Raw genomic sequence first — 139,809 nt, forward strand, 5'->3', positions numbered from 1 at the left:
AGAAAAGACAGTAGTAACTTCCTCAACACCGCCGGAGCTTCTTTCTATCCGAGGAAAAGCCGACGTCGTCAGGAGGGCATCTCTCTAACAAAGTGAACGTTTTGTTTAAGGTAACTCCGCATCGCCGCAGTTGTTCGTACTCTTCGTTTTTGTTTCATGCTGGTTCGTCTCGACCGTGTTGTTTGCGGCGCCAAGTCCTCCCGAAAGTCTCCGTAAACGCGGTCGCGCTTCGCCCAAATCTGTTGTCTCCGTAAGTCCGCCGCATCTGCGTATCTGCTTTTTTCCCCCCAAATTGAAACTTGATGTACCGCACCGAGTGGCTTTTCCTTATGCAACCGCCAACACAATTGAAAGTGAACACAGTTGTTGTTTTTGTGTGGCTTATTTGCTCTGTCCTCGAGTAATTTCCAATTAATTAAAATTTCGGCCCGTTTCCGCTGTGTCTAGGAGGTTGCAATGTGTTTTTAAGGCCTACAGATGGCTAAACTTGCACTCCTCTAGCCCCCTTATCCTCAGCCACCCCCACCCCCATAGACAGCACTTCAAACACCGAAGGTGCTAACTGCTATTCAGAGTAGCCCACTTGCATGGGGGGGGAGGGGGGCTCACAATAGACCACCTGTAGTTTCCTCTGTTGACATTATTTACAGCTTTTCACATACAGGATGATTTTTTTTTGGGGGGGGGGTTCCTACTTTTATCTCGTTCACTGTGATCTGGAAAATATTGCGATGGTCATTTGGGATTATACACGATACTGATGCTGGGTAATGATTTTTTTTTTGATGTACTCTATTGATCCCCGAAGGGAAATTCTTCAACTTCAATAACTGCTTATAATGGGAAAATACTGTGTTTAAGAATCTAAGCGAGGTTCGTCACGTTGAACTGTTTGGTTAAAAAAAAAACAATGAGATGGTTCTTTATGATGTGTGTGTGTGTGTGTGGTGATTGCACTGCAATTACTCCGGTAAAAAACAAAACAGCTCATGCAGCACTATGCTCATTGCAGCAGCATGCTTACGTCGGCCTCAATAGTTATTCTCCCATGCATTGTCTCTGTCTCTGTAATTACATGACTCACCGTTGTGCCCACATCTTTTGAGGCTCAAATCTGTTACTCAGTCACCGTTTCAGTAGCCTTGTTATGAACTGAACCTTGACTTGTTTTCCCATCCTCAGATTCCAGTGGAAGAGTGAGCTAACGTGTAGTGAGGAATTTTAGGGATCATGAGTTTGGTGGAAGTGAGGCAGACAGCAGGGGCCATGACCCTGTCCCTGTCCAGCAATGACTCCAAGGAGAGGTACTTTGATCGTGTGGATGATACTGACCCGGAGTACATTCGCAATAGGAATATTTCCCCAGACCTGAGACAAGACTTCAACATGATGGAGCAGAAGAAGAGGGTAACCCAGATCCTCCAGAGTCCAGTATGTAGCCAACAGCTTTATATCTCTTCCTTTTTCCACATGATCATTTACTGTGTCACAGTAATGGACAGTGCTTTTACACCTTTGTTTCTGACCTAAGATGAGCAGAGCTACTTTTTTCCTCTGACATTTTTGCAAGGGTCATTTCATTAACTCTGCCAAATACAGGCCTAGATGTAGCTATCACGAACTACCACTTAGCTTTGTGGGATAGCCATCTTGCTTTTGTCCAAATATATTATCAGAATACCAGGTGTTGTGTATTAATCTGTTTGAATGCAGCTGGAGCCACAATGGAATGTGCTTCTGTTGAAAAAAAACCGCCAAAATCCCTTGGGTGTATGAATAAACATTAACACATCTTACTGGATGTCACATTCCCCTTTGGTGTCTTAATTTACCTGTAGCAATACTGTTGAAGTCCAGATTAAAATGAATAGTTTAGGAAACAAAACAGAATGCCACATTCTACTTTATTTTCATGCGTTCTTCAAATGTGCAACTGCATTTTGGCATAGTGCAGAGTTTATTCACTTCTGTTGTCACTGGCCATGGATAATAACTGACCATAGTGCTGGGTTATCTGGAAAATATTAGGGATGCAACAATAATGATACTGGTGTTGCATATCTGGCAGATACCAAGCTAAATTGGAGTATCAGTATAGAGATTTTGCCCAAGACTAAAATCCAATACCAAAGGCCATGAGTAACTTGTCGTAAGTAAAAGTAAAATGGCTTGATTTAATGCATTTTTTTTTTGCACTTGAAGCCTGTATTTCTATAATGGTGGGGGGAAAGCTGATTCTTTTTCAATTATTTTGCCCTTTGACCCCAAACTAATAGTTGAAGTCTGCACTGTTCAGCAAAAGCAGTACATGGTAAAATCCTCTGAGTACTTGGTATTAGCTGATTCTTAAAGATTCATACTTGAAAACAGTATCAGCAGTGAAAAAGTGATATCGGCACATGCCTACAAAATAATATTATCACGATAATCATGGGGTCTTTTACATAATATCAACACATGATATCTGCTTGCATATCCAAATTACCATGTTTAGGAAATCAACTATAGTTCATTCATTACATTGAACTGTTTAACATCAAACCAAAACCAGGAATACACTCTCAAATATGTCAATCCTTATTTTGTGGGAAATTGTAGGTAACCAATCCTTGTTATCATTACTTTAGATAATAAAATTGTGTATCATGATATGTCAAAATCCGAATGTCATCCCGCTACGATACCATCAAAATGCAATACAGGCAAAACTGAATTATTGCACAGACCTTAGTTGGCTGTGTAAATGCCGTGACAAAACACAGGAGAATGGAGATTGGAGAATCGGCACAGCTCACACAGTCCGGTTTTGTTAAATGTGGCACAAGGAGGTGCAATAAACACATACCAACGAAGTGCATTGAAATAAGAGGAGCCCACGCTCGTCTGTGATTGCATAACAGGCTACAAGTGGAACTTAGCTGATCACCATGGGAACGGTGCTGAGATGAAGGAGAATGCTGGAGCTGAGCAGAGGCAGACCGGAGAAAAGCATTCTTTCATTGGAATAGATTACCAAGATTCACAGGCCACTCTGCTGGCATAAATTGATCAACACGCTTAATAGGAACCCCCCCAGTCAACTCTTGTCACACATGCACAAAGGGGTTTTTAGTGATCTCTAGTGATTTGTGTAAACTTGTAATAAGGAGGGTCTGGGAGCACACTGTGCTCCCTGACAGCCCCTGAAAAGGTAAAAAGAAAGGAATTGGAACAGGGTCGAGGTTAGGTTGTGTACACATGAGCTTCCGTGATGATGTGCTCTCCTCCTCTTGTGGTCCTCCTGCCTCCCCTTCCCAAGTCATGTCATCCTAATGGAGAAAAGACTACACAGTATGGAGTAAAGCTGGGCAATCAATCCAGCTATGTCACTCTCCCAGCCATTGCGGAGGAAACACTTGGCAGATAAAGAGATGATTCCCACTGATGTTGATTATGGATCAAGCATGTGTTGTTCTGTTTTTGTTATTTAACCCATGTTTGTGTAAATTTGTCCAGTCTAATCTGTCTAACTCGTACTCTGCTCCTTTGCAGGTGTTTAAAGATGAGCTGGAAGGCTTGATTCATGATCAGATCACAAAGGGCAACAACCCCACAGGCCTGCTGGCTTTGAGGCAGATAGCCGACCTGATCATGGCGAGCACTGTTGGCAGCTCTGGTGCCTTGACTTCCCCCATCAGTGAGTGGCACTGTGTGTGTGTGTGTGTGTGTGTGTGTGTGTGCGTGTGCGTGTGCGCACGCGCGTGCTTGCTTGTGTATGTGTTTATGAATGTATTTGACTGTTTTTCTCTAATTGATTGTCATTCAGCATGTCCCATTTCTCTGTGCATTTTTCCATCTGAATATTTTCATTGTTTAAAGTGGAATTCTCAGACTCTTGTGACTCAAAAAAGCCTGAAGCAGCTGAAAAGGCAAAAACATGTTGACTGCAGTCTTTATCCTGAATGTTTCTCCTGAGTTCCCCACATGCCCAGCTCCAATAATGAATTACAGCTGCCTGTTGTGTTAATTGTTTCCCTGTGTGCTTCAACAGGGGTCACCGAGAGGCCTCAGGCAAAATTTTCTAAACGTTGGAGTGTCAAAATTGTTAATAAAGGAATGTTTTGAAAAAATAGGAAGATGGCACACTTGTCTCTAAATATAAGCTGTTTTATTAATCAATGACCTGCACCTTTTTAGGTGCGCATTCTTTAATTCATTTTTATTAATGAAACAATGTTAACATGGCCACTGTTGCATATAAATTTGAAGAAACTGAGGCAGACCTGTTCTTTTTTATATAGCTTACAGTCACTTTTAAAGTGGCCATAAAACAGAGTTCTGTTGTGTTCGGTGCCCTTATATAGTATTACAGTGAAAATATCCTGCAGCATTTTGTTAGTTCTGAGAAAAGCCACTTTTGGAGCTACTCAAGGTCTCTGGTCTCTGGGATGTCCTAATTGTAAATGCCCTCTTAAAGCAAGTGTTTAAGTTGCTTTAAAAAAGATAGTTTAATAGTTTTCGAAGTCAGCCATGTAAGGACAAGAGAAGATTTGAGTTATTTAGACTTTAGTTTACTTAATCAGACTTCATGAATACTGTTTTGATTGCTGACAATTTGTGAGGACAACATGATAACGCTTTTTGTGACTTGGCTCAGGCTTAGGGATGGTAACGCCAGTCAATGACCTGTACGGCATCGACTCTCCATCCTTTGCCAAAGGAGAGAAACAGATTCGCTGCAAGCTGGCTAGCCTCTACAGGCTTGTTGACCTCTTCAACTGGGCTCGTTTTTCAAGCTCATACATAACTGTGAGTGCACTCCTTGATCAAATTCCCATGCAAATCTGCCAATATGTTGTACAAGGTTTGTCTATTTATGGATATCGTGTGTACTCTGACTGTGGTAAGAATGTCTTCATGAGGGAGGCCTCTTAGATCAAGAATTCTTATGGTCTGCAACAGTCTGTTTTTACGGATATGAACAACTTTCTTCCACAGCCGGATATTGGAGTGTCAAAACATGTACGGGGGGGGGGGGGTAGGAAGTTAAACTATTGAACCCACAGTCTTTTTTTAAGGTTCAATGCTCAAGTGAACATAATATCATTGTTGCTCTATCATGGCTGAATTGAAAATATAGTTGTGTGCTCAGACAGTTTCACCTTAAGCTTTGGATTAACCTTCCCTCTTGGATACAGGGAGATATTTTTAATGTGGTTTTGCAGATCATGCATCATTGTTATAGCAAAACTTCAAGACTTAATTCTGTAAATTGTTGACTCCCACAAATATTGATTTGGTTGTTTTAAACCATAGTGATGGTATATATGAATTGTTCTGCATAGCATACCCTTATTGCCGTTTTAATTATTCAGATGATGTAAAATAAGTACTAGTTTTACGGGGAGAGAGTATTTACACGTTAACCAGAGTAATTATCGTCGCTAACTTTCAAAACCAATTTTACATTGCAACAATGTTCTGAATGATGACATTAATTAATGCTCTTTATGTCATTATGTTTTCTCTGAGTTCATACTTTTGATATATATCGTATGAAGTTTTAAACTTTCGGAAGCTTTTTCACAACTCAGTCTACATCCTTTCATCACAGGTGCGGGTCAGCAAAGAGCAGGACCATGTTCTTATTTGCCCACAAGGTCTGTCTTATGCTGAGGTTACTGCAGCAAATTTGGTAAGCAAAATTGGCTCTTAAAGTGCATTTGTAATTTATGCTTAAGCTAAGTATGCACTGTCATCAAGTCTCTGCAAAAAATGATCATTGTTTTCTGTGAAGCAAATTTGCATCAACATCATTGGCATCGTCTCTGTGGAAGGTGCTTAATAAATCCCTTAAGGCTTTAGTATCTGGTTAGTCATAGAAAAGAACAGTTAATATATTGCCTTAGTGCAATAAATGTAAAAGCCTTTTTGATGTGTTAACAAACAGGAGGTGTCATATGTTGTTCAGATTTTGATGTAGTTGTTCTTGGATACTCTAAATCACATAGTCAAGCTTTACGGCCCATTGTATATTAATCACGCCTTCATCCATTTACCCTTATGTGATTATATTTCTACCGTTGCAAGGTGAAAATAAACATGATTGGAGATGTGGTGGAGCAGGGTTCAACTGATCTGGGGATCGACCAGTTTGGCTTCCATCCTCATGCTGCCATTTATTCCATTCGACCTGATGTGAGGTGCATTATACATATACATACCCCCGCTACAGCTGCTGTAAGTATGCTCCAAACTGGAATTATAACCAGCTTCCTGCAGGTTTTATTCTAACCAGGGCACTATATGTTGCACCTAAACGCTATTTAAAAAAAAAAAGCTGAATTAAGAACATCCTGCTGTATGCCTAGTCATTTTGGATTCTGGTACTTTCTAATGTCTTCTTCAAATTCCTTTGAAATTGTGATGCAAAATGCACAACACATGATGCACACTGCAATGTTAAGTTTTATTTGTTGCCAGTGGCAAAAATGTGTGTTTAGTTAGTTGCTGAGGCATAATACAAAATTGCTTTCATCCTGCTTCAACAGGTGTCCTCCATGAAATGTGGAATCCTGCCCATTTCCCAGGAGGCTTTGCTTCTAGGCGACGTTAGTTACTTTGGTTACCATGGCTGTCTGGATGATAAAGAGGGGAAGGTGGAGCTCCAGAAAGCCCTAGGCCCCAACGCTAAGGTAAACTGCCAAACTAAGGGATTCAGTTCATCACAGCAGCCTTACTGTTACTTGCGCTCAAGACAGTTTCAGACAGCTTGTCAGGAAAATAATAAAATAAATTTATCAGATTAAATGGAGAAATGTTCATATATTTCTTTGGTTGAGAGCAGTTTCATGTTACTCTTGCAGGAATTCTGTTTGTGTAAAGCTTAATGCCAGGAAGTCAATGCGTGTGTTTTTTGGGTGTCTTGTCCTGTTACGCTAATACATAGTCACTAGAATCAAATATCTTTCATTTGTTAAACCTGCATCTTTTACATGCAATACTCTGATTATGTTGCAATCCCCAATTTATGGTTTTGTATAGGTGTTGGTCCTGAGGAACCATGGTCTGGTTGCTCTGGGGGAAACCATCGAAGAGGCTTTTCACTATGTTTACCACTCATTGCAGGCTTGTGAAATCCAGGTAAAAAGGGCTTGATGGTAACCTTGATGCTGTTTTCTGACTGTTCATGGAATGCATTTACAAGGTTCACCTTAACCTGTTTTCTAAATTTGACATAATATTTAGCTTTGGCATAGTTTTACTGGTAACATTGGAATTAACTACATGTGTACAACATAATAATGTTATGCATATCTTATTTAACATATTTTTTGCTGTTTGATACTTTGCATTTTTGGTCTAAAACTTGTTGAAAATCACTCATGTACTTTTGGTCCTTTACTAAGTCTTTTTCTTTTTTACCTGTTGAAACTGTAAAGCTGTTAAACAGCAGTTTCAGCAAAGTTAAATCAAATATTTGACGGAGACCGTTGTTCTTTTGCCACACAAAGTGGAACTCTTTAGTGTTTGCGAAGTGTCAGTGACACCTGTGTTTGCTTAGCTTTTTCTACTTTGGAGCAGGCAGATACAATGCTTTTCACTGTTATTACTACTGTTCTTTCTGCAGTTATCGTCACGCTATTTGGTTTCTCATCGTTTAAATGTGTGCTGAAAATGTTCTCATTGCAACGAAATGACAAATATTGGCAATTGTGTTGACTCACAGTTAGAATTCACTGGGTTAAAATAAAAGCCTTGACCTACAAAACGAGAAAACATTCATCATTCCAGATTGGGTAATTTTATTTGTTAAGAATCATGCTGATTCATTTACTGACGCTTGTTAATCTGATTTGTAACAACACAGATCATAGATTACTATATAATTACATTTAAGGATCAAATAGAATCTGAAATTGTCTTTATTTTTTTTTTCTATTTTAAAAACAAATCTGTTTATAAATGCTTTCCTGTAGGTGAATGCTCTGAGGTGTTCTGGTGGAGTGGACAACCTTGTTGTTCTGGACAGGGAGAAGTATAAGCCCCTGACCCAGGGAGTGGCCGCGGCTGGTGTGGTGATGGTCAATGATGTCAAATGGAAAATTGGTGAAGCAGAGTTTGAGTCCCTTATGAGGATGCTAGACAACCTGGTGAGTGAACCTTGACCTGTGCCCCTCACCCATGATGCTTTGAGTTTCCTCTCTCAGTGACTTCCTGGGGAAGTGTCTGATTACAGAGCTCTGACAGAAATGCAATGACAGTAGATGGGTTATTCAACCATGGAAGGATCGGAAGAACTGACTTGTGTTGTTTTATGACAGCCGTGTTTTTGCCAACTAATTGAGCCATTTTTTTGCCATTGTAGTAAGAAATTAACTGTAATAAACATTAGGCCTCATTAAAGACTAATTAGCCTTTCATCAAAGGTAATGATTTAATGCTAGCCTGTAGCATTTTTATCGCTAGAAGATTTCCCTGCTATGTTTGCAATTCCCTCCATTTTAACAGTGCTATTCTGACTACTGCAAACACCAGAGTCGACCAAACCCAAGGATACATAATATGTCAGACCATGCTTGGTCTTCTGATTCAGTGTGACACTACCAAACAACTGGAGCTGGAACAGGTTGCAGCTGTGTTAACTCGCACAGCTTTCTGTGATCATAGCACGCCCACCCGCTCTGTCATAGCTTCCAGATGGCAAGGCGGACTGTGAGGAAATTAAGAGCACACACGAAACAATCACTCAGTCCATGGACTGGACTCAAAATACACTTTGAGTTCTCCTCAGTAGGATTCTAGTTGTCTCAGTTTTTGAAGTGCTCTCAAAAATACACCCCCTTGATCCCCTACCAATTCTAATGTCAAGTCTTATCTTGTCTCTTTGTCAGTGAAATGTTTCCAAAAAGGCACTCATTCTGTGTACTCTCAAAAGTGTTTGCATTTTGTCAGAGCACACAGGGTTGCCTTGTGCCGCTTATAGATAGATATTTCAAACAAATGATATACTGTGTGGTTTCACTGTGTGTGCATTTTGTGATGGGATACTACATTACTGCAAAGGGAAAAAAACTGCAATCAGTCACCTAGTGAAAGGATCTTTATTTTTATGAGTACACTGGAACAATGTGTCCTCTCTCTGTGAACTGATAGGGGTACAGAACAGGCTACTCTCACAGGAACCCAATTGTAAGGGAGAAACCTCGGTCCAAGAATGACGTAGAGATCCCTGCCACAGTATCTGCTGTGCTATCGGAGGACAATGATTTGGATCTGCGAAGCCCTTTTAAGTTTATGGTGCAGAAACAACAGAGAGAAAGGACCCGCTGGCTCACCTCACCCAACAGCTACCTGAGGGTCAATGTTCCCGAATGCTCACCCAGCGGGGAGTGCAGCCCCAGGACAAAGACCATGGTGAGCTGATATTTTATAGGAAAAAAAAAGAACAGAGAGCAAGATATTTCTGCAAATAAAACTCTTATCCTCACTACCAAAGTGATATGGCCTTGAAAAGGTGCAAGTATTTGACTGTAGAGGAGATGAAACTGAAATCTTTCTATATTAGCCTGCCCTCTTGTGGAAATATCAGTGAATGCATGTTCCAGACAGTATCTTAGTCCCCTGTGTTCTTACAATTCACGTGTTTTTCTTGATGTATGTATATTTCTCTTTCAGTGGATGAAGTCCTCAGAGCCAGGCAACTCCAGCGGCATGCCAATCAGGATTGAAGATCCGAACCAGTTTGTTCCACTCAACACAGATCCAACAGAGGTTGTGGATAAGAGAAACCGGGTCAGTTGGAACATCCCTGTTTTCACACTGCAGTTAACATCGCCCACCACATGTTATGTATGACTGTACAAAAAAGGCCCAAAAGGACAATTCAGCTGTGGGAACTACTTCAGTGTAACATAGAATACTTTATTAAACTATGAGTCATCAGCATCAGCTGTGTGGAAATCTTAGAACCCAGCTTTTACCTTGCTTTCTGAGAACTAACATCTAATGCCCTATAGACAGAATTCTTCTCATGAACGTATAGAAGTTTCTTTTGAACTTTTCCCCCAAGCAAATTGATATAGATTAGAGTGACCGATGTGATCTAGCCAGCCTCCTTATGGCATGGCAGCGGGGCGTTACACAGGATCATTCAGTCGTTCGGCCACTGGCTTTATCTAATGTAAAATTCAACACTTACATCAGTTTATCACACTGTAGTAGTGCCTTTCTGTACGAGGACACTCGGTGCCATATAGACAGCCCTTATGTCATCCCAGTGAGGTACAGCAGGTGATACAGGAGATGAACTAATCTATTTTAAGAGATGCTTGTTTAATACATTTGTGTAGATCAGAGAACAGAACAGATGTGACCAGATGACTCCAGGACCAAAGTCTCAGTTATTGGCAGGCATTGTTGTGGACACTGTTCCAGGACCGGTGAGTATATTTCATATTGAAATATAAGAAAGAGGTTGCCCAATGGGGTTGTCCAACCTTGGGGTCATCCCAGGTCGTCCTCTGTATGGAGTTTGCATGTTCTTTCCTCCGAGTGCTCCGGTTTCCTCCCACAGTTCAAAGACATGTAGTAGGTCAGGTGAATCGGCCATACTAAATTGTCCCTAGGTGTGTGTGTGTGTGTGTGTGTGTGTGTGTGTGTGTGTGTGTGTGTGTGTGTGTGTGTGTGTGTGTGTGTGTTGGCCCTGTGATGGACTGGCGGCCTGTCCAGGGTATTTCCCCGCCTGCCACCCTATGACTGCTGGGATAGGCTCCAGCATCCCGCGACCTTGATTAGGATAAGCGGCTTGGATGGATGGATGGATGGATATATGAAAGAAGCATACCACTGAAGTCTCAATAATATCACATGGTAGATAATAGCCTGTGTCATTTATTTTTAATTCACAATCATTTATCCACACTGTCCCATGAAAGCACAATTCAGCTGACAGATGCATAAACAAAACCTCAGGATGTGTGTGTTTAAAAAAAAAAAATCACGTTTCAACACTTTAAGTTGATCATCCATAACAGAAATGTTTTAACACTTTTATTTCCATCTTCTAGCAGGTGCTAATATGGATACCTGTTATTTTAGTTGAGATGAATACTAAGTTGAGAACTTAATGCAAATGTTCCTTTGACTGGGAGATATTGGATATTGTTACACGCGCCTTGAAAGGCGAGGTTCACAAAGCATGAATATGTTGAATATGTATGCATTCATATTTCATTCATTTTGGCAGCTATACAAATTCAAGTTTGTTTTTTAACAAATAGTGTGTATTGATCGGTGAATGTGTTAAATAATTGGAGGAGATTGTGTGAAGAAGGATATGGCGGCTTAGAGGTTAGCAATATTGCCTCTAAGAAAGAGGAGAGGCCTGGGTTCTATCCCAGTTTGCATGTTCTCCTTATGTTGGCATGGGTTTTCCTCCCACAGTCCAAAAACATGTGTGTTAGGGGAATTGGAGACTGAATTACCCATAGATGTGTGTGTGTGTGTGTGTGTGTGTGTGTGTGCTTCCTTATAATAGATGAGTGCCATGGGTGTCTTCTTTTCTTCCACCCAATGCCCGCCAGGATAGGCTCACATTTGCATTTTGTTTTAGCGGGTTTACATCAAAATCAATGGGTTTGTAAATATATCACCTTGCATATCAAATGCAGTTTTATCCAGACTGAAGTAAAAATATGGAAAGAACATGTGTGAATTGATATGTATGAAAAGAAGACACCCATTCAGAGGTGATACTTTAATAGTGTATATATGATGGCAAGTTCCAACATTTGGCTGATATTTGGGGTCTTCTTTGTTCCTTTCCTTTGTTTTTGAGCCACCACCTATTCATTCACTCTGTTCTTGTTTGCTCCATGGACGTGACTTTCCTCACTAACCGTTTTCCAGGAAGCATTTATTTTGTGTTGTGAATATTTTGTTCAATTTCATTTTCAATCCTCTACAGTTGAAAGCACCCAAAACGTAGAAAACAGTCATCTTTTCTTTCTCAGCTGTTGTCATTCACAGTTACTCTTAGTTGATCACCCGTGATATATTTTTTTCCACTTGTTCAATCTGTTAAATTGGGAATACAAACTTTCACCTGATCTCTGCAATTGAAGTGAATGAGGGCATTACTAAGTAGAACTTAAGCTTACTATGATATATAAACTGATGAGCCGAAACATTATGACCACCTGCCTAATATGCATTTGGTCCTCTGTGTTCCACCAAAACAGCACTGACCTGCCTAGACATGGACTCTACAAGACCCCTAAAGGTGTCCTGTGGTGTCTAGTACCAAAACATTAGCAGCAGATCCTTCAAGTCCTGTAAGTTGCGAGGTGGAGTCACCGTGGATAGGACTCGTCAGTCCAGCACATCCCACAAATGCTCAATTGGATTTAGATCTGGAGAATTTGGAGGCCAGGGCAACACCTTGAACACTTCATCATGTTCCTCAAACCATTCCCCAACAATGTATGCAGTGTGGTAGGACACTTTATCCTGGTGAAAGAGGCCACTGCCATCAGGGAATACCATTGCCATGAAGGGGTGTACCTGGTCTGCAACAATGTTTAGTTAAGTGGTACGTGTCAAATTGACATCCACATGAATGGCCAGACCCAGGGTTTCCCAGCAGAACATTGCCCAGAGCATCACACTGCCTCCACCAGCTTGTCATCTTCCCACAGTGCATCCTGGTGCCATCACTTCCCCAGGTAAACAATGCTCACATTCACGACCAGCCACGTGATCTAAAAGAAATGGTGACAAGGCCACCTTCTTCCACTGCTCCAAGGTCCAGTTCTGATGCTCATGCGCCTCATATTTGGCACTTTTGACAGTGGACAGCGGTCATCATGGGCATTCTGAGTGGTCTATGGCTCCGCAGCCCCATACACAGCACTGTATGATGCACTGTGTTGTGACACATTCCTCCTGTAACCATCATTAAAATTTTCTGTGACTTGTGCCACAGTAGACCTTCTATCATTTTGAACCAGACAGGATAGCCTTCATTGACCTAGCACATTGATGAGCCTTGAGCACCCAACACTGTGTTGCTGGTTTGTCGTTTGTCCCTCCTCGGACCACTGTCAGTAGGTACTCACTACTGTTGACCGGGAGCACCCCACTAGCCTTGCCATTTCAGAGATGCTCTGACCCAGTCATCTGGCCGTAACAATTTGGGCCTTGTCAAAGTCGTTGGGTGTTAACTCCTGCCCATTTCTCCTGCATCCAACATGTTGACTACGAGAACTGATTGTTCGGTTACCATCTAATCTACCCAGACCTTGACATGTGCCCTTGTTTGGAGATGATAAACGTTATTCGGTTCACCTGTGAGTAGTCATAATGTTTCGGCTCATAGTTGTATTTTTATGTCCTCTTTTTTTCTATCAGGCTTTCATCATTGAGGATGAGGAGCTGACGCGCTCTCTTCCTCCCAACCCTTTCAGCAGACTGACAGAGGACGAGCTGGAGGAATATAAGAACACAGTTGAGCGAAAACAGCAAGGCCAAGAAGGTACTTATTACTGCATCTCATATTCTACCAATTAGAGCCATTTCTATATGATGGGAAGGCTGTTATTGCAAACTACACTTTGCATCATTTCTCTTCAAAGGCCTAAAAATCCTACTTACAATTTACCCACTTGGGTTTCCATAGGCTCAAATTTAGCACCAGATCATGTAGGTGTGTCAGATTTGGCAGGGGCTGATCCGAGAGATCACAGGGGTCAAAAAGAAATTGATGCGTGGGTGAAGTCATTTTCAAATGGTTAAAGGTATCTCTGACATCATCATACAGGACCATTAGAAGACTTAAGGAATGTTAAAGGGCTGCCTCAAGACAATTCCAGGCCCATTCAATTAAAATTTTTGAATTTGTTGAACACCTATTATAGGAATACCTGTTAGAACATTGCTCCTTGGGGCAACGGTAGCTTTGAATTACAGCTTTAGATGATATGATTCTGGGGTTTTAGCAAGGTATCTTTTGATATGCTTGTCTCAGCCCAAATCCTATACCTGGCTTTGTCCATGTAAACACACCATGATAGTTTTGCTAACTCACCATTTAACAAAGCTGAAAGTTGTTCATCTCAGTGCTTCTATCATTAAACTGTATTCTCAGAGGATGTTGACGCTATACCCCCGGTAAAGTAAAATCAGAACATTTTTAATTTAGTCGTAAGCAAGACTACAACTCATTGTTTCAAGGTTGTGTAGTCAAGGCAGTACTATGTAATCTCTGAAAGGTAATATTTGAATTACAGCATTAACTGAAATCTGCCATCCTGCTTTGATCCTCACATCCTCTCATAAAGGTCTGTTATAAATAAAGATGATGGTCTTGTCGTTCCATGCATGACCTATTTTTCATTGTTGTTTCGTTTTACAAAAAGCTTACAAATTTTCTTCCAAGCCAACTTTTACCTTGTTTTCTTGAACGCTGTAGTGTCAGTTTGTGCTCGACTTCAACTGCAATACAGTAAACAAAAATGGAGTTTCAAACTGCCAATTCAGAATATTAATACACTGTTTTCCACTGTTAGAATTTGGCTCCTGTTGCTATATTTTGACACATCTGAAATAAATATTGACCATTAGTAATTTTGGTTTCCACCGCTAATTTTTAGAGTGGAGGAGGTATTTGAGGAATGTAGCGCTGATGTGAAAGTAAAGTGGCTCTGAAACTCTGAATCAGTCTGTTTCCATATGCTCCTGGTTTCCCAGTCAGCAAAGTAATGTATCCAAACTCGAGTTAAGCAGCTCTCACTTCTGTTTTGTTGCTTTTTTGAACACTACATTAATCAGGGAAATTGTTTTTATCTGATAAATCTTGCATGACTACATGCACACATTAGTTGTGATAGATGGTCTCTAAATGTTGAATTTCATCCTTTTGCAGATACTGATGACATTACCGATGCTGAGGAGATGACCACATTTGATGGTTCCACCATCTCGCTCTCGCTTTCCCCTTTAATGACTCCAGCTAAGCAAGGTAATTAGCTATTCACTAAGTAATTCCAGTAGATATTTGAATTATTAGTTAGTAACAATTTTCACCGAACAGAAGAAGTTGTTTTTCATTTTAAACATTACACTTCCAGCCAATTTCATATGTGAAGTAGTATCATTGGGCAGCACGGTGGCACAGTGTTTAGAGCTATTGCCTCACAGCAAGAAGGTCCTGGGTTCGAACCCCAGGGTTGTCAAACCTTGGGGGTCATCCCTGGTTGTCCTCTGTGTGGAGTTTGCATGTTCTCCCCATGTCTGGTGGGTTTTCTCCGGTTGCTCCGGTTTCCCCCACCATCAAAAAGACATGCATGTTAGGGTTAATATCCTGTCTGTGCCCCTGACTGAGGCATGGCAAGACAAACTGGAGTTGGTCCCCAGGTGCTCTATGGCGGCTGCCCACTGCTCCTAGCTACACAGCTAGGATGGGTTAAATGCAGAGAGGAATTTCCCCACAGGGATTAATAAAGTATATCGAAATAAATCATACAGCCATATCTGAACTGCAGCGCCTATCTTTCTCCATCCCTCCCCTGCTGATTTGGTTTCTTCTGTTGACAGAGATAATACCCAATGGTAAAGACCATTTAGCGGAGATGGAAGAGGATCTAAGCATCAAGGTATCCAAGCTGAGTGTGAGCACTACAGATACGGTTGAAATCTCCATAACAACGACAGAGAAGACAGGGGACGCCCAGACCCCAGAGAGCCAAACCATGTCCCCCAAGAAGAAGAAAAAGAAGTTCCGCACACCTTCCTTCCTGAAAATGAACAAGAAGAAGGAGAAAGCCGAAGCCTGAAGAGAACTGACTGAAAAAGATGAGCCTTACAAGGAAACCTATGTGTCGCCAAACGAGAGGAGATGATTCTTCACAGATTCCCCAGTTTTTTGAAGAGGAGGGAAAATAGCTGAAGTGAATGAATTTCATTAAGTCAATAAGTCCTAGAACTTTTTTTGTTTCATTTTTGTTTTAATTCACTTGGACACATCCTTTTTTGGAGGGAAAATTCTTGTTTCAGAGGAAGTCATCCAAGGCCACACACTTTACTTCCTGTGTTATCCTCATTTTCCTTCCTCCACAGCTATTTGATACTAGAGGTTTTTTTTTCTATTTCTATTTTAATGTTCCAGCAGGTGGTAATATGGATACCTGCCATTAGAGGAAATTGAGTTGAGCACTTCCCGGGGCTCAGAAAATGAAATGAACGGTGAATATAAGATAAGCATGTAGGTTCTTCATGTGACCCATATTTTTAATGGGTTTAATACAGTGGGTACCACAAGAAACTAACAAGGTTTTGAACCTAATGAATATATCCAAATGTAGTAAGCCTGCTCAGAATGTGTGAATTCTAACATTTTTTTTTTTGTGTCTGATTTTTGAATGTATATTGAAAGGCAAGAAAACCTGCTATTATGAGAGGATCTATTAAACCAGTGGGGTCATGGTGGATGGATTTGTCGAAATTATCTAAAGCTGAGCCTTAATCAGTGTGATTTCTACTTGGACCTATTCATGGTAATACTTTCATGTTATACTGTATGTTACTTTATATGACTGGTAACTCAGTGTAGTTTGTGATAAATCATTATATCATTACAATTAGATGTTCACTACATGCTTATGACCGAACATTCTGCAGTTAATAATACAGAAAATTATTAATTATTCACATTAGAAATGTTTTGCAATAACGTTTTCGGTGATCCCCCCCCCTCCCCGTTGCTGCTTGTTTCTAGTTGTGACAAAGAATGGACTATGATTAACTGAGAAGGACTTAGGACAAGTAATGACCTTTGCCACATTTTCGCTTGATAATGGTTAGCAAGGAGAAAGTATCACAGAAAGATGAATCAGTTCATCTGGACATGTTAAGTGAGAGGAGCGTTTCCTCACTCGTCTAAGTGACCTCTTCAGTCTCGCCTCAGAGACTGAGGAAGTCACTTAGTCACTCTGTGAGTTCCTTACCTGGGTTATGGAGCATGCATAAAGACGAGGAGAAAGTAGCTTTTGCTGAAAAAGAGGGCAAAACAGCACATGTTGGGATGTGAAACGACAAGGAAAAGTGCCAGGCCTGCATCACGCAAGATGAGTGTTGGGAATTTTGGTTGACAATGTACAAACAGCAAGTTTTATGGCAATATGCTGTGAAAAGCTCTTTTATTTACATAAACTATTTGAAGTTCATTTTAAGTATTTAAGAGGACCATATATTAACATCCCAGTCAATAATGTGAATAACTTGCTTTGACCTGAAGGGAGACAGTTCTTTTCCTTGGTGAATGGTATGTTTTTGTGCAGTTTTTTTGTAACTTTAAACCAAAATAAAGGTCATCAAGTTGAAATTTGCAAGTGTGACCACACAATCTAATTTCAATAATTTACCATTATTTTTTTGTAATGCCTTACATTGTATGATCCCTATTTAGATTAATACCTTAATATACACAGTATGTGATGTTTACAGATTTATGTACTACTAATATAATTTTGAGTACTTAATTATTGTATTTTCTCTTTTACTTGCGCTGTTTTGTATACTGCCTGAGCTTTTGCATAGTTGCATTATTGCATTATTGCCAACTTGCCACAGTGTTATTATCTATGATATTACATTCCACCTGATGTAATAAAAACTGAGATGTGTTATGTAATTGTTTTGGTGCTTTCTTGCTTTTGGCTTCAAAGATATTGGTTGTTACAACACGTTTTTCTTGAATATATATAAAACATGAATATGTTGAATATATCTGCATATTTCCAAAATTGGATTTAATTCATGATGCAATCTCCTTGCCTGCAATGTTTCATTTTGGCAGCTGTACAAATCCAACTAACACTGCGCTGTTGTAGCTAGTGAGCTGGTCAGAGAGCCCGTCTGCTCCCTAAAGACAAAATAACACCCCATGAATTAAAGCTTTCTATACAACTGTTGTTAAACGGCTTTCGACAAAAAAGCCTCTGCCTAAAACAACAACGCGTCCTTTAGAGTGATAATTGTCTGCATGTAGCTGTATAATCAGTCTTCTGCTGCGGTGTGAATGGGGGTCGTCTTGGATATCTGCAGAGAGGGGCCGGGAGACAAAGGGGATTTGGTGTCTCCAACAGGTGTTCATGTGTGGGGAGTGACAGGACCCATACCTGCTTCAACCCCCCCCCCCCCCAAAGCACCATAAGGGAGGAAAGATGAGGTCAAAGATAACATTGCTTTCACAGGCAATATGCTCACACTTATAAAACAGTATTTATTTATTTTATTTTTTTGCGAGCGAATGATAATAACACAGAAAAAAAACATCCCAACTTGGCTAACACGGGCTATACAATCCAGATCAGGAGAATGAAAGTGTTCTGGTCAAGAAAACAGAAGGCAAGAATGTTAATTCTTAATTTTTTCAAAATAAATCTTTAAATTTTAATTTTTAATCAATTTAAAAAAAATTTAAGTTATTTTTTTTATTTCTTCAATAGATAAATACATAAAATACAAGCGTACCCTCATACAAATGCACATGCAATATATACATATAAACATACACTCTCGTTGTAGTCTAGTAATAAAGTAGACGAAAAGCAGTACAGGCAACTGGCTGAACAGTTGTTATCCCTCTCAGTGTGCAGATGACAAAGCTTAGCGCTGAGCTCTTCCATCTCCTGGCAGTGTTAACTAGAGGAGGGTTGCGGACGCCTGCTTGAGGAGCAGGTGACACACTTGGGCCTCCTCGGCATTGTAGTAAAACAATGATGCACATCTATTCAGTGCCTGCCCTCGGCCAAAAACTGTACAGACCGCAAACATGTTCAGAAATCCGCATCAGTCAGTTGAACGCTGACTGATGCAGTATCTATACATGTAGATAGACAGACAGAAATGCATACATACATACTGCTGCCATACATACATACAAAAGTGAGGCAGCAATTTACCTCACTTTTGAATGTACCTCAGAAATATATTTATCTGTGCACCTTGATTTTTGTTTTCCTGCAAAAATCCTGCTTATGGTACAACAACACTTTTCATGTTTAACACTCCCTGCAGAGAGAAACCAGTGCTAGGGCTATTTGGCTCATCTCTCTCTCTCTCTCTCTCTCTCTCTCTCTCTCTCTCTCTCTCTCTCACACACACACACACACACACACACACACACACACACACACCATACACTCACACACTGTGACTTTGCCTCCTCTGTGACAGCCTAGCCACTGTTGTAATCCTCAGGCTTTTCAGATTACTCCAGTTGGGGTCACATTCTACACCATCCTTGGGTGGGTCAGCTTTCTATGCTAGTACTGTCAGCATGCAGCATATACATAGTCTGCACGTATAGCCTTGCAGCAGGCAGGCCTTTTTTCCTGTTGAAATACAATCGATTACAATCCATAACTGATATCGGTGTCTATCTCTGTCTGCTTGTCTTTCTTTCTGGATGTTTCTGATGTGGTATGTCAAAGACATACCACATGTCTTTGACATACCACATGCGATTGCATGAGATCATAGAAGTTTACCTATTAACATAAACATGCAAAAAAAATTTCATTATTACTATTGTTTGCATATGTGTGTGTGTGTGTGTGCGTGCGTGTGTTTGTGTGTGTGTGTGTGTGTGTGTGTGTGTTGTGCGCGTGTCTTTGTCTAGGCGGGGTTCTGTGTGAATGTGTGTCCAGACCAGAACCGTCTCTGTGTGTGTGTCGGGCCTTGCCAGGCAGCTGAAATAGACTCCATGGGAGGGTGTTCTCTCTCACAGGCGTCCGTTACAGGCCGGGCCACATCTGCAGCGGGCCAGCCATCTGCACCCATTGTCTCAGAGGCACAACACAGCCTCACACGCATGGCTGCCCCCTTAAAGGCGGACTCTCTACCCTCTGTCCCTCTCCCCCTCTTTCTGTCAGGGGAAAAATGACTTCTTAATCAGTCAAAGGCACAATAGTAATGGACCGTCCAACAAAAAGTGAATTCAATTTCAAGGTTAGTTTTTCTGGCTCTGGAAAGCTAATCCATTAGATGGTGAAATAATTTATTGTCCTTTCGTGGTATTAAATACATGTTGTCCACTTTGTTGAAAGAAACCCTAAGGGATTTCACATGGCCCAAAAAAACAGACCTGTTGACCTGACGGTCACCGACTTTGGGGGTTTGTTTTTTTTGTTGCTATTTCAGTGTGGATTTAGATTGTTGTAGAACTCAGATGGCCTAGCTGGTGAAAGGCCTTCTTGCATGACATCCAAACTTTAAGAAAGACGACATCAGGGATAACAATATATTTAACCAAATTATCCCCCAGATGATCTGAATGTGTTCATGGATGGAAAAAATCTCTAGCAATCGTGCATTTGGTAGGAGTATTCAATCTGCTCATTCCCATGAGCCTTTTCGTTTAGGCACATGGCACATTACTCACACTCCTTTAGCACCAACTTCTTAGTGTAAATTCTGTTATTGAGCATGTTAGCAGTGGATGTGCAGAGGAGATCAGAAGGCGACTCGTGTGTTGTGTTTGTCTTATTGTAGGTTTATATATATATACAATATTCTAGCCCTTGTTAAGAGCTTTGAGTGGCTGTTGCAGCTAGAAAAGCGCTATATAAAATGCAATTTGACTTGCATTTTGTATATATAAAACAAAATAAGGGCCTCCGATAACTTATTAGCAGAGGCCAACTCTGATATACAGGTTGGAGTCATGGCCAGACTTACCAATACTGTCTAATGCCATACGGCTTTGTTATCGCTAAGCCCACACATTTATAGCCATATCTGTCTAAATGTGAAAAGACCTCACGGACCTGCTAATGAAGAACTGGAGAAAGAAATGTAAGTCACAAATCCTATTGTGAATAAGGAGAGAATCCAGATTAAGTTGAAGTTTATGTAAAAAAAAAAATTTTTTTTAACATGTCACTGCAGCAGCATCGTAGTCACATGTGCATGTTAGTGTTATTTGTTACAGTCTTGCAATATTTTTAATGAGAATTCATTATGGCATGGTTGACAACGAATGCAATGTGCATGCGTTAGTGGGAGGGATTATCCACCAAGTAGGGCAAGTGGCTGTAGCTAAGGACTGCAACACCATCCAGCCTAGTTCAGTTTAGTCATCCGCTCAGTGCACAGCCGGGACACGGAGAATAAATCCAGTGTTGTTGTTGTTGTTGTTGTTTTGTTTTTTGTTTTTATAATTTCGCTGATCTACAAGCTCGGAGGAGAGTGGGGGAAAAAATGGTAAAATACATGCGACAGCACAGTGATCTGAAATCCGGAGAGGTCCTTTCGGAGTCTGATGTGTCCGTGGACCAACATGATTTTAGAGCCATGTCTGAATTTGCTCTCAGCGACGTCCTGTACTCCAAATGTTCCGCAATGGACCAAATCAGCACTTTCATGAAAAACGTACAAGTGTTGCTCGATGCAGCAAATTACATTGAAAACATCGAAAAGACGAACGGAAGTAAGTAAACACACCGGCTATCCGGGATATGAACACGTAATGCGCCGGGCAGACAACAATAGGAGCGAAGGCGACAAAAGACGCGCAAACGATCCCCGGGGGAATAGTTCACCTGCTTTTTCTCTGCAACTGTTCTCGGTAGCGATGTCGGCTGCACGGGTCCCTCAGACATTACATATTTTGAGCAAAAAGCTGGGCCTATGCGCCTTTTGTGGCTGCACATTTCATTTTGATCGATTTGCACGTCGAACTGAAAACAGGGTTATATTTCACTAACAGCAGACTGCTATGACCTGCTTCCGTTTAATAAGCTCTTATATATCATGTGAGAGACTCTTCTTGCTAATCTGGATGTATGCTAGTCGGTGTGTGAATAGCTCGCATTTGTGCACGCTGCATAGATTTGATATATGTCTTAATTCGAGCCTATTTGAGGCTCAAACTTTTTTTCCCTTTATTTTTCCCAGTTTCTCTTTTCGTGGTCTATTGTTGCGCCGCTCAAGCCAGGGAAATGAATAGGCAATTTGCACGTGTGTGTGGTTTCATTTCACTCGCATTGTCCTTCTGAGCAAACAAATGTCTCCTTAGATCTTTTTTTTTTTCTTCTTCCCCCATACAATCAAAAATCTCCCACGTCCAAGCTCGGCTATCATTTTCAGAAGTATTCTGGGCTTCCCTGTATCTGTTGTTCACATGGTTTCCACATGGAACAAATTCAAAGGATTTGATTGGCTGGGATTCACGTTGGCAGACGCAGAGGCGCCGCAAGGATCCAATCACAATTGGCTTCAGGTCTCACTCGCATGTTACTGGGGCGGACTGCGAGAGGGATCATGGGAATTGTAGGTTTTCCGGGCAAAGCTTGCAGTAGGCTAGAATTGAATCGAATTTCCCAACTGAGGTGTGTGCAACTGTTCAGGTTGATGTTGTATTTACAGATTACGTGGTGTTGAGAAATTGTCTTTGCTGTTGACCTCGGTTCATCAGGCCTTATGCTTTTTATGTCATTTCTGAGATATGCATCCACTATGCGCAAACAAGTATGGGCTATTTTGGATCATTTGGTTAACAAATCTTCTATACAGCGTAGAAGTCATTCCAGAGGGGACTGTTGGAAGTTGTCAAGGATGTCTGTTGTATTTGCAATTCGTTTTTAAGATTTGTACGAGGAATACGTTCTCATTGGCCAGAAATTAAGATGTAACATAGAAAGAACTGCCAAGTTAAAGCTCAACTTTACCAATCGAAAACTTGCCTTTTTGAATCGAGGCCCTTTTTTGAACTTTAGCTTAATTTATTAAACTGCAATGCGTTGATGTGTGATGTCCTTAATCTCCAGAATGTGAACATGGGTATGCCTCCACATACCCTGCGAATGAGACTGCACATCATCAAAAACAACGTAAACACAAGAACAAGAAAATTGACAATATCCACAATAGGTAGGTTAAATTCTGATTTTTATTCTGAAATGCTGTGAGACAGGTTGTGTGAGGAAACACCATTGAATGTGATGATATTCCTTTTATTTTTGATTAACAACAATGGGATTCAAATCTCCCCCTTATTGTTTAAGTTTATTTGGTATTTCAAAGGATTAATAGCTCAACAATCACAAATATCTTAATATTATCAAGATTGAATGATGAGAGTGCATGGTGATAGAGCAAGGTATATCCAGAGGAATTTGGTTTTTAGTGTATTGATAAAAACTCAACATGGTGTTTTAATTTGTATTCTGAAACCTATGGGTAACAATACTTTATATTTTATTTCTATAAATTTTGCCAAACAGGTCAGCACACAACGAACTGGAAAAGAATAGGTGAGTAAAGGGAATTTCTTGAATAATTTCAGTTTTTTAGCTGGTTGGCTAAAACATATTGAAATTGACAGACACCGACAATACTGGAAGAGAGGATGAAAAAACAAGTGATAATATCAGGAGTGAGAGGAAAACGTATTCAGATGTTCTGCAGTCCAAACAATTTTAGATGCAGACATTATTCACAATGCAATCAACTGTTTCTTTTTTTTTCTGTAGAGGAGTTGAAGTTCAATGTATGAATAAGGAAAAGCCCTACAGGATGGGGAAAATATAGCTTTTCCACAGCCTTACAACGGGTGCAGCAAATGTGTGGTTTATACTTTATCTCAAGGGCCAGCTGTCTCAAAATGGAGCTTCAAGCTGATAATCCAAAAACACTCTGCAGGCTGCGTGCTTTTTGCATATCTACTGTACTATGCTAAATATGTTGACCATGTCAGTTTAGAACGGAGTTCGCCTTGTTAGTCAACAAATCATCAACATAGCATGCAAGGGAATTTTTAAATCAAGCCATTTTTTTTAAAATTTTTCATTAGAAATGGCACTTTTGTGTTGGACAGAGGTGTCCATTTTGCAACTTGAATGAGAGGGAGGTGTAATCTAGCCACTGTAGCAGCACTGGACCTAGAGGACGTTCACAGTTTTCCCTAGTCAGCAAATAGGAACTGTCTGCTTCCAGACAACATGACTCCTTCCTGAGGAATTCTCAGCTGCAAATCTAATATCAGCTTGCTTATACTGCTGTAATGCTAAGCTGGACCCTCGCTTTGAAGGCAAAGCAAATGTCAGGGTATGTTTCCTTTGAAAATAAATGTGCATTCATCTTAAGAGCAACCATTGTTTGTGAGAATCACATTATGGGAGATGTGAGTATTGGATTCTGAAAAATGTAAACCTATTTTGTGGTGGATTTTTTTCTGAATTGTATAATGGTGGCCAATGCAGAGAGAAGAGATGACATCACATTTTGACCTACATTTTACTCAGTCATATGAGAGGAAAGTGATTGTCCATTGCCACTACAATCATTCTTTCAGACCACAAACCCCAAGGCTCTAATGGATCAAAACAAGAATATCAGGCTGACCTCAGCATTTTTGAAAACTGGACCCAGACAGGTTCAGTTATGTAATTAGTATGTAATTGTAGGGAAGTCGCTGGTCAAGCATGCATTCTTAGCTAAAAAAAAGAAAAAATAGATAAACGAAGAATTATTAATCATTGACTATTGTATTGCTATTATCATATTGACAAAAGTGAATCAGGACCAAACCAGAAGGACATCAATCTGCGACCCTATCACTAAGGAGCTCAAGCACAATCAACTGAACCAATGAACTGGAAACATCTTGTGTAATCAGTTTCCCATGTGTGCTTTAAATAAAAAAAAGCCCAACAAAACACTTCCCTCTTTTGACTGTATCTCTCCTTCCATAGACGAGCACATCTCCGCCTGTGTTTGGAGAGATTGAAGTCCCTCATTCCTCTGGGACCAGACTGCAGCCGGCACACCACACTGGGACTGCTCAACAAGGCTAAAGTGCATATTAAGGTATGGCAGTCAAATGGGGCCATATCTGTCAATGGTGTGGGGGCATCATGAGATAAACGGTTAAATAGATCCTCTTCATGTTTTACGTTCATGGTTTATGTTTCTAACCGAGGACCATGACTTGTCCACAAGAAGACCCTGCTGCATATCACTTGCTCCTCCTTCCTCTTCCTGACTCTTTACTTGTCAATGAAATAATGTCGTTGCCAGTTCGAGTATAGTAAATGAGCTTTATGGTTGCATTCCTGTGACATTTAATACATTACCTTTGACACAATAACTTTATGATACGTTTTTTTATCAGAGCGTTTGCCAATGCTGCAGTTTTAACATGTCTGTGGAGAAGATCCTCTATATGTTAGTTAGTATTCTGACTGATGAGTTCATAAACTCTGAGTATCTTGTACATGTGTGAAATCCAAAATCTCAAAGCTAAAGGAAATCACTTGTATCAAGAGATGATTGGTGACTGCTGAGTAACAATATGCTCAATTTCACTCTGACAGCCAATGTATGACCTTAATAGGTGGCTCTTTTAAATGTGGACATCACATTACCAAATTAAAACGTGCCGTGATGATTTTTTTTCTAGGTAAAAACACTGAACTGAAACTAGGCTAGCCCGTTTTTTTCTCTTTAATTTAAATGTACATTTGTCAAATTCAGCATCACCTCACTACTTCACAGTGCAAATATATGCAATTGTGTGTCTGAAAAGTTCACGTCAATATGTCTTTATGCATGCTCAATAATCCAGGTAAGGAAATTACACAACGTTGAATCAGTTCATCTGGACACAACGTTATGTCCAGATGAACTGATTCAACTTTCTGTGACTCACATCAATAACTTGCTAACTCATCTAGTGCGGTCGCGGCTTCACAAGCAGTAAGTCCTTTGCTTTTATTGAGAGTGTTCTCTGTCTCCTCATTAAAATGAGATTTAAAAGAATCATTTTATTAGACTTGGAAGCAGGAAGAGCCATGGGCACAGAGATGGGAAACTGTGGTTTTGCCTGGTCAGTTTGGTTGAGACATAACTCTGATCTGAACCGCTCTGGCCGACTCGCACCGTGTAGCTTTGGAAACCTCTTATTTATTAGTGGGAGGAGGGAGGTTTCTCATTGGAGCTTGGATCTAAAATGGTGGCCTGCTTAGTAGCGCATTCAGGAAATTGATCATCGGCACCAGCTTCACAATGGGCAAAATCCTCTGGGTGTCTTGCAGAACAGTGGACACAGTAAGGTTCCACGTGAGTAGAGCTGCAAAGATGTTTTGATAGCTTCCCTTTATTGCTGTGCTGGACATCTTATTAGCAGCCATTGTGACTGAGCTATTGGTAAACTGAAGGCGCTCGGTCAAAAATCTTCTTTAGAAGTTGTGGAGTCTACCACTGCAAGTGTTAGATGTAGACATGAGATAACAAAGCCACCAAGATGAGCAAGAGAAGGGGATCTATAGATTATTCTCTGAGTATACTTTCCAAGCTGGCTAAGAACCAACTGAGCAACTCATTTGGGAATGTGGCACAATGTAACAAGGAGAATTTCAGTTTTTCAGTGGCAGTGGCATCCATTTTGTTTTGTTTTGTTTTGTTTTTGCAAATCTGTGCAAAAAGATGTTGGCTCCCTTAGTTGTGGCCATGGAAGACCGAGTGCAATCTCTAAGATCAGTCCTCTCCAAACAGTTTTGGAAACGGGAAATTCTTTTTAACATCCACAAGAGGTGGCAACAGGATAAATTGAGGAGTGTCTTTGTTCAGCCTTGGCAAACTATTTGAACATGGAGGCCAGCTCACTCAGAGCAGCTTTGACTGATGTCTTGAAACCTTCTCCACAACTGATGCAATGGCAGTGATGGAATAAAATATGGTTCCCTGCTTATTGGCACCTACTGAGGCCAATTTGCACAGTTCTACTGTGCTGAGAGATGCAATGGCAAGAGCATCAATAGTTGGAAGAGGCTGATCATGTTTTAAGCCTAACTGTAACCTCTTAGACCAACTTGCAGCATAGCTGTTGAAACCTTATTTAACTTTAGTTAATATGTATTAATGTACAACCAGGCTGTGCGTCTGCAGTGCTCATTTGCATTCGCACTTATGTAGAGCTCGTTTCCAGCCTTTAAAATGCTGTAAATTTAGCATTGCTTGTGAATCCTTGTTTAGTTTTGACATATTTCCATTTCAGGGAAGTATATCCAATATTTACACTATGGTGAAAGCGGTTGTGAGCTTGTACACTTACCAGGCGAGTACACCTACATTTTTTTTGACCCCCCCCCTTTTTTTTCTCCCCAATTGTATCCAGCCAATAACCCCACTCTTCCGAGCCATCCTGGTTGCTGCTCCACCCCCTCTGCCGATCCGGGGAGGGCTGCAGACTACCACATGCCTCCTCTGATACATGTGGAGTTGCCAGCCGCTTCTTTTCACCTGACAGTGAGGAGTTTCGCCAGGGGGACGTAGCGCGTGGGAGGATGACGCTATTCCCCTCAGTTCCCCCTCCCCTCCGATCAGGTGCCCCAACTGACCAGAGGAGGCACTAGTGCAGCGACCAGGACACATACCCACATCCGGCTTCCCACCCGCAGACACAGCCAATTGTGTCTGTAGGGATGCCCAACCAAGCTGGAGATAACACGGGGATCCGAACCGGCAATCCCCGTGTTGGTAGGCAACTGAATAGACCGCCACGCCACCCGGATGCCCCGAGTACACTTCTGTCAGCCATTCTAAAACGGGTCTCCCACACTCTCACAACCCCTTCCCTATTCCCAGTCATCCAAACACACACACAGGCAGGCATCAGACCAAAACAAAAAATGTAAGAGAAATACAATGAGCAAGTGGGGCTCATTTGCCTAGTTGCCGCTGCGTGACACCATTAGAGTCTATCTTTAAGGATAGTTATAGCCAGGATTTGCCCATCATTAGTTTTTACAGTCTGGCCTCTTTCAAGTACAAGTTTCGTATATGGGAGATACTGTGGTCCTTTCGTTGAGCCACCCCTGTGAGACTGTCTTGTTTGCAGGTGATCCCACAGCAGCTAAAGAAGTGATGTGAGGTCATGTAGGCCATCTACCTGAAAGGTGCTGAGAAGGGGTTGTGTGCACCATCAAGGTTAAAAGCGTGGGCAGGTGTGGGGGAGCTAGATCCAGTCTTGCCTGTGAAACCCAAATCCACCTCATAGCAAAGTGTGTGCGCTCATGATGCAGAGGCGCGCTAAAAATATGTGAATATCAGTCGAGTGTGTGATGACTAATCTTTCCATTCTGCATAGTCGTGTATTGCCTCCAGCTTAAGAGGCAACCTTTAATGACCAGCTCAGTCACAGGTGCCTTGGATGGAGTAGACTGATCTCACTTAACCACAGCTGAACTGTCAAAAGGAGCAGAAGTAGAAAAGTTGCCCACTTGCTCCTTGGTTAATAGCGACTTTCTACTTGGTTGGCATGTCTGTGTCTGGGCTTGCTTAGCTGTGGAAGGTATAAAATATTCAGAAAAGCAAAGGAGAGTTGCTTAAACTGTCATCACTCAGTGTCCGGGTAGCATAGTGGTCTATTCTGTTGCCTACCAACACAGTGATGGCCGGTTCAAATCCCTATGTTACCTCCGGCTTGGTTGGGCATCCCTACAAACACAATTGGCCGTGTCTGCGGGTGGGAAGCTGGATGTGGGTATGTGTCCTGGTCGCTGCACTAGTGCCTCCTTTGGTCAGTTGGGGCACCTGTTAAGGGGGAAGGGGAACTGGTGGGAACAGCATGATCTCCCACATGCTACGTCCCCCTGGCAAAACTCCTCACTGTCAGGTGAAAAGAAGCGGCTAGTGACTCCACTTGTATCGGAGGAGACATGTGGTAGTCTGCAGCCCTCCCCGGATCGGCAGAGGGGGTGGCGCAGTGACCAGGATGGCTTGGAAGAGTGGGGTAATTGGCCAGCCAAGTACAATTGGAAGAAAAAGGAAAAAGTCCAAAAAAAAACTGTCATCACTCACAGATGTATAGAACATTTTATGTAGACCATGAATCAACTTCATTCCCAAAATGGATTAAAAAAACAACTTGCCAATTATTGGTAGTGCTTATTAATTACTAAAATGTTCTTGCACCAAGAGTAGAGCACAATGTTAATGTTATTGCTATTATGACAAATCTTATTTATTCTAAGAAATATACTTGGCTGTATTTTGACAATTGTTACAATTCTGAATAGTTTAAGAAGTCTCCAAGAAACATCCCTTAACCTCCATAATGTAAACCCGCTGATTGAGGTCATTTGCTTGTTATTCAAGTGATAACATTATGAATGCTTTTTCCCCCCCCTCACATTATTAGCAAATAGCATGACAGAACAGCACTAAAATATATAAATGTTAGCGCCGTCTATAACATTTACAATACCCCGTAAATTTTGACAGATTTAAAAGAAGTTAAAAAATAAAAAAGGACTGGGGGGGGGGGGAACAAAAAAAACACACCACAGTAGCATAAACACCTATGAAATTGGTTTGTAAATGAAATGGTTTGTGATTTAATGGTTTGAGTGCATTTATATGGCACAATAAAAGTGCTTCAATATTCTGGCCAGCACAGAATTGAAATACAATACACGTTGCTACAAAAACATAGAGGTCTATCTGTATCAGTCAATTTGTATAGCTTCTGACATCTAACAACACCTTTTGATATAACAATAAACAAAGTCAGCCTGTTTCCACACATTGTTATTATCATCTTTTGCCATTTTACAACCTAAGTGGAAGTATAATTTGCTGGTCTTTAATTGTGTTGGTCTACTCAACTGGGTAGACACAACAAATGCCTTTGTTTTTCTACTGCCAGTAAATCCTGCTCTGTAATTGGCTGGCACACAAAAATGTCAGGAATTATTTTGCTACTGCAGTTGTGTAGATCTGCAGGTATTTATAGCATGGTCAGACGTGGATGGAGTCCCATATGGTTACTGAAGCTCAGGACATCTTGAGGAAAATGCATGTTTTGTAAACAAGATATGTTTTTAATAAGCAGTTTGTGCACATTGTTTTAAATATACACTCAATTGATTTATCAAAATAAGTAAAAAATATCAAATTTTGGTGACCGAATTAAAGTAGTTGAGTTTAGACACGAGTTTGGGGGAAGGGCTATGAGGAAACTTAGTAATTTCCCTTTTGCACTTATAATTCGGTACTTTCCTTCATCGATGTCATCAACTGTTCCTCTTTGATTCAAGCAGTATGGATTTTCATTAGTTTAATTCGCAGGGAGTTTCGTGTACGATGCCAGTCACAACTCCGCCATAACAGCAGCCAACTGTTAATAGCCGTGACCTTTTAAGCAAAATGTTATTCGTATTTACACCAAGTGTGACTTATTGTAGCCACTCTTTGCACAAAAATTAGCTAAGTAACTCTTGCACATTTCTCTCTCTTTAGAAACTTGAAGAGATGGAGCGGAGGAGTCGACACCAGCTGGAGACCCTAGAGAGGGAGCAGAGGCACCTGCAAAGGCAGTTAGCCCACCTGCAGACATCCGGGGAATGGGAGCGAGTCCGCATGGACAGCATAGGCTCCCAAGTGGACTCCGACAGTGGACACCGCTCGGAGTCTGACAGAGGTTAGTTGCCCGGTGCATGATCGAAGAGCCAACTTAGAGCAAATCTGTTTCAGCCACTAGAGACAACAATGTTTTAATGTCTTTGATGCATTTCAAAATCTCTTAAGTTCCCTTTTGACCATGAATTTAGTGCAATTTAAAAGTCAAATTGCTACAACAACGTGGCTGAATTATGTCACTCTGAGTACAGAATGTGTTTTGAAGCTGAAATCTGTGATTTCCCTGATTTGTCTGGCACTGTGACCTACAAACAAGGTTCAACAGCCATTGTCACCTATGTGCAATCCGCTCAGCAGTTAAGTTCCCACCGTTGTAAAAATGGCATCGTCAGACCAAAGTCAACACAGCCAATCTAATATATTACAAACCAAATTAAACTATACGGGAACATGGCTAGACTTGTAGAAGTGGTAATTACCTTACTGAGAGAAGCATTGCCACATGGTCATGTTTCAATTTTTTATCCTGCAATGTGTTTGCCACTGCACCAAGTTTTTTGTTCCATACCCATATATTGCAACAGGAATATATGGAAAGTCTCTCTACCCATCGTAAAGATACCAGTTAGCATTATGCAAACTGACACAAATGGATAGAGTAACCATAGAATAGCGAGAATAACAGACGGTTGAATTAACCATTCATTAATGGAGATAAATCCTGGATTTCACCTTTAAAGTCCAATGATTTGTTTTTTGTTTTTGAAAAGTTCTATACTTACTGGCATTTTGTTTTGGTCTTTGTGCATTGAGCAGAAGAAATTGAAGTGGATGTGGAAAGCACTGAGTTCTCCAATGGAGAAATGGACAGTGTCAGCACCAGTGGCGGCAGTGACCTGGATGACCACAGCAGCCGGCAGAGCTCCGCCAGCGATGAGGGCTACTCCACTTGCAGCCTAAAACTAGCCTTCTCTGCTTAAAGCGCCAGCCTATACTTTCACTTCAGCTGCAGTCTTATATGGCTTTTCACCTTTTAAAGAAACAGCCTACAGCTCCATTTGCCCTTGCAATTTAAACAAATCATCCTCTCAAGAACCAGCCTAAAATCCTTCCTTTACCTGAAGTGTGAAATGCCTACCTTTTACCCAAGAACCAGCCTTAAGATCAACTCAGTCTAAAGGTTTGAAATGGTCTTCTACCAAGAACCAGGGATGGCTTGAAATGGTCTTCTACCAAGAACCAGGGATGGCTTGCCATCAGCTATCTGAAAATGTCATTTTCCACTCAACGAGCCATTATGTAACCATTCCTGCAATATTACTTCCTTCAACTGTCCAGCTGCCACCCCAAATCAAATGATATAATCACCTCCCAAGGCCCTAGTCCCAATATTAGCATGAGTCAACAGTACCCGTTTTCTGTATTGGTCCAATTCTGAACCTCTAGTCATACCAATACCAAACACTTAATAGGCAACAGTACCTTTAGTCAAAGTTGATCTCTTAAAACCAGCAAAAAAATTATCAAAAATCCCTCAATACCAGCTAGAAGCTTACCAGTAAAAAGGTGGAATATTGCTTTTTCTTTGGAAAAACCCCAGATATATACCCAAAATGCACTTCTTGTTAGTCATCAAGCCATTGGCAAGGGCTACTATAACTGCATTCCAAGATTACTGATACACTTGTAGATCTGCTCTTAAACCCACAACCATCCTTTTCCATGACTGAAATAGTTTTATCCAAATAGGTGGTTCAGTCCACTAATGCGATTCTAATTTATTTTGCATATGATTACCATATGTGTGATATTTATTTTTGGTATATTTTATTGTACTGTAGCCAAGTCTTGATCTTGCTTGAATAGAAAAAAAAATCATGGAAAAAAAAATCTGCAATTCAAACCTATTTCTCATTATGTTGTGCTACCAATATTTTTTACCAATCTCACTAGACAAAATATTACACCATTTGAAGCTTATGCAGAGCAACAGGGCAGGCTTGTGATTTTACTCAATGGTGTTTTGTTAAAACACGAATACAAACTGCTGATTCAAATTGTAAGCAAATAGTTTTCCATTGTATATCAACAGTAATAAGCTATCCTGTTCTTGTCCAAGCACAAGGCTTAAGCAATAACACTAGTTTGGTCAGATCTTTAGTATTGGTTGTGTATGGCACACAATCCTGTCCGTCCAACACCAAGTTGCTTGTTTTCTATTTGCTTAAGTGGCTATGTCAATTATTAATAATCAGCAGTGAAGAACATGATTGTAATAGCTGGAAAAAAATATGGTGCATGTATAATGAATGTAGCCTTTCTAATTATGTTTTGTGCTTTGGATCGACAAGTTTTCAAAATGTCTGTAGCATGAACATTAACAATAGTAATTTTGGTTTATAGTTCAATGCTTAGTACTGTATCTTTTTGTATTGTAGCTGAAAGGTATTCTAAAGTTGAAATCCTAAAATTTACCATCAATTATCAAATATTTACTTGACACACAGAATTGCACTGCAAAACTTCCAAGAAACCAAATAAGACATTTCAGTATGTGACCATTCATCTGCATTTTTCTGGTACACGTCGTAAGTAGAACATTACCACCAAATGTGTCTTAACATGGCTAAATTAACTCTTGCACAAAGTTCTTGGCGACAAGTCTTTTTCCGGCATACGTGTTTAGGATATTGTTCAATGCACTATGAAAAGACTTGTGTTAAGGAAGTATGTCAAAGCACACTCCATGATGTTTTCTTGTGCTTAATCAGCCATCAAAGGTGACTTTTGCAAACTGTGCTGCTGGTCCCCTGCTAATACTTTATGGTTCCTGATTATTGTCCCTGGAATCTTAATAAACCTCTTTCACCCAGAAGTACACCACACTGTAGTGTTGTCTGTGAATGTATGGCCTTCTCATTACTATTATTATCTGTGTTGCTATACCCCTTTTGCTGTCATGTATGGAAACAAAGATTCATCTTTCTTAGACAACAACTGAACTACATTCAACAGGAATGAAAGGAAATGTTCACCATTTTTTAACCAAGATCTCATCAAAACATTGTCAGGCATAACTTACAATCAGACAGACAAAAAGCCTCACTTAAGTTCAACACTGAGAAAGTAAGTTGCCACTTTGCTGAATCTTCTCGCTGAACTTTACAGTCCAATGGGGCAAATGTTTTAAGCCTTCAAAAAACATACTATATATCCTTGTAACAAAAATTACATTAACCTGGCAAAATAATGTAATTTTACCTTAATATAATGGATTGCCACTAATTTCTTAATAGAACACAATAAAATGTCTTAACGTATTAAGTCTCAACATAAGGCTTGTTTTCAAAAAAGATCAACTATTCATGAAAGTTTCAAACAGTTTCCTTATTGGAAACCAAACAAGGAGATTAAGCAATGTGTTAAGTCCCAAAACTGCAGCAAACAGTGGGAATTTTGTCTGTACAGTTGTAAACGATGCCCCACAATGCTACCATGAGATCTAAGATACAAGAAAGTAAACCTGTCCTTTGAGGTCAAAGTAAGGTGGAGACATGTATCAAAAAACCTTGAAATAAAACGGAATATTTATTTGACCGGTAAATATACAAAAAAAAAAAGACAAAAAAAATCAATTTAGCTTTGCATGATTTACTTTGAAACTTTCACTATGATCAATATACAGACTTTTGAAGAACTGGTAAATGTTTAAAAACCAGCTCAACCCACAAAACCTAACCTCAAATTCAAACAGTCTAGGTTGGTAGAAATGATATAAACCTTAATGTATTTGGTCTCTGTTGTATCCAGATATATACAGCAATGAGGACTAAACTATTACTATCGTAGATACCATTCTCTGGTCTAACACAACACGAGACCTAGTTACACTTTGGGAAATTCCTTAGTAAACTGTAATTTATTGTTCCATCTATAAAACCTAGTCCAATTAAACCACTGGTGTGCAAGCAAATCATTTCAAAGTTTTTACTTATGAAACTTAAATGTATAAACACAATGGAAAGCACTGCTCCAGCAGGTATACAGTGCAAAAGTTAATATTTACACAACATATTGGGTCACTGCGGCATTAGATGTCTGACATTGTATTTTGATGTGTCATGGTATTGGGTCATAGGCTTGTCTGCAATACCGCATGTTCCCACTCCCACCTTGCCATTGACACTTTCTGGAGATGCAAATATGCTCCTCTTCACCTGTAAAATACATAAAAATATTAATGTTAACAAAACAAAATGTTCCTTGGTATTATGGGTTATCTGTGTAATAATAATAATAACTTTATTTATATAGCACTTTTTAAAACAAAAGTTACAAAGCATGAATGTATTGAAAAAAATCCACGATGAGCAATCTGTCCATCAAATACAATGTGGACATTGAGTTTAAGTAATGCAGTCCCCCAACTCATCAAACTACATTAAAAGTTTGCCAGAGTGTGACCATCTTTAGGTGGATCGGCTGGTGGGGCAGCCCTACAAACATGAATGTCCCTGACTTGATCATGTTGAGTGATCATGTTTAGCCCGACTGACTGAATGATTAGTTTGACACGATTAGGCCGCTGGATCAGGTGACAAATAACATCACTGAAGTCACACGATTGGTCGGCCAAGTGCTGAGCGGCATGAGGGAGAACACAAAACACCCCGAATAATCACTGACAAAACACCCACGAGCGAATTCACAAAAGGATTGCGTGTCTTTTGCGGCCACTAAACCTGCAAAAATAAGCCAAAGAGAAACTGTAATTTTCAAAGCACTCGAAAAGCGTAAAATACACCCGTAACTGTGCTGCCAAGCAAATAGTGTCTCGGTGCTATTTTCACATATTTTTGCATACACTACTCAAAATTGGCCTCTTTCTATGCAAATGAGCCTCATTGCAAAAAAAAAAAAAAAAGTCCAATTCACAAACACCTGCGTTAATAGCCACATGCAGTTAAGAGTGGAAAATTAGGTGCCATGCCATTGTTCTGGCGGACCATTATTCCAAAACCCCAATGGCCCAAAAAATGTCCTATTGGACCAAAAGGCCAGTTGCCCGACAAACAATGCCCATTGCTCTGAAAGCCTGTTGTTCCGAAAATACACTTTCCCTGAAGTTGTTATTTAAGTGACTGCTGGTGTTACACCAAAATCTGTGACCCGTGAGATTATGTGACCCTGCCCTTAACATGAGCTATTTTGGCCATCCCCCCAGATGCTAATCCAAATGTTAACCACATCAAACGCACATCAAAAATGAATAGTCTCCAACAGAATGCCTAATCTTAACCATACTAATGTTATACCTAAATTTAACCACATCAATCTGACTGTGTTATCCAGTCTGAAATGGCGTGTTTTAAAAGCATGGTCACATAATCTGACGAATCACATATTTAGGTGTAGCACCTGCCCTGTCCAGTGTCGTTGCAAATCATTGATCTGAACTGGCCAGAGATGAATACAAGAAAGTTGATATTGCTATTGAGCAGAAATTACATTCTCACAAATGCTTTTAACGTTACACCTCCTATTCATGTGAATTAGTAGCAAGATATTAAGGGCAACAAACTTCAGGGAGTGTGTGTATTTTTGGAACAACAGGCCTTCAGAGCAGTGGACTTGTGTATTCGGGATAACGGGCTGTCGGACAAATGCCCTAGTCTTGCTGTACCATGGAGAGGCTAAAATTTATAACTAGGAACACCAGTGCGACTTGCAAATACCCTCTTAATCGTCATGGATCACATTCATTTATCAGCTGCTCATTACAGCAGTGAGACAGCGACAGAGATGGGCCAACACAAGGTTAAACAGAACACACTTAAAGCTGCATTATGCAATATTTAAAGCTTAATTAAGCAATATTTTTGATATTAACCGAGTCAAATGTCTCTGTAAAGTGAAAGGATCGTCTGTATTGCCAATTATATAGAGAACGAACACCGCACTCTACAGTTTTCCTTAACCAGAAACAGACTTTGCCTTCACTTTCAACCAACTCTGACATTATCCGGCCTGAAGACAGCACCTACCCCCCACTACAGAACACTGGCTAAACAGCTCACACAACTCTGAAGTTGAAAATACTGTCCACCTTGCAGAGAGAAGAGGGAGGGAGGGAGGGAGGGTCCCCCCCGAGTTGTGCAAGCTGTTTATCCACTAGGAGAAAAAGGGGCATCCTCCTGGCTGTCCATCAACTTTGTGCACACAATTTGACAGTTCAGCTTAGCAGTTCTCAGCTGAAGGCGTATTTACAGTGAAAGTGAAAATAGCAATCTATTTGCAATATGACAATCTCTCTGCCTTTACAGAGAGATCGATAGTATTGTGCTACAGTGCACATTCTATCAGTGACCGTTCGTTCTATGGCTCATACATGCATCCAAAGTTGTTTTCTCAGCCACATCTTAAATGACACTATTTACTAGTCCGTTTTGTGCCCGAAAGAGTATGGAGACAATCAAACAGTGAGGGGATCCCTCATGAGTGCATCAGCAACAACCATGCAACTAGAGGCTACAAGGCCAATACAAACAAAGGCATTTGAGAAAGGCACTCCGACAGGACAATTAACCGCTGGAAAGAGGTAACTGATGAAGTGAAAGATTACCTGGCCAAGGATATGATTGACGATGGGGCTGGTGCTGTACTATGGCAACTTGCTACGAGCTGCTCTTGCTTTGTGGTTTGTTTTCATGTTCTACACTGATCAGCCAAAACATTAAAACCACCTAAGGCCACTGCCATCAGGGAATACTGTTGCCATGAAGGGGTGTAACTTGGTCTGCAACAATGTTTAAGTAGGTGGTAAATGTCAAAGTAACATCCACATGAATGCAAGGACCCAAGGTTTCCCAAGCAGAACACGCCCAGGAAAAAAAAAAAAAAAAATCACTCTTTCCACCAACTGGCCTTCTTCCCATAGTGCACCCAGGTGCCACCTCTTCCCCAGATAAACAATGCACATGCACCTGGCTGTCCACATGATTGGTTCACCAGACCAAGCCGCCTTCTTCCATTGCTCCATGGTCCAGTTCTGATGCTCACATGCCCATTGTAGGTACTTTTGGCAGTGGACAGAGGTCATCATGTGCACTCTGACCAGTCTATGGCTACGCAGCCCAATATGTAGCAGGTTGCAGTGCACTGTGTTGTAACACCAGTCTATCATAGCCAGCATTTATTTTTTTCAGCAATTTGAGCTACAGTAGCTCTTGTGTGGGATTGGACCAGACGGGATAGCCTTCACTCCCCATGTGCATCAATGAGTCTTGGGCACCCATGACCCCTTCACTGGTTCACCGGTTGTCCTTCCTAGAACCACTTTTGATAGGTGCTGACGACTGCATACCAGGAACACCCCACAAGATCTGCCATTTCGGAGATACTCTGACCCAGTCATCTAGCCATCACAATTTGGCCGCTATCAAAGTCGCTCAGATCCTTATGCTTGCCCATTTTTCCTGCTTCCAATACATCAATTTCAAGAACTGATTGTTCATTTGCTGCATAATATATCCCATCCCTTAACAGGTGCCATCGTAATGAGATAATCAATGTTATTCACTTCACCTGTCAGTCATTTTAATGTTTTGGCTGACTGGTGTGTATTGTACGAAACATGTCTTGCATAATTACCTATGATTGGCAGACTTTACTGGACATAAGATTAGATGTTCTCAACGGGTGGAAGCTGCGGCACTTACCAAAAGAGATTACCTAAAACAAACAGTTACCATGATGGAGTAATGGCTGCAGACAGCACTGTCAGAGGACAGGTAAATGAGGTGGCGCCCTGGTGAGGCTATAATGGTGTCTTACCCGGCCCCAATTCCCAGCATACTGCTTTTTAATGTCCAGTCCCTCGATAAGTTGGATGACCTTCATTGCTGAATCAGCTCTCAAAGGGACATGAAGGACTGCTGTATGTTCTGCTTTACAGAGACTTGGTTGGGCCCCAATTCACTTGATAGGACTGTATAACCACCGGAGGGTTTTTCTGTGCACCACATGGACCATTCCATAATGACTACTGGCAACTTAAAGGGAGGTGGTGTATGCTTCTTTATTAACAATTCATGGCGACGTGGAAATAGTCTCTTAGTCATGTTCGCAGGTGTTGGCACAACCAACAATAAGGTGTAGAGCATTTTATCGCCCAAGGGAATTCCCCTACGTGTTGCTAACTGCTGTCTACATAACCACCGCAAGCTACTACTGCAGCAGTGCTGGTCAAACTGTATGGAACCATTAGCAGGCATTAGAACTTGCACCCTGAGGCCATTTCAATTGTGGCAGGGGACTTTAACCACTGCATCCTGAAATCTGCACTACCAAAATTTCAACAACACATCACCTGCCCAACCAGAGGCTGTAAGACTCCTGACCGCTGTTATTCCACGATCAAGGCGGTTTACAGGTCTATCCCACGACCTCACTTTGGGAAATCTGACCACCTGTTAGTGCTCTTGCTTCGTGCCTACATGCAGAAAATGAAATGCGTGCAGCCCATTCAGGGCTCCAGACTGCGACCAAATGGTTGCATTTTGCAACCATTTTTTGAGACAGTGTGCGACCAGCAAATTTGCTGTCGTTTTTTTTTCTTCTTATGTTGAATGAGGAGTGAGTGAGTCCGCCAGCGTAGGCCAATGTGTGTGAGAGGGGGAGGGTCTGGGAGTGATTGGTCAACTGCACAGGTCACATCATCTACACTCATCAGTGTGTCTCGCTGTTGTCGCGTCTAACGTCACACTCAGTCAACAATGGCGAAACGAACCATTGACGCATTTTTTTCCACATATGGTTCCTCCTGTACAAGAGCCAGGCCCTCTACAGCAACAAATTGCTGAGGTCGAGGAGGAAAAATCAGACAATGAGTCAGATTCAGAAGAAGCCGTTGTGGCGAAAAAGGCAAGAAAATGTTTCCGACAGGAATGGCTGAGGGCGTTTACGTGGCTTAGATATTGCAGAAACACCAACACCATGAACTGTATCTTGTGCTCTAGATGTGGTCCAAAACATGTGGGGAAAACCAAGTTTGTCGAGGCAACCGGCACTCCACAGTTTAAACATGACACACTAGTTAAGCACAACAGCAGCTTGAAGCATAAAATATGCTGAGACAGATACACTAATGAAACTGCATTTAATGTATTTGTTTAGTTGTGGTTTTTCCACTGTAATGACAGGAAGGTTACTCACCACATACTTTGTTTACATTTATGAATGTACATTTGTTAAGCTGTGGTTCTTGTACTGTAATGACAGTAACGCTACTGACCACATACCTTATGTTTACATTCCATTTCTCTGATTCAAAAAAGCACCATTTCAATTAAAATGTGACATTGTGAACTTAAAATAAATCATCACTTTGTAGTTTCTGTAAGTGATCTATTTACCAAAGCATTTATAAGTAATACAGTTAAAATGGGGGAAAATGTGAATGATTTCATTGCAGGTCGATTTAAGGTGTGCCCCTAAATTTTCTGCTTGTGCTCCTAAAATTTTCAGTAAGGGGTCACAGTGCTCCTAGTAAAAAAAGGTTAGTCTGGAGCCCTGCCATTGTGAGAAAATCCTTTAAGGATTCAGCCTCGAGCTTGGATGAGTATGCTGAATTGGTCACTGGCTATAGAGAATTCTGTGTGGATAACTGTATCCCAGTACAGACTATTCGCTCCTACTCCAAGCAGAAGCCCTGGACTAACAGTGACATTCATCTGAGGTTGAGGGAACGTACCACTGCTTCTAAATCAGGGGGCAAGGATCACTACAAAAAAATCCAGGTATGACTTCAGGAGCGCCATCAACACCGCTAAAGACAATATAGGGACAAACTGGAAAATGACTACAGTGGCTGTGACTCTCAGCACATGTGGAGGGGGATTCAGGCGATTATGGACTATAAATCTAAACCCAGTGTGGCTATCAACACCTCTACATCTCTCCTGGATGAGCTCAACAACTTTTATGCCCGCTTTTAAGCCCACAACTTGGACCCAGTGACAGCAGCACAATGCCCACTCGATGAAGTCAACCTACAGGTGACACTGATGTGAGTAAAATCTTTTTAAGAGTTAAGGTTCATAAAGTTGCTGGCCCCACCGGCATCCCATCCCGTGTCCTCAAGACATGTTACACTCAGCTATCTCAGATTTTTACTAACATTTTTAACACAGGTTAAACATGTTAGTAAAAATCCCTGTCATTATGTATGGTTCCACTGCGTTTTAAGAAATCCACCATTGTGCCTGTACCTAAGAAAACACCTGTCTCTTGCCTTAATGATTACTGATCTGTTGCTTTGACGTCTGTTATTATTAAGTGCCTGGAAGCACTGGCTATATCGTATATAAAATGTAACATTCGTGTTACCGTTGACCCATCAGTTTTCCTTATGTTCCAACAGATCTGTCGATGACGCTATCTCACTTGCTCTGCATACTGCTTGAGTACACATCAAAAAGTAAATACCTGTCAGAATGTTGTTTGATTACAACTCTGCTTTTAATACAATTGTACCATCCAAAATGGTGTTGAAACTCAAGAGGTCTTGTCTGGGCAACTCTGTCTGAACTACATTAGTTCTTAGGACTGGCACTTCAGGGCTGCTGTCTCAGTCCCTCATTGTAGTCTGTTTACACACAACTGTGTTACCAAATATGACAACATTATTAAATTTGCAGATGACACCATAGTGATTGGACTAATAAGCAACAGTGATGAGAAGGTCTATAGGAGGGATTAATAACCTCTATCTAAATGTCAATAAGAAAATAAATCACTGTTCACTTAAGATCAGAGAAAATCACATTCCTATTTCAATCAATGGGTCAATCTGTTGAAAATGTGGGCAGTTTTCGATTTCTCGGTTTACACATCACAGACATCCTTAAAAGGCCTCTCAACACCAATTGTATACTGAATAAGGCACAGCAGAGACTGTATTTTCTGAGGTGTCTCAAGAGTTTTGGTAGGAGTACAAAATCTCTTATGAACTTTTATTGCAGTACCATGAAGAGTGTGTTGACAGGCTCTATATCACAGTGTGGTTTGGCAACCTGACTGCTCAGGACTATAGAGTGCTTCAAAGGACTGTAAAGACAGCAGCAATAATCACTGGCATGGAACTACCACAAACAACGTCATAATATTTACACCACTCACTGTAAAAGGAAAGCCCAAAACATCATTAAGGACACCAGCCACCCTGTTCATGTTGTTCTCACGCCCTCCATCTAAAAGACGTTAACAGAGCATCAAATCACACACCACCTGTCTCACTAAGTTTCTTTCCACAGGCAGTCAGGTTGCTGAACAAGCTGATGCACCCATATGCACCTTACACTGTTGCATTATCCTGTACTTTTCTATATTGTGTATATAATGTATAAATTTGTGTACATAGTCTGTGTAGGTCTGTAGTGGGGGTTTTTTTGGGGGGGGGGGCTGGTTTGTCCTGTCCTTGTGTTATGGCAGAGAGCCAGAGCACAAAATTTCATTGTATACCAATACCAAGGTTTTTCCTGCATAGAGGAATTTTTGGCACCCCCCAAAGAGGTTTTAGCCAGCGCCAAAGGAAAATCACCAGCGCCAAAATGATAAGAACTGAGAATAAAAATAGCAATTCAAATCCTCTCTGAAAGTGTTTAATAGCGTGTTTCAAGTTCAGCCCATTCAGCCCCTCTTTCTTGTAATTTCCGTGGTTTGGACCAATAGTAATCGAGTTAATAGACAGGTTATCAGTATCTTAAAACATTTTGGCTTCATATCTATGGGTCCGTTTCGTGTCATGTTGGGAGATTTCTCGCAATTGCGAAGAGTGAACTCAAGAGTGACAGCGGCACGTGAGCTCAGTGACAGCAAAGCTTGTTGAAGGCAGCCAGCATAGACAACGGAGCTTTTTTGAAGACAGCCTTCGAGTTGGATCACCTGTGAGATAAGTTTCTAGTGGAATTCAGCTTATTTTCTATGTATTGATTTGAGTATATGTATAGCTACATATTTTATTCCAGATTGCCGGTCACTGACTGTGCAGTAGAGTTACGATAGACCGAAATCACCCCCACCAGACGCCCATCGTCTCAACAGGCGCGCATTAATTAAAATCAGCTTGTTTTCAATTTATAAATATCATGAGTAACGTTAGGCTATAAAATATGTGTACATGTATAACCATCCCGTTCTTAATAATAAGAATTTGCGTGTTACTGTATTGTCTGTATTGTTGTTGCGGAGAAAAGAGAAGGGGTTGTTGAAAAACAGTTCAGGAGGGAGAAAAAACGTTTTATGGTAAACTGCTGTAAAAGACTGAACAGTTTGTATTTGGGCGGCCTGCTGTATCTACATTAGTCTTAGAGTCGAATGTTTTATATTCGTTACAGTAACACACCTTAAATGTTAGGTAGTTAATTTCTTTTCGAGTTAACAGCTGTTCATGTTGGCTACAGTCAGCTGCGTTGTATCAATACCTGCTGCAAACTAACGTTACGTTAGCTAGCTCTCGAAAGACCATGACGGGCGGCCAAGAAGACTCTTTGGTCATACTGTACTTGCGTTTGCCCACCCCCTTTATTTTATTTATTTATAACCAAGTGATAACGTTGCTGTATTATTTTCTCCATCACCCCGTCATTCAACTGCGCTGATTAGCCCTGGTCAACTCAGCCAGCTAGCTAACTAGTTATCATCAACAAAACAAGCCACGTTGTCAGGCAACCACCAGTTCTCACCAACCACAGGACCAAGGAGAGAATAAAAGAAGGACGGAGATATCATTGAGGAACCGGCTCAAGGATGACCACCTTGATGTGTGCTGCAGGGCGGCGACTGACGGCCCAAAAGCGGATGACATCGACCACCATGGCCTTGTCAGATCTTTTTATCTCGTCAATAAAAAGAGGGTGAAATGCTCTGAAGCAGGCTGTGACCTCTGCAATTGCCTGCCTCCCCTCTCCCATCCTGACCCCTCCCCCTTGACCTCACTCCCCTCTCCCTCAACCCCACTCACCTTACCCTCACTCCCTCAACCCCACTCCCTAACTCCCTCAACCCTACTCCCCTCTCCCTAAACCCCACTCCCCTCACCCTCAACCCCACTCCCGTCCTTCAACCTCACTCTCCTCACCCTAAACCCCTCAACCCCAATCCCCTCTCTATTTGGGATTCAATCATTTAGGCCTATAATATCATGTCTAAAGAACTATTTTGATTCGCTCGAGCCAAAAGCAAAAAACTGATATTGAGAGAAGATAAGCTTAGTGGATGGCATGGATCCATATGTTATTCCTAAAAAGAACTGGACCACAAGCCTGGCTGAATATCCTACAATAACATATCCAAATATTTGTGAACTACCTGCTATTTACAAAAAGTGCCTACACCCATGAAGAACTTAAGAATTTCAAGAGTCTAGAGGCCTACAATCAATTTTTGCGTGGATGGGTTAAAGAAATATTGTTGCTTAAAGCCTGTAATGGGAACACCCTTGTTCATTGCAGGGTAAGATAACTTGAGAAAATATTTAATTCTTCTGTACTATGCGTTCATTTGAAATGGACCCTGCCCAATAAAGCAGGGGTTATTGTCCAAACTTAAACAAACTTCGCTTTCATTGTTTATTTTGATGTCATTTGCTTTAACTATTAACAAGGAATGTGCAATTCATTTGATACTTTAGATCCATCCATTATCCAAACTGCCTATCCTTACTCAGGGTCACGGAGATGCTGGAGCCCATCCCAGCAGTCATCGGGCGGCAGGCAGGCAGACACCCTGGACAAGCCGCCAGTCCATCACACTTTAGACACCTACTTTAAATGCTATTCAATTATAATTTCTTATTTTACTTCTTTCCAGGTACGCCACTCACAAAGAATGAATGAAACAGCCGTTCACCCCTGGATAATTTCAAAAAAGGATGGGTAAATATTAGCTAGACATTGCAATTGTATGGCAGACCTTGGTGAGTCATGTACTCATGTTGCAGCTCTCCTCTTTGCCATAGAGGCAACAGAAAGAATCAGAGATTCAAAGACATGCACAAAGAAGAAGGCATACTGGATGCTTCCTCTGTCTTTGGAAAAGGTACCATACAGTATGGTGTCTGAAACAGACTTCACTGCCCCTAAATCTAAGAGAAAACTTGGACCTTACAATTGATCTAAGGGAAATGAGGCAAAGAAATACCCAGCCAACTTCCACTACTGCAGTACCTCCTCCAACACATGATGAAATTACAAAGTTTTACAAAAGTCTCAGTGGAAACAAACCGAAACCTGTTATTCTTTCACTGATTGAGCCATATTAAGATAGCTACATCCCAGCATTATTGAATAGGTTGATGCCAAAGGTTTTATCAGAACGAAATGATGAAGAAAATATGCCATGACATACGAACAATGAACTGATCATTGTGGAAAGATTGACCTCAGTGTAACTGATGAGCAAATTAAATGTGTTGAAGAGCTAACTTGGGAACAGGCAAAATCTAAGCTTTGGCTACAATTCAAGGCAGGACGCATTTCCTCATCAACATTAAAATCTTGCTGTAGGACAAATATCAAGTGCCCTTCTCAAAGCCTCATCAAGAGAATTTGTTACCCTCACTTAAATCATTTCACTACCAAGGCAACAAGATGGGGATGCACCCATGAAAAAGTGGCACTTGATGCATATAAAGATAAAATAGCTACAAAACATACACATTTTCAAGTAAAGGACTGTGGCTTTGTGATTTCAAAGGATCTACCCTTCATGGGTGTATCCCAAGATGGAATCACATATTGTTCTTGTTGTGGGATTGGTTCATTAGAAATAAAGTGCCCTTTTTGCACACATGACTCAAGCATTGAAGCAGGCCTAAAAAAGAAAAACTTTTGCCTTGTTGAGTGTAGTGGTGGTATGCAATTATCAAGATCTCATGCATATATTACCAGGTACAGAGCTAGATCAATATGTATAAAGAAGCCATCTTTGGAGATTTTGTCTTGTGGACAGAGAAAGATGTTTATTGATGTTGAAAACGACTGTTGAAGAAGGATCTTCATTCTTTTAAGAACTGCCTACTACCAGAACTTGTAACTAAGTACTTTACAAGGAAAGTTTGAAACCTAATTTATTCTGCAAGAACTATGCGACTGCAAGTATTTGATAAGGCACAAGCAACCAAATCAATTTTATCAATTGTTGTTACACCATTAACATCTTTTGTATCTAAATATTCTGTTGGAAGGGTAGACTGCAGAATTCTGTATTTTCTATGTACAAGTCCAATCACTCTCTCAATGTGAATCCTTACAGAGGCAATTTTTCTTGTACTCTCCACATCATGTGCAGCAAGTTGTTTCTTCCTTCTAGTAAATGCTGGGATTTTGACTTCTCCATAATAAAGGCAACACTTTCTTCAATATTAAATCCCCTATCTGCAAGAATGACATCGCCTGGCAGTAGATTATCAGGCAGTCCACAATTTTCAATGATGAATTTATCACTGGCTCTTCCACTCCATGCCTTAGAGATGAATGTTATAACTCCTTGTGGAGAAATTCCAATCAAAAATGTTACGGTATTGTGATGCTTATATGTTGAAAATGTTTGTGCCCTTTCAAGTAAACTCAAAGGTTTCTCCACAAAAACGTCAAATCAGTCTCTCACTACTGTCACATTGGTCCCAAAATGCTGTCAAAATGTAAGTGGTGTTGTTTTCCATATTTCTTCTCTTTCTGGCCATCTAATCAAAAATGAAAACCTTAACAAAGGCAATGTCTAGCATCCGTAGGAATATTCTTGATATGGTAGACTTGGGTAAATCGAATCTATATGCTACATCTTCAACAGACAGATTAAGCCTCAGTCGCAGTAAAAGGACCATGAACCGCTGAAATGTTGTCAATAAAGAACTCTGTGTTAAAGGTATATATGGCTCAACAAGGCTAAATACTGAAGACAGGGTGACAAAATTTGGAAGCCCTGTGTATACTACAACTTTTTTGTCATCTTCCTTCAATGATTCTTCAGTAAAGGATAACTTATCAAGCTTTGCTACCACATTTTCATACCTTTTTTCCCCCCTCAAGTCATACATCTCTTCACAGATCATATCAGTTTGACAAGATACAGCCTTTGTTACCAATGCGGTTTCGATGTATCCTTCCTTATTGTTTGGTAAGTTGACAGGGGTCTGATTGCCTTCATCTTGGTTTGCCTGTTGTTGCTTCCATTTTTGACCTCTAATGATTCTTTTCAGTGATGAATCTGCAGGCCTGAATTTGTTGTGTCCCAAGTTTAAAGTAGGTGCCCAGTCTATGTTCGTCTTGTCGTAAAGAGCAGGCGGTTTCCTGGAGATGAAAAGATCTGAACAAACTCTAGTGTTGGTTTGCTTCCCCGTGGTCAAATCTGATCTGTTAATCCGAGCCAATCAGACAGCTCGTCTCTCTTCTGAAATTAATTTTGCATCTTCACCTTGATGTGTGACAACTTTTGGTAATCTGAAAAAAATATTTCTTGTCCCTTCCAATTCTATTTGAACGCCCAACGATTGCACAAAAGCTAACAATGATTGATGAACTCCTTTTGATCGAGTAGGCTTATGGCCTAAAACGGTACGCACTAACTCGAAGAATTTTTCCTACTTCTGTCAGAGCCAGGTACTTATCAAGTTAAAAAAAACTGTTCCCTAAATAACAAATGGCAGCAGGCAATAATTTTACGAAGTAACAATTAACTTCTCTTAACTTATAAACGCACTTTCGAGCAAAAAGAAGCGTCGAGAACACACGTTGCATAGAATAAACAAACGGTTGCTACATGTATCCACAGCTAGGTTGTGGTTGTGTTCAAACTGGCGTTCGTTCCAATCAAGGATATGCATATCTTCATCCTTAAAAAGAGTGGCCATTGGCCTGTAGATGGGTGTAGACTGCGTAGTCCTGGCCTGACGTGAAACGGATGGTAAGTTTCGGTTGTTATGCCACTGTGCTTTTTACAAGGGTGGGCATACCTGCAGTCAGTTGGGACTTAGGTCATTTAGATGAGTGATGAAACGTTTCTCTCAAACGTTGTGTCCAGATGAACCGATTCAACTTTCTGTGATTTCCTTATCTGGATCACTGAGCATGCATAAAGTCTCTTTCAGTGTTACTACAGATCTTGTGTACAGGTGGAAGGACATGGGCCCAGGCCCACCCACCCCTAGTTTTAGAGTGCCCTCTACTGGGTAGTGGCCCTTCAGAACGGAGCTACAAGGGGTAGGGTTTGAAATCTTTACCAAGGAACTGGGACACCACTCGTTACATCATCATTATGTCTGCTGCTCACAATGTTATTATTTGCCTGGTTTGCTCAGGAGTTCCTGGCTGGAACATTACAACATGGTTATGACAATAGTACTATACATTTTACATTAAAGCCTGTTTCTTGCTACCATTATCACATTATAGTGACAAATCTGACCAAGTTTGTTGGACAGAACAAGACAGATTACTCTATTTAATAGCCAAGAAGCATGTTAACATATCCTGCTCATAGAAATTCTGCCCTGCACTGATATCAGACGAGCAGGGATGTGCAGAAATTTTGCTGCTGGATCTTTTTTCAAGCTTCATAAATGGGACATGAAAATAACTACGGTCACTCACAAATTGTCATTTACACAAAGTTCTATTGACATCGTGCATAGCATTTTTTCTGAAATGTTTGTTATAACGATCCAGTTACATATTCCTTTGCATCTACATTAAACTAAAATATTCCAACGGATTTTAAAATTTTGCATGATTATTTGAAGTTAGGCCCTGTGATGGCCTGGCAGCCTGTCCAGGGTGTCTCCCATACTGCCGCCCAATGACTGCTGGGATAGGCTCCAGTATCCCCACGACCCTGAGAGCAGGATAAGCAGTGGGTGGAGAAGAGTGTCAGGAGTTATTTGCGACAGAAGAATACCAGCAAGAGTTAAAGGAAAGGTTTACAAGATGGTAGCGAGACCATCTGTGTTGTATGGTTTGGAGACGGTGGCACTGACGAAAAGACAGGAGGCAGAGCTGGAGGTGGCAGAGTTGACGATGCTAAGATTTTCATTGGGAGTGACGAAGGCCAGGATTAGGAAAGAGTATATTAGAGGGACAGCTCAGGTTGGACGGTTTAGAGACAAAGCAACAGAGGTAAGATTGAAATGGTTTGGACACGTTTAGAGTAGAGATGCCGGGTATACTTGGAGAAGGATGCTGAATATGGGGCTGCCACTGAAGAAGAAAAGAACAAGGCCAAAGAGGAGGTTTATGAATGAGGTGAGGGAGGACATGCAGGTGGCTGGCGTGACAGAGGAAGATGCACAGGACAGGAAGAAATGGAAAAGGATGATCTGCAGTGGCGACCCCTAACAGGAGCAGCCGAAAGTAGTAGTAGTAGTTTTACTGAAACATTTAGGCCTATAGGCTACTCTTCTTCAATTAAACAAAATAAATCACCTTGAGATCTTTGCTAAGTAATAAGTTGTAAAGACAGGCTGAAAAGCTGTCTGACGCAACTGAGGGGGAAAAAAAGTCTGATCTTGTCAGATGAGATGCCTCCGTTTGTCGCCTCCACATGAACAAACAGGTAGGGATATGATAACTATGCTATTAAATGATCAATATAATTTATGAATTGACGTTGCTTTTCAGCACCAACTAATTGGACACCAACCACTAAAGATGGTTTAATTGTCATTTAGTCACTGCAGAGCAGTCACTGCCGTTTTGTGAAAGACTTGTCGGAAATCAGTGCAACAAGAACGTGCATATGGCCCAACTCCAACTTCCAGTTCCTATTCGCGCACGCTTTGAATTGCGTTTTACAAGTTAATTATTTATTGAGGTCAACTCTCGAGGAAGCAGACCATTAAATTAGCAAAATAAAAGGACAAAAATAATGAATAAATAAATAAAACTCACCCAAAAAGACCAACCACCGATTAGAACCCGCTAATCATCGACTGCCAATATATTCATCCAATCGCCCAATTCTACGGGACACCCTACATGATCGTGCATGAAACGGAAGGGTAGGGCCAAGGGTGGGAACTGGGCTTGGGTTTAAGTGCCATTGCTTTGAAACTAGTGATCTCCATCTTTATAAATACTACACCTACAAGTACAAAAGTGCTTCACAACAACAATACTGGTATAACTAAGAGATTCACTGAAAAAATATTTTTAGATACATAGTCTATCAATGACAATACAAGTTTTGCCAGTTATGGTGAGCAGACTCATGTACTCACATGAACCTGTTTGGAGGGGGGTGTTATGGGAGGTGAGGAGGAAGCATGTGGTTGGGGGTGGGCAAGTGGGTTTTTTGGCTTTGTAATTTCAAAATGTAGCTCACTAGCTCAGTCCTCCAAAGTTGAATATTATAGCTTTAATTTATGCAGGTGTATTGCAAAGTAAAGTTTTCAGTGATAATTTATGTGATATGAAATGCCAGCTTGGACAAAGATGTATCTAATGCAGTTATGTTGCATGTAAGTGCCATTGCTTGCATGGAACTTTTATAAAGCTTATTACACAAACTACCGTTGAAGGCTGACCAAAAAAAAAAAATCAAAAAAAAAAAAATCAAACCTTTTAGCAGACATCTTCACACAATAACTGTGTGCACTATGTACTGAGGGGTATCCAGCCCCACTCTAAAATGAAATTAATATAGATTTTAAAATAGTGACCTGTCCTTTCTTGTTTTTTGAATAGGCTTTGTTGTTGAATTGTTGCCATTTTGACTTCTGGTCCTCCCTCTCCTGCTCCAACTCCTTCATCCTTTGCACCTTCTTCTGTGCTTTCTTCTTCTTATATTCCCTCTGCTCTGCTATCTGCTCTTTCCTTGAATGACATGGGAAAATTGACATTAACATTATTTCCACAACGTAAAAGTAAACCAAATTGATGTTTTAATGATTAAGAGGCAAGAAATTGTTTAAAACACATGTTGTAACTTTGCTGCTGAGAAAAAACAAAACAAACTAATGCATCACTATAACCATAAAACAATATTGGTGTAAAGTTAAATGACACTTATTATGCATGCATCACACCAACAGCTTCAGCATGAGTGCAAGGTTTAAAAAAGAGCACCTATTTTAACTCCTATTGGATAATACCTGGATTTGGGCTTTGCAATTCCATCCTCATCACGACGCTTCCCTTCTTCCAGTGGTTTGAGGTTCTGCAGCGGGATTACTTCAGCATTTCCATAACCACTGAAGGTGATGGCTGCAGTGCCGTTCTCTCCGTCTATCTCCTCAATCTCAGCCTCATACAACCTGCCAAAGAATCACGTCTGTAAGCAGGTGAGTACAAGTCAAAGACTTGGGCCCTACTTAACACATTATGTTGTAGAATATTTTACGGCAGTGTAAAATACTGATGTGTAAGGCAGTATAAGGTTACACTGGAAGATCTGGCATCATGTTGATGCCAGGACCAGTGGTTACATTTACAGTGTGCCATTGTGGAACCCGTGGCGAGAACGAAATCTAATGTCAAATCATGCCCCAATTTTGCTGGCAACAAGCCAATGCCATCCTTCAAATGTTGGTACATTAAGTGCTACTGGATGTAGTATTGTATTTGCAGTGAGAAGAGGCTGGTGACACTCACTGTCCATCCTGACTCCACACAGACATACACTTGTCCCCCACATTCCAGTTGTGCTTCAGAGGGGCTGCATCAGAACTGTTGGCACTGGAAGTACCATCTGATGGCTGTGATGTCAGGAGGTCTTTTGTCAGCTCAATGACTTCCTGAGAGGAAAACCAAATCACAAGAGGGAATTAGCGGTTCCTGGGTGGCACATCTGATATATTATTGCATTGTGTGACGACCCCCCCCCCACACACACACACGCGCACACACCTGTAGGTCTCTTTGAAGTTTCAGAAGGTCTTCATTTTCTTGATCGGTAGATAAGGCAGCCTCCACTTGCTGTAGCTGCGCTTTATAGCTGCTTAACTGTTTCATGAGGTCTTCTGACATCTGTGCAGAACAAATATAAAATATGTCGCCGGCTATCTCACTAACAAACTTTCCAAACTACCTTATTAGCTGGCTCAGACGTAAACCTTAGTACTTACTTCACACGCCGATTGCTACGCTAATACAACGGCAAAGAGCTATTAATGGTTAAGGAAGCAACAGACAACAATGAGTCAAAATTCAACCAAAGCAGATTTCTCTAGCTAACAATTTTGGCGACACAAAGCTACAACATTTCTATGATAATCGTTCATTTGGAGACGGTAGTAATGTTTCTTAACATCGGGCCTTTTCTCATCCAGCACTTTAGCCGACATAAACGGTGCACGCTCGACATTTAGCTAACGTTAACAGCTAACATTAGCTAGCAAGCACAGCATACGTACGAAATTGATACGTAATTGCAATCAAAACTAGCTCCATTTTAAACCAATTCAAGCTCGGTTAAATCATTACCTTTTTGTGCTTATGTTTGACCAAACGATACTGTAAGCATTCAGCTCCAAATGTGTCTCACAACGACGGCCTGAGGACGATGGACGGACGTTGGTCTTCACAAACAACAAGCAATCGACCGGAAGCTTGTAGAAGGCAGTTTATATGATATTCTTACGATAACGCCGTTGACTCCGTAAATCCAAAAAAAAGGTGGAGCGAGACCCTTGGCATCAACACGTGGGATGTGAATGTAATTTTCTGTACTTCATCTTATATTTCATTTTGTTTCTTTTGTTTTTTTGTTGTTTTTTTTTTATTTGAGTTGCCCGATTTATACTCCCTTTCAGCTGGTGGCGGTAATGTACCAGAAAGTTGTTTGCCAACCGCCATAACAGTACAGATGAAGAAATACGGTCATCAATGACGTTAGCCTCGTCCTAGGCACATAAATAGCTGCAACAGTATGCTTCAAGTCTTAGCTTGAATGTGTCAAAGTGTGAATTTTTTTTCTCAACATGATTGTGATTATTCTGTAATCGGAAATATCCCGGTAAAGGATTCCGTTAAGTATTTGGGAGTATTTATGACTAAAAACCCAGCCACTGAGGACGCACAAGCCAGTACATTTTTAGTGCCGGTCCCAAAGCCCATATAAATGGGGAGGGTTTCATCAGGAAGGGATCCGGTGTAAAACCTTTGCCAAATCAAATATCCATCCATCCATCCATCCATTATCCACGCCGCTTATCCCAACGGGGATGCTGGAACCTATCCCAGCAGTCATTGGGCGGCAGGTGGAGCAAATCAAATATGCAGATCATAAATCAGATTTCCATACCAGATCGGTCAAGGCCCGGGTTACCAACGGCTGCCACCGGTACTGTTGGCCATCAGGGTGCCGGTGGGAACTATGCTCCTGTTGGGCAAAGGAGGAGAGGGGGAAGGCATGTTCAGAGGCAGTGGGAGAGGAGGAAGAGTAGGAACGTGGAGGTGAGAGTCAGAACTTTGAATGTTGGCACTATGACTGGTAAAGGGAGAGAGCTGGCCTCAAGCTGATGTGTGGTGAGCGTTCTGGCGGAAGATGGCTGCCGTGCATCGCCCAGTTGGGTGCTACACATTGGTGGTGGCTGAGGTGAGTTCCCCCCCCACCCCTTCACTGTGAAGCACTTTGGGTGTCTAGATAAGCACTATATCAATGTAATCCATCATCATTATCATCATCAGCTAGCTGATATGATGGAGAGAAAGAAGGTAGATATACTGTGTGTGCAAGAGACCAGGTGGAAGGGAAGTAAGGCCAGGAGCATTGGAGGTGAGTGCAAACTCTTCTACCATGGTGTGGATGGGAGGAGAAATTGGGTAGGGGTAATTCTGAAGGAAGGGTATGTCAAGATTGTATTGGAGGTGGAGAGAGTGTCGGACAGAGTGATGAGTATGAAGCTGGAAATATAAGGTGTGGTGATGAATGTTATCAGTGCACATGCCCCACAAGTTGGATGTGAGACAGAAGAGTTCTGGCATGAGTTGGATGAAGTGGTGGAAAGGGTACCCAGGGAGGAGAGAGTGCTGATTGGAGCGGACTTCAGTGGGCATGTTGGTGAAGGGAACAGAGGTGATGAGGTGATGGGCAGGTATGGTGCCAAGGAGAGGAATGTGGGGGGAAAGATGGTGGTGGATTTTGCAAAAAGGATAGAAATGGCTGTGGTTAATACATATTTCAAGAATAGGGAGGAACACAAGAGGAAAGTCCACACAGGTGGACTATATTTTATGTAGGAGGCACAATCTGAAAGGGATTGGAGACTACAAGGGGCTGACAGGGGAGAACATATATCTAGGCAGTGTCGGATGGTGGTCTGTAGGATGACTTTGGAGATCAAGCTGCGGAAGAGAGTGAAGGCAGAGCCAAGGATCAAACGGTGGAAGTTGAAGAAGGAAGAATGTTGTGTGGAGTTCAGGGAGGAGTTAAGACAGGCACTTGGTGGTAGTGAAGAGTTGCCTGATGCCTGGGCAACCACTGCAGAAATAGTGAGGGAGACAGCTAGGAAGGTACTTGGTGTGTCCTCTGGACAGAGGAAGGAAGACAAAGACATGATGGTGGAATGAGGGAGTACAGGAAAGTATATGGAGGAAAAGGTTAGCAAAGAAGAAGTGGGATAGTCAGAGAGATGAAGAAAGTAGACAGGAGTACAAGGAGCTGCGGCGTAAAGTGAAGAGAGGTGGCAAAGGAAAAGGCATATGGCGAGTAGGTATTAGAGGTTGGACACTAAGGAAGGAGAAGATTACTTGTACCGATTGGCTAGACAGAGGGACTGAGATGGGAAGGATGTGAAGCAGATTAAAGTGATGAAGGATAGAGATGGAAATGTGTTGACAAGCGAGGAGAGTGTGTTGAGAAGGTGGAAGGAGTACTTTGAGGGACTGCAGAATGAGGAAAATGAGAGCGAAAGAATGTTGGATAATGTGGGAATAGTGAATCAGGAAATGTGGTGGATTAGCAAGGAGAATGTGAGGGCAGCCATGAAGAGTGGAGAGGCGGTTGGTCCAGATGACATACCTGTGGAGGTATGGGGGTGTTTAGGAGAGATGGCAGTGGAGTTTTTAAATAGATTGTTTAACACAATCTTGGAAAATGAGAGGATGCCTGAGGAGTGGAGATGAAGCCTACTGGTACCAGTTGTCGAGAATAAGGGTGATGTGCAGAGCTGTAGTAACCACAGAGGTACAAAGTTGATAAGCCACAGCATGAAAATATGGGAAGCTAGGTCAAGAGAAGAGGTGACGATTAGCGAGCAGCAGTGTGGTGTCATGCCTTGAAAGAGCACTACAGATGCGGTGTTTGCTTTGAGAATGTTGATGGAGAAATATGGAGAAGGTCAGAAGGAGTCACATTGTGTCTTTGTGGATTTAGAGAAAGCATGACAGGGTGCCGAGAGAGGAGGTGTGGCATTGTACACAAATGTGTTACGCGTAAGTAGGCTAGCAAATTTCCACGCCAAGATTTTGTTGATGCCGGACGCTCCGTGCGTTGGACCAATCAGGTGTCACGATAGGCTTGGATAATACCAAAAGCAATGAAAGGGAGGGGTGCCTCCATGTCTACAGGGCTGAATGGATGTGACGTTGTTTTTGCTATGATTTACCTCACAATTTTGCGTTTTCACACTGGCTGACATCTCAGGCCAATCAACAGACGAGTCAGGCAGGCCACCGAGAATTGTCCCGGTGTTCCAAGTGGCCAGTCCGGGCCTTGACGTGGTGACGTCTCTAGTGTATATGTGTATTGATTTTAATCAAGACGAAGAGTGGGAGAGGGTCGACATAATTTCATTTAATGTTGAATGAAAACTGAGCTCCACTTGTATGCCGACACGACTATGTGACGGAGGGTTCACGCCAACCATAGGCATAGGCCATTGACGCAAACGGAAGTCGAGTGTGTAGGAGGGTACTTGCGTTAATGCCGTTTACGTTCATGGCTACATCGTCATGGGGGCTTATATTACTGCTACTACTTTCGACTGCTACCGTTAGGGGTCTTCACAGCGGATCATCCGTTTCCATCTCTTCCTGTCCTCTGCATCTTCCTCTGTCACACCAGCCACCTGCATGTCCCCTCTCACTACAGCCATAAACCTCCCCTGGCCTTCCTCTTTTCCTCTTCCTAGTCCATGGGCCAGACGATATTTCGGTACACTCAAGGTGGCAAAACTTACTTATAATTTTTGAAAGGATCCATGTCTGTAGATGATATTTTGGTATGATAACCATTCCTGAGTGGCAGCTGTATCACAGTTATCAGCTCATGAAGTTAACCACCCGCTAAACTAAATTGCATTTTAGACGCTGGTGCATATCCTGGTTTAGCCTCATGGTCAGGACATTTTTCAATGTTCTATAATATTGTCTTTGGTATCATTTTAAAGGGGACCTTCTTAGCTTTCATTCAAGCCCTGTTGTGGATATTTCTCACAAATATAGAGGTCACTTGAGCTCTTCAACCCGTCAATAACACACATCTTTCTGCAATGTTCGCCTAAACTATATACTTTCTTTTAGCCCTGTGGCATCTAGGAATATCAGGGACACAAAACACAAACACTGGAATACTCACAGGACTGTAAAGATTCAGGAAATGTATAATATACCCATACTATTTCATTGTGTGAGGTGATTGTGAGCCTTAAATGAGAACTAGACCAAAGCCAGTTAGGTCACAAACTGGTCTCTATACATTTGTTTAAATACACAATCAAAATACATGATAAAAAGGAATACCATAGTGAGGTAATGAACTATTTTAATATTTTAAACAACATTGACATTTACATATACTTAGTCAATGATACATGTAATCCCATATCATTAGTGGGTATATGTAATGGTAATGGGTAGGGTAATGGGTATATGTGAATATGCTTACATTATTGTTATCAAGCTCTGGGTAACCAAGTCCAGAATCAACATCCTGTGCATCAATAGACTACTACCACAGTAATACCATCAGAATCATCACACTGTCATTCATCAAACTGCTCGTTTCTCTCATCATCTGACTCCCCAAGTTCAAAGTCCAGTTCTGGACCATCCTGCTGTTTTTGGTTACTGCAGGTCTGTAACCTGCACATGTCTGTGCATGGAAGTCCATTTGACAGGCACATGCAGCTTGGCATTTTGCATGAATGCACACACTTGCATGTTAGCATTTCCAAGACCACATCTGGTGCAGGTGGGGAGCGCATCCAGTAAATGGTCAGCTTGCCTTCATCGTCTGTCCATCCATACTCAGTAGGGCTTGGCACCACAGGGTTAGCCTGCAGACAGCACTTCCATATTGCTGCCTGATAGTTGGCTCGTTGAACATGCATAAAGAGACAGTCTCTACATGGTGGCAGCTGGCTGGACTCAACCTCTCCCCTTTTGGTGCAGAAGAGCTGGTAACGCAGTTTGTTCACCTCAGCAGTGCTGCTATTAGCAACATACATCCGACAGGTGAACTGCTCAATTTTCTGGAACAGCTCATCACTCACATTCCATGTCTGTCCCAGTTGACTAAAAGTCTCTTGGCAGGAAGTGTGCTTTCTCACTATCTTCAGGGCATTCAGCTTCCCTCGACCAGCGAATGCACTGACAGTGTCGCAGCCTGGGAAGGCATGTAAGCCAATTAGGCTGTCAAAGATGCTGTCTCCAAGTGAACTTGCCAGTTTGGTGATGTCGACAAACCGTGTGCGGTTCTGAGTCCCACACTTCTGGTAGATGGGACAGGTGATGTCCTTCTGGAAGCCAAGACAAAGCACCATGACATCAGTGTCCTCAGCTGTGATGATAACTGACTTCGAGCCCGCATTTGCTGCATGCAATGCATGCAGGAGCAGACGGGTGTCAGCTTCTTCATGTGTGGAGTGCAGTTCTGCTGCTTCCTCACACCCATCTTCTGTCAACTTGTAGCAGGTTTCCTCACAGGTCATGTACAACACCTTGCCATGCAGCATAGCTCTGTATCGTGGGAGTTTCCACTCTTCCACCAGAAACTTGATGAGACTGGTCTTGTTGGAGGAACTGCACAGAAATTTTCTCCACTGCTGGACGTGGTGTCCCCCTGCAAGATTCTTGTACTGGAGAGTGATGTCTCCACCCCGGTTCAGTCGTTCAGCATCTTTGATCGAAGTCTGGTGATAGACATCAAAAACAACATCAATCTTCCCACTCTGTGCTCCCTCATGGAGGACCTGGGTCAAGGCTGACTCTGCCACCTGTGCAAAGGTTTTGTTGTTGCCATTCATTTTTTGGACCATGCTCATCCCATCAATGATGGAAGTAGATGGGATTGGGATGTCTTCTGCAGGAGATACATTCTTTTCAAGCTCTCTGGCAAGTGCAGCCTTGTTTGTTTTTCGTAAGGACCCATCAGCATTTGCCAGTGCCCATGGTAGTGGGCCCAATGGGTAGGCAAGGACATTCTTCAGATTCACCTTCCTGCTTTCAGCCACCAGGATCATGTGACTGAAAAGGTTTCTATCTGCCTTCAGAACCACATCCTGTGCTTTCTTTCCATGAGCTTGTTTTGTGCTGACATTGGAGAATGTTTTCAGACTTTGCTTGGTCATCTTGTCGTGGAATTTCACAGGTGGTGGGTCTGCATCTAACCTTGTTTGCTGGAATGCTTGGTAGGCCTCTTCTCCTTTCTCAAGAGCTCTCAAGAGATCTATGGTCACATCAGGTGGAGCCATGTTGCCAGTGGAGAGGCTAACCAAATCAATCTCATCAGGGGACATAGGATTGAGCCAGTTATTCTCCATAAGGTCCATGAGAGACTGGACATCTGCTTCATCTCTCTTGATCCTTGGACTCTGTAGATCTGGATGAGACCATTTGCACCTGCCTTGACCTGTCAGGTCTCTCAGCTGTCTGAGGTACATGCTTCTATACTCAGCTGTGAGATAATATTTGGTCACAGCTCCTGGCTTCAAGCTGAATCCCTTTGTCCCTCCAGCTGTTTGGTTGTCTTTGTTCACCGTTTCTTCTATAGCTTGGTCAACAGGGATTCGGCCAAAGGGATTGGTGGAGCCCAGTTGGACTGAGAAGCCTCCTTCCATGAATTCTGTGTACACATCTGGGTGTGTGATGGGCAGCTCAGACATCTGGGCGTAGTAGTAGGGGAGGTAGCGTGCATAATTCATCCTGTCATAAGCAAAGCACCATGGGATCATTGCTCGAATGCTAGCCAAGTGTAGCATCCAGTCTCCCTCTCTGGATGCTCGGATGAGCTCCAACAAGATTTCAACCATGTCCAAATAGGACATCCAGAAGTTCGAGAGGCTGCCGTTTCCACCTCTAAGGAACTCACGGTAGACTTCAAATAGATCCATGATGCGTGTACAAGAGCTGTTCTCGAGGACCTCCTTCAAAACATGTTGTGAGACTTCTTTCCCAAGGCTGTCAATGGTCTTCAGTGTCTCATTCAGGTGAACCATGTCATTCCTGTGAGTTTCTTCCAACCAGGACAGGAAACCATTCAAGGTCAGTCGCATGAGAGCCTCATACAGGAGCTTGTGTAGTCGCACTGCCCTGTTGTACTTGCGGCCATCCATAACACCAGCAATTGAGCCTTCTGCAATCATGCCAGACTCAATGCAGAGGTCTTTGAGTCCAGCATCTTGGAAACGCTTTCCTATTATTGCCAGCAGTGTGCAGATCGTGTGGAATACCCCAAGCCTAACGATGATATCATGGAACTTGTCATGGTGTTTCCATGTGATCTCGACAGCCTTCGCATACAGGGCTTGGTCTAAGACACAGACAATCTTCCACAGGCCTAAGCACTGCATGATGCTCAGTGACTGGTTAAGCACCTCGTTGACAGTAGACATTTGTGTCGCTGGAGCATTGATGGTAGGCAGATAGCCTATATTGTCGGCGATGACCGTCATCTCTCCTCGAGTCAGGATGTTGAAGCCTGTCCAGCTGCTGACTGACTGTTCTTCTTGTTGTGACATACGTGCTAGGACCCAAAGAAGGTTTTTCTCTCTGGCAAGCTTAGTATTGGCTGCAGTATCGGCATCTGACTTTTTGCTTTGTGGTGGCCCTACCCGTTGTCTAGCATTGTAAGTTGGTAACATTGGTGGGGGTCCATCAATGCTTCTCTTCTTTGTTTTGGGAACAGTGGGCATGGGTTGGACAGGAAGTGGGTTGACTGGCTTTGCTTGCACAGCAATCCCATTGACTCTGTGAGATGTTCCCTCACCACTGACAGTTTCTTCAAGACGGTCGATATTGTCCCAGGCTAAAGTTGTGAATATGCCAGGATGGATGTTAGCTGGAAGGGCAATGCCACTCCCTGATGATGAGAGTTTCTGGAGACACAGGGCAGTGTTGATCTCTTCCATCTGTGAATAGGACACACTGTGACCAAGTCGGTTGAGGATGTTTATCAACTCTACATTTCCTGTCAATGATTTGACACTGAATGGCAGAACAATGTGCTTGGAAGGCTTGGTATTTCCACATGTCACTGCATATACTATGTCATGGCCAAATGACTGCAGAAGGCACTGCACTCTCTGGGATGCATGATCAGGATCATTTGAGCCTGTGAGTAGAGAGTACAGGAAGATAATGAGAGACTCTGGAATGGTAGGACATTCTGCTTCTGGTTTGACTTCAGGCGGCCAGGTTTGAGGAACATCTTGACTTTTAATGTCTGCTCTCAATTTGATGGCTGCTTTGGCTATAACATCTTGTGCACTGACACTTTTCAGGGTCTGCAGCTCCCTTTTGAGAGACTGATTTTCTTTGGCAAGTTCCCTCATGGACAAGTTATCGGGATAGAGGAGGAATTTTCCTTTCTCATCAGGGAATATCTGCAAGGCTCCAGCAAACTCACTCTCCAGGTTTCGCCTTATGTGCTTCTTGGTTGATTCCTTGACTTGGGCAATGCCTTGGGAGTTCATTGAAGCTACCAGTCTAGAGGAGAGATCAGTCATTGTCATCACTTGAGGATTGCCAAAAAGCTCCATCCTGATGAAGAGGAACAGCTCATTGTATGCCTTATTCACAGCAGCTTCATACTGGGCTGCAGCATCATCATCTTCATTGCTGGCAACCTCTCCTTTGGAAACCTCTTCTTTGGTGTAAAGTCTATAGCATGACCTGTGGTAGTGCCCTTCAGCTGCTACAAGGTCTCTACTCACAATGGCAAGGATTCTGCTGTCCCTTTTCTTTGTGGCTGCACTCCTGATCTTTGCATCAGCTCGCAGTTCTCGACACTGCACCAGTACTTCTCTCGTATTCTGTCTCTTGGAATATTTGCTGTTTTTCTGACAAAATATGCACTCTGCATCATAAGTCCTAGATGTACTTGGAGCATGTCGAGCTACTCTCTTAGATTGTTTCTCTTCAGCAGAGACACAACTTTTCTTTTCTTTTGCAAGGAGGCCATCAAGAATTTGCTTCATAGTGAAGATACTGCGACACTTTCTGTGGTAGTAGATTGCTGGAATCTGTCCCTCAGGAATGTCTTTTGCCAGTTTCAAAACTGGTGCATGATTTCGTATCTGAGCTGCCCTGAGCAGAGTTCTCCATGAGTCGACACTTTGTAGTGAAACCAGCTTATCTGTATCATCAGAACAGTGGATAATGCACTCCACCCGTGGGCGCTTTGGTATTGGGTAAAAACTTGCTTGTTCACCAGTGGCCATATTCAGTCAGTTTTCACCTGCCACATACAAACAAATACATGTAACTTAGGTGTATGAACACTACTAAAACAAAGTTTACTTTGCTTCACCAGCGTCATATTACCATTATTTATCTTACATAGCCACAAATGGATACATTACCTAGTTGCTATGCAACAGCTGTATTTTGTCCACATGAGGCCGCTAAAATCAACACAAGATGAAAGTTCCTCGTAGCCACTTTAACTAATCATATTAACATATACATTAAAAGAACATGCTAACATTATGGGAAATTAGCTTACAATCTTCTCCAGAGTGAGACAAGAAGATAGATACCAGTTTCCTCTATATGTGTTTAGTAGAAAGCTATCTGGCTGCACGTTAGCCTAGCTTAGCACAATGAATGGAAGTACACAGTACTGGTTATCTTGGTTGTTGGCCAACTAAGAACTGTCCCAGAGTTTAAGCTAGGCTAATCAGTACCAGGGGTGTTGAAATGCTATATTTGTAAAAATCTGGGCAAATACACAATCGTGAGAGGCACAGAAACAGGTTTCCTGAAAGAAAAATGAAATAGCTGCTCATTTGGAAAGGTTATCATGTATTATTTTACTTCTGTTAGTGTACCAAATAAAATGGCACCAGTGAAGTTGTGTCATCTTGGGTGATATCGATATCTGGTCTGACACATGGACTAACTGGCTTTGGTCTAGTTAGTTTCTTAGTAATAATGCCCTTCTAATTTAAGGTTCACAATCACCTCACACAATGAAATAGTATGGGTATATTATACATTTCCTGAATCTTTACAGTCCTGTGAGTATTCCAGTTTTTGTGTTTTGTGTCCCTGATATTCCTAGATGCCACAGGGCTAAAAGAAAGTATATAGTTTAGGCGAACATTGCAGAAAGATGTGTGTTATTGACGGGTTGAAGAGCTCAAGTGACCTCTATATTTGTGAGAAATATCCACAACAGGGCTTGAATGAAAGCTAAGAAGGTCCCCTTTAAAATGATACCAAAGACAATATTATAGAACATTGAAAAATGTCCTGACCATGAGGCTAAACCAGGATATGCACCAGCGTCTAAAATGCAATTTAGTTTAGCGGGTGGTTAACTTCATGAGCTGATAACTGTGATACAGCTGCCACTCAGGAATGGTTATCATACCAAAATATCATCTACAGACATGGATCCTTTCAAAAATTATAAGTAAGTTTTGCCACCTTGAGTGTACCGAAATAGGAAATTTTGGGCTCTGGCCCATGGACTATCCCTGGCAGCTCCATATTCAGCATCCTTCTCCCAATATACCCAGCTTCTCTCCTCCTCACATGTCCAAGCCTTCTCAATCTTGCCTCTCTTGCTTTGTCTCCAAATCGTCCAACCTGAGCTGTCCCTCAGCTCAGCTCAGCTCAGCTCACCCCAGGTCGTGCGGGCTTATATAGGAGTCATTTTTTAAAGTTCTCCTACTTCCGCCTTATGTTTGTAAACAAGTAGCACAATCATTGCACAAAATAGGTTAGGCTAAAGAAAATGAGAGAATCACAGCTGGTCAAAATAACATGTATTTATTTTCCCGTCAGCCCCGCTAGATGTCACTAGAGGACAGCTGAGCTGCTCTTCTTTGCCAAAGTTTAGAATAACAGAAAATGTTTTTACGTGCATGACTGGCTGTTGAATAAACAGATGAACCAAGTCGTACCAATTACAATGTGCTATTTGCTATTGCTATTCCTCCCATACACTTAACATGAGACAGAGTTTCGTTTAGGTTTGTAACAAATGCACTGTAGGTTAGGTTTGCAGGTATAGCCTCTTCCATCAGGTACTCAACACCTGGCATAACACTTATGGACACAAACCTACACCTGTTATATAGTCTGAGGGGTATGCTTGGGGAACCTTAAGTATTGCAATACAAACCCTTTTTACCAAACAATAATGCAATGTAGTTTAGTACACGATGATCCATCCATCCATTATCCAAACCGCTTCTCCTGCTCTCAGGGTCACAGGAATGCTGGAGCCTATCCCAGCAGTCATTGGTGGCAGGCAGGGAGACACCCTGGACAGGCCGCCAGGCCATCACACAATCCTAAATGCAATACCAAACAAGGTGTATTAGCATTGCATGTGAGCCTGTGGGGAGTGAGGTTGGTAGAAAATATTTGCTGAATATTTCAGAGAGAGAGAAAAAAAAGATTTTATACCATGTGTCACCAAGAGTCACAAGCATTGCATCCTACCCTGACCAATGGTGTTGTCATGATATATTTTAACATACCACCATGCACCTATGGTTTCATATGACAGTTTACCCATGGCTGGATATGCCAGAAGGCAAGTCATTGTCTCTATACCCAACCTATACTGTACTATATACTTGTTTTTTCTTACCAAATAAAAAAAAGGGTGTCAAAACCACAAAAATTTGCATTATCACCACTTTTCAAATTATATAATAGTTTAATATTATTTTATATATTATCAAACCTAACATTTATTAATTTTGCCTTTTTTTCTTTTACAGTTGTGACTCCTTTGACAACCGATCACTGTAACCGATTATTTTATATATTTGTATAATTACAAAACTGTAAAGCAATATCGTGATGCCTGTAAATCAGTGCATAAGTACTGCTTTTGCAATCTAACACCAGACATGGTTAATGCCATCATCAGCCTATAGTCTCCAGCACCGGGAGTGACAGTAAATTGCTTCTGAATTTACAGTGGCAGAGCAACCCCACCCATAGTGTCCTCCCTGATATACTGGAGCCAGCATCTCACAGACTCAGGCTCAGATCAAACCCATATAAAAGACCAAGTCCCCACTTCGGCTGCAGCAGATGAAAGGATGTGCCTGAGCCAACACTGGGAGGAATACACAGGACCTCTTCCCCATGCGCCGTCTCTGTTTTAAGTCGTACAAGGGGCGTCTTAGCACAAGTTGAATTTCACAGGTTGGTGGATAATGATCTTTTTAAAGAATGCTAAAATAGACAAACTGTCTGAAGCTCAAAAATACGAACAAATGATTTTTTTCCCTTCATAGTTTGGTGTATTTTGCTTGGAATTTTTCCTTTTTCTTTTTTCCAATCAAGAAGAGAGAAGCTTACGTTTTAATGTCTGAAGACACTGCAGTGTCCGATGCTGAAATTTTGAATGGAAGTAATTCATGGACTGCTGCAAAACAGACTCCAAACATCCAAACAAAACACCATTTGACAAATATCAAGGACTCTGCAAATCCTCCTGATGGGTTGTGATAACTTAGCCAGTGGGAATGGGTCTGTGCCTGGCAGGCACTTCTCCACTATGCTAACCTTGGTGCCTCTAACCGTACTGGTGGGTATGCTTATTCTACTGACGGTGTTTGGCAATGTCCTCGTGGTGATTGCGGTGACTACTAGTCATGCCCTGAGAGCACCTCAGAATTTTTTTTTAGTTTCCCTGGCGTGCGCAGACATTCTAGTGGCCACTTTAGTAATGCCATTCTCTCTGGCTAATGAACTGATGGGTTACTGGTACTTTGGCAAAGTTTGGTGCGAAATCTACCTGGCGTTGGACGTGCTCTTCTGCACCTCATCCATTGTGCACTTGTGCGCCATAAGTCTGGACAGGTATTGGTCCATTAGTCAAGCCGTTGAGTACAACCTGAAAAGGACACCGCGTAGGATTAAATGCGTTGTGTTTATAGTCTGGGTGCTGGCTGCCATCATTTCATTCCCACCACTTATTACGATGGAAAAGGAAGGGGCCAAAGAAGATGGCCCCACATGTAAGATTAATGAGCAGAAATGGTACATCCTCTTTTCCAGCACTGCCTCGTTCTTTGCCCCATGTGTCATCATGATTCTGGTGTATGTTAGAATCTATCAGATTGCCAAGAGAAGAAGCAGAGCCCTGCCAGGTGAGAGGAGGAAGAAAAGCAGCAACTCAGATGATCGGCAGCACGGTTTGGAGCCCCAGGAGAGAGAAAGTGGCAAACGGGGGAATGTGGAGACTGAGGGGGGTGAGGCGATCAACGGAGTAGATGAGGAAGAGGAGGAGTGTTCCTCGTCCGATGGGAACGACAACGTGCATTGTCCCCTAGAGAAGATGGATATGAGAAAGACCAAAGAGACTCGGGTGAAGCCGAGGGACCCCTTTCCAAAGGGAGACGCACGGGCCGGCGTGAAAGTGAGCAGATGGAAAGGAAGACAGAACAGAGAGAAGCGTTTCACGTTTGTTCTGGCCGTGGTCATGGGAGTGTTTGTGATCTGTTGGTTCCCCTTTTTCTTCACATACACACTCACTGCCATATGTGACTCCTGCTGCGTCCCGGAGACATTGTTCAAAATGTTTTTCTGGTTCGGATACTGCAACAGTTCTCTGAATCCCGTCATATACACCATATTCAATAATGATTTCAGGAGATCTTTCAAAAAGATTCTTTGCAACATTGACAGAGGAAGAGTATGAATATGATATGAAAAATACATTTTTAGACAAGCATTTGTGATTGCTCTTTAAGTTATGTAAATTTTACCTTATTGAGGTTTTGCTTGATAATTCATTACTGGTGGAGATATTTGTGTGCTGCAGTATATTTAGTTTAATATGTTTGTTAAATTTTGTTGTTGTTTTCCTTGCCAGACAGCAGCTGTTTTGCAATATTAAGTCATATAATAAACATTTTATGTACACCGTTTGTTTAATGGCCAGTATAACATGAACCCTGTATGTCATGTATTACATACCTGAGTTGAAAACTGCTCTGATTGTATGATTTAACTGTGAAAAAGAGAAAATCATGAGGATAAAAAATAATCAGGGGAATAAACTGTCAGGCACTGAAGGTTCACACTGCGATGTTACGATAGGTCTCTAAATGTCAAATTGTAACGACAGCATTTGTTGGTTGAGATATACGGTGTGTGTTATGTGGGTGGTTGTGTGTCAGCCACACTGTGCAGGAGTGGTGGGTAGGTGTGTATATTTCATATGCCAACATTTTTTTTTTTACTGGGCTATTAAAATGTCTATGATGATAAGTATGCATGTCAGCAGCTTAGAGACAGACACACTTAAACCTTTCTGTGGAAATGGTCAGTCTGAATAATGGGATAAGGGATAGCTATCAGATGTTTGGGCATTTATAATTCTCAGTACATGTGATCTGACCCTTATTAGGTATAGAGAAATCTTTCACTTAAGGTCAAAATTATCATTATTATTGTTATTATTATTATTATCATTATTATTATCATTACTTTTGAAAATTATTGTAAGCAGTGGACTGTAAAATGCAATATTAGGGATGAAATGCATCAAATATTTTGTAATGCATGTGAACCTATGGTGTTTTATAGGCAGATACTACTGGATATTGTTGAATCAGGGACACAATTTGCAGCATAAGCCAGAAGCTTGTTAAAAATAATGCAAAAGTGGGCATCCGGGTGGCGTGGCGGTCTATTGCCTACTGACACGGGGATCGCCGGTTTGAACCCTCGTGTTACCTCCGTTTTGGTCAGGCGTCCCTACAGACACAATTGGCCGTGTCTGCAGGTGGGAAGCCGGATGTGGGTATGTGTGCTGGTCACTGCACTAGCGCCTCCTCTGGTCGGTCGGGGCGCCTGTTCAGGAGGGAGGGGGAACTGAGGAATAGCGTGATCCTCCCACGTGCTACGCTCCCCTGGTTAAACTCCTCACTGTCAGGTGAAAAGAAGGGGCTGGTGACTCCACATGTGTCAGAGGAGGCATGTGGTAGTGTGCAGCCCTCCCTGGATCAGCAGAGGGGGTGGAGCAGCGACCGGGACGGCTCGGAAGAGTGGGGTAATTGGCCAAGTACCACTGGGGTGAAAAATCCACAAAAAAAACCCCAAAAGTGTATAAATTAAGCTATCCAAAAACATTCAGCTATCACTGCTCGGCAGAGGAAGATGGCGGCGATACTCATTGACCTCTTGAGAACAAAAAACAAAAAAGAGACTGGATCGAGGAATACATCCGTAATATAATATACATGTTAACTACAATATGCTTGCAAAATTACCTTACAGCTTCACTTTCATGTAGTGACGTCAGACAAAACTTTTCACAAACCTTATCCATCTACAGCTGTAAATGGAAGTGGTAAATGCCAGGTAGGTAGGTATCACATAAAATAGTAACACAAAGGACTGCTTTACGTCATACTATCGCCCCCATTGACCTCGAGCTCCTTCTCTCAGAAGGGTGTAAGAACAAGGCGGACATAGCACGAGAAAGTCACGCTTAGGAGGTTGGACCGGCACAACAATACCGAGTGGCGCTCATCAACAATTATAACGGCTCGGTTTTAAGATATTAACATCAGATCCTTCCCTGAAGTACAACCAAATACACGCAGAAATACAACGGTGACCGGCCACTGCAAATTACACTCCGGGCGGATATTCACTGAACCTCACCATGTGCTGTGTTCTGGAAATGAATCTTAACCGTCATCCTCCTTTCTCTCTCCCATTTGAATCTACAGCATAAATACCGTTTCAGCACCAGTTATCTGTCATTATACGTCATGTCAAAGTTTTCTTCTCATCAGGTCGCAGTTGCTCCGGGGGGGGGGGGGGGGGGCTCTGTGACAATGGAATCAAGTAAATTGGGCTGTTTGAAGTTCCTCTAACCTCAGTGAGCATACCCCCCCCCCCAAAAAAACAAAAATCAATGGATGAAATGACCCCGCTGACTTGGCCTGCGGTGTTTGGACATTCTTGCAGCATGAGTCGAGCCATGCCGCCAGTCTTAAAATACTCCAGCTACTGCTGACCCACAAATGGTAAAATATAAACTATAAACCCATTACTGACGGATGGCGTTCCCAGGAAGAATCTGACATGTGAAATGCTGAAGCTGTGGCCCCACTTTCTGACCGACTATTTTTATTCTATCATTGTGAGGCTTAATCAGAGCACTGATCCTGACAGCAAATATCAATATGTTGAAGTTGTGTGAAAGCTGGGCATTCTTGTTAGCCTGCACATGCAATAAAACTATGTGATAGCTGCTGTATCAATGCTCCATAAATGAATGAGCGAAATATGAAATATGTAACACTGAATATCCATGAACAAAAAGTAAAAGGCTTGTATTAGAGTGAACCTAGCTATGGACTATTATTGAGTTATAATGATAGTTTAGTGGATGAATTGGGTGTATTATTTTGAGGGTTTTTTTCTGCATATGGCAACAAACATGTTTTTCTTTTGTTCCAAATGTGAAATAATGCATTGAAATGAGACTCCTCAAAGACCTCCTCAGAGCCAAATGAGACATCATGCTATTGTCAGTGAGTACATCTCAGAATACCGGCCATTTGAATGCAATCTGCAGTCAAAATAACCACGGGGATTAACTGCAATGCCCAGTATGATCAGGGTGATGTACAACAATATACTGTGGCTATATGCTCAAATCTAAAAGTAAATTACCAGCAGGCAATAAAAAGATCCAAATCGTTGCTCGCTAAAACGGACAGGTGGAGGAGACTATAAACATTTATGGCAAAGGACCTTCTGAGCGTTCGAACTCGGTGACATCTCGTCAATAATTTCTGCTCACACGCTGAATCTACCATTTATAAGCGGACGATGAGCATCCTGCCCACTTCCAGTGCGGTCACACCCGCTGAAATGTCTCTTTGTGTCGTACGTTTTGGTTGCTTGGGGATTGTGAAAGTACACATACTGTACACATAAACATCAACCTATACTGTCTGCTGGGATGCAATCAATGATTTATTACCAACTCTAAAGATAATTTCAGCGAGTCACAATTTATGCCTGTAACAACAGAGCTTTGTAAAACCGTGCTTCATAAATGGTTGCAGGGAAGGGGTTCCCACAACTTCCACACAGCTTCTCAATCAATCACGCCCTTTCCCTCTTTAATCATACCACCGGTAACACAATAAGTGCTCATCACATCCAACTTGTGAATCCCAAAGAAGCCGGTAAACTGGAAGCGAGCAGGGGACCAGTGCAAAAAGTGTCATACCACATCCCAGAATAACGCTGTGCAAGGATCTCATCAAGACTCAGACGAAGCGGCAGCAAGCCCGTTCTAATGAGTTTAACTCATCAACCAGTGATAAATAGTGACGTTTAATTGAATAGCGGGCTGTTCATTATGGGAATTTACAATACGTCATGCATTGTAGTAGGGTATGTCATACTTCCTCTTTCCCCTGAGCTGATAATGACACAATATAATCTAATAATGCCATTCGGGATGTTGGAGGACTGTTTAATTTGCCTATTGTGTTTCTTACTCTGACTCCCCTCCCCTATCTTCCACCACTGGCTCAGTGATGGACATTTTTATGGGAATTGTCTTTTCAAAATTGAACAATTTTAATAACACACGCATGCACACACACACGTGTGTGTGTTCATGCATATATGTGTGTGCACGCGAGCATGCCCACAAATAACCCATCACACAAATGGGAAAACCCAAAATGACTCCACAGAATTCCTCTCCAAGCCCAGTGCTTTTTGGCCACTGACATCAGCAACATATGAGCACTCCCTTCCTGGAGAAGGACCGTGAGTGGGAGTCACGTAATGGATGAGGAATTGCTATTAGGGTTTCAGACTCCCCCAGCTTGTTAAAACAACAACAACAGCAACAGCAACAACGACAAAACAAATATGCTCATCTTAAAGAGGCCCATGGCCCCACTGAGATTGAAGACCCCATGGGGAATTGAAAGAGCAACAGAGCATGGAGGATGTGGAATTAACGATGGATAACAAATCTGTCAACAAATGGTGAGTTACTATTTGGGACAGCCTATTAAAAGTCTAGTCACCATCCGTTTGTGTTTCCATTTATTTACTCATTGTAAAATCTCACTCATGTTAAATTCACATTTTACTTTTTCCACGTTCAAAAATAGCAAACTTGGAAGGCATCAAAGTTGGATGGTGTTGGTATTTATCTGAAATGACACAGGGAAGTGAACATTGCAGCAAAGTCCTTGTTTTTGTGCAGACAGAAACACAACTTCAGCCTAGTATCTCTTGCATCAAGCCATCCATGTATTGATCGTAAATGCTTACCATCACTATTTTTTTTATTTTTATTTTTCCTCCTTTTCCTCCCCAATTGAATTTTGGCCAATTACCCACTCTTCTGAGCTGTCCTGGTCGCTGCTCCGCCTCTGCCGATCCGGAGAGGGCTGCAGACTGTCTCCTCCGATACATGTGGAATCTTTTCACCTGACAGTGAGGAGTTCCGCCAGGGGGACGTAGTGCGTGGGAGGATCATGCTATTCCCCCCCAGTTCCCCCTTCCCCCCGACCGACTAGAGGAAGCGCTAGTGCAGTGAACAGGACACATACCCACATCCGGCTTGCCACCCACAGACACGGCCAACTGTGTCTGTAGGGACGCCCAAGCAAGCCGGAGGTAACACGGGGATTCGAACCGACCATCCCCGTGTTGGTAGGCAACGGAAGAACATCACAGAAATATATGGACCTGATGGTTTGGAGGGGCAAATATGTGTCTGTTTAACCACCGACCAGCTTATTGACATCGAGCAGAGAAGCATGGCCTGCTATGTGAGGGAGGGGCAAAGTTCACCGTGTGTCTGAACTTTCCTACAAACATTCTTCTCAGTCAGAGAAAGTAAGTCACTGCTTCTGCAGCAAAAGAAGTGCCATGGCTTTTTTTTTTGGCTGCACTCTGTCTGCATTCTCATCTGTACACACTGGGCGATGTTAAAATTCATTTCTGAACTTACATCTCGTAAACAAAAATATTTTTTTTATAATGAATCTTCTGCATCTTTCTGACCCCGGCAGATGTCTTTTAGTAACAGATGCTCCTGAATTCGCGTGTGAGCGTGCTGGAGGCAAAGCTGTCGTTAATATTCCCACGGCAAGGACAAAAGCTGACAATGGGTCCATGGCTCAGAGGGCATGGGACACCTGTCAAGGTATTTCATGCATGGTAATAGACTTAGAAAAGGATTCAGACTGAACTTGCAAGCTCTTGGAGATACTATTCCCAAGCTGAAACTTTATTCCAGCTAACATCTACTGGCAAGCTCTCCTGTTTCTCTCGCAAGTGTTCAGTGATATCAAACTAAGCTCTGCAGAAGCTCCTGCTTGGGATTCTTCTCTAGCCGGTGTGCTGTCCGTACCATCAACAGGATCCAATTCCAGTCTGGCCCTTTCTTCCCCCCTACACAACTCTCTCTCTCTCTCTCGACCCCCCCCCCCCCACACACACACAGACATGCGCACACGCCCTGCTTTCACACTCCTTGACCCCATCTGCCCTTCTTAATCTGACTTCCATTTACTAACTTCAGGTTTACAGATTCACATGCACTGTACGCATGCACACACACACGCACGCACGCACGCACGCACACACACACACACACACACAAACCTGATCAAGCTCCCTATCGTTGCTACTATACTTTATCACTGCCCTCAGCAACTAACTGTAGTGGACCACAATTTATCCCTCAGTATGCTTTCATTTAACACACACAACAAGCTGTATCCCACCAGTGACTGTAAATAAACCTCTCACAGGGACTCTGTGCAGTCCCTTGCTATGTGCTGTTAGGTTGTCAACATCCTTGTTCTTTTTTATCTCTTCTTGACAAGTTCTCGCAGGCCGAGTGGAGTAAATCTGGAAAGAATTGCCCAAATAATACGAGCACTGCCATATTTTGCTGAATTATTGAGGAGAAAACATGATTGCGTCACATAATGGAAAGAAATAATCCTCCGATGTTCCTTTTTTTTCCCTTCCTTTTAAAGTATAAATAATTTTAAAAGGGCATCAGGGATGGTGACTGTTCTCGCTGTATTCTGCATGGATAAGCATGAAACCAAACGGAGTTTTATAAAGCCTTTTGAGAGTTTTGACTGTTTCTGCTCAAGTATGCTGTTTGTTAAAGACATATTGTGCGATGTGCCAAGGTGTGTCTTACACAGCCAGGCTACTCTTGCAAAAAAAAAGTTTTGACTTTCAATGTTCTTGCCAAATAAAATCAAGGTCCCCTAAGATTATGAAAAGAAAAAAAAAGTGAAAATATGAGTAGATCTTTTGAAATTAAGAAACAATAGATCACGTCTTCAAATGCTTTGGGATGGTGATACACATATACAGTACAATATGATGTGATGATGCCATGGGGGAGATTATGCAAGTGCCTGGACACGCGGTGCAATCCACCAAGAGAGGGCTTTACAACACGCAGGTAAGATCGAGCTCTTATTCCGCTTTGCAAACAATTCATTTTAACGATGAGGCTGCAAAAGCTACATTTGCAAAACCATAAATTATCTACCGGTGCCGCTGAGTCTCGAAACTTTTCATGCAGCATGTTGCATCATTATGAAACCTTTTAATTTAAAGTAATTTATATAAAGTCTTGTAATTTAATAAAGGGCAGCACAGTGGTGCAGTGGTTAGCGCTGTGACCTCACAGCAAGAAGGTCTTGGGTTCGAACCCCGGGGTTGTCCAACCTTGGGGGTCATCCCAGGTCGTCCTCTGTGTGGATTTTGCATGTTCTCCCCGTGTCTGCAGTGGGTTTTCTCCGGGTGCTCCGGTTTCCCCCGCCATCAAAAAGACATGCATGTTAGGGTTAATACTCCGGTCTGTGCCCCTGACCGAGGGAGGCATGGCGAGATGAACTGGAGTTGGTCCCCGGGTGCTGCACGGCGGCTGCCCACCGCTCCTAGCTACACAGCTAGGATTGGTCAAATGCAGAGAATAATTTCCCCACAGGGATCAACAAAGTATCTCAAAAACAAAAAAAAAGAAAAAGAAAAATTAACACAGCTTGTACGCAATTTGTAGTGCAGAGCAGGCGGAGAAACCTATCTACCATCCATATTGTCCAAAAACAAATATCAATGGGAGTGAGTGCCTAAGGCATATGGCCCAATGTCAGGTAGCAACAAATTCAACAGTAATACCAACAATGGACCACCCTCCTGGTCTCCCCCTCCCCAGGACTATCACGAAAACAATCACAGCGAGGGTTAGTGTCCAGTTGCCCACAATCATCTAGTTGTGCAACCAATAACTGCAATGGTCATCCCAACCCCCTTTGTCTGCAACCAGTAACTACACCCAGCTTCACTCAATCAAGAGAATCAATGAAGGGCCACACATTGCATTTCTTCCTAATTGAAACTGATGAAATGTGTTGTTAAGTGGCAACCGTTTGTTTCTCTTTGCTCAGATTTATTTCCCCCCGTGTTGCTGCGAGTGACGATTTAGAGACTCATTTCAACTACGCTGGCCGGAAAGGCTCCTTACTGCAGCGCTTTATTGCTGCCTCTTGTTGCATGTTATTTATTTCGTGTACATGATAAATCCATTCTCATTGCAAAAGAGTTAAATGAAATGCAAATTTACCCACCGAGCGGGTGTGGTGATATGTTGGCGTCTTGCGACGAATTGAATGACACTGCCCTGAGGAGACTATAGCGCTAATAATTTATTAGACTGCATGGAGAGTAGGCCAGGATGTCTTCTTTCCTCTGATGGAGGGAAAGAAAAGTGACGCTAAAGAAGGCCTATGAGTGGAGGTGTAGTCCAATATAAATAATACATTAAATACCCCAGGGTTAAGAAAGATGAGCTTGTCTTTATGTGTGTGTGTGTGTGTGTGTGTGTGTGTGTGTGTGTGTGTGTGTGTGTGTGTGTGTGTGTGTGTGTGTGTGTGTGTTTGCAAGATATCTGAGGAATTTTCTGACATCCTCTACTTGGAGAGAGGTAGGGAAAAGATTTTCCAAGCATAAATTAAGTAAAAGAGAGGATTATTGATGTTATTTTAATCCAGTAAAGGTTTACATGCTTCCTTGCATGAATTTGAAAGCCCTCAAAAGTGACCAACAGCAAAACAAGGGTTTTTTATGATCCTAGCGTGAGTATTCATGTTGATGTGTAGCCTTCCACCTCCCCACCCATGCCATGAAGAGTCAGATCTACTGGTGATGGTGGTGTGTGTGCGTGGGGGGGTGCATGAGTCTCTCTTCAGTCCTGCGGCACCCATGCGGATCAGTCTCATTAAAAGGGGTTGCAGTCCAGGCTGTGGGCAGGCTAACTGATATTAATAATTTAGTAATATAGACAAGTGTCTTGTATCTTCCAATACGTCAGGTAGTTTCCTCGTTAACACTTTTTGGTGTCACTTTTTGTCTCCTTCCCTCCTATGATACCAGATTGAATGACGTCATGGTTAATACATAAATAGTTAGCTTATCATTGTGCTTTCTAAATTCTGTGATATATGTGGGCTATTCCTTGTTAGCTGCTTCTATATGCCTCTGTCGCCGTTGCCCTTTCGCGTCACGTTAATGTTGTTTAGATGCAGATTTGCATACGTTTTTTGAATTTTCAATTTCCGCCTCCAGTTTCCCTGCCTTCCGCCCAATCTCCTGTTTCCTCGCTTCCATTTCTCAGAAGGTACTTCCTGTAAATGCCTCTCACATCCTTTAGGGTTTACAACTGGCAGCATTACTTCAACACTTAATGTCATGTCGGCTGCACCCTGTGTGTTGCAGGCATAACCAGCAGCCCAGCCCCACCCACCATGTCCCTTTTAGGGGCACTTTTTACACATGAGAAGGATGACGGTCTTTAAAGATGAGAAAGACGTGATGTTAATCTTTAAAAGGCCATGGTGCTGCGTGAGACTCTATCATCTACAGTAAGAGATAACTGTCGTCTACATTTCTTGTAGTACTTTAAATACACATTACCCACATTATCTGGAAGATTACATTTTAGGGCAATTAATGTGTGAAGAGGATAAATCTCCAACCCAAACTAGAAGACCAGTCACTATTGGTGCATGTGAAAGAAAGTCTTACCCAAATCCCTCTTCTTTTCTTTTTTCTTTCCCACACCCGCCCCCCTTTTTCTCCCCAATTGTATCCAACCTATTACCCCACTCTTCCGAGCTGTCCTGGTCGCTGCTCCACCCCCTCTTCTGATCCGGGGAGGACTGCAGACTACCAAATGCCTCCTCTGATACATGTGGAGACACCAGCCGCTTCTTTTCACGTGACAGTGAGGAGTTTCGCCAGGGGGGGCGTAGCGCATGGGAGGATCACGCTATTCCCCCCCCAATTTCCCCCCTCCCCCGAACAGGCGCCCCGATCGACCACAGGAGGTGTTAGTGCAGCGACCAGGACACATACCCACATCCAGCTTCCCACCCACAGACACGGCCAACTGTGTCTGTAGGGACACCTGACCAAGCTGGAGGTAACACGGGGATTTGAACCGGCGATCCCCGTGTTGGTAGGCAACCGAATAGACCGCTACACTACCCCGGACACCCCCCAAAATCCCTTCTCTGACTGTACGGTACTTTGGGATGTCATTATCCAACATTATTATGAGCCGCCGAATAGGAAACAAACCTGTTTTCTGTTTTGTTGAAAGGCAGGTATTCGTGTTGATTTGTTCATATACTAAATGTGCCATATCATTAACGACGAAGCTTGCCATAAAGACTAAAATCAATAAGAATAAGTGCACCACGAACATAGAAAACTATTGCAAACCATTAAATTCAAGATGATAAATGCAAACCAAGAGCACTGAGACCTCTGTAATGTAAAGATACTCTATCATCATCACTCCTCAGTATCTACTGAAGGTATATAAAGTACACAAGAAGGGAAGAAAACATGTCTCACTTTGAAATTATGCAAGCGTTTTACTTGGTTTTAATCATTTTTGTATTCACTGACTTAAAGAGAAGCCTTTGTTTTGCATCGGTTGTCGTGCTGATAAGAACTCACTGTCATGCCAGGCCCATTCATTTCTCTTTGCTTTGCAGCTCTTCCGTTCAGCACAGGATAAGGTAGCATGGCCAGCTACCGCTGGTTTGACGCGTTTGCTCTTTCCTATTCTCCACGCGTGCCTGTGAAGACGTGCCTTTAGTGTACTCGGAAACACACATCATACATTTAACGCCCATTTCTCCATTTTCACCGCAGGTTACAGCCAACACATATTTCATTCAGATAATGTATTTTAGAGGAAAGCTCGTTTTGAGAGTAGGATTGCCAACTGTTTCTTTTTTTCTTCCACATTTGCCATTACTGGAAAGCAGTCAACCACGTCATTGCTTTATAATGCGTTGCGTTTCTACCTGAGTGTGATGAGATGATGGATAGCAAGAGGTGTGAGATGCCTCCATCTTGCTCGCAATGTAAAGTCTTCATATCATTTGCCCATTGAAGTCATCACGTCACTCGCCAATCCGACAGTCAGATAATATTGAATGATTACATTTAGATTGTGTGTGTGTCGTGTTACCTTCAGCTTGGTTGGGCGTCTCTACAGACACAACTGACCGTGTCTGCGGGAAGGGAGGCCGGATGTGGGTATGTGTCCTGGTCGCTGCACTAGCACCTCCTCTGATCGGTCGGGGTGCCTGTTCAGGGGGGAGGGGGAACTGGGGGGAATAGCGTGATCCTCCCACATGCTACGTCCGCCCGGTGAAACTCCTCACTGTCAGGTGAAAAGAAGCGGCTGGCGATTCCACATGTTTCGGAGGACACATGTGGTAGTCTGCAGCCCTCCCCGGATCGTCAGAGGGGGTGGAGCAGCAACCGGGATGTCTCGGAAGAATGGGGTAATTGGCCGGATACGATTGGGGAGAAAAAAAAAGGGGGGGGGATTGTGTGTGTGTGTTCAAAGCACTAGTAGAATTATTTTTCAAAATAGGAGTCCTGATTGTGGGTTAACATTGGGTCAGTGGTAAACCCTGTTGGAGAGCCATGCTTGTCTTTGTGATTGGCTGCATGTGATAGCAACATGTCACAGGCTTTATGCATAGTAGGTTAGTGTGCTGTCATCTATTTTTACGTGCATGGTGTCCATTCCTGCAAAATGTGATATTTTTGTTGCAAATTTATAAAAAAAAAAGAAAAAAAAGTCAAGTGAATTTTATTTGTATAGCCCAGTATCACAAATTACAAATTTGCCCCAGTGGGCTTTACAGCAACACACCATCCTGTCCTTAGACCCTCTCATCGGATAAGGAACAAGGGAACAACCCCCCCCCAAAAAAAAAGCAACGAAAAAAAACCAAACAAACTTTTAACAGGAGGAAAAAATAGGAAGAAACCTCAGGGAGAGCAACAGAGGAGGGCTCTCTCTCCCAAGACAGGCAGACATGCAATGGATGTTGTGTGTACAGAATAAAACACAGTTTACAGAATACAACATCGAAAGAGGATAACAGCATTATAACGGCCTGATAAGATATATGAAGAATATGATGAGGAGGATGCCAAGCAGTGCCCAAACACCACCGGAACAGCCCAGGACCCGAGCCATGTGAACACCATCACCATGTTAAAATAAAAAAAAAAAAAACACACACACCCACGAAAAACACAAAAAGTTACTACCTTAACAACTAAAGTACTCAGAATGTGATATTCATGAAGAAATGTATATTTGAGTAAAACTTTCTGCTTCTGTCAAAATCTGTTGGCGATAGTCATCCATAAGCTTGCGCTAGCTTGATTGTTTTTACACTTTTACGACTGAACATGTGGCTTTGCAAGTTATATTCAGGGTGATTATAATGTCAAAAAGAGTTCATATCTTATAACATGTGTATTATTTAATACTTGCACCATGGCCTGCTGATCTCTCACTTCCTGCAACAGGAGCCCTGAGCCAGACTTTTTACACCATGCATTTTAATTGGCTTTAATTTTGAGGATGGAGGGAAGAGCTTATAGCAGTTGTTCTTTGGTGAATCTTTAGTGGGAGGTTTTGGGATTACACATCAATAATTGCGTTTGTGTAGATTTTACTTTAAATGACCCTTACTTAAGATCCTGTACTAAGACCTGTGTTTTACATGCCTTTTCCCCCTTGCTTGGAGATGCATAACAGGATGGAGATTTGTGGAAGTGCATAACTTTGGTAAAGATTGGGATATGGCTGTCTCTGACTGTTGACGGCTGTCCTCCTCCTACTCATGTCTGCTCTGGGTAAATGACCTGATTGAAATCTCCCTAAAGGCTTTAGTTCAGATTCTACATTTTATACAGTATGTTAGCTTTTTTCTCCATCCGATTCCCTCATTCAGTTGGAAAGATAATCTTTGATATGTCGTCTTTGTGCCATTTGGATAGGTGCCCATTTACATTATATGGTGTAAATTCAGTTTAGTACTGGGACTGGGCTGCTTTAGACTTTACAAACCCTTGTAGGCCACCCGCAATACTTGCGAGTCCCCATGTGGATGAGGGTGATCCCCCCCCCCCTCTGTTATTTGATTAATGTTTCGTATGAGCTCTCCGTTGAGATTCAGTGCTGCGCTGTGGATAAAAACTTCGGTGGAAGCCATGTGGCATATGTGAAATGGCAAATAGATCAATGCAGTGATGGAGGGGCGTTATCGTTAACGAGGTAAACATAGCAGCCATTGTGGTACACATGCCATCTGGTAAGAGAATTGTTGTAATGAGTGCTGGGATGTGGAGCGGAACACAACATTCATTATGCTGAGCTACATTACTGCCAATATTGCCTCCATCATAGGCACTGGGAACACTGAACGAGCATGAGAGCGGCTTAAGCCAACAGACACGTTCAGGGTTGGAATCCCTTATAATACTTGAGGAATCATTTGTGATTCAGTCTTAATTGTGTTTGCAAATTTTCCCCAGTAATTGAGTTTCAGAATTTTTCTTTTTCATCGTACTGTAACACGCTGCGCTGCATTAATCACAAAAGTGATGAGAAACGACAATAACAAGTGATTCACTTGTAAAAGCTCCAATCCAATATATTTCATAAACCTTTTGATCATCTATCAACATGAGCAAGAGACGCCTACTTGTGAAGAAATATCTGCTCATTTTGCATAGATCTCATTGAAGTAGCCTATTCACAAGTTCGCACAGTATTTACAGCATTCATCCCATACCAACTCATGGTCTTTATTTGGTAACTTTAAAACATGGCATCGGTAATATTTCACATGGCATCGCCTTTTTATGAAACAGGCCATGTTTTTTACTCGCTGTTATTGATTACAGTATAGACCGCCAAGCCTCGCCAAGCTTCAGTAATGCTGCAGCAATTGAAATGAAAAAGGGCATGCCAGTATGAGCTCCATTCACCGCAGCATGGCGTGGTGCTGATTACCAGTCCTCAGAACGCCATATTCTGTGATCGATATCCTCTGTTCATCGGTTCCCTGTTGAAGCTCCAACTGATAAAAAAGCAATGTTGTGGCGCAATGCGACAGAGTTTCTCTCTGCTGCTGAAGTAAAGAGAATTTCAAATGGCTGTTTCCATCTTTTGTTTTATCAATTCCCTGACTCCATCAGATCTTCTCTTATCTCATTAAGCCTCATTTGTATACTCACTGACCAAAAAAAAAAAAAAAAGGGAGAAAAACAGCATAGGCGGTGGCTTGTATGATGAACACATTTAGGTAAATTACCGAAAATAAATGGACTTGTTAATTACTGAGGATGACCCTGTTGCCTTCCTAAAGGGGCTCTGACTAATTTACCTCATTCATTCAAGCTCATTTGTGACATGAGGAAAACTACTGCAAAACCATTTTTACTAGTCCAGGATACAGAAGTAATTTGTCTGTTTGTGAAATGAGCACCATATACTAGGAAGAAGCATATAGCCTTGAATGATGATTAGCCCCCTTAGTTGATGTGCTGTGGTTTAATTTTGCAATAACAATCAGCCCACTAATCTCTGTGGTACCAACTACATGGGACATAAATAATTTTGACAGGCCCTCATTTAGAAACAATTCTTCAAAAGACTCATAGGCGATACGTAAATCTGTTTTGCCCTCCCAAAATAACATTAACTCTGTGTATCTTCCCTGCCAATAAACATCCCTTCACCATTTTTCCTTATACATACTGTAATGAAATGGTGTCCAATTTTTTTTTATTTTTTATTATTGTGTAAAATCACAGGCCTAAGCTTTTATTTGGCACTTTGTTCTATGGCTGTTTCTTTTTGGACCTTTTTCTACAAAAAAAATGATCAAGTTATTTTGCGCCATTACAAATTCGCTAACGCTGTGTCAATTACCATATTTTGCTGCCATTTCTACCTATTCAGTGAAAAGTAATCAAAAACTGCATTTATTTGCCAAGCAAATTAAACATATAAAGATTTTGGCTTTTTCAGGTTTCTGATGAGAGAGGGGGGATGGAGAGGCCCAAAGTTTAACATGAAAGTAAACAATAGACTTTGATTTATTACAAAGTTACACCAAAAATTAACGTAACCTTTCTTATTTCAGTGGCAGAATGGTCAGGTTTGAGTCTGGTTGAACTTGATTACCTTTTATATTGGGTGCATTTTTTTTTGGCAGTTTAAAACATATGGAAGAAGATCAGCTGGAGGTTACATGTGAGCTATTACTGCCACCTATAGACAAATTAGTCAAGGTGCTTCAGAAAAGACTGAACGTAGAGCAAGTGAGAAGAAAATCTAATAGTCCGTGGATACATTTGAAAACGAGTAACTGCTTTGACCAACTATCATCAGATTGTGCAAATATGTTTTATAAAGAATACACTGTGTGTGTGTGTGTGTGTGTGTGTGTGTGTGCGTGTGTGTGCGGGAAAGTCGCTCCGTTTACCTTGACGTGTGCCTTTTTTTAGCAGCCAATCAGAGTTGAGGTAAACAGAAGTTCGAGGTGGGATGGATGGGAAAGCCTCTGTGGGACAGCCGGCGTTGTCCGGGCGGAACTGCGACTAGACAGAGGACGGTAGGGGGAAGTGACGGATCAGGAAACGAGAGGGGGAGAAGTGTTCGAAGGTGGCGGGAAGGATGAAAGTTGGAAGATAAATAGAGGGGGGGAAATAAACGAGCAAAACGTAAAAAGACCGAAACAGCAAAATAACACCACAACTTCTGACGGAACTGACTGTGAGCAAAGTATAAGTGAATGGAGAGGGGGGGGGTAAAAAATGTATGAGACGGATCATTTGATGATCTGCTATACAAATAAAATTGACTTGACGGTAGTCAGCAGGGAAAAACAACTGGGGGCAGTAAAAATGGGAAGAGAGTGCAGTGAACTAAACCGGATAAGAAAAAGTGCTGGTTAGAGTTAGTACAGGAATACCTGCTGGGTTGTCCGAGCTGGAGTTGAAAGAAAATATGTAAGGGGTAAAGATGATACAAGCAAAGCATCTGAAAATGACCAAACATGGGGAGAGATTTGATAGCCATCAGTTATGATCAGTTTGGATGAGGATAAATTGCCGCTTGTGGAAATTGCAGGAAAGTAGAGACGGACAATTTCTCTCACTGACTACGCGAACGCGTGTATCATTTACTCTTCCGTGCAAAATCACCATCTCAGCAACATGACGCTGCTCCAACCAACCTAGTCCTCGCTCCGCCCTCTCAACCCGGAAACCCTTTCTTAAAGGGCCCGTGTCTACCAATTATGGTGAATTGTGCCCATATAGTCCGCTACATACGTCCCCCCAGAATTCACCATAATAAAAAAAAGTCAACATGGAGGCAGGCGGATGGCCGAACAGGTGCCGAGGCCGGGGTGCCTACAGGAGGGGCCTTAAGGACCCTGCGGTGGCGTGGGGGTAGGGCGGTTGGTGGAGGAACCTTGGGGGCCTTGTCGGGGGGTGAAGGCAGGGTAGGAGAGCACCCCCTCCGTGGGGGCTGGGCAAGTCCAACAGGTCGGTCCAAGTCCAGGTGAGCCGGTTTGAGGTGCTCAACTGAAATGCGCTCTGGCTTGTTGCTGACTTCCACAACAAAGTGCTTGTTTTCAGTCTCCAGGATGCAGAATGGCCCTTCGTAGGGAGGCTGCAGGGGTCCACGGTGGGCATCATGGTGGGTGAAAACATATTCTGCTGTCTGCAGACTTGCGGGGATGTGAGACTGTGGGAGGCTGTGTTGCGAAGTGGGGACCGGGGTGTGAAAGCTCTGGCGTTATCCAGGAGCGTGGTCCGTTGATGGGCTGTAGACCAGGGAGCTGTGGTTTTGGGGACGAAATCCCCTGGGACCCGCAACGGCTGTCCGTAAACCATTTCAGCTGAGGGGTGGTCCTGAATCCCAGCATGACCCATGGGAGCCTGTTGACCCAGATGCTATCCTTGAGGCTGGCCCAAAGAGCAGCCTTCACAGAGCGATGAAACCACTCGCACAACCCACTGGCCTGTGGGTGGTACACGGTGGTGTGGTGGAGCTTCATCCCTATGCTCTCCGTGACTGCGTTCCAGAGCTGAGATGCAAACTGTGAGCCCCGGGCCAAGGAAGGTCAGATGGGGTGCTGAACTGGGTGACCCAGGTCCCGATGAATGCCTGGGCTACGTCGGTAGACGTCGTCGATGACAGTGGGACAGCTTCTGGCCATCGAGTGTTCCTGTCCACCATGGTGTGGAGGTAAGTAAACCATGGGAGGGGGGCAGGGGTCCACGTTTATGTGGTTGAACCTCCTTTCGGGCACTGGGAACTACGCCAGGGGGGCTCTGGTGTGGCGGTGCACTTTAGAACGCTGACACTCCACATAGGTGTCAGCCCAGTCTCTCATGTCTTTTTTGAGCCTGTGCCAGACGACCTTGGCTGCCACTAGTCTTTGAGATGGCTTTTTGCCAAGGTGGGAGAAGCCATGGACAGCGTCAAAAACACGCCGCCTCCAGCCAGTAGGAATGACGGGCCGAGGCTGACCCATGGAGATGTCACACAGGAGCGTGGTGCCAGCGTTGTCGAAAGCCACATCCTCTAATTGCAGCCCTGTGACAGCCATCCCTAAAAGTCAGCACATCCGGGTCGGCAGCCTGGTCAGCTGCCATGCAGGCATAGTCAAGATTCATGTGGATGGCCCCCGCAATGGCCCGGGAGAGGCAGTCGGCGATGTTGGTTTTGCCAGCGACATGCTGTACGTCTGTGGTGAACTCCGAGATGTAGGAGAGTTGTCATTGCTGGCGGGCGGACCACGGCTCAGCCACCTTGGCCATGGCGAATGTCAGTGGTTTGGGGTCCACAAATGTTGTGAACTGGCGGGCCTCCAGCAGGGAACGGAAGTGTCAAACGGCAAGGTAGAGAGCGAGGAGCTCCCAATTGAAGGTGCTATACTTCTGTTCGCTGGGGCGTAACTGTCTGCTGAAGAAAGCGAGCGGCTGCCAACCAAGCGCCGTTCACCCACTGCTCGAGCACTGCCCCGACTGCGTGTCTGTAGTAAGGCGATTGGAGCCTTGGGTGATGGGTGCGCCAGCATTGTTGCATCAGCCAGAGCAGCCTTAGTGTCCACCAAGGCCTTGTACCTCTCCGCAGACCAGCCCACAGTGTGTTTGGTGGCCTTGCCTTTCAGGACCTCACACAGGGGTCACATGAGTTGAGCAGGTTGGGGGATAAAGCAGTGGTAAAAGTTCACCATGCGGAGGAACTCCTATAGGGACTTGACTGTGAGCGGTCGCGGTAAGTTCACGATGGCGTCCACCTTTGATGGGAGGGGTACCGCCCCGTCTTTGGTGACTCCGGTGTCCGAGGAAGTTGATGGTTGTCAGCCCATGGAGGGACAAACTCAAGTGCTGTAATTGTGTGTGTGTGCGTGTATAGCATGTATAGCATACCGAAATATGTATGTAATAGTGTTGGGAAACACACTAATTGCAACCAAATATAATATTTGCATTGTTCATGGTAGATGCTATAAACCGCACTGCACAAACAGATGATCGAATAGAAAAAAATCAAGATAGTTGTAAAATCAGCAGAAAGGTATCTTGGAGTTAAGGGGCTACATTGGGAAATAAGTGTATGACACGCTGAAGGGAGAGGCAACAAGCTCACAGCCGTGGGGTGGTACATGGTCTTAAATATCCTGCAGTGAAATACAAGAAACCTAATTGCTAATGAAAAAAAAATATCTGAGAAATGTGTAAAAGAATTATTGGATAAACCCCACAGGAGACATAATAATAAAATAATAACAAACTTTTTTATATTGCACCTTACAGGGTGCCTTACACAACAGGATAAAATAATGCACATAGCCAAGATAAAACAACAAAATCCTACAATAAAAATATAGGACGTAATGCCAGATCCGTTCCACAGAACAAGGTAAAACACGGTCAGAAGGAAGGCTGTGCGGCCCGCTAGCTCGACTGCCGAGTCGGCTATGTTGCTGTTGAGCCAAGTCTCCATAAACATCAGCAGATAGCAGTTCTGCAGCCTTTTTCTGAGAGGACAGCCCGAGTCTTATCTCGTCCATTTTGTTAGCTAACGATCAGACATTAGCCATGAACATGCTGGGGAGAGAGTGCTACTTAGCTTAGCATGTAGCCCGCCTCGTTTCCCCCCTCTTGTTTACGTTGCCGACGGGGGCAGCGTTTCCGCTGCGAGACCGGTGAGCGGAGGAGGAGGGAGATGGACTTCGGACTGAGCCCTGAATACAGGGAGTTACAATAATCCAGACATGATGAGATGAATACATGGATGACTTGTTCAAGGTCCGTTTGAGATAGAAAATGTTTTAACTTTTGCAATGTTCCTAATTTGGAGAAAGCAAGACTGTACTACTTTGGTGATTTGTGTGTCAAAATGGAGCTTGGAGTAAAAAAAGACACCCAAATTGTGGGCAAAGTGCTAAGCATTGGCGACAGTAACACAGTTTCCCTAGACTCTTTTCCAGGTCACCAGCTAGGTTAGGGGGGCTGAATAAACCATTGAATTTATAGTATGAAATAAAACTCTGGGGTTATGGCAGGCATCATCATCAGTTCTGTAACCCATGGAGGTCGGAGGAGCACAGCTGATGCCTCAACCAGTCTGTTCCACCTTTCCCTACTGCAGCTCTCCCCGCTTTCGACTTCACGCCAAGAAAGGTTGGTGAAGGACGCAGCCGTTGTTATCCCGGGCCTCAACCAATCCGGTATGGTGACTGAGTTTGGTTGAGTCATCATTGTGTTTCAGTAGGGGGAGTACCTGGTGGTCCCTAGCTCCTCTCCAGGTAAAACAATAGCAGCTACCTGCAGTTAAATTAGAAAAATGGGAATGCCTTGCTTGCGTTCTGATAAGCCAGCATCAAACTTTATTAAAATTATCCAGTAAATAATTTACAGAGAGATCTTTCTGGTTAAGGGTATTACTAGCCGGAGCCGATAAAAAAAACTTTTTTCTAAAACTACTAGCTGACTTGGAATTAAAAGCCTGAGAGCGGATACAGGTAGATGGCTTGTGAGCAGGGAGGGGAGCAGGATGTGAAAAATCACAGCTTTGTAATCAGAGACGTTAAAATCTAGCAGTTCAATATTATTAAGAGAAACATTATAAGACAATACCAGATCAAGAGCATGACCCTTATTATGAGTTGGCTCCTTAACAGATTGTTCAAGATTAAAAGACTCAAAGAGGTTAATAAAATCAGTGATAAAGCAAGACGTGGAAGGGCAGCAAATATGTATATTAAAATCATCAAGGATAAGAACTCTTTGCCCATAATAAAGGAAAGAAGTTCAGAAAATTCTTGAATAAAACTAGTGTTAGTCTTAGGTGGTCTATAAATTAGAATACAGAGTATCAGATGGCCATTTAAGAGAAAACACAGAGATTCGAAAGAAGAAAAAGTATTAAGAGAGACAGGGGACTATTTGTAATTATTATTAAAAACGACAGGAGAAAAGACAGGAGGCGGGGCTGGAGGTGACAGAGTTGAAGATGCTAAGCTAAGCTTTTCATTGGGAGTGACCAAGAAGGACAGGATTAGGAAGGAGTATATCAGAGGGACAGCTCAGGCTGGACGGTTTGGAGACAAAGCAAGAGAGACAAGATTAAGATGGTTTGGATATGTGTGTCGGAGAGATGCTGGGTATATTGGGAGAAGGATGCTGAATATGAAGCTGCCAGGAAGAGGAAAAGAGGAAGGCCAAAGAGGAGGTTTATTGATGTGGTGAGAGAGGACATGCAGGTGGCTGGTGTGACAGAGAAAGATGAAGAGGACAGGAAGAGATGGAAACGGATGATCCGCTGTGGCGACCCCTTACGGGAACAGCCGAAAGTAGTAGTGTGGTGGACAGGACTACGCGCTGGCCTGAAGCTGTTCCCCTGGCATCCACGACGTCTGCTGATGTGGCCCAGGCTTTTATTATTATTTTTTTTTAATTTATTTCTGATTTTTCCCTTTTTTCTCCCAATTTAGTGGCCAATTGATCCCTATTTTAATTCAAACACCCACCCTCGTATTGCATGCGTTCGCCAACTGCATCTCTCCGGCCGGCAGTCTCGAAGGAAAGCACCTCCCCACTTCCGTGACAAGGCGAATCCAAGCCGAACCACTGTTTTTCCGACACACACAGAGACGCATTCACATGACGAACACAAGCCGACTCCGCCCCCCTCCCGAAGACAGCGTTGCCAATGATTGCTGCTTCATCGAGTCCGGCCATAGTCGGATCTGACGAGACCGGGGCGCGAACCCCAGTCCCCAGTGGGCAACTGCATCGACACCAAGCCGATGCTTAGACCGCTACGCCACCGCGGACGTGCCCAGGCTTTTATTGGGTCGTGGGTCTCACGTTTCGGTACGCCTCCCGACCTTTCATCTGACCGCGGGCCACAGTTTACCTCAGAGCTATGGAATGCTGTGGGTGAGGCTCTGGGCGTCAAGCTTCATCGCACTACCGCCTACCACCCTCAGGCGAACGGCCTATGTGAGCGCTTCCACCGGTCCATGAAGGCTGCGCTTCGGGCTACTCTCAAGGACTGCAACTGGGTCGACAAGCTCCCATGGGTCATGCTGGGCCTGCGGACCGCCCCGAAGGAAGACCTACAAGCCTCCTCTGCGGAGCTGGTGTACGGCACGCCACTGCGAGTCCCAGGCGATTTCATGCCCAACGCAACGCGTCCCTGGTCAGCTGTGGTCCAACGAGCCTCCTTGCTGGATGGGGTCAGAGCTTTCACACCCGTCCCTACCGCCCAACATGGCGCTCCGGTGTCCCAGGTGCCCCCAGGTCTGCAGTCAGCGAACTACGTGTTCATCCATCACGACGCACACCGCCCCCCTCTGCAACCCCCTTATGACGGCCCCTTCCGCGTCCTGGAACGGGGAACTAAGCACCTGGTGGTGGATTTTGGGGGCACGGCCGAGCATGTTTCAGTGGACCGAGTTAAACCCACACACCTGGACTTGACGCAGCCGTTGGAGTTAGCCCAACCTCCTCGTCGCGGTCGTCCCCCGGCTCCGCCTCCTCCCCCCGTGGAGGCCTGCGCTGCCTCTTCTGCTCCTCAGGCCGACCTCCACAGGCCCGCGTCAATGCCTCCCAGAGACACTCCGGCCCCTGTTACCCGGAGCCGCTGCGGACGGCCTGTCGTCCCCCCGCACCTGCCTGACTTCGATTACTAGGGCGAATTCTGGGGGGGCTCATGTGGTGGACACGTATTGGGGACAGAATTCACCCCAGGAACTAAGGGTTAAGTCAGGGTTGCCCTGGCAGGTTACCGCAGGGTTTAGTTATGGTTGTCCAGCCAGTTTTCTGAGGATTCTTGCCGCCTCCACTCAGTCGAGCTGTGGTTTTGTTGTCTCTCTGATTTACCGTGGATTAAAGAAAGTTGCCTACACGGCTAAAGTGTGAACCTACGGTCTTCTCCGTTCCTTCGGCTCTACAGTAGCAGATAAATCTGGGTGTCCAGGTGGCGTGGCGTGGCGGTTTATTCTGTTGCCTACTAAAACGGGAATCGCTGGTTCGAATCCAAGTGTTACCTCAGGCTTGGTCGGGTGTTCCTACAGACACAATTGGCCTGTCAGGTGAAAAGAAGTGGCTGACGACTCCCCCATATATCGGAGGAGACATGTGGTAGTCTGCAGCCCTCCCCGGATCGGCAGAGGGGGGTGGAGCACCGACCGGGATGGCTCGGAAGAGTGGGGTAATTAGCCGGATATAATTGGGGAGAAAAAGGAGGAAAAAAAATAAACATAAACCCAGCTTTCCCTTGAAACTGTAGCCAAATTTATGAAAAAGCAGCCATCTATTAGCTGGCCCGTGATTTTCTAGACTTTTTCTGCAATAAGGTTGACAAAATTAGTTCAACTCCAGCTACTCCTGCAGATCCCATCTTACCAAATTCATATCTTAAACAATGAGTCACTAATAGTCCCTGTTATTGCAGCTTTTGAGACTATCTCTCAATACTTTGACTAAGCTAAGCTCGTGTCAGCTTTTAAACCAACTACTCATCTACTTGACCCTTTACCAGCAAAATTCTATAAAGACCCCTGGCCTTTCCTTGGGCCTACAATGCTAGATATTGTTAATTCATCACTTACTACTGGCACTGTTTCCAGCAGTTTTAAGACAGCTGTGGTCAAACTTCTACTTAAGAACCCGCATCTCGATCCAGGGTCTCTTAATAACTATCGACCAGTCTCTAACCTTCCATTCTTTTCTAAAGTACTAAAGAGAATTGTGTATCAACAACTTTCGACCCATATAGAAGAAAATTATTTATATGAACCTTTTCAATCGGCATTCAGGGCCTGTCATTCCACTGAAACTGCTCTGACCAGAGTGGTGATTCCACCTCTGTGCTTCTACTACTGGACCTTGGTGCAGCCAAAGACACCGTTGATCATTTTATACTATTAGACAGAATACACTGTAATTTTGGTGTCTCTGGCTTAGTTCTCTCTTGGCCTAAGTTCTACTTATCTGGAAGAACACATTGTGTCTGCTATAATAATATTACATCGAAATTCTCTGATGTTAAATATGGCATACCCCAGGGTTCGGTTCTTGGCCCTCTACTATTCTCTCTTTGAATTTCACCTCTTGGCCAAATTACACACAGTCATGGCATAAAATTACATTGCTATGCAGCTGATACGCCGCTGTATCTGCCTATAAGAGCTGATGATCATACTTAAATGAATAATTTAGCTGGTAGAATTGGCCCTGATCAGACACCGCAGCCCAGAGAAGATCCAAAACCTCATCCTCGACTATTACAACAACTTTAGCCTGAGGGTGTCCTCTGGGACCTCAACATCAGCGTGGTATCAGCTAGAAAAGCGTATCATCACTTGCTGCATAATTTCTGTGTCCCTGTTTGTGCTTGCCATGAATATGCTTGTGAAGTCTGCGGAAGTGGAGTGCAGCGGTCCCCGGTCCAAATCTGGCACCTGACAACCCCTGATCAGAGCATTCATGGATGACCTAATGGTAACAAGTACATCAGTGCCCAGATGCAGGTGGCTCCTTCAATGACTTGAACGGCTCATTACATGTGCAAGAATGAGCTTCAAGCCCACAAAATCCAGGTCTCTGGTCCTCAGGAAAGGAAGATTAACCGACCAGTTCAGCTTCTGTTTGGGAGGCACCCAAATTCTATATGCGACTGAAAAGCCAGTCAAAAGCTTGGGTAAGATTTTCACCAGCAATCTGAAGAACAGATCAGACTTCAAGGTGCCTTTGCTGACTTATAAAATCCTAAATGGGCTTGCCCCATCTTACCTGTCTGATCTCCTTAAATCGTACATTCCATCTCGAGCTCTTCGCTCTCAAAATACAGAGCTCCTGTGTGTACCGAAAGTTAAAAAGAAGTCAGCTGGTGGCAGAGCCTTTTCCTATCGGCTCCATTCTTGTGGAATAACCTGCCTGCTGCCATCAGATAATCAGAGTCTCTTGAGTCCTTTAAATCCAAATGTAAAACTCATCTTTTTGCCTTAGCCTACAATTAGTTGCCTATCAGTTCTGTACTTCATGACCTGTACTACATGGTGGGTCAGTTTCTGTCTCAATGAATTTACCAAGCACTGTTCTGCTGATGAGATTATAGAGTATAGCTTACTGACTATTGCAAACTGTTCTCTTCTCTCACATCTTTTCTCTCTCTCTGAATGATTTCTTCTCCTTTCTCTTTTCCTGTGTATGTGAATGGTCTGATGTGAGTCTCCCCTGTGTACACATGTAGTCAGTCTGTCCTCCTCCCAGGTCTCCATGGTGATGGTGACCATCACTTGTACACTGCTTGGCATCCTCCTCATCACATTTTTTTTATATCTTATAAACCCATATGCTGTTTCAATGTTGTATCCTTCTCTCACTCTGATGTGTGAGTAATGTTCTTTCTTGTCTCTTCTCCTGTGTATGTGTATGGTGTGATGTGCATCTCCCCTGTGTGCATATGTAGTCTGTCCTGCTGTCAACTCTACATGGTGATGGTGGTCACGTGGCTCTGGTTCTAGGCTGTTCCAGTGGCATCTGGACACTGCTTGGCATCCTCCTCATCATATTCTTCATATATTTTATAATTTCACTATACTTCTTTTATCCTCTTTCAATGATGTATTCTGTAAATTGTGTTTTATTCAGCATTCATTAAACGTCTGTCTGACTTGGGAGAGAGATCCCTCCTCTTTTGCTCTACCTGATGTTTCTGCTGATTTTCTCCCTGTTAAGGTTTTTTTTTTTTTAGGGAGTTGTTCCTTATCTGATGCAAGGGTCTAAGGACAGGATGTTGTTTTGCTGTAAAGCCCACTGAGACAAATTTATAAGTTGTGATAATGGGCTATACAAGCAAAATTGACTTGACTTGACTTGGTATGTATTAATGATGGAGGGGGCACAGGATATGTACAATAGCAGGCATAGGTACTTGGGATGTGTTGAGCCAATCTACAGTAGGTAGTAACCATTATCCCATAATGACCCAAATGGGAGTAGAACTGCAGCAGGAGGGAGAAGTAAGCATTGAAAGATGGAAGTTGAAATATGTTAGTTGGAAGACATTCATAACACTAAGTGAATGTAGATGTGTAAGACATATCCAAGATAGTCCCGTAGATGTAGTGAATGTATAACACAGGCAGCTGATGAAACAATACCAGGGAGTACAGGAGGTTAGGTATACCAAGTGTGTGCCATTGTGGGATCAGCGATGTCGTCTTGTTATAAAAGCTAGGAATAGAGCGCTTAGACAACTGAAAACACATCATCCATTCAGAACATTGAGAACATTATTGGAAGCAATATTGTTGTAGAATTGGAAGAGAAACTCAGCTGTCTGATATATGTGGCACGATTAAGAGAATGGGTGGAATAAAAAGTCATGAGCTGCCGGTGTTATGCACTCAGAACAAAATAGTAGTGAGTAATATAGAAAAGGCTGAACTTTTTGTAGAAACATTGGAAGCAAGACGGTGTAGAGATAAAGCCTTAGCAGATTAAAAAAAGAATTATAACAGATGACCCATTAGAGCTACCTATTAATCCATATGAGCTGAGAAGAGCCATTGCAAGTGCACATCAGACATCTCCTGGGAAAGATAGTGTATGCTACGGTATGATAAACCATATTAATGATATTACATTTGCAGTAGTTGTGAAGCTGTTTAACAAAATCTGGATCTCAGGCAAAATTCTGTTGGCATGGAAACAATCAGTTATAGTGCCAGTTTTCATCATTGACGGTCACTCGGGGTTGAGTATGACTGTCTTCCATCTGCGCCCTTATGGGTTTTCAGGTGGGCATAGCAGCTAATCCTGGAGCCATACATTTTGGGGGTGTAAAGGGTGTGAAGCTCGTTGTAACTTGCTCCTTCCTGAGTCTGCGCTTGTTTTCAGCAGCACGGTGGAGGTCATAATTGTAGTGCCCAGCACCCTCACAGACAGCCAGTCTCCAGGCCTTCCTGTTTTTGTCTGCTCGTTCCTAGGTGTTAAGGTCGATGCCAAAACTTTTTATGTGGGCCTTGATATTATCTTTATATTGCTTCTTTTGTCCTCCTAGGACACGGCGTCCAGTCACGAGCTGAGAATAAAGGACTTGTTTCGGGAGGCGAGAGTCAGCGATGTGGAGGATGAAGTTTTAAAGTTTTAAAACCCGGTAAAGATCATTCAGACCCATCCAATCAGATGCTTTAACATCCCGTTTAGGTAAGTTGATGGAGTGAATAGTCCCAGAGAGACTAATGCATTTTTATGAGGAAGTAGAAATATGTTTTCTCCTTATTAAAGTGGATTTCGCAAGGCGTGAAATACCATGGATTCAGTTTTATGCTTAGAGTCAGATATTGGAAAAGCGCAAACTAATAAGGAAGTCGTTGTTGTGTGTTCTTTGATGTGGAAAAAGCATATGATATGCTATGGAAAGAAGGACTTCTTATTATGTATTAAAATATACAACTGGGTTTTGGACTTGTTTGTTTTGGAGGACAATTCAAGTGAGGTCGGGTAGTGTGTGCTCAGTAAAAAATGGAACTCCGCAAGGAAGTGTTTGTAGTCTGATATTATTTGATATTATGATTAACAACATATTTTCGTAAGTAGAGTGCATCTCTGTGTGCTGATGGCAGTGCCCTTTATGTTACCTATGTAACTAAGAAAATCCAAACTGCAATAAATAAAATAGAAAAATGGGTGAACAATTGGGGGTATCTGTTCTTTACACTATTAGACAGGATATTTTGATTGAAATTTTTCAGATCCTGTAGTAGCATAGGTTGCAAAATAATGACGTCAAGGTACAGTTTCTTTGGATTCCTGCTCATGTAGGTGTATAGGGCAATGAAAATATGGCTACACCGATGGTGGTCTCAACCATATACAATGTAACAACCAGCTCATTGGGAGCAGTAAGGGTTTAGGTGTCTTGCTCAGGGACACCTCGACATTTTTGCAAGGACAAGCTGAGCATCAACCTTCCGCTTACCAGACGACCTGCGCTACCTCCTGAGCTACTGCCAGTTTTATACTTTATAAATAATTTGACAGGAACTTGTATTTGTTGTAATAAACCAGAGACCGCAAGATGTGTTATTGGAATGCAGGGGCTACAGTGAGGAATAAATTATTCACATCATTGAGGGACACAAAACACAATTACTTTTCAGTAGAGGGTCCCCTTGGAAAATCAGAATTTAGTTTTTTTCCACCTGATCCACATTCCAGTCCAGTAGGTGGCGGAAATGCGCCGCCACCTACTGGTTGTTGCCAACCGCCAATAAAGTAGAAGAAGAGAAGGTGATAAACACACCGTTGCGTCATTGTTATTGTCACAGCTGAGTGGAGACAATTTAGTACCACTACAATACGTTCAAAAATTTCCTCCCAAGTTGATCCTAAAGTTCACACAACACGATGTCGCTTCAAAATGAGGTTTCATCCGAAGAGAGTTTGCAAGGTAATTATAAAGTGTGCCAGAGCAGTATGTTTTTTTTGACGCAAACGCTGACTGATAGGTTATGTAGGGGCAGACTCCGATTTGACAACAATAACATCAACAGAAATTTGGCGTGTCGCAAACGTCACCGATTTACTAATCCCACGAGATAGAGATCGAGATTAGCTCGTCGTCTAGCTAACAACAGTTTAACTAATGAGAGCCAAACGAAACCATTAAGATCATCTGACCATGTTTGCGCACACTTGTTTTGTAGTTGAAAGCTCATCCAGGTGAACTCGGTTTTAACGTGCCCGTCATGTTTAGCGAGCGGTATAACTGCGTCACGTATACCAATGATTGTATCCGGTCCAAGCTGTGTGCCTGATTTGTTCACAGGTTCCTGGGTCGAGCTAGACTTCAGCAGCAATGGCTCTCAGGGTGAGGGTCCTCATGAAAGCCAGGAACAGATTCCTGCAGCCAGTCTGGAGGGTGACGTGGAGAAGATGCTGCTAGATGCACAGCACGAGTCGGCCAGAAACAGCTCTAAAGGAAGCTCCCAATGCAACAGGTTGTGATTTTTTCCCTCCTTATTTGTATGGTGTTATGTGTATTGTGAAACTTTCCGAAACCTTAGACGTTCTTGAAATGATCAACGTTTCTTTTTTTTATGTCTGCTCTACCAAAAGCCCACTCAGAGGACAGACCCCACTTCTGTGGAAAGGCTCAGAGGGAAACAGCTCACAGGTAAATCAGAACTACTGACCCACATGACATTCACATGACAGGTTGATATATATCATGAGTCAAAGTGGAGTCCATTTGAATTGGTTTTATCTCATTGTTCACTTCCCGATTTATAAGGGTGTTGGTAATTAATGCTCAGGCTATTAAAAAACGTTGGATGTGCTATTACAGCAAATTAACCATACCCATGTCTTTTTTTTCCTATTTAGTCAGATGAAGACTTCCAAGAAAGAAGACGGGAAGTAGAGAACCTGATGAAGAAAAATGCTGATTGGGTCTGGGAATGCTCAAGTCGACCTGAGAATAACCCACCAAAGTGGGTATCCCGTACTTATTCCCTACTTTACTGTGTTTCACAGTATGTTTGTCACCCCAATGGTGACGCTGTATTAGTGACATATCACAGATCAGCATTTTATTCGCTATGTAGGTTGCTGTGAATTCAATAGTCTTATGAAAGTATACAGACATAGGAATTTCAAACCTATTCTTTTTTTCTTTTTTTTGTCTTTTACACAATTACCCTAGACATGTTTATTTCACGCAGTGATTTGTGACTGTCAATTCACAGGGGAAATTCAGTGATATGTGTGAGTGTCCAGGGAAGTTTATGTGATGACAGTAGTCTGGAACCCGTTGATTTTAATGAATTCATCTTTATGAAAAATTGATGTGCCCCTGTAGGGAGTTCCTGCTGAAGCATCCCAAGCGCACAGCCTCCCTCAGTATCAGGAACACTAGCGTCATGAAGAAGGGAGGCATTCTCTCACCTGACTTCCTCAAGCTTTTCCTTCCCTCGTTAATCATTTCTCACATACTTGCTGTTGGCCTGGGGTAAGCAACAGTGTTTGAACTTGTTTTTTTTTAAAAAAATAGAAGTGCTTCATAGAATCATTGATTGGTCTTCAGTTTGCAATCAAAGGGAATACTGCAGAGGTTTCCATGAAGAACAGATTCTTAAACCATGATGATACTCTGAGAACCTCTAAACATATGGGCATTATTTCAAGAAATATTTTGGAATTTTTTTTTTTGAAAGACCATTTGTTGCTTATTGATGACCTTTGCATTTTTGAAAAAAAGAAATGAGGCAAACCCGTTTTTAAGTGTATGAGACATCAGTCTTTGCCTTTCGAAACATGGGATGGAGCTCCTTGTCAAGGAGCAACATTTTGGTTAATTGGTATTCATGGTGATAATTGTCACATGCTAATTATTGCTCGTTTTCATATTTTTCTACCTGCATAATATTTGATTTTCTTGTCTTTCCTCCTCCTGTCAGAATATACATTGGAAAGCGTCTGACCTCACACAACACCTACTGAGTAACATGATGGTGTGCTGCATGAGATGTGACTCGTGCAGCTGAGCATGCCTTAAAATGGGACCCTCTGAAGATCAAGGGAGAAGTGGCTATGTGATACTCCATTCTGGCTAACCGCCCACAGTACCCTACTCGAGGATAAAGAATCAAGGATCGCTCATTGTTTTCTCACTTCCATGGGGTATACATGTGTCTATACACAACAATGACTGGTCCACCATTTATTGCTCTAATCCTCACCCTGGCCTGGTGATGATTGTTCTGCTGCTTCCTGCTGCTTAAATTGGCACGTATGGGAACTGGCTTGTAATGTCTTGTTCCTTATAGAATGAAAAATCAATGTGGTGATTAAGTGATAAGCTGACATTTTGATTCTCTTGTTTTGCATGTAAGTTGTTGAGAGAAAACACATTATTCTGGCTTATGGTCTGATTTTTTTTTTTAAACTACTAAGGGATCATTAGTCTCATTTTTAGAGTGGTTGCCTCCACAAATATTTCATTTTGTGCAAACGTAAAATGCAACAGGAATACTGACATATATATAAAAGTGAATTACAGTGAATGACATTATTGTTATGGTTCATTAATTTCTGTTTGTTTGAGACCAAATAAAATAAAATTAAAGTACCTGTTATTGTACCCATCACTCTACAGACACGCTGGATAAACCTGCCTAACAAAATGATGCCCATGTTATTGTCAAAGATTGTCAGGACCGCATGCAGATGAACACAATTAGATTTTATTGAACTTTGGTCAAAATAATAAGTGAATACATTGCCACCATGTTAGGAATCAATGGACAAAGACAATGCATTATTAGGTGTTTGTTTTAATGTCATCAGTAAATGTTTTGTGTAGTCAACCATTTTGCATTCACAACTAGAGATAAGATCCACATTTGCAAGTTCAAATTTGAGTGACATCCCTAAAAATGAGTAAGGGCACATGTATGAGGCCTGTCTGAATTTCCTACTTATGTGACTTGGAGGCACTATTACATCAACTGCATGGTGTGCAATTTTCCTCCTCTTAATATATTTATATATATAATGTATTTTCATAGACAGCCACATATAGCAGCAGTATATGAGGACATAACTCTACAAAATAGGATTTAAAAATAATGCACATGAGGTTTGTAAAACATTTGGGGACATAACTTGTAGCTGTCATTGATAGAAGTAGGTATTAAGGCTGCATATTCCCTTTGTCCTGTGGCCCCACCTCGTGCCATGTAGTTTCCAGCCTGCATCCTAAAACATGGTCAACTAGAAATAAATGTCTTGACACAAACACATGAGCTGTCGTCTCCAACAGTGGTTCTGAAACTTTAGCCCCAAATAGTATTTCCTTCGCAAGATTGCTTGAGATCTGCTCAAAAGACAGTGGTGTGACTGGACATTTTTCCACCTTTCTACAACATAAAAACATGCAAAGCAATAAAGAACAACATGTTTTAATACATAGTTCTAAATTTGAAAAACACATCTGTAGGTTTAGTTTTTTTTATTAGGTGGATGACAAGGTGTACTCGAGTAGATACAGTCAGTGAAATTATGTCACCGTATTGACTGGGGTAAAAGTAATAGGAAGGAAGAGAAAAAAAAGTCCACTTTCCAAATGCATGACCTGTGCCACTGGAAGTTTGGCCTTAATACATGGCCAATGGGGGAATGTTACAGTTAGCCTTACAGGCCTAGATCCAAGGCCCAAAATCTTTGCTATGGTGTTGAAACACTGACAAGACGTCATTTTCAGGGCTTCCAAAGTTCGGTCATTAAATGAAGAAATGAAGGCTTTAAATGTCAACATAAACACCAACGCTCAAGTTTGACCTCTAGGGAGTGCCATTCCATCAATTAGACCCAATTAGGGCTTTCTGGGTCAGGGGGCATGTTGATTGCCCTGGTGCCAAAAGGCAAAAACAACCTAAGCTCAGACTCAAAATAAAACAGACCTATGGATCAACCTCCTGTGGCAAAAAAGTAGACACGTGCTTTCGAATTCTTCACCAGGAGGACAACGAGGCCATTTCTTCTTATACAGATAGACAAGTAGTAGGCTTAACTACACAGGTACGGTAAAAGCCCTATCCTCTGGAGCCCCAAATCTTCTAGTTGATTTTGTCCTGGAAAATATACAGGTTGTTGGTGGCTGCCACGGCAATCACATTATCTTTGGGGTGCCAGGCAGTATGGAGGATCTTCTTGTTGAAGTCCAGGCTGTCCACGCTGATCTCATCCTTCTTCCTCTTGCCACCTGTGGAAACCTTGCGTGGTTTGAGGGTGGCCCGTGGTTTGCTGCTCTCCCTGGATGCCTCCAGTGTGATGTCCCGCCTAGTGTTGCGGTCAAACATTCGGAAAAAGTTGTTGTAGGAGCCGGTCATAATGGCACTAGGAGGGAAGAAAATTTAAGTTTGTTGCCATGAAACCCAGATGTAACTGGCAATTCAACCACGTCACTCAAAAAAACCAAACAAACGTCATTTTCAAAACTATCAATACAGAATATAATAAGTATAGCGTTTAGGAAAGTAAGCCATTAAACAACAAACAATGCAAGTAAGTAGTTAATAGAAATATACACATCAAGCTGAGGTATTTTACCTGTCACTGCCATTCCAGCAGCACTCAAATTTGTCAAAGATGCAGTCATTTTCATATAAGGAGCACAGCTTACTGCGAAGATATTCATGGACCTAAAACAAATTACAACACTTAATCTTCAATAGTACAGTAATTTCAGCACAGTAATTTCAACTATATGTAAAAGACTTTACCACTGAGCAATAGTTCAGTATATGTTATGTGAGAATTAAACTTGTATCACTGTGATCCAAAGTTTTTTCACTTTCAATTAAGCTTAGTCCTATTTGCCTTGTTAAAGCAGTATCCATAAGTAATGTTTCAAGTCTCTTATCATATGCATGTATAGCATAGGCACCTGATACGTCTCCACTGGCCTATTCTCCATATTGAGGTCCCACACTTTGACGGAGAGGTAGTCACGTGTCATCATGTAGCGTCCGCTGTGACTGAACTTCACGTCCGAGATGGAGGAAATGATCTCAGAAAAAAAAGACCTGCTGCTTGGATCCTCAGGCTCCTCAAAAACTAAAAACACACACATCTTTACAATGGCAGGCGAGTCTATAATTACCTACAACTAATCGTGACACAAAAATTTCACTATTTTCGAAATCATGCCAGTTTGTTAAATCACATTTAGGTTATTCCCTTCAACTGATAGTTCAAAATCGATATTAAAAACAACAAAATCCTTACTATATTTTTTGCTACATAATTCAGGCTTGTTCTGATAACAGTTAATGCTTTCAATAGACTTCACTTTGAACTAACTAGATCAACTTACATTTGGAGTGCCTATCGCAGAGTGCTGCTGCTCGCATGTCACACAGACGGATGGTGCCTTTGCTACTGCTGTACACAAATACATTGCATTGATGTGGATGGCACTCAGCTGCTGTAATTACTTCTGTCAGTTCCTCCATGTTGGCAGGCTTGATGTCTACAATATCTGAGAACACAGTGTTAAGGATCTTTCTTGCTACCAGTAACCTTAGATCAACTTAAAGTCAGTATTCAAAACAAAAAGTCACAGATAGTAAGCCAGGTGACTCAAAATTAAACATCCGTGTCTGTTACAGATAAAGGATACTAAAACTTCTGTCTGTGATTTCCAAGTGCCATAGATTTATTCTTAGGTCATCTGCAGAGAGGTACGTTTCATGATCACTATTTACAGAAATGGAATTAATGTGATAGGTGTGTGCATTAGCAAAGATCCTCCGTGGGCTTGCTTCTACCATGAGGTCCATTGGCATCAGCACTGGTACCTAAATTATAAAATGATAATAATAGATAGTTAATAGTTAATAATAGTTAATAGATTGTTTTCAGTACGTGGAACAAAGGGAGACTTTTCTGAAATGATATGTCTTGTCTTAGGAAGGATTAAACAGACCCGTAAAGATGTGATTTTAAAGGGGTCTCTAAATCGTCCATCTTCATCTTTCAGGTTGTAACCTTCTGCCCGTTTGTCCCTTTCACTGATTTTCCACAATTTGATAGTTTTATCTAAAAAAAACAAACAAACAAATAATCATAAAATGCACGTTACATAGACTTGAAATGACTGATATGCACGTCACAGTTAAAACATTATGTAAGTAAATCTTAATATTCAAGATGGATGGAAAACAAAGTTCCTACCATTTGTTGAAAGTAGAAAGTGAGCAGCATTTTGCTGGGGTAGCCATCTTATTTTATTGATTTTTTCCTCAATTTCTAAACTTTTCAAATAGTCAAATTCTGGCTCGTGACTCTGAAAAGTGCTATAGACGTTGTACTCCCCACGCAGGTGTGGACGATTTTTTGACTGAAAGAAAGATGTACAAAAACATAAGACACACAAATGGCAAAATATGATCACAGCACTATACAAGAGCACAATTGACACCACACTGTTGGCAAGGATGGCCATCTTTCACTTATGATCACTTTTACCTCCTGTTCATGTTGAAATATCACTACTCTGCCTCCTTTATCTCCAGTAGCAAGCAGTTCTCCAGAATAGTTGAACTCAACTGTAGATATTATGTCAGCTGAAAGCAGATTTAAATCACAGATTACTTTTCATGTTGACTGCATGTATGAAAGCCAATTTGATTTTTGTTGTTTGCATACCCAGTGAGACTCATGAAGGGTCTTAGCCAGCACGAATTAGAGGACATGAAATCGTATCTACATAAACGCCCCATGAGACACAGGTAAACCACGTTAAGAACACCTGAATGAAAACTCGAGTGATGTCACTCAACAATTTATGGACGCAGCATATTGACGTCACGGACACGGTCGCTCCCTTTTGATAGCCTAGCTAACAAGTAGCTCACGGCTAACTAGCCAACGACCAGTAATTGACCGAGCAATCATCTTCTTCAATTAAATTGCTGTTAGACCTTTGCTATAATTCACAGTCTACCCAGTAACGAAAGCTGTGCTACCCGCTAGCTATTTTACATCTCACTATAGGACACACACACATGCACACACAGCATCACCCTTAGTTACATCAATCTAACGCTAGCTATAACTTGCTAACGTTTTAGCTTAGCCGCCAAGCTATCTCTGTCCAGCTAACGTTAGCTACTTACCTTCCGCAACATCTTCATCTATCGCCCCTTTTACTTGCGAGAAACACCACTGAAAATCATTTCCTCCAACAACTCCTACAAAAACAATACGGTGTTAGTTTACATGGGACGAACATTTACTTTGGTGATAAAATGACCTGACAGTGACACAGTTGACAACTAGCAACTTGGCTAGCAGGCGCAAACCGCTGGCTAGCTAAGTTGCAGATTCAGGCCATCATACACACTCACACACACTCACACACAAACACACACACTAAGTGAGGTGGATCTTTCTCCCGGCTTCAAAAGTAACTTACCCGCCATAGCTTCATTTAGCAGCTCTTCACGTCCACAGCTTGCAATAGCTACTCAAGTAATGCACCTTGCTGAGGAAAATGTATAACATCCACAATCACTGAGGACTCGAGTCCAGACCTGTCAAGACCAAGGAAATTATCCGTGATTTTTTTCTTCCAAAATGGCGCACAGAACATGGACAAATGACGTCATACACACATGCCACATCCTGGCTCCATCCATTCCACTGGACATATTTTTGAAAAAAATGCATTTATTCTGCGTTTACAATGCATTCAAATGTTTTAAGTTATTCTTAATATTGACCCACACCTGCTTGTTAAAGCCAATGAATAAATGCAGCAATATCATGAAGGCCCAGTAACGTGTAAATGTTATATCACAGTATTGGCATTTCTTTCAGAATAAAAAGAAGAGCATGAACATTTCATTGTTACTATTATAGTTTACAATTACGGCTGATTATAAATCAATAGGTATTTATTTTGTTTGATTTGCACTTTGTCTAAATCAGGTTAATGTTCCTGTAGAGAATTAAAAAAAATGTTGTTTTCCAAAGGTTATCAGGATTATACCTTTTTTTCTACCTGGGTTCCTATTAAATTTGGATTTCTCTCTTTCTTTTTTCTTTTTTATATTTTATTATTTAAAATCATGAAGCGCATAGGATAAACGTCCCATCGTATGTTTTATGGTCAACAAATGACATCTAGTGGGGAAAAGATGTAACACATCTTCAATAACCAACTATCGTCTATGGAGGCCCATAGTGAACCCCCAGCATGAGGAAACTACCTTGATTTTATTTTGTTGTTTTGTTAGTGAAAGATTAAACCACATTTCTATATTCCAGTGACACAATATATCAGTCCTTGTAGTCCCACAACAAGAGACTGCACTACTGCTTTGGTCAGCAGTCCCCACGCTCCTGGAACAGATCCCTCTGATACCGTTATGTATTGTGTGTGTCTCAGAAGGACTTGCAAAGTCAAGTAAAGTTTTTTTATACTAGGTGTAAAAATGCCGAAGTTTCAATTAAATGACAGAGTGGACAAATAACTTTATATTGACTTTAGGGTGCTAAGTTAACGATATGTAGCGGCGATAGCCAATTCATCAATAGCAATAACAACGTTGTAATATGCCTGCCCCCCCCCCCCCCGGCTTATAAACAACCTATCATATCCCTTGATATTGGAGCGTGCTACGAGTGATACGTAAACAGCCAATCATTTAACAGATGTTGTTTTCGGTCGCACCATCGACATGAGACACAACAACAGGAACAGCGCGGATTGAGCGAGTTGGTGCAGACGGTGAGGACGTTGTTGATAGAACAAGGACAGGCCAGCTCGCCAGGATGTCAGCCTTTTTTCTTTTAAAGTCTGACCGATATCAGAACACCGTGGTGGTTAAATTCAAAGTAAGGTGGTTAGATTCAAAATAAAGTGGTTAAATATTATCTTTTTCCCCCTCCTCAGCTATGTCGCCCAGCTGTAGTGCTAAGGGACTCCCCATGCAGCTTTCTCACAATCCAAAGTAAGCCTAGGTAACCAGAATCAATATGTGTATGTATATATATATACACTACCGTTCAAAAGTTTGGGATCACCCAAACAATTTTGTGTTTTCCATGAAAAGTCACACTTATTCACCACCATATGTTGTGAAATGAATAGAAAATAGAGTCAAGACATTGACAAGGTTAGAAATAATGATTTGTATTTGAAATAAGATTTTTTTTACATCAAACTTTGCTTTCGTCAAAGAATCCTCCATTTGCAGCAATTATAGCATTGCAGACCTTTGGCATTCTAGCTGTTAATTTGTTGAGGTAATCTGGAGAAATTGCACCCCACGCTTCCAGAAGCAGCTCCCACAAGTTGGATTGGTTGGATGGGCACTTCTTTGAGCAGATTGAGTTTCTGGAGCATCACATTTGTGGGGTCAATTAAACGCTCAAAATGGCCAGAAAAAGAGAACTTTCATCTGAAACTCGACAGTCTATTCTTGTTCTTAGAAATGAAGGCTATTCCATGCGAGAAATTGCTAAGAAATTGAAGATTTCCTACACCGGTGTGTACTACTCCCTTCAGAGGACAGCACAAACAGGCTCTAACCAGAGTAGAAAAAGAAGTGGGAGGCCGCGTTGCACAACTGAGCAAGAAGATAAGTACATTAGAGTCTCTAGTTTGAGATACAGACGCCTCACAGGTCCCCAACTTGCATCTTCATTAAATAGTACCTGTTAGAATAGACTGTCGAGTTTCAGATGAAAGTTCTCTTTTTCTGGCCATTTTGAGCGTTTAATTGACCCCACAAATGTGATGCTCCAGAAACTCAATCTGCTCAAAGAAGTGCCCATCCAACCAATCCAACTTGTGGGAGCTGCTTCTGGAAGCGTGGGGTGCAATTTCTCCAGATTACCTCAACAAATCAACAGCTAGAATGCCAAAGGTCTGCAATGCTGTAATTGCTGCAAATGGAGGATTCTTTGACGAAAGCAAAGTTTGATGTAAAAAAAATCTTATTTCAAATACAAATCATTATTTCTAACCTTGTCAATGTCTTGACTCTATTTTCTATTCATTTCACAACATATGGTGGTGAATAAGTGTGACTTTTCATGGAAAACACGAAATTGTTTGGGTGATCCCAAACTTTTGAACGGTAGTGTATATACACACACGCACATTTGGGGATATATATATATATCCCCAAATGTAAAATTTCTATATTTCTATTTTGGGGGTAAATTATTGTTCTTTAAAATACATCTTTTACTGTCCTCTCAAATATGTTGTAACCAATTTGTAAAGTTGTTATTATAACTTGAGTCACTTCATATCCTTTAAAATGGGCCTCTCGAAAGAGGATGTTCAAATTTTATTCGGTTGGAGAACAGTTTATTTATTTATTTATTTATTTTTTATCCAAATTTGTCCAGAAGTACGATACATTACATTTATTCTCTTTTGTTTTATGTTATTTAAACAACAACAACAACAACAACAACAACAAAAGTGGATGTCAGCATCATGTTAATGTATTTATCTTCATACAATTTTACATCTGCAAACAATAGTCTTCAATGGGGGGGGGGGTTATTAGGTTTCCAGATGAGAAGAGTAGTCCATGAAGCTGATTTAGTAATAATGTGATAAAATATGCAAATATATATATATACACTACCGTTCAAAAGTTTGGGATCACCCAAACAATTTTGTGTTTTCCATGAAAAGTCACACTTATTCACCACCATATGTTGTGAAATGAATAGAAAATAGAGTCAAGACATTGACAAGGTTAGAAATAATGATTTGTATTTGAAATAAGATTTTTTTTACATCAAACTTTGCTTTCGTCAAAGAATCCTCCATTTGCAGCAATTACAGCATTGCAGACCTTTGGCATTCTAGCTGTTAATTTGTTGAGGTAATCTGGAGAAATTGCACCCCACGCTTCCAGAAGCAGCTCCCACAAGTTGGATTGGTTGGATGGGCACTTCTTTGAGCAGATTGAGTTTCTGGAGCATCACATTTGTGGGGTCAATTAAACGCTCAAAATGGCCAGAAAAAGAGAACTTTCATCTGAAACTCGACAGTCTATTCTTGTTCTTAGAAATGAAGGCTATTCCATGCGAGAAATTGCTAAGAAATTGAAGATTTCCTACACCGGTGTGTACTACTCCCTTCAGAGGACAGCACAAACAGGCTCTAACCAGAGTAGAAAAAGAAGTGGGAGGCCGCGTTGCACAACTGAGCAAGAAGATAAGTACATTAGAGTCTCTAGTTTGAGATACAGACGCCTCACAGGTCCCCAACTTGCATCTTCATTAAATAGTACCTGTTAGAGCCTGTTTGTGCTGTCCTCTGAAGGGAGTAGTACACACCGGTGTAGGAAATCTTCAATTTCTTAGCAATTTCTCGCATGGAATAGCCTTCATTTCTAAGAACAAGAATAGACTGTCGAGTTTCAGATGAAAGTTCTCTTTTTCTGGCCATTTTGAGCGTTTAATTGACCCCACAAATGTGATGCTCCAGAAACTCAATCTGCTCAAAGAAGTGCCCATCCAACCAATCCAACTTGTGGGAGCTGCTTCTGGAAGCGTGGGGTGCAATTTCTCCAGATTACCTCAACAAATTAACCGCTAGAATGCCAAAGGTCTGCAATGCTGTAATTGCTGCAAATGGAGGATTCTTTGACGAAAGCAAAGTTTGATGTAAAAAAAATCTTATTTCAAATACAAATCATTATTTCTAACCTTGTCAATGTCTTGACTCTATTTTCTATTCATTTCACAACATATGGTGGTGAATAAGTGTGACTTTTCATGGAAAACACGAAATTGTTTGGGTGATCCCAAACTTTTGAACGGTAGTGTATATATATATATATATATATATATATATATATATATATATATATATATATGTTTGCCAGTATTTTCATGGGCAAGACTAGGTGCAGTAGAAGTCTAACCAATACTGAATTTATGAATTTACAGACACCGGTAAGTCCACTAAAACCAGAATAAGGTCCCAAGTTCATCCAGTTACCATTTACATTGGAACTGTAATCGCCGACAACACCAGGCGTTTTAGGGGGCCTATGCATGCCACAGGTTGTATATGTTTTAAAGCGCAACGATTCTTGTTTTTGTTTTGTTTTTTTAACTAATAATGGGTTGAGGCTCTGGGAAGCTGTAGTGATAATGATGCCGCAGTGGTGATTTTGTGTTTCACGTGTCGTGTTTAAAACTATTTTCTGCATTTGCAGACTATCCTGAAGGAGGCGGGAAAAGAAACTGGATGTCCTCCAGATGTCTTGGATCAAATCTTGCCAAAATCATCCCTCTGTTATCTCCTCATTTCCATGCCCGTCCCATCATTCACACACTCTCTCCTGGGGAGAGGCACTCGCCTGCAGGTTAGACACACTAACTTGTGACCAAAGGGTGTGTAAATCTTTTTTTCAAAAGCAGCTAGAAGTACCTGCACAGAGGACGAGATTTAGTGTCGTTCCCTTTTATACTTAGTAGATACTGCACAGGAGAGATAGATATAATATGAGATATAATATGAGATATACAGCATTGAGACAAGCAGCTTGGATAATGGATGGATGGATGGATATATACCAAGACTCACCCGAAAAGCTCGCACTTATAACAAGCTTGTTATTTGTGTAGCCTAAAAGTTGTAGGTCATTGTTATTCTTTTATTCCCTCTGGTATAAAAAATATAAATATATATTTACTAATACTGTCGAGGGTCTGGGTTTTTGCTGGGATTTGTACATCGCTTCGGATCTTCTAATGCATACACTTGTGTACCTGTGTCAAACTGTGTGGTGATGTAAAAGAGAAAGAAGGGGGACTGGTGCCACACTGTGCTCTTTATAAATGGATTTGATTTATAGGAATACTCAAATGCATTAATGAAAAGTGTCTTTACATTTTAGAGAATTGGTTAAATGAAGAGGGGCGGTGTTTGATGTGTAATGATTCATGGCGACACGGTGGCCCAGTGGTTAGCACTGTTGCCTCACAGCAAGAAGGTCCTGGGTTCGAACCCTAGGCCATCCCAGGTCCTTTCTGTGTGGAGTTTGCATGTTCTCCCATGTTTGCGTGGGTTTCTTCCGGGTCCTCCAGTTTCCTCTCACCATCAAAAAGACAAGCATGTTAGGGTTAATACTCCGGCCTGTGCCCCTGAGCAAGGCAATGGAAAGAAAAACTAACTGGAGTTGGTCCCCGGGCGCTGCAGCTGCCCACTGCTCCTATACAATAGCATGGGTTAAATGCAGAAGACACATTTCATTGTAAGAATACAATGTCAAATAAAGTGGCGCCACGCTTAAGTTATTTGTAGGGAAAGTCGGTGCTTGGTGGAATTGCTGCTATTTGAAAAGCCCTTAAACCTTTATATTGTGATTTGCTTGTAAATAAATGGTAGACAGACAGCATTTATATGCACTTTTCCAGTCTACCGACCCCTCAAAGTGCTTTCCAGGGGATGCCTCACATTCACCCATTCACACACACATTCATACACTGACGGTGAAGGCTGCCATGCAAGGTGCCAACCTGCTCATCAGGAGCAGTTAGATGTTCAGTGCCTTGCTCAAGGACACGTGGACCCGCTCTGACTCCTAAGCCATGCCGCCCCATACTTGTACTAGTAGAGTTCTGCATGTGGATGTTTGTGGACTTAGCACCCAATTGTTATATGTTGAACCAAATGGCTCCATACAGTATGGACTGGACTTTGATAGTTTCTGATTGCACAATTTATGGATTGTTGATAATGCAGTGTATGGCTCTGCTTATGAGCTAAGTGTCCCATGCAATCAATGTCTAAGACTTCTTGAACTTAAAGTGAGAAGATCCCACTTATATTATCCTGATGCAATATACATAGAAGACTATTTTTTTCTAAATGTTTGATAGAAATGTTTAATATAACGCATTTTTCATCTTTTAATGCATCCCCAAAGCTTTCTTTATATTTCCATAAAGAGCGCTCTGTCACACTGTGCATTCAAAAGAGCACCTTCCATTTACCATGTAATCCTTTTCTGTTATTAGTATAGACTAGAGTCACTGCCTCATCTAATGAAACACAATTGAAACTGAGAATCTATTTATGTTCAAAATCACACTTTCAAAAGGTAACATAGAACTTATTGTGTGATTTAAACCAAGTTTTATAGCCTTTTTTTTTTACATCGGAAATCTCGTATTTTCTACAGAAACAGTGTTGTGCCTGTGTGTGCATGCGTATGTTTGAGTGTGTGTGCATGTGTGCATGCGTATGTTTGAGTGCGTGTGTGTGTGTGTGTACGTGTGTGTGCGCGTGAGTGTGTGTGTGTACGTGTGTGTGCGCGTGAGTGTGTGTGTGAGTGCATGTGTGTGTGTGCGTGTGTGTGTGTGTGCGTGCGTGTATGTTTGCTGCTGTACGGTAGCTTCATCAGGTATAAGGAGAGGTGTTGACTTTATTCCGAGCCTCCAGTAACACCACTGACTCTGATAGTTCCCCATCCCTGTGGGAATTCATTATAAGACAGCTAGAGGCTGCTTGTGGATGGTTACTGTGCTGCCCGTATGTTAACTTGTCACTATCGCACAAGGCAAACATGTGGTGCAGCTGCTTTCTCTGGCTGTGGGCAACCTGGAGAGATTGATTGGTGAGCCTTCTGTTTTATCCAGGATCAGGGCCACATTCAGTAGACATGGTGCCTCCGGAGAAGCAGCCATTTTCCCCAGAAAATATGGCTCATTACCAGCACAGACAAAATGAAGGTGTATTGACTTTTTTAACAGCTTACAATATAGCTATTCCAGAGCTCTTAAACACAAACTCATGAAGATAAATCTTAGTTATTTCTTTTTTTTTCCCTCACGTAAGTGAATATTTAAACAACACATAATCCTGGAGGAGATGTTAATGGGAACTCATCATATTCTGAGCTATGGCTTTTTAAAATCAAACAATGCAATTATCTGCAGATCGTCTCAGTTAATTTGCTGCACAGACACCTACACCAATTCACATTCATATGTGTTAGCATGTGTACATTCCTCCTCCCATCTGGCCAGTCAGCTTTTAACACAACCCATTGGCCAGGGGATGTGTTTGGTCTGCTCAGGGGCATGAGCTCTGTCCATCCCCTTAGTCTTAGCCTACATGAAGGCACACACACACACACACACACACACACACACACACACACACACACACACACACACACACACACACACACACACACACACACACACACACACACACACACACACACACACACAATCAATTATTCAGTACTCTTGTTTGGCTCCTGTATTTTCTTTCTCTTTTTTCATTATTATTTCTTTTCTGTTGTTTCTATAGCCTTCTCTGGCAGCCTCAAAGCCGCCGGGAGGCCCGATGATGAGTGAGATGCGAGGCCCGATGATTTGAAGTCTGTGTGTGTGTGTGTGTGTGTGTGTGTGTGTGTGTGTGTGTCTTTGTAATTTAGAGGGCAGAAAACAATTTGCATGCACAGCTCTCTCAACATCGTCTCGTGTTTTTGGGCGGCTTGTTCTTGCAGCATTCTGCAAGTTGTTCGTGACTTGGTGTCTTCACCTCTCTTTGTTTATTTATCCCTGATCTTGGCCATTCAGTGCAGTAACACCTGACGTGGAGTCAAGGTAAAGGCTACCTATTCCTCCGCCGATTCTTTGTTTAGCCTACTTGTTTCAATAAGGTCCCACACCTTTATTTTTCAGTCGGTTTAGTGGCCCGCCGTTCTCCAATGTGCATATGTGAACGCTAGATGGCACTGTGTCACTTATTATTAGAAGCCGGTGGAACGTTCCCATAATTGGGAAAACCGGTGTACGCTGCTGACGCAGGGGGCGAGATGCTTGTTTTCCACATACAACAACACCTCCGTTGATTAGTAGTTGCATCATGAGGAGTTACATATCAATTCACAATTAGAAATATGCTTTTCTTGCGGACATTTTGATAACCGCATGTTTCAAACCGACTTACCATGAAAATGCGGATATGTACAGACACAGGCCCCGTGTTGTTTCACAGTTTACATCATGCACGGTGCAGATCATGCATGCTGCAAATCTCCAAGTCTGCTTTGCTTTGACACATTCTGTGATTCTGCACATGCTCAAGAGAACGTTAAACAAAACACACCTCCCTTAATCAAGGAAAAAGGAAATATATGAGGTGTGGATCCTTGCTGCCATGATGTCCTTGCAAAAAGATCATATTGTAAATAAGATGGGTTAAATTGCACTTGTAGCTCCCCTTCGAACAGTCAGACTACTCTCAGGGGGGAACAGGAGAGCGCTGCAGACTCTTCCTCTAATAATGCCAGACAATGAGAAACCGACTCATAACATAGATCCCCCCTACCCCCCCCCACTATATAGAACAAGTATTTGGGGGGGGGGGGGGCTTAGCAGCTAATAAAGTGGCAAGTCTTCAAATCCATGTCAGAAGAGCAGGGTGCCACGGGGACCCTTCATAACAGTTGTATGCGCAGGTTCAACTGCAGTGTAAAGGTTACACATCCACATTGTACTGATCTAACCTGATGAGTTGCCTTAAGCCTCGCAAATATCAAAACTGTGTTTTTCATGGCTTTTATTTCTTTTTCTTTTTTTTTCTCTGTGTGAACCACAGTAATGTGGAATAATAATAAATGCCTGACATGTATTACAGTATTTGCACAAGCCGGCATCGTCTCCACAATGTGTGAATGAAACAAGGATGCATGTAGGCCTACTTTAGGATCCTGTCAGTAGTCAGTGTGGATTTTCTTTGTCAGTCGAATTTTTGTCCCCCCCGCCGCCCCCTCTTAAAATAAATGCAAATTATGATACATATCAATCTTGTCCGATTCATGTTACCTTTTGGACTCGTACAACACAGACTCAGTAATTAACTATGATTGCTTGGTCAGTGGTCCACAAATGGTCTCTCCCTCTTTCTCTCCGGCGAGCCTGTCCTTTACTCCTGCAGAGACACTCCTCCAGCATTTCCACCCACTTTGTTTGTGAGGCTTTGATCCACAGTATTCCAGTTAAAGTTACACCCATGTGCTGCAAGTTGAAACTTTCAGCATTGTTGCTCCGGGGAACCTTATACCCGTGGCGCCTTCTGCTTTTGTCCTTCCCTTTAGCAACAGAACTCTCCTATGGTCCCGAACAAAAGACTACTCACGACACCATTTTATGATCTCTGTGATGATACCATTTCCCTCCCCAGCTTCCATGTTACCTTGGTCTCCATGATCCAAAATGTTAATTAATGTATATTACAAAAAACATGATTGGGCTTCCTCTCTCGTGAGACAGTTATTGATTTTGACCAAAGAATGATGCAATAAGAAATTGGGTGTACTTAATGTTAGGATGGATTGACTGATCTTCAACTGAGGAAAATAACTGAATTCACCGCTCGCGTAGTCTTTCGAGGATATTTTATTTATTGGGCTGATTTTATTTGTGCACATATTTTGCCAAGATTGTAAAGGAATGGTTCAAAACAAAAACTTTTGCCTGTCATTTTATCTTAAACTGCCATAAATAAGTGAACATTATCTTTATGACCATGCTGATGTGTGTGTGAGGACATATTTAGAGGTGTGCATATGCATTTGTGTGTACGTGTGTGCATGTGCGTGTGTGTGCGTGCATGTGTGTGTGTTTTACTTAGACATACGTGTAAAACTTGGTTTTAAACAGCATGCAAGACTGTTTGCTGACAAGACAATATAATCTGGTATAAAAAAACCCTCATTGACAGATAGAAGCAGTAAATTAAGCAGTGTAAAGTGTTGCAATCTCCTGCCTCTGCAGCCTGTCTAATCACTATGTGAGTGAAACATTCATGGTACACTACATCAGTTCAATATTTAATTTCTCAACAAAGATTACATGATGGAACAGATGCTCAAAGTTTGTATGTTTCCCCGCAGAGCAAAACTCATTTTCGCAGGCGATATTGAGTATCAGTGTTCTCATTGTATGTGAGCATTTTGTAAACTTCTGAGGACGCCTCACCTCTGCACTAACTGCAAAATACATTTGTACACCAAGGTAGAGACGGAGCACATTTGGTTGGTGCTCAGACCCTGAAGTGACTACGTCAACTGTTTACATCCAGGGGTGCTGAAAACTCCAGTAATGGAGCCACATTAGGGATGCACCATGGTTGCCCTTTGCCCCCGTGTGACATTCTAGTGAAAATTTGACTTGGCATGTTTACATAGGATTTCTTCATCTCCCTTATAAACCCCCATGGGCAACCTGAAGGTGAGGGGAACTAAGAGTTTCATCCCCTGTTTCTCTGAGGGGCTTTTCTAAATGCACACCCTCACAGATGTCGACATTTGGTTAGACGGTGTACGTAGAAGCCCCAGATTAGCTAGTGCCTGGGAAAGTCTGTTTAGCAAAAGTTGTGGGTGGTTACTTAACTGCACCGAGCGACTCTGTGCTTGTGTTCTGCATCACGGACACCCCATGTACATAATCACCTGAGTGTATGCTAAGGAGTATAGTAGAAAATCATATTAGTCACTGAATGTTGCAATCCAACCAAAACCTATAGGTGATATTTGCAACAATAATCACCACAATAGACTACACGCGGGCCGATGCAGAGCGCTAGAAAGAGGGAGCATAACAGATGGTGCACTATATGTCATAATGCTATAAAATCCAACAGGAGTTGAGAGCTGAAATCCCATACTGGAGTTTGTCTCTTTTAGCTTTGGCATAATCTTCTCGGGATTTCAATTGCAAAGTCAAAGAGAGTAGTCTAGCACAGGGACTAGTTATCTGGGGCAAATGCGGTCTAAGGTTGACAATGCAAAGGCTATGTTTGTGTGCATCACACTTGCTATGCTGAATGTTTCCCAGAGTGCAAGAACATTCTCCCCTGAATTCTATTCCTCTTCCCACGTCCCAGGGCTGCCGTGGAAAGTAGGCCAAGTGAGCACCAGGGCGTTGCTGTTTTAAGATGATCAGTTTGTCAGTGTGTTTTTGTGTGTGCTCAGGACGGCTATTCATGTGGCTTGACTCCATAGAACAAAGACCAGCATTATACAATTTGCACCACTTGCAATAGCAAGCAAGGGAAAGGGGAGAGGTTGGAAAATAGGGACAGGACAAGTGTGGATGAAACAAAGACAAAATCTGACTTGTACTCTAATTCATTTACTTCCGCTTTTCCCTCCTCTTTGTTGCAGCAAAAAGGTCCCTTGCCAGTAACACTCCTCTGCAGAAGAATATTGTATATACTCTGGCTGACATGGATTATTTTTAGCTATTGCTGTGCTGCTTTCACCTTGGACTCTCTCTCTCTCTCTCTCTCTCTCTCTCTCTCTCTCTCTCTCTCTCTCTCTCTCTCTCTCTCTCCGCTCCCTCTCTTTCTGTGTCTTGACATCATAATTAACATTTCTGTTAATAGTAACACAGTTCAATATTCATAAGAATCCCTCACTAACGCCAGAATGTATTGGAAGAGTGGTAATGAATTGCATTAAGACGCTGATATATGAGACACCTTGCAGATGTATAGCTTTCCTCGAGCTCCACTCTGTATCAACGTTATTGATGGTAATCTCAGAAAATGTAGCTAAAATCAAACCTGCAACGACAACACACGTAGGGGGGAGAGAGAAAACCCAAAACAGGACTCGACACAAAATTCTCGAAAATTTCAAGGACTCCTGTAGGTGGGGCAATATCACCGTTGGTTGGCAATAGCTTGGATCAGAGGGGTCAACTGGAAAATTAAAGTTGTTTTGAGTGTCGAGGAAAGAGCTCATGCAAAAGAAATGTGTTGTTAAAAGACGACGTAAAGAACATTTAGCTCCTCGCGCGCGGTTCCACGCTACACGAACGATCACGTGGTCCCCGCGCCGTTTACTGATGCGCTTTACATTTCTCCGCGGGCGGATTTGTATACAATCATTTTTTGGAGGCTGACACATTAGTGCATATGAGAGCAGGGAGGAGACACGGTCAAGCGTTCCGGCTGTATGATCAAATGTATATCCGTTTACTTTCATCAACGTCCCACAGCAAGTTGTAGCTAACGACACATTTTCACAATTTCCTAAATCGGCCTGCAAAGCGGTGACAGACACAATGAAGACACCCCCCCCCCACCCCATCCCATCCCATCCCACCCCCCTAACTGTGACGGGAGTATCCTGGGGTACGGTCATGTGTATTTTGGTCTAAATTTCCAGGGGGATATTTTAGATGTTAATAGCCCTGAAGTGGTCTCGGTTTTTCTTATTTAATTTCTCTCGCCTCCTTTAAATGTAATTCGCCCACAGACTGCGCCTACAGGCTCCGAGCCGCAGCGCAGCCCTCTCATCATCTCCGCCGCCGCAGAATGGAAATGCTAATTTCTGCGCGAGCGGCCCGTGCCCTTGACAGAGCCCGCCGCGAGAGCCTCCCGCCACAAGTTGGTGACGAAACGTGAGGTCACGCAAAGTGTAGATCTAAAAACAACAACATGAAAAACAAAACCATCTATTTCTTTTTTTTTAATCATTAAATTGTGAAACGGAACGGGAAGAACAACAACATAAACAACAACAACAACAACAACAACAATAATAATAATTTCAAAGCATTTTGTCGCAGACTTGCAAGAGGAAATAAAACGTAACACTTTTTATTTTTTACTATATTTTATTCAGTTTGTACGTTTCTAACTCCGCGTCACAAAGCATGATTTGGGTAGGAGTGATATTTACATTAATTTTTGCAGTGGTTTATACGGCGTTATTTACTTATTTCTCCCCCTCTGGGGGAGGCGGGAGTGGGGGTGGGGGGTGTTGTTGCTGTAAATAAACCTGTGTGGAGACGCAGCTCGTCGGTCACCGAAGACGACGGTTGTCTGTCTCATGTCGTCACCGGTCTCAGCTGTAACCAACGAGGGGCGCTGTCCGTCTATCAGGTGGCCTGTAACGACTTGACGCCATCGATCTGATCCCACTCCTACATCGCTCAGGTCACTGCTGTTTCACTTTCATTGTTTCGTAAATAAAAACGCGAATTAAATTCGCATATGTTTTTTTTAATCAATAACGTCTGCACCTTGTCGGAGATCCCGAAGAGCACTCATTTACCAGGCCTATACTGAAACGTGTCGTAAAGTAGGTAGTAATTGTTTGAAGGCGTAATTTCACCGTGTGGTACCAGAGATGTTATAATCGTCAGTGTGTAAATAAACAGAGCTTGTTGCTTTGGCTCAAACTGTTTTTCCTCCCTCGTTTGTGCCGCCGGTTGTAGGCCTTGAGTCCTCTTCAGCCCCAACTTGGGTCATGTTTAGAAGCAGAGCCACAAGTGACAGCAGTGTTAAAACCGGACCAAAGAGAAATGAACCTTGTATAGCGGGTTGATGGTGAGAATATTTGTACAGTTAAGCCTATAATATTCAAATCACTCTTTAAATCATACAGCTAAACGATAAGAGGAACAACTGCAATTGGCAGAATATAAAATAGCCTGCCTCTGCAAAATAATAATGATAACGATAGTCACAATGATAATAATAGTAATTATTATAATAATAAATAACAATAATAATAACAGTAATAATACTAATAGTGCTAATAATTATTATTATTATCATGACTTCCGTTATGGGTGTTCATTTGGGGTGAGTCCGTGTAAAACAGTGCAGGTGTGCGTTTCAGGGAAGTGTTGTGTGTTGGTGTTGTGTGTTGTGTTGTTAGAGTCCATCGGCGGACAGCTGGGCAGCGGCCGCCTGATTGACTCCGCCGTGACATCTGGGGGCCCCGCTGGCCCGTGGCACGCGCACGGGCTGATGTCGCCATTTACATGCAAATGTAAGGAGATCATGAGGGCCTCGCCCCGTAAATACGGACTAAAAAAAAAAAAAAAAGAAAAGAAAGAAAGAAAAAAGAAGACGTCACCCTCAGCACGGAGGAGGCCGGTTCCGTCGAGACGGGAGGTCTTGGAAAAGTCACAGTATACGTTTTTATTGAGAGACACGCGCATGAGAGCCAGAGGAGCCAACAGAGACTTTTGGGGGTTTTCAGGCACCGTGACAACGGCAACAGCAGAGCACCATTACTATGCGGCCTCACTGTGGTCAACTAATCATTAAATAAAATAAAAAAGACAAAAAGAAAAAGAAACATATAAATGCTGCCCGGCCGGGCGGTATCACGCACTTACCTCCAGTGTGCTTTTGTGCAACGCAAGTTTTTGTGTTTTATTTTTTGTTAAACTGATAAAATGGAAAATGTGACAAACATCCAAATCCCGCGCCCATGAAAACGTCCTTGCACGCACTCGCTAAGACAAAACAAGGGGATGAAGCGTTTCCCCTTTATTCCGACGGCGTGACGCTCTATACATTCACCTAATGATGGAGAGCGTGTCTGCCACGGTGCGAGCCCGCCACGCGGATGATCCCGCAGAATGAGCCGAGACGGATCCGAGAGCTCCGCGGCTCGGCGCGTGCAGCAGCAGCAGCAGCAGCAGCGTGCAGCAGCAGCAGCTGACTCCCTCTGCCTCTCTCCACGTCCAGATGGCTCCTGCACACAGATTTGCATTCATTTTCCTCTAATATCTTCTGAAATGGCGGGGGCAGCTGCATTTGTTGTCAAATGCGGTTTAAAACTGCCTTTCAGGACAGCATCGTTACCTACGTGACGGCTGCGGAGATCCATTTTCCCTCTCCAGTCAACAGTATCAGATCTAAGAGGATTTGTCTCCAAAGTCTCCTAATTTGATAATCAGATTTAAATCGCCTCGGTGCGTGTAATCAGGGGTTAAGTTCTAATAAACGACTTGAAAGTGTGTGCAAAAAAAGAAAAGAAAAAAGAAAAAACCGTAGTGAGTTCTGGCAGAAGAAGATATTTGCAATCTTGATACAACAGGCAATAAATAAATACATAGATAAATAAATAAGTAAATGAATGAGTCAGCCGGTCATCGTGCAGTTCTGGGTTTGTTTCACCTTTGAATAAAAACGATGCAACACCAGCAGAGAGACAGTCTTTATACACAGGTTGCTTGAGATGTGCCAGATATCGGGACCGATTTTCAGATGATCAGAATTATTATTTTCACACCCTTACAGGCAATTTGGCAATAGATTTTGCAGAGGTGAAAGCAACAGCTTATAATTCACTTATCTTTGGCAGCAGCTATTAACCCTCAGCACCAGCTAGATAGATTGCTCTGGATAAAGCACACATCTCTCTTCCTCACACCCTCCCTCCTCTCCTCCCTCCATCCTCTCCTCCCTCCATCCTCTCCTCCTTTTCCCCGCTAATGAACCGGATTGCTTGTCCCTCTCGGACATGGAGGCTGCGTGTTGTTGGCTCTTTAGAAAATAAAAAAATGTAATGATTAAGATGTTTGTGATTATTACTGCTGATTTCACGGGACGTGTGTGAAATAAGGAAGACACACAGAGCCACGATCTTCCCAAAGTCTGTTTAATGTCAAGAGGCATCTTGGCTCTGATTTTCCCTCTTATGGCTGCACACAAAAAAGGTCAGAGGACGTCAGATTTTTAAAGGGAAATGCGTTTTTCCAAGTGACTAATATGCTTAGGAGCTCGTATTCAAACCCTATCGATAGAGTTTGCGGTTATCATAATGATAAGATAATTAGGGACATAAAGTAAATTATACATGTGCAACCGACACAGAGCGAAATAAATGAAAACTCGTCAACTTCTCCTGAAATATGTCAACTATAAATAATAACATTTAATTTGTTTACAATGATATATATATATATATTCAAACTTGTGTTTTTATTGGAATAATATTTTTGAAAACTTTTTTTGAAAACAAACCTTTATGCCGGACACACAAAAAGCCTTTATGAAGAAAAAAAAAGAAAGAAAAAAAGAAAGTACAACACAATCATACAGAATTTTTCGGAAAACAAACGATGTGTCCATTGGTGAAATTTGATTGACGGCCTACTCGCGGGACTTTTGAGACGCTTTCGTTTACGCTCGTAAAAAAACAGTCGCACTCATGCACGCCGCACTACCCTACCGAACAAATACACAATAGCGCTGGAAAAACAAAAAAACAAAACAAAAGACAAAAAAAAACAAAAACATCAAAACACCGATTCCAACCATATTAAAGCCGGGTAACTCATCGCCAAATGTGCGTTGATTTGCGTGCACAGGCCGAGCGAAACCCCTCTCAAACTCTGACATTCTCCCCAAACAACCGTTCCCCTCCGCGGGTCTGGTGTGATGGTTACACCTCGCTGAATTGTCACATCATTAAAAAAACAAAACAAAAACAAAACAAAAAAATCAACTCACCACACATATGGGGGCCTAAAAGCACGAGGGAAAGTGGAGCGCATGTTCTCGGGTTGCTCGCGCCATAGGGCTGCGCTCGTATAGTGGAGCGCGCGCCGTTTGACAGGAACCGTCAGCGCTCCATATATGGTCAAAGCAACGCCCCGCCAGCGTCATATCGTGACAGAGCCTCTCCCGTGGGTTCAGAGTTTTGGCTCCCGGGAAAGATTTCAGTCCTCGGGGAAAGAGGGCTTAGTTTTGCATGTTCCCATCCATCCTGCACGACGCGAAAGGGCCCCTTATCCGCCTCTCCTGTGTACCAGGAACACCTCCACGGCGATCAGCCTTTTTTTTTTGCCTGCTGTTTGTCTTGGTGGAGAAGCGGCACCTTTTTCTCCAGGAGTGGTTTATTCAGCGAGAAGTCCTGAAGGTTTTGGATGCGGGGCGCTTCGGGGATGTCGGCACTTTGAGAGCATCACCCCCCGAACACAAACAACTGCCATCGATTTTTCTGTGAATAGCAAAACAAAGAAGGAACAATAGCAGCCAAAAAAAAAGAAAAAAAGAAAAAAGAAAAAAAATCGTGTCTATTGAACAATTCACTTTTTTTTCTTCTTCTTCTCCCCGGTCTGTGGATACCACTCTAACTAAGTACAGCACTTTGAGAATTGTTCACATCGTTGCAACGCAGGACGGACTGAGGAGGGAGGCAAGACCTGTGGACCGGGTTTTCCCTCGCAAGTCTGAATCGGCTCTCGCTACTTATCCCGCAAAACCCTGAAGGATAACCCCGTTTGGACGTTTATTTACCTAATTTCGCAGGAGGCTCCTTTCACGCAAATTGTCCTAAATGTTTGGGATTCAGGAAACTATACCGCGGGGTGGGACGACGATGAAGGAGGAACCGCTGGGTGGACTGAATTCGGTCCGCTCGTGGATGCACACAGCTGGGGTGGTGGATGCGAACACAGCCGCCCAAAGGTACGCATGCCAAATCATCTGATTTTCTCACGCATTCTTCATATCGACCCTCAATCCCCTCAATACTCTGTATCAATTACGGTCTCCCAATGCCTCCCCCTGCTCCGGCTTTCCCCCTTCTTTCATTACATCAGATTACCCTTATTGTGACAAATCAAGAAATCTGCCGTACTCTCAAACGTGCTTCTGCATCTCCACTGTTTTCATCAGCTCCATCATCTGCTATCCCCCGTGTCCGGTACTTAACCGAGATGGTCTCTTGTTTTCTCCCCGCAGCGGTGTCGGCTTGGCACGGGCACATTATGAAAAGCAGCCCCCTTCCAACCTCAGAAAATCCAATTTTTTCCATTTCGTCCTGGCGCTGTATGACAGGCAGGGTCAGCCTGTGGAGATCGAAAGGACAGCTTTTGTGGACTTTGTGGAGAAAGAAAAAGTAAGCCCCCGTTTGAGAATGCACCCATTTTCACAATCTGTGTAGTTTATGCACTATTACAATTATGCTCGTGTTCTTTGAGACGGCAATAGGGTTACCGGGGAGAGAGTCACGTGCACTATTGATTTTTAACTCAGCTCGTTGATGACAGAAAGCGGTGGCGTGAACTCCGGCTGACTCCCGTCCGCTTCCACCAACTAGGCATTTATCTTAAAACTGCAACCATGTCAACATACAGACAGGTTTCTTTTGGCGTTTTTTTTCTTTCTTTTTCTTTTCTTTGTTTTTTTTTTTTTTTACTAATCATTGTCTCCTGCAGGAACCAAACAGTGAAAAAACTAACAATGGGATACATTACAAACTACAGTTACTGTACAGCAATGGTGAGTAAAACAACTACTATTCTGTAAATATATAGACTGTTATCACTTTTTTAGCAATTAAAACGCAATAATAATAATAACAATGACGATGATGATGATGATGATGATGATACTGCTACTACTACTACAAATACTAATAATACTATTATTACTACTACTACTACTACTACTAATAATAATAATATAATAATGATAGTAATAATAATAACAGTAATAATAGGGGTAATAATAATATTAGTAATAATAATAATAATCGTTAGTAATTAATTTATAGATGTCAAAATACATTTTCATCTCCTTCTACTTTTGTTTGACATAATTCTCAACTTTAGTGAAACTGCATTATTTTCTTCCTGCGTCGCTGCAGCTTTGCATTAGCGTTCTAACCAGTAATGTCGTTTTCTTCTTCTTCTTCTTTCTTCTTCTTCTTCTTCTTCTCAGGGGTCAGAACAGAACAGGATCTTTACATACGGTTAATCGATTCAATGACGAAGCAGGTAAGCCACTGTCACTCTTGTCTCGTTGCTATAACAACAGCGTATGTGTTTATGTATGTAATATATGTATTTATGTGTAGTAGCACACTTGTGTAAATGTCGTCATGCTTTGTGCAAACTGTCAAACCGTCATCCTTGTATGACAGTGTGTGTACGTAGTATAAATTGCAGACGATACAAATAAAACTCAAATTAGCAGTGCTGCAAGTAGTACCGGAGACAGCTTTAACTGGGGCTGCTCACATCTGACCCTGTCAGATGCGCTGCGAGACTGCGAAGTCAGTTTGTCTTCCCTGGGCTTTATTGTGGTGCAACGTTAAATTGTGGACGATAGCGTGTTGTTGTTATTGGGACTTCGCGTGCGTAATGTCAGGGGTAAGAAAAAAATATATAGCCTACACACACACACACACACACACACACACACACACACACACACACACACACACACATATATATTATCTAATTTTATAATTTGTCCGCCATGAAAACACACGCGCGCGCGCACACACACACACACACACACTCCTCGAACGTGGCTTCAGCCTAACGCACACAGGTCAAGCAGTCACAATAGACACAATTACAAATCACGAAACACAACACAGGAGGCGACTTGTTTGGTTTGACTTGTGCAGCTATGCTTCTATCGTTAAACGGGGGGGTCTGATGGAGCCGCGGAGCCTGCATGGGGAACATTCCTGCGCGAATGATCCGACTCAATGACGCAGAACAAGCAGTTTATGGATTTCTGTTTCTACAGCTACAAATAGCGACATAAATCAAACCAATATAGATAATAGCCCGACCCCCCCTCCCCAAAACAAAACCCAAAACACACCAAACCAGCTAGGACAGCCTCACACCGCGAGCATGGTTAACACTGTCAAAAAAAAAGTGTCACTTGTTCCAAAGTCACGTGGTGAAAAAAGGGCACATACACACACACACACACACACACACACATATATATATATATATATATATATATATATATATATATATATATATATATATATATATATACGGTGCCTTTAAATGCTTTGAGTGTGTCATTAACAATGATGTGCATGCTTGCTATTGCATTTGGGTGCAGGTTGAGTCCTCAGACTGGGGGAAAGAGGGAGGGAGCGAGGAGCTGCACAACTGATAGCTCCACGCCATCTGTTTCAGCCAATGCTCAAAAATTACTCAACCGTACCGCCAGACACCGCTTTTTATCCACAGAAAGATCATTGTTAGCGGCTCAAAATAAACAACAGATTGCCCATTAACACTTTCCCCCAAATATCCCCAGATTATAAGCATATTGATGACACTTCTATTGGATCCTCCTCGTGAAACCCCCCCACCCCCACTCTCTCTCTCTCTCTCTCTCGCTCTCTCTCGCTCTCTCTGTAGTTCTTGCTTTCCCTTATATTCCATCTCCCTGAGCCACACAATATTAGTTGAAGTTTGGAAATTCGAAATTATTATTATTACTATAATATTATTATTATCATTGTCTATTTAATTGTTATATCATCATCATCATTAATATTAATAGCATTAGCATTAATAGTATTGGTGTTATTGTTTTTCAATGTGGCTCATTGCGATCACAATTTTCACAATCATGATTAGTTCTTGCACTCATTTAAGATATTGTGTTGGCAAGGCATCATGGATATGTGTGCATTTCACTGCTATCGTTTCTATTTGCCATTTGCATTTCTAATAACGATGTGTTGAATAACTGTGTTTCCCTCTCGTGTCTCAATTTATTCCCATGTCATTTCTCCCCCCCCCCAAAGGCGATAGTTTATGAGGGCCAAGACAAGAATCCTGAAATGTGCAGAGTTCTTCTCACTCACGAGATCATGTGCAGGTAAGCATTGTTTTCTTTTATCCGTCCGTTTTACAGATATATGCAAAAAAGATCCCTCGGAAACTTTTTCTTTCTTTTTTTGCACTCGTGCTGTGATGCAATAATCTAAATTTAGTTGACCGTCCTGTTTTCAAAGTCCTTCAACAGCATCAACCAGGGGCCTAATATCATGTAAAAGAAAAGTTTCATAGCTTAGTATGAAGTGTTATATGAGGCATAACATTGTCAAAGGGCCGTAATATCGTGCTATACCTCTCTTTTTGGACCGGGCAATAAACACATGAACAATGGGGGGGGGGGGAATCAATGACATGACTTCACACATGGTTACATCTTCTTTTCCACACCAACTCATACCACCATGCAGGCTTGCAAGAAACAGTGTGTTATCTTGATGTTATGTGTAGGGCTGTCGTGAAATCCCTCAGTTTTATGCCTGTCTCCTCCATCAGTCCTTTCTTTTTTTCCTCCCCTTTGGTCTATTAGCATAGAGTCAGTTCTCAGTCGATCCCACCTGTCATCAATGATCAGCCAGCCTTTTAGCGTCATTTAACCACATACATCTCAACCTCTCATGTTCCGCCGCTATTCAATGGTGTCACCGATACTAAAAAGGAAAAACGTCTCTTTTTTTGTGTGTGTGTGTGTGTGTGCGGTTGTTATTGTGGAGCTCAGCGTGAGCTTTGTGAACGCTGGATCCGGATAGTGTCGGTTAACCTCTCCTTTGTTGCACCGGTGCATTGTTCAAGTTGCTGGTTGGGAGCAAGTGCAGCACCGGAGCCGAGAATGATTTGTCTTTTTCCATGCATAAACTCATCACTCATGCTCCATTTACACATGCATCCATCACTTATTTTTGACACGTTGAATATGCCCCGCGCTTGAGAGGTAATATTTTTTTTTTTTTTGTGTCGCAGGGGAAGTGCATTTTGCTTGTGGAATGAAGAAAACTACTGTGAACTGCTGCCTATCATGAGACAAGAGGCATGCATGATAACAATGCTGTATAGGAATAATCCTCTCCGCACTACTCTTTAAGCTCTGTTATAACTCCAGCAGCTCATTATCTGTACAACTTATCTCGGCTATTGATACGGCGAAGAGGTGGAAGTGTGCAGTCGGTTGCCTCACTCTCAGCATTCGCTTTGGTTTCCACGCCATATGGCATTAATCAATCACATTCACACGTACACATGTACACGTTTCATCCTAAAGGGAGGCTGGCATGATTCATTTTTTGTTTTGTTTTTTTCCCAGTTTTTTTCCCCGTTTCAAGTTGCAATCAGAAGAAGTGGAGGCAGCGAGTGCTAGGCTTAAGGAGGAGATGGTTGAAACATGTGGTGGGAGATAGATTAGTGCTTCTGAGGCCATAATTGATAAATGCCCCGTAGAAATATTGGTTGAGGGTGGCACCTTGCATCTCCCTCAGAAATAGCAGCTTGGCAATTAGAGGTAAACAAAAGCTGAAAGCTGTGAAAAGTGACTCCCCTGCTTCCCGGCCCAGTCCCCACTCCCCTCCCCCTCCGACGCCACGCCAAAACAACACAACATGTTGTTTTCGCCATTTCTACCCGAAATCAGCATCAATGGGATGGATAGATGAAGTGGAGGAAATCTCACGGCTCCTTTTCTCTCTCTCTCTCTCTACTGCTTCAATACCCTCTGCAAAGCAACAAACACATGCTTTATTTTATTTATTTATCATGTTGGGGAAAAAAAAAGTTTTCTTTGGCCTGAAACACCCTGTCTTGTGTCCCTAGCCGATGCTGTGACAAGAAAAGCTGTGGAAACAGGAACGAGACTCCATCAGACCCTGTGATCATTGACAGGTAGGCCTCCCTCACCCGCGCCTGTGTCTGTTTGGTGTGTGTGAGTAACTGAGTAAGCGAGCGAGCGAGCGAGTGCATGAGATACTGACTGACCGACTGGCTGACTGACTGAGGTATTCGAATCGGTGATTGGATGAGCAAGCACATTGATCAGCCACTGTACAAGTGAGTCGGTGAAGGGAGCGATCCCTCTTGGCGTGCAAGGGTACCCAGGTGGGCCGGCCTCCACCTCGTGAACCCGCAGTGTGGGAACTGTGATTGCCTGTGTGTGTGAGTGGCTGCGGGGCATCTTTCCCAGGTACCCATGCTCTGAGGGGCGGTCACCACCTGGATAGGGTTTGTTGAATCGCAGGTGTCTCCATCACTGGAGGATCATGCTGGGAATACTCCTAATTAGCTGCAGAGAACTTCACATATATTTGGCTTGCTTCCCTTCTTTGTTTACAGCACCGATGCTTACACTGTCAATACTTGTTTTTCATTGACCGTCTCCCTCTTTGGAGCTTGGTGCGAGCTAGACGTTGCTAATGTTTTGTTTTTGGGGAAGGGATTGGTGTTTCCCCCGGTGGCTGCTTCGCTCTGAACCTACGGGGAGGTTGAAGATGCCGCTGTGATGTTACCTCCATCGCACCGCTTAGAAGTGAAAGTGAAAGCTCTCCTTTTAGACGCCAGCATTTGTCTCAGATTATTCATTGTGGCCGGTTCATTCTCCTCGGTCTGAATACGCTCGGGCGGAGGAAGGGGTGGATATGGGGGTGAGGTGGTGGTGGTGGTGGTGGGGAGGTGGGGGGGGGTGTATCCTCAGCGTCGATCTCAATGTAACTCTCACCACGTAGTAGGGCAAGACAGCAATGCTAATGTTTGACTAGCCTGAATCACTGTTTGCTTAGTGGAGAATGCCTGGTATCTGACAGAGGGGACAACTCTCTTATTAGTAATCAAATAGGGCTGAGCAGTTGTTGCCGCCACTCCACACCAGCGGCTTCTCATGCATCAGGAAGTAGGAGCCGGCTGCCCTGGGAGCCTGGATGGATTACCAGAGCTACTGCTGTCTGAACTCAATGCACACAGACACACACACACAGAGACACGCAAAGATACACACACAGGGTCGAGGACGCGGACATACGCATACACAGACAGACATGGAGAAGGACAAACACCCATACGTATGCGTGCACACATACACACACATACACACACCTAAGCTGCTTTCATATATGTTGTGTAGGTGGGTGGTTGTTTTTTACTGAGTGGGTCTGCCAAAATGTATTGGCCAGCTCCACCGATTAGTTATGGGATGTGTAAATTAACATATAACTTGAGAAGTGTACTTTTTGTCCAATTTCCTCTTCTTTCATGTTGGCTTTGTATCACTCCTGTTGCTTCTTACTGCGTAGAGTTTCACACACTATTGTTCTTCAATCTATGGGACAAAACATGTAACATAAGCACAATAAGCAAAATGAATGCATTGAGAATTAAAGTCAAGCAGAGGGGTGGGAAAAAAAAAGAACAGGGGGAAAAAAGAAGCGGATGGATATTGTAAGCTCAACCGGCTCAGGGAAGGCTCAGATTTTCATTGTGACAAGTCTGAATAGGAGTAGAGTATCCTTTTCCCTTGCACAATGAGTGGCTCTGTTGAATCACAAAAGCATATGTTCCTCATTAGACCCTCCCATTGTCTCCATGTCGTAACTATGAGCCTGTCAGCTCACCCCAGCAGACCCACACTGCTTCCCAATGGCTGGAGGAGGCTTGCAGAGAGGCGCGGTTGTGAAAGACTGCAGGGTTTTAGCAAGACTTACTGACATGGTCACCACATAAAGCGGGCCTGCTACGTAAGACTATTTACTGCAATTACCTGACCAGTCCAGCTGCATGCACCGGTGTGCTTTTAGTTAAGGCCGGCATGTTTTACAGCCGTTTTTGTTACATCTGTCATTTTCTCATGCACATCATTAGAGGCACCTGTGCTCTGCGCTTGCTGCGGGCAGAAACTGATTATTTCCAATTGGGTAGAACATAGTTGAGTGACATAAACCAAGAGGAGAGTTTTGATTGTTGAATCAGGCATGTCTCATCTGTCTACAATTACAGTATAAAAAGCGGCGAGAGCACAGCCATATTTCCTAAAGAAACAGTAGCGTGGCCGAACCTTAAGAAACAGATTTGGAGTGAATCATTGATGGCGTTCATTCCCTGTAACATTTTCCCAGATGGTATGAGGGGAAAGCGCACACAGCTAGCTGGCATCTAGCAAGACATTAACTGGCGTTCCCATGGATCTGGCATATCCAACGGAGTTTGGGAAACTTATCATTCCAAATGTGTCCTATTTTCCTGTGGTCAAGCCAGACATCTGTTTACCCTATTTTCTCTCAGAGTTTTTGATACAGATTTTCTCTCAGATTTTTTTTTTTGGGAGGAAGGATTCTCTTAAAAAAAAGGGAAAGGGTTGATTAATATAGGCCCAACAGCTGTCACAAAGTTTCAGCCCCGCTTGGTCTTTAAATATTTCAGAACTTACATTTGATGCCATTGCATTATTCATATTCGTATTCAGATGAAGAAAGGCTCCGTTTTCTGTTGTGTTTTTCTGTTTATATGTGCAGGAAAGGGAATTTCAATATCTCCCGGGAAAGCCTGTCCGTCTTTTGCTCTGTAAACGAAAAGTCTATTGTCTTTCAATGGAGGGAGCGTTGCACCCACCCACCTTCATCCTCTGCTCTAATCAGGAAATGAAAATGTTGGACACTAAGTTAGCTTTGGCAGAAACAAAAGAGACAATGATTCCATCGTTTCACCAACTGAACTCATATTGCTATGACTGCAGCACTTTGCACTCAGTCGTAATCTTATTTCCACCTTTATGAAACCAGCAGTTAGACGGATGTCACATCTGCAAGGCGCTGGCGCCTTAAAGCAAGCGGGGTTGTCGGTTTACTCCGACAGTGATTTGAGCGCGTGGAGTTATTGTGATGAGGGACCTATTATCCGAATAGCTGCTTTCCCCATTTACAGTGTGTGTTGAGTTTCGTGGATCGAAACATTACAGTATGTGTTGAGTTTCGGAGATCCAAACATGAGTAAAATTTGCGACGGAATCTCTCAGCCTGTTATCCGTCTCTGGTCTCTAACCATATTGACTTAAGTCTCCGCCTGTGTGGAGGTTTAGGTACGTTGTTCAAGCTCACACATGGATTTTGTAATAAGAAAGCGCACGCTGTTGAGAGAGGAGAGAAAATGACTCATTCTGCCTTGCAGAGGTCAAAGGTGAAACTGCACTGAGAGGATGCGGCAGATTATGCGATGGGAGCTGGGAGGGAGAGAATGAGCACTGCCAGCGTTTATGCCACCGATACATGAATTTTGAATTCAATGTATGTTCATACGGCTTAACATCCCATGTCAATTTACGCTACTATTCAGAAACAGAGACTCTTGACCACATCCAAACATGTCAGCTCCATTTATTCCGGCAGCTACGGCACTCCCTTTCACTTCCTGTCACAAAGGTCAAAGGGCACTGACCTCTGGAGTGCTGCCCAGCCACTGAATAATTCATGACATTGACTTGTTTTTCTCCTTGTTTTTCCTCTAGTCTTTTTTCTTTCCTTTTTTTTTTGGTCAGCACACATGGTTGTGCTGTGGGAGGCTTTTATTCATTTAGCTCATTTATAGAGGCCTCGCTGCACCTGTTCGTGTGTTAATGCAATTAAATTTTGGCCTAATGTAAATTTTGCTTAGCTTTCCGTTATGTCCCTCATTAGCGTGCCTGTATTTTCTAAATGACTTTGCGTTATCGTTCATTTATGGAACACCCACGAGGTCATTTCCCATAGTGCAATTCACTTGTTGTCAAGTTGTTTACCAGAGACAAAAGACTGTAGCTTCACACTGTCTCACATGCGGTTTGCCCAGCCTCCTCAGAAACAAATCGGAAAATTTGTGTGCTCCCATCTGGTTTTTGCAAAACCGTGATTACCTCCAAAAGCTGAACAAATGCCAGTATTTATAAGGTCAGGCCTTTATGTGGAAATGTGATGTAAATGAGAATCAGTGAAAGGGGACATTAAACAAAATTAAATTCTTTGTCTCCTTTAATGTCATTTACATTTTTGGCTAAGCCTCGGACTGTCAAAAAGGATTTCTGAAACCATTTTAATTGCACATCAGCGGTGGAAAGGAGGGCGTGTTTTTCGGTGAGTCACCGTCTTAATAAGGGAGGTCCGTCTAAGCAGAGCCCAAGTGACATGTTTTCGCTGCATCTACGGGACCCTGCTGGAGATGACACCGTTAAATAACGATGATTCCCCCCGTTTTAATCCTGCCGTCGATAAGTGAGGATGGTGTAATGGAAGGGTCAGGGAGGCGCGCTGCCTTGTTGTTCTGGACAGTTGACGGCTGCAGGTGCTCCGTCTGGATCTCCTGCATCACACTGTGGAAGAGTTGGACTTGAGCTGGATGTGGTTTTGAAGCTCTACAGTGAAGTCGATTAAAGCTATTACTCTTGTGTGGGAAACGCTCGCTCTTAGACACGCGCGCACGCGTACGTGCACACACACGCACGCACACACATGCCAACACACGCACCTTCTGTTCATGGCTCAACAACATTTCCATTTCAGCATTTTATTTACGGTTGTTTTTGGTGTAATTCATGTGACAGATGTGAGCTTTTGACACCCATTGAGAAATGGGAGAATAAACTGGCCACCCCTGCCTAGGCCGACGTGATGTTTGACTGATGCCTGTCTCCTCCCGAGCCAGGGAAGGAAGAGCAGGAAGTGTCGAGAGCGAAAGCTGTACTTGGCAGCTCTCCTTTGGCTTGCACATGCTGAAAAATGAAACCCAGACCCTCTCTGCAGCCCTGGAGCCAGAACCTCCTTCCCACTGCTCCAACATCCAGGATTGGGTAATACTGTTCACTAAGCAAAACATTACCTCAAATTATTCTCGCCCCGTTCTTTCTATTCCCTCCTCCCTCGTGTCGGTTTTTATCGCAGTTTGTAAATGTCAAGACACGTACAAAGACGCACAGTATAAATGATATTTTCCAAATTATGCTCTCATGTTTGGGTTCACATGAGTGGCGGCTGAACGTAACATGGTGCCTGGCGCTCCCGCGGGAGACCCACCTTGCTGGGCTAGGATTCCCCAGTGGCATCAGCTAATGGCAAGACTTGACAACAGCAGAGAAGCCGGGGGTGTTGTGTTTTACTAGCACTGAGCAGGGGTGATGACTTTAACATGTGTGCAAAGAAAGAAGGAGATGTTTGTGTGTGTGTGTGTGTGTGTGTGTGTGTGTGTGTGTGTGTGTGTGTGTGTGTGTGTGTGTGTGTGTGTGTGCGTGTGTGCATGTGTGTGAGCAAGAGTGAGCACACATTTGTGCATGCATGCAAATCTGTGTGTTTGCGTGTTTGTGTTGCTCACGCATATGTGTGTGCGTGTGGAGTGCTAAAGAGAGAGAAAGGGGGAGAGGAGAGAGAGGGGGGAGAGAGAGAGAGAGAGGGAGGGAGAGAGAGAGAGGGGTGCAGTACGAAAGAGTGGCACGGGCCAACAGAGCGACGGACTCGGCTCCAGCTTGACGGCAGTGAAAGACGAAACATGGTTCCACATGTGTTGAGAAAGAGCAGTCCATCTGTCCATGGAGACAGCCCCTCCCCCCTCTCCCCCCCCCTCTCTCTCCATCTCTCTCTCTCTCTCTCTCTGTCTCTCTCCCCCCTTTTCTACCCCCTCCCCATTCTCTACTCCCCTGGTTTTGCTGCTGACAGAAACAAGGCCAGAGCTGGGGTGATGGGATGAAGGCTGAGCCAAGAGCAACACTGGCCTTCATACACACACACACACACACACACACACACACACACGTACGCACGCACACACACACACACGCACACACACACTGGAGAGAAAAAAGTTATCAGATTATTTTTGTGTACGTTTTTTAATGTGCTGGCTGAAATTTACTGTCCTCACTTGCGCACACTGACAGAGGCGGAGTACCGCACTGATGTGATTTAACCCGGTTGCGGGGCAATATGTACCGATGATTTATTTTCCTATTATGAAAGAAAGCACTCCATTAAGAATTATTCACTTTCCTCGACACACTGCTGCAACAGGATCGCATGGTGAAAAATCCTACATTATTGAAATTAAAGCTAAACTAAATAAAACATGCTACGCTTGCTCAAATATTCAACAGCGCTCCTTTATAATTAAACTCTGTGGCTGTTTTGAAGATGTTGTTTGGTTTCTTAAAGCATTAATGACGCAAGAGCCTTTTTTTCTGAACAACCTCCGATTCTATGAATCACATTTAGGTCACTCCAACCCAATGTTTTTTCTAGACATTTCTTTTTGAGAAAGGGTCTCCTTTCTTTCTTTTGGCATGTTCTCACTCCCATTCAATCCTTATTAGGTTCCCCCTAATTGTCAAACAAACTGTTGGGTCAACCTCAGTCGTATCTGGCCGTAAAACAGCACATTAGGCCCCGGTGAGGGATATATGCGGTATTTCATCGGAGAGGGAGTAATGCTGGGGTTTTACGGTTAAGTACCAGTTCACGCCCACGCCATTTGTTTCGCATTAGAGTGGAGGTTTTGTAAATCAGATCAATATGTTCGCTGAGATGTGATTCCTTGTCGGGATCTCCTGAGTCGTTCTTTCCTCAAGTATTTTTCTTAGGGGACTGGTTGTCGATGCACCCCCCCCCTCGCCGCCGCCGCCTCCCTCCTATCCTTCCCTCCCTCCCTTGCGCTCTCTCTCTCTCTCTCTCTCTCTCTCTCTCTCTCTCTCTCTCTCTCTCTCTCTCTCTCTCTCTCCCTCTCTCTCTCTCTCGTTCGCCCCCTCCATCCACCGCCTCAATCTATTTCCATTTTCTGAATGTAGCAATTTGTAGTGTGACACGGACAAGATTAGGATGGGAAGCAGTCTGAAGATTTCCATCGGACATGGTCCTGCACCCGCTGGTGTGAGGTCACAGGACAAAGACGGGGGAATTCAGGGATAGGGTCATCAGTTACCTCTGGAGGGGGGTGGGTGGGAAACGAGCTGGTCCGCTAGCTGCTCCAGCGGCCCCAGGGGTGCCCGGGATGTATCGGCGGAGGAGCCCTGGAGAAAGAGTCCTGAACCGGTGTCATTTATTAAAACTGACAAGTTATTTCTAACTATAGCTCTGTTTTTATTGTTTTACAATGCTGTCATTTGGAACGGTGCACCCCCCCCCAACCAGGAACCCCAAACAAGTGATGAATGTATAGAGTGACCCGTTTTTTTTTTTTCCGCCGCGTGCACATCCTCAACGCGCATCGGGGACATTTGCGCTCTCGTTAAATGATGGTATTTATTATGTTCTGGTGTTTAAACAAAGCAAATATGTGGCTTTCATAAAGATCACGTACACGATAAGTCCAATGAAAATATTTCACCACTGACCAGCTTGCTCCAGGACATTTGTTTTGTAAATTAACAACAGCTTACAGTATGTATCTCGAGCTGACCTCCGTGTAATCAGTACCAGAAGTGGGTCTGCAGGCGAACATGCTGCGGTTGTACAGTAAGCATGCAAGCTGAAAGTAACGCCTTCGCTTCTCCGCTGGGTGAGCGAGCTGGGCTCCTCTTAAGTTTGCACCAAAAGGACTAACAGGAGAATCATACTAATGGTGTAGTATTTATTCACTGTTCGAACCCCCCTTCTGCATTGAGGGTCAGTGAGGTACCCTGCAACACCCCCAACACAATTTTTACAGCCTGCCCCAACTGGGGTAATGATATATGACAGAAATTTCCTTGTGCTGGTTCAGTGGCAAGAAAGGTCCTGGCTAGTCTATATCAATCCATCTGACTTATGTTCCCATGTCTTGAATTACCGCTTGATGGAAACCTGCTGCGGGCTCCTCTTGCCAATTGAAATCAGATCTCCTCCACAGCCTGGTGTGGTATTGATCCATATTCAACACCCGGGCTGCCGATCGATCAGTATTGATTTGCAATAAAAAACACTCCTCTGCTTGTTCAGCGCCGCGTTCGATACTTTCAAAAGGGGGGGGGGGTCGGAATTCTGCTTTTACCGTGCAGTGGCCAGCGGATATAAATATGGGAGGATATTTCATTTCATGAGGGTATGAACTAAGTGGCGAAACCTTGACCACACAGTTGTGTGCCATCGACGCTGGTGTGGACAATGATCCTCTCTAGTCATGTGAGACAAACCAATAAAAACGGTTTTACAGGATAACACTTGTATAAGAACTCATTTATTGAAGAAGACATGTCCATTTCTGAATTAGTGGCACATCTGCACTGCATTGGGGAACGCTAAAACTGTCATATCAAATCCATCTGAAAATTGAAAAGGAATGCTAAAAGTGTGGGATTGGCCATGTGCACTTTGGCTTGATTTCTGCATGTTAACACGATGACACGACTTCCTGGGGTTTTGTTATTAATTGGCCACTCTTTCTCTCCTTATCCCACCCTCACACTCAGATGTAGCCCCGGCCTCCCACACAGTGACCATTAGGGCCTAGTACAGCGCAAAGCACACTGGAGCAGCGCTGGGCGGCCCACTCACCTCCAGTCCAGATCCACTTTTCTCCGCGTCACATCTTAGTCCTAATCTCTCGGACTTCCTCCCTTCTGCCAAATAACCGTTCCCATCCAGCAGGTCCAGGCTCCGGCCCAGGCGGCTGACATCTGAAAGTTATTATCCCCAATCTCTGACATCCAGGAGTTTACAGTTATATAATGATGGGGAAAACCACATGTCCCCAGGGGCAGAAAACATTTTTGAGATGCCTCCCCATCTGTTTTGAGGGGAGCTGCCCATTTTGGGTCGAACCCCTAAACAGGGCAGAATGGCAGGCGGGGTTTTTTTTTTTTTTTTTTAATCTTTTATTTTCTACCATTCGAGCGAGCCAGTCTGGTAGTCATTATATGGTGTGATAAAGCAAATCCAATTGGGTCAGGTTCCCTCTTCCACACAGCGCTGGTGGCACCAGCTCTGCTTGCCTCGCTTCTTGTCCTGACTGTGTAAGTGCTGGTTGTTTGTTTGTCCTAGAGAGGCTGGGTTGGTGTGGGGTGGGGCGGGGGGAGCTAATGCAGGCCCGGGGGCCAGCCAGGTCGGAGGCGACGGTAAACCCGAGCTGCCTGGTGTAGCTGTGCTCCCTCGCTGCCGGCTCGGCCTTGTTTGGACTGCAGCTCCGGTTTGCTTTCTTAGAGGGAAGCTGAGCCCCTGTAATCACTGGGCCCTTCCCCCGGGTGGGGAGTATGGCCGGGACCAGAGGGAGTGATGACATAGGCCCACTGAGGCCTGGCCCGGTCCACCCCTGCTGCTCTTAGCATATTTATTTTCTCTTCTCGTTGCATGGTTTAAGTCACACCGTATTATGTTCGGACCCCATGCACGTGCAAAGGCACTCAGATGTGATGAGGTGCATGGCGTAAATCTGTAGGCTTTGTTTTCATTAATAACGCTGGGGATTAGTGACTTGCTGACCTCAGTGTAATCTTTATTAGTCCGTTAGCCATATCCTCTGGTTATGAGGCAGCCATAATTGATCTGATAGCAGAGACACAGGCGTGCATTGAGGGACAACAGAAGGTTAAGCCAGGGGTAAAACACAAACGGGACAACATTTTAAAACAAACCGGTTGCACACTTTTATCGAGTTACAACGGGGGCAGGTTATTTACGTGATGTCCCCAGGTTTATGTGGGTTTACGCGGGAGAGTTCAATTATTATAGATATTCAGATCTTTTAAGACCACCGTCTTTCTCCCTGGTCAACCCTTTGCAAAAAAAAAAATGTTTTATTCAGCATTGCTGTTCTGTTCTGTTTTGTTACGTTATTGAAATGGGTTGTCGATTCGAATAGAGTCAACCTGGTGGGCCAATCTCATCGTAGCCAGTGGAGAGTGAAAGCCATCTCTGCAGCATAGGCTCACCAGAACACACACAGAGATTGGACGAGGGGGGCAGAGAGAGAGAGTGCCTTCTCCAGATGGAGATCCCAGATAAGGGAGGGGGGTGGGGGGGCAATGTCCGGGCCCTTTTCCAGCGTTTCCATAATGGGAATCTACCCTGTGCTTGCTTATTAAGTTGTGCACACAAAGAGGAGTGAGGAGGGAGATGGAGAGCAGAGGAGATAAGGGCAGGCGGAGCGAGATGGACAACTCGCACGCCGTCACCTCTCTGTTGTAAGTGTCAAGCAGACCCTGCCGGAGAAATCACAGGTCACGGGGATAGGTGGTTGTCAAAGAGCCGTATTGATATGGGTGCTCTCCGGTTTTTTTTCTTTTTTCTTTTCTTCCTTACGTCGGCCAAGGCGCATGATAAGATTTGTTTTTGTTTTCCGCCGGCGAGGGAGAAGTACGATGTTCAGGTCAGGGAGGTCGGCTCTGGTGGGTCACGGGGTCGCAGCCCTTTTCGGTACCTGAGTAACCTCCCATCGCTAAGTCATTTCTCAGGCTCCCTGAGACGGAGGTGGCGGGGAGGGGAGCAGGTTTAGAGGGTGTGCAGGAGAGTGATCTATCAGCAGACATGCAGACAGCATGGCAGCTACCGCCGCTAAACAGAGTGAGACAGATAGGCAGAAGTCTCTCATACGTAACACCGGGAGCATTGAAGAGACAGCACTCAGTGTTATGGATGCTTGACATTGACCTCTCATCCAGAAACGGCGAATTTATCAACACTCAGGCACGGTGCCATATTTGTTTGTAAATTATTTACTCGACCGGATGAAATGCTGCTTTTAACATCCAACACCTGCCACTCTTGCATTTCGTGACTTAAAAAGAATATCATCTTCACGCGCCCCCCTTTCCCATAATTTTTTCCCCTTTTTCTACTCGTCACACTTAGTTTTCAGGTGATCATATTTTGAACAGTCAGTCACAACAGGGCCACATGCCATTACCTTTACAAAGAGAGTGAAAGGGGAAAAGCTGTGAAGCTTGCATTTTTCTCTACGCAAAAAAAAAAATTGGTGTACAGATAGGCCTGTCACTTTGTCAAACAACATTCAAGATCCTTTTTATTGTTACTCAGCCATCACCCCCCCCCCCATTCTCCTTCCTCTGTGGGAAAAAAGGGCTAGTCTACAAAGTGGCTTTTTGTCGTTTGAGAGAAGTAAACTTCATCAGGTCGACGGTGAGGTGTGCTTCACATGTCACTCAGTCGAGCTCTCTGCTAATGAAATGCTGCATACAGATTTCTGCCTGCGGGCTCAGGGGGATAAGACCGTGGTAACAGAATGAAACAAGCCCTGTCCCTTTCCTTTCCACTCACACACACGCACACACACACACACACACATGTACATGCACGCACATGCACACACACACATGCACATCCATGCAGCTGTATACACGCACACACACTTGCTGGAGAGCATCCATGTGAGGAGATCCAAATCTGCAATTTATTCAAATATTGATATTTCTACTTGTCAGGAGAAAGGTGCCTTGAAATTTCCTCTGAGTACTCCTGTCAAAAAAATAGCAGGAAATATGTCAGATAATTCATAAATGGAGTTCAGCGCTGCAGAGTCAGTTGGGAACAGCAAAAAATATATATGCTTGTCAATGAAGAATAGGAGCAATATTACAGAGCCTGCTACTCATTCTTCCATCATGTCAAGCAAACAGCCTTTGCAGGCCCATAAGTGTACGCTTCAGCCTGTCTGTGTATTTGTGTATATGCCTGTATGTTTGTATATGTCTCTTTGTATGTACATGTGTATGTATATTTACACGTATGTGTGTGTGTGTGTGTGTCTGTCTGTGTGTGTGTGTGTGTGTGTGTGCGTGCACCTTGGCTATGTTGTGACTCCTACTTAGATGTGTTTGTTATCTTTCTTCATCGAGACACCCCATTTCCCATCCTGAAGCAGCCAATGGGAGCGTGTTCTCTTTTGCAGAGGTCCGTAACCGGACGCTGGCCTCCATGTGGTTTGAATTAGGGCCCCCGAAGCTGTGAAGGACGCCTCGAATGACGTGAGGCACTTGCACACCAAATTCCAATCTGCTGAATGGTGGAGAAAAGAGCTCTCCGGGAATCCTCCGAGATTTTTTGGCTGGGGTCCGCTAGCGATTAAAACAGGGCGGAAACCAATAACTCAATGTATCGTGGCGAAACGTCCCATGAAATCTCTCAGCGCTCTGTCACACCCTTATGGAAGTCCAAATCAACTCTAACCCTCCGCTGATTACAATTTTCTCTGAACTGGGAAAAAAAAAATCTCTTAAAAAGCTCCTGTTGTTCTGCATCTCCGTCCACTGAATATAAGTTTAGACACTCTGAGCAGACAAGTCGCGCTCTCTGTTTGCTGCCTTTGTTTTGACAGACGCAGTGTATGCTTTCTGATGATGCATTGGTTGACCACATTGTGCCAAGGCGAGACAGAAAAGGACTCCCCATATCTCCTGTGGTCATGTGATGCCATAGTTCATAGCTGTTGACGAGATGCGGTTTGGCACAGCTTGGGACCCATCTGGGAGATGCAGATACCCAGACAGGGGAAGTATTTCACAGTAATGCATCTGCGTGCTTGAAGAGCTATTTAGCATATGCTGCTATAAGGGAGAATTTGCCTTGCCGTTGCCAGCTGCAGATTAGGGTTCATTTCCCCAAAAAATCCAATGGACCAGCTGATCCATGGTCAAAAATGGCTAACGGTGACCAAAAAAAAAAAACCAAATTATGTTTTCGATGAATGCTTGCCGCTCGTTTCCATTATTAACCTAATACAAGATTTAATTTCGTAATACGCCGCAATTACAAAAAAAAAGAAGCACTCTCCGATTCACCTCTCCTTGTCAGCGATAATAACGCTGCAGGATGCAGTTATAGTAGCGGCTATGCTGGCCAGTTTGTTTCTGTTAGCTCCAGCAGAAATCACAGCCCGTGCTGGTGCTCTAACTCAAGTGGCTGATGTGTTAGGCCATCCAGGGCATGGCAGGCGGTTGACAGTCCATGTAGCCTGTCTACCCACAGGACATCTCCACACAGTGTGTCCACAGTGGGGCCAGTCCTGTCATCTGGGCCCCACTATGGACCGCTGCACTGCTGACAGTGAGAGGGTAAACGTTTACCACCTCAATCCCCCATTAACTCTGTGAAGGCGCTTCGATCCTTTGTGAAAATAATGATATTGATTGGAGCTGGGCTCTACAAACGAAACGCTTGCAACTAAAAGAGGGATGGGCTCTTGCATTAGAATATGGGATTTTCGAGGATAAAAGTGTTTGGATCTTGTTATATCTTTTCCTCTCCTTTCTCTCTCCCTCTCTCTCTCTCTCTCCCAGTCTCTTCTTGCCTCCTGCATTTTTATGTGCGTGCGTGTAGTGCGGGAGCCGGCGCGTCTCTTAAGATTACCCTCCTATCCCCACAATCAAACAACAAATGACAACATCATTGCTCAGGCCTTTCAAAAAATACGACACAAAAAGTGGGTTGTAGCTACATTAACTTGCAACAACCCCCTAATAGACCCTTGTGGGTTCTGTACCTCCCCCTCCCCCTACTCTTCCTCTCTCCTCTCTTCCCTCTGCTGGGCTGTCACACATCCACACCCCCACCCCCTCACAGAGCGGGCCTCCGAGCCTCGGCGGAGATCAGGAGCTCCCTGTCGGAGGTGCTTTGTCACGTAGCCCAGGGAGCGTGGAACTCACCCAGAGCTGTTGAACAAACACAAGCGCAGGGGCTGTCAATAGCAGCTCTGCAAACTAATTGCCTGTCAAATGAACCGCCCTCGTTAAGCTGCCCACACACATACACGTGCGCACACACGCTCAAACACACACACACACACACACACACACACTAGTGTGCATGAGCAAGAACTCATGCAGCCATATGTGCAGGTGTATACACACACACACAGACACACACACACTCGCACACACAGACGATTTGATTCAAAGCGTAGGGATACCTTGTTAGAAGAAAAGACACACGAGTAGCACTTGTCTGTTTGCCACCTTGTTTCTGCCGTCGTTACCGGTGTGTGCAGTGCAGTGACCGTGAGATTGCCTTTTTGTTATTATTAAGGGAAACACAGCATTGTACGATGTAGCTGATGTAATTCAAACACATCCCACAAGCCCCCACAGTATATCAGCCGCCCTTATTTTTCACGTTTTAAAGACCGCTCATTAGACGGTAGCAGAGCTCTCCATACGCCAAATGTTATTGTTTTTTGTGTTTGTTTTGCCTTTTTTTTGTTTTTTTTTTGTTGTTGTTGCTGTAGTCATTAGGCGGTAGCAGTGTAGTGCCCAGCGCCTTGTCCGGGTGCCTGTAACAGTGCTGTCGGATTGACACAGCTGGGGAGAGCAGCTTGAGGCTGCATGCTCAGGAATACACAGGGGTGTTCAAAGCCCCTCTCTGAATCCTGATCAGAGCGCTGCCCCGGCCAACTGATGGCCTATTAAATATACATGCGCAAGGTCAGAGCTGGAGGTCCCGGCTTCCTCCCAGCCATGTGCACTTAAGCGGAAGGGCTGGGCAACAATAAAAACTCCTCTCGCTCCAGTGAGCTCTCCCCTGACACCCTCACCTCCAGTGTGTACGTCAAGTACAGCGCTCACCTAGCGCTATATTACAACCGCCTTTGTGAAAAGGCCAAATGATGCATTTTTTACACAGTTATTATATATTTATATTCAATAACACGACGGACCGCTCCAGCGTCTATCGGTCTTGTCTTCCTGTTTTTTTTTTTTTGTTTGGGGTTTTTTTTCGCCACCATCGTTGATAAATACCTCTAGTTAACACAAGTTCACATAGTCTGAACCCCCCCCCCCCCACCCGCCCTCCACCCCCTGCCCCCCGTCTGCTCTCTCTGGAGTCTACCTCTGAGAGAGTTACGAAGGAAGAAGAGAGAGCCCCATAATGGCCAGTCATGATTAACATATTCAGAGTGACACTCTCTCCGTGTTCGTTCGTTAAGCCTGGTCTGTCTGACTAATGAACTGGAGCGGCAGTTTATCAATTAACCCAGCACTGAGCCATTTGTGAAGGGGATAACACTCTCGCTGGGTGTTACGGTGATCCAGTTTGGTGCCCTTTCACCTCCGACGAGCGTCCCAACGAGACGGCGCACCGCGACAATGACAGCAAGATACACAAGACCGCAATTGGCTGTGGCCGCTAAACGGGATTTGAGGCCTGTTGTTTGCCGGCCAACAGGAGTGGAAAGGGTGCGGATTGATTTGGTAACAGGATCATGTGGCAAGGTTTCTCGCGAGCCAACGTTGGGGGTTTCAGTGTTCAGCGAGTCAGCATAGATCATAGCAAACAACTTAGTGCTGTCTCTATTAGGACAAGCCCTCCCCTGCCATTATCGGTTCCCCCCACCGCTCCGTCCTCCATTTCACATTGTTTGTGTTCATTAAGACATGGGTGACCTGCCTTATCCACACATCACACCCCACTCTCAAGAGTAATTGCGATGGTCTCGCCGAGGATAATGTGGTTTAAACTCAGCATAGCCTGTCTATTAGGAGAGACATGATGGCGACCACAAATAATAAAGAACTATTTATTCCTCTCTTTGTGACGCTAACTAGGTAACATATCAAGCCAGCACCGCTAAGGGTCTCTCTTACTGTCAGTTATGGCACCCTTCATCCATTCCCAGTGGCCCCCCCACTCGACATCCCTCCTCTTCATTTTCTACATGAGCTTGGTCATAAATGTACACACACCTCATATATATTTGATAGTTAATATTTATCCCTGCCAGGGAAGTGCACTTTACATGTGGTAACATACGATTACCTGCAATTCTTATGGCAAAGAAACAAAATCGATACGGATATATAATTCATGACGGAGGGGCTATCAGTTTTTATGGTTCTCTATCCAGGCTCATTAAAGTTTTATCGTAATTGACTGCAACCGAGAGTTTTTAAGGCATGTTTCTCCCTCACTTTCTACCTTTAATAATTAAGTAAAGTTTAATTGGTTGTATTTTGAAGGACCCCATGGATGATAAGAGTCTTCAAAATCCAGAATCATAAATAATAGAGAGTAATTTGTTATGCATTAACTTGTCAGTTTGTTCATTTGTTAAGGCAGAAAAGTATGCCCCCCCCCCACCCCCACCCTCCCCCGGAATCACATTCCCCCAAAAATCAAATAACTCGCTCGACCCTTCAAAAAATGCCTTTTTATGTCATTCATTGCTCTGTTAATATAGTGACATGACGCTGTCACTCAAATCGCTC

General features: G+C 42.9%; 7 protein-coding genes across 8 annotated transcripts; 5 read left to right on the forward strand and 2 right to left on the reverse strand.

Annotated features, from left to right (window-relative positions):
• On the forward strand, positions 1–17,655 carry LOC130132845 (gamma-adducin-like). Its single transcript, XM_056301866.1, has 15 exons — positions 1–110; positions 1,183–1,431; positions 3,532–3,676; positions 4,637–4,788; positions 5,594–5,674; positions 6,070–6,219; positions 6,531–6,674; positions 7,024–7,122; positions 7,959–8,132; positions 9,136–9,396; positions 9,658–9,774; positions 10,332–10,421; positions 13,390–13,513; positions 14,903–14,998; positions 15,574–17,655. Exons 2-15 carry the CDS (start codon positions 1,231–1,233, stop codon positions 15,810–15,812), a joined length of 2,073 nt encoding a protein of 690 aa, XP_056157841.1. The 5' UTR covers positions 1–110; positions 1,183–1,230; the 3' UTR covers positions 15,813–17,655.
• A 3,585-nt stretch (positions 17,656–21,240) lies between these two features.
• LOC130132840 (max-interacting protein 1-like) lies at positions 21,241–33,276 on the forward strand. The gene is made up of 6 exons (XM_056301860.1): positions 21,241–21,469; positions 22,809–22,911; positions 23,265–23,294; positions 24,735–24,849; positions 30,283–30,463; positions 31,219–33,276. The coding sequence occupies exons 1-6, from the start codon at positions 21,241–21,243 to the stop codon at positions 31,380–31,382; spliced, it is 822 nt and encodes a 273-aa protein (XP_056157835.1). The 3' UTR covers positions 31,383–33,276.
• A 681-nt stretch (positions 33,277–33,957) lies between these two features.
• smndc1 (survival motor neuron domain containing 1) lies at positions 33,958–52,143 on the reverse strand. Of its 2 annotated transcripts, XM_056301862.1 has the most exons (7): positions 52,033–52,140; positions 51,876–51,945; positions 51,300–51,419; positions 51,045–51,187; positions 50,546–50,707; positions 50,114–50,267; positions 33,958–34,619 (listed from the first exon to the last, which is right to left on the reverse strand). In XM_056301862.1, the coding sequence occupies exons 3-7, from the start codon at positions 51,417–51,419 to the stop codon at positions 34,482–34,484; spliced, it is 717 nt and encodes a 238-aa protein (XP_056157837.1). In that variant the 5' UTR covers positions 51,876–51,945; positions 52,033–52,140; the 3' UTR covers positions 33,958–34,481. The 2 variants fall into 2 exon arrangements, with proteins under 2 accessions (XP_056157837.1, XP_056157836.1); XM_056301861.1 differs by having other exon boundaries at positions 33,959–34,619; positions 51,876–52,143.
• A 12,156-nt stretch (positions 52,144–64,299) lies between these two features.
• LOC130132843 (alpha-2A adrenergic receptor-like) lies at positions 64,300–65,505 on the forward strand. Its single transcript, XM_056301863.1, has one exon. The coding sequence runs from the start codon at positions 64,300–64,302 to the stop codon at positions 65,503–65,505; it is 1,206 nt and encodes a 401-aa protein (XP_056157838.1).
• A 27,565-nt stretch (positions 65,506–93,070) lies between these two features.
• LOC130132839 (BCL2/adenovirus E1B 19 kDa protein-interacting protein 3-like) lies at positions 93,071–95,898 on the forward strand. Its single transcript, XM_056301859.1, has 6 exons — positions 93,071–93,219; positions 93,598–93,769; positions 93,888–93,945; positions 94,155–94,261; positions 94,630–94,779; positions 95,228–95,898. Exons 1-6 carry the CDS (start codon positions 93,177–93,179, stop codon positions 95,268–95,270), a joined length of 573 nt encoding a protein of 190 aa, XP_056157834.1. The 5' UTR covers positions 93,071–93,176; the 3' UTR covers positions 95,271–95,898.
• Positions 95,899–95,975: 77 nt separating this feature from the next.
• ppp2r2d (protein phosphatase 2, regulatory subunit B, delta) lies at positions 95,976–100,885 on the reverse strand. The gene is made up of 10 exons (XM_056301864.1): positions 100,750–100,885; positions 100,451–100,525; positions 99,801–99,898; positions 99,507–99,672; positions 99,259–99,371; positions 98,953–99,130; positions 98,647–98,811; positions 98,218–98,387; positions 97,881–97,972; positions 95,976–97,667 (listed from the first exon to the last, which is right to left on the reverse strand). Exons 1-10 carry the CDS (start codon positions 100,754–100,756, stop codon positions 97,388–97,390), a joined length of 1,344 nt encoding a protein of 447 aa, XP_056157839.1. The 5' UTR covers positions 100,757–100,885; the 3' UTR covers positions 95,976–97,387.
• A 16,951-nt stretch (positions 100,886–117,836) lies between these two features.
• On the forward strand, positions 117,837–137,266 carry LOC130132838 (transcription factor COE3-like). Its single transcript, XM_056301858.1, has 9 exons — positions 117,837–118,560; positions 118,837–118,993; positions 119,313–119,376; positions 119,818–119,873; positions 121,667–121,740; positions 123,501–123,569; positions 132,638–132,711; positions 136,532–136,662; positions 137,171–137,266. The coding sequence occupies exons 1-9, from the start codon at positions 118,430–118,432 to the stop codon at positions 137,264–137,266; spliced, it is 852 nt and encodes a 283-aa protein (XP_056157833.1). The 5' UTR covers positions 117,837–118,429.
• The last annotated feature ends 2,543 nt before the right edge of the window (positions 137,267–139,809 follow it).

The sequence above is a fragment of the Lampris incognitus genome, unplaced genomic scaffold (assembly GCF_029633865.1).
Source record: "Lampris incognitus isolate fLamInc1 unplaced genomic scaffold, fLamInc1.hap2 scaffold_185, whole genome shotgun sequence".
NCBI lineage: Eukaryota > Metazoa > Chordata > Actinopteri > Lampriformes > Lampridae > Lampris > Lampris incognitus.

What these genes read in the sequence shown, in the direction of transcription:
- LOC130132845 (XM_056301866.1), top strand. Translation starts at nt 1,231, where the DNA reads ATGAGTTTGGTGGAAGTGAGGCAGACAGCAGGGGCCATGACCCTGTCC. An exon ending in CCCTAGGCCCCAACGCTAAG is followed by an intron (nt 6,675 to 7,023) that starts GTAAACTGCCAA and finishes GGTTTTGTATAG; the next exon opens with GTGTTGGTCCTGAGGAACCA. An exon ending in AATGACTCCAGCTAAGCAAG is followed by an intron (nt 14,999 to 15,573) that starts GTAATTAGCTAT and finishes TTCTGTTGACAG; the next exon opens with AGATAATACCCAATGGTAAA.
- LOC130132840 (XM_056301860.1), top strand. Translation starts at nt 21,241, where the DNA reads ATGGTAAAATACATGCGACAGCACAGTGATCTGAAATCCGGAGAGGTC. An exon ending in AACGAACTGGAAAAGAATAG is followed by an intron (nt 23,295 to 24,734) that starts GTGAGTAAAGGG and finishes CTCCTTCCATAG; the next exon opens with ACGAGCACATCTCCGCCTGT. An exon ending in AGGCTAAAGTGCATATTAAG is followed by an intron (nt 24,850 to 30,282) that starts GTATGGCAGTCA and finishes CTCTCTCTTTAG; the next exon opens with AAACTTGAAGAGATGGAGCG.
- smndc1 (XM_056301862.1), bottom strand. Translation starts at nt 51,419, where the DNA reads ATGTCAGAAGACCTCATGAAACAGTTAAGCAGCTATAAAGCGCAGCTA. An exon ending in AACTTCAAAGAGACCTACAG is followed by an intron (nt 51,188 to 51,299) that starts GTGTGTGCGCGT and finishes TTTTCCTCTCAG; the next exon opens with GAAGTCATTGAGCTGACAAA. An exon ending in CAAAAAACAAGAAAGGACAG is followed by an intron (nt 34,620 to 50,113) that starts GTCACTATTTTA and finishes TGTATTTTACAG; the next exon opens with GTGAAGAGGAGCATATTTGC.
- LOC130132843 (XM_056301863.1), top strand. Translation starts at nt 64,300, where the DNA reads ATGGGTTGTGATAACTTAGCCAGTGGGAATGGGTCTGTGCCTGGCAGG.
- LOC130132839 (XM_056301859.1), top strand. Translation starts at nt 93,177, where the DNA reads ATGTCGCTTCAAAATGAGGTTTCATCCGAAGAGAGTTTGCAAG. An exon ending in CAGAGGGAAACAGCTCACAG is followed by an intron (nt 93,946 to 94,154) that starts GTAAATCAGAAC and finishes TTTCCTATTTAG; the next exon opens with TCAGATGAAGACTTCCAAGA. An exon ending in ATACTTGCTGTTGGCCTGGG is followed by an intron (nt 94,780 to 95,227) that starts GTAAGCAACAGT and finishes TCCTCCTGTCAG; the next exon opens with AATATACATTGGAAAGCGTC.
- ppp2r2d (XM_056301864.1), bottom strand. An exon ending in CTGCGATAGGCACTCCAAAT is followed by an intron (nt 98,388 to 98,646) that starts GTAAGTTGATCT and finishes GTGTGTTTTTAG; the next exon opens with TTTTTGAGGAGCCTGAGGAT. An exon ending in TGCTGGAATGGCAGTGACAG is followed by an intron (nt 97,668 to 97,880) that starts GTAAAATACCTC and finishes CTTCCCTCCTAG; the next exon opens with TGCCATTATGACCGGCTCCT.
- LOC130132838 (XM_056301858.1), top strand. Translation starts at nt 118,430, where the DNA reads ATGTTTGGGATTCAGGAAACTATACCGCGGGGTGGGACGACGATGAAG. An exon ending in GCGAACACAGCCGCCCAAAG is followed by an intron (nt 118,561 to 118,836) that starts GTACGCATGCCA and finishes TTCTCCCCGCAG; the next exon opens with CGGTGTCGGCTTGGCACGGG. An exon ending in ACTCACGAGATCATGTGCAG is followed by an intron (nt 121,741 to 123,500) that starts GTAAGCATTGTT and finishes TTGTGTCCCTAG; the next exon opens with CCGATGCTGTGACAAGAAAA.